Here is a 142649-nt window from a genome sequence, read left to right as displayed (position 1 = left end):
CCAAACTCTGCGGTCCTCTATATATGAAGATGTTTTTCGGCCAAGTGGTTATTACATGTGAGGAAATGCACGCGTGAAAGGGACAGATGATATTCATCCGTACTTTGCTGTACTGCCCCCTCTCCTGGCGAACCAGGGGTACGCGCTCCTCGCGCAAGAATGGAGGTTCGCAACACCTCCACACAGGACTGGACTACCGGCAGCCACGTGCAGCAGCAGCAGCGGCGGCGGTAGCAGTGGCGGCGTAGCCACTGTGGCCGCAGCATCCCAAAAAAGAACCGAGAAGATTATCATCTCTCTCAGTCGATCAATCAACACGCAGCGGGGTGGCGAGCCGGCACGGTGAACAGCGCAGGCGGTGCATCTGCCAGACATCTCAGTCGGTCGGTCAACCCCCACATGGCACCGTCCGTCCCGCAACCTCAGACCCCTACCAGCCAGCCAGCAAGCGAGCCTACGACGCTTCGCGAGAGGACCTGCAACATGTGCATGTAGCCCGTCCGTCGTTGACAATGACAATGACGGACTAAAACGATAAAGCTTTTTTATTTTACCAGGTAAGGCCCACACTGAGCTATGTAGCTCTTTTTCAGGAGCGACCTGGACATCGAAAATGACAGTGACTCATTGCCACGTGGAAATTTATAGCAGCCAAATGCGTCGTGTTGATTCTATATGTGGAGGGAAAAACCGGAGGATGTGGAGAAAATTCCACGCGACCACGGGGAGAGAGACAGAGAGACACGCAAACTCAAAATATAGAAGCAGGCATCATCAGGGTCGGGATCGAACCCACGACCCTTTGCACACCAGGCGAGGTAGTTAACATCTCCTAGCCACCGTGATGATGATGAAAGACGCAAAACTCCAAACATACAACAGACGCCAAGGGTGGAGATCTGAACCCACGACCCCCTGCGTACCAGGCGAGATAGTTAACATCTCCTAGCCACCGTGATGATGATGAGAGAGAGACACGCAAAACTCCAAACATACAACAGGCGCCAAGGGTGGAGATCCGAACCCACGACCTCCTGCACACCAGGCGAGGTGGTCAACATCCCCCAGCCACAGCGGACGACGTCCGGATAGAGGGACTCACACGAGACGGCGAGCAGCGCCTTGACGCGCACGCGCGTGTCGGCGTCGGCGTCGGCGCGGCGCAGCAGCCGCGGCAGCGCCCCGAGCTCCAGCGCCGCCTCCTGGACGCGCGGCGCGTTCTGCGCGCACGTCGCCACCAGCTCGGCGGCGCGCCACCGCAGCTCGGCGCATGTCCGCGTCCAGGTAGCGCTGCACCACCAGCGCCATGCCGCCCAGCTTGCAGAAGTCTGGCTCGGGGGAGAGGGGGGGGAGGAGCGGAGAGGAGAGGAAGGAGGGTGAAGGAGGCGGAGGGGACAGAGAGAGGTGAAAGGCGTGAGAGTAACGGGGTTACTGCGCAACGCAGGTTTCCCTCCTAGCTCTGTGCGGCGGCAGTAGCAGTTGACGCGTTCTAAAAAACACAGGGGCGCACAAAGCGCAACCACCAGAAGAGACAGCTGCCCGCTGAGTAGCGCACCAAGTACACACACACACATACAATGTTGTATTCAATCTAGAGGACACATCCACATCCGGTATTCCTCTAGGCATAGCGCGAGCCGCGGCTGCTGGTCACGTGGGCCGCCTGACCGGGCCTTCACTGGCCGACTGCTGCAACGTCCCGAGCGAGAGACCAGGGTGGGAGAGGGGCGGGGGGGGGGAGTCGGGGCCTTAGCCGTGTGCGCCCACCCACCCTGAGCGTTGTCGATGTTGTCGGTGACGTCAAGCAGAGCGTCCAGCGCGTTAATCAGCCGCGTCGTCACCTCCGGCAGATCCTCCGGGGCCTCCGCGTCGGGTTCCGGCGGCGGCAGCGGCGACGGCCCAGGGTGGGCCTCTGAATGGCCCCCCGGCCCGGCCCGCAGGATGTCGAGGGCCTGCTTCATGAGCTGAACGTCGTCCTGAGCGCTGCTCATGGACACCGACAGTGCCTCCTGCAGCCACTGCCTCCTCTGCCGGGGACGGAGAGAGAGAGAGAGATGAGTGAGGTTGGAGAATGACGGCATGAATGGGGTGTGGGGGGGGAGAATGTTGGGGAGGAGAGAGGGAGGAGAGGAGAGGGGAGGGAGGAAAGGGGAGGGATGAGAGGGGAGGAAGACAGAGGGGAGATGAGGATGGGGAGGGGGGGAAGAGGAGGCAGGGGAGAGAAGAGGGGAAGAGGAGAAAGCCGGAGAGAGCGGAGTGAAGTTGGAGAATGACGCCATGAATGGGGTGTGGGGGGGAGAATGTTGTGGAGGAGAGGAGGAGAGAGGAGGAAGATAGAGGGGAGATGAGGATGGGGAGGGGGGGAAGAGGAGGTAGGGGAGAAAAGAGTGGAAGAGAAGCAAGAGAGGAGGAGGGTGCAGGAGGACATGTACGTTTCCATGACCCGTGCGTTCCTTTCTCCGTGGTCTCAGTGTTATTATTCCGAGCAAGTACGCTCCCACCCTCGCCAAGCTTCTCTGCGCACTTATCAGTTTTGTGTTTCCATAGCCTCCGTCAGCGTCCCGCACCTCCGATTAGCACGGTTGGCTACGCGAGTAGCGGAAGAAGTTCAACGTAGATACACACGTGCCTACAAACGTCCCTGTTGTCTAAAGACAAGTCATTTCTGACGACGCGCTGGGATGATACACGTTGCATTCCAGTATTAAGTTCAGATTTACACAACGAAAAAACCCAATCACACCTGTTCTCGCAGGAGGTAATTATGAGCAGGAGGTTATCGCACGGACTGCTACCCTGTAGGTGTCACGATTATCACTCCGAAGTTGAATCCCCGACAGAGATTCTTAAACCCCTTCCCCCAGTGCCGGATTAAGATAGTGCGGGGCCTGTAGCATATGTTATAAAGGGGCCCTAAATATAAAAAAACACGTAAATATTGAAACACAATTTTTTTACTTGCTATAGTAATTGTATTTTTTCATTTGCTATACAGCCAGATAATACGACTAATCGCTCACCTTAAACACCCGGTCGTTCATAAAAGTTGAAGGCGGTATAGTGCTATAGTAATAGAGCAAGTGCAGAATCGCCGAACCGGAATTGATAGAAATATTGTTTTATTTTTATTATTTTTTTATTTCCCTTCTACGTGACTTTACCGAAATAACCAAGAAGATGAATCCCTGCAGTCACGAAAGCTTTAAATCGAAATTTTACGGAATTGATAGCTTGAAAGCATTTAGCGCGGGGCTCTTTGAAAGTGCGGGGCCCGTAGCTACGACTTGCATATGTAGTAGCTACTACATTTGTAGCTACTTTTTCTACTGGGATAATCCGGCACTGCCCCCACATCCCCCCACTTCGCTTTTATCCCCCATCAGTCGATCGTGGCACATCCCACGTGGTGGGGGCAAAGTGTGGGTACTCACACCCCTTTCAAAATCGGAATTTTTATTTATACTGGAGGAATCCGATGAGCTAGAAAGCTTTTTTCAAAGATGTCCAGTATTTCACGGGATGTCTAGACCATAACTGTACTCCAGAGGTCGTAATCGGGTACCCGATACCCGTACCCTAGGTGATACCCGGCTACCCGTACCCGGCCGGGTACGGGTACCCGTTTGCGACCCTGGTGCGGCCGGGTACGGGTAGGCCGTGAGTCACTGGTGAGTAACCGTTTGTCACTCATTTCCCAACGTCTTGTCTCTTCTCACACTTCAAGTTCCTAGAATCAACCAACCCGCGCCTGTAACATGACTTCATCCCAGAGGTCGCAATCGGGTACCCGATACCCGTACCCTACCTGACACCCGGCCGGGTACGGGTAGCCGGGTATCGGGTAGGGTACGGGTACCCGATTGCGACCCTGGTGCGGCCGGGTACGGGTACGGGTAAGGAATCAAAACCCGTTTGCGACCTCTGCTGTACTCTCTAGAACGGCTGTCTAAAGCTGCCTCTCATCTTATATAGATTAACAGTGCCTTATTATTCAAAGGCCCTTCTGTTAGCAGTGGCTTGAGCAAGCAGTTAAAGGACTGGCGCCTTTGCCATTACCTGCCCATCACACGCGTCGATAACACTGTCGCCTTTATAGAAAACAATTAAAATTTAAAAGACGACGTTTCGTGCAATGTCCCTTCTTTACCTATCACACACGGGTCAGCCAATTCAATTAGGTCTATCAGACGCCCCAAGTTCACAATAGACCTACAACAATAACCGTAACCAGATTCTCCGCGACTCCCGACGTGCACGTTGTGGTTAAGGGTGTCGTTACGAAACGTCTGGAAGGTTTGAGAAGCTGAATGCACATTCTATAAGTGACTCATAGGGGGTCGGAGAAAATCAGAAGACCCAGCGGGGAAGCTCGGTCCTGAAACGTCAAGGGAAACTTATCATTCGTTTTTTGAGCTCACAACTGATGAACACCGGAGGCTCAAAACGCCAAGAGGCCAGGAACAAACAGCACTGCTGAAGGTGTAATAGAGAGTTCACACGCGGTTATTATCGTACGAGCTCGGGTAACGGGACGAGGGGGAGAAGCTGCAGTGGGGGTGAGTGGGTGGGTGAGTCATTGGTTGGGGTGGGTGGGTGAGTTGGTGAGTGAATGAGTGTGTTGTTGTTGTTGTTGTGACTTGCAGTTTGTCGAACAGTATGGTTGTGGAGACGCAACACAATGAGTGTCTGTAAGACCGAGTCGGCGCGTGAACTTTATTGGAACCGGTACCCATGGTACACTACCAACTAGTAGTCGAGAGGGGTGAGAGCATGTGTCAATAAGTGGGTGAGTGGATGGGTGGGTGGGTGAATGAGTGAATGGATGAATGGGTGGGTTAGTGAATGAGTGAATGAGTGGGTGAGTTAATGAGTGGGTGAGTGAGTGAATGAGTGGGTGGGTGAATGAGTGGGTGGGTGAGTGAATGGGTGAGTGGGTGAGTTAATGAGTTGGTGGGTGAGTGAATGAGTGGGTGAGTGAATGAGTGGGTGAGTGAATGAGTGGTGGGTGGGTGAGTGAATGAGTGGGTGGGTGAGTGAATGAGTGGGTGAGTGAATGAGTGGGTGAGTGAATGAGTGGGTGAGTGAATGAGTGGTGGGTGGGTGAGTGAATGAGTGGGTGGGTGAGTGAATGAGTGGGTGAGTGAGTTGAGTGAATGAGTAGGTGGGTGGGTGAGTGGATACATGAGTGGGTGGGTAATGAGTGAGTGAGTAGGTCGGTGAGTGAGTGGGTGGGTGAGTGACTGAATGAATGAGTGGTTGGGTGAGTGAGTGAATGAGTGGGTGGGTGAGTGAGTGGATGAATGAGTGGGTGGGTGAGTGGCTGGATCAGTGGATGAGTGAGTGAACGAGTGGTTAAGTGGGTGGGTGAGTGCTGTGTGGGTGGTTGAACAGAGTGTGGTTGATGAGACGACACAGTCTGTATCCCAACACGTGTGGACAAATGTCAGTTCAGTCGCGTTGCATTATTAGTAAGGGCCGAGAAGGCCGGGGAACCCCACGGAATGCCAAAGAAGGCTGCAGAATTTCAAAGAAGGTCGTGGAAGCCCGTGGCATTTCAAGAAAAGTCTGCGACGTTCTGAACGACGGAGGAATGAACGGCACGGGCGGGTGACAGGAAGGCCATGAAGGCTTTGGGGGGAGGGGCATTGGGGAACGTTCGAGAAAGCCGGAGAAGGCCGGCGAATGACGGGAAATGACATCGGGGAAGGCCACGAGAGACGGGCAGAAGAGACCGGAGAATGCCAAAGAGTGCGTTAGAATACGAGGAAAATCCCGGGGAGATAAGATCATACAAGAGAAGGCCGTTATTAGGGAAGGGCCGGAGTGACCGGGGAAGGCCTAGACATTACTGTAAACATCAGGGAAGGCCAGGAGAGATCAGGGAAGGCCGGGAAAGGCCGGGGGAGGCCTGAGGAATGCCGGGGGAGGCCCGAGGGAAGGCCGGGGGAACGCCCGAGGAAGGCCGGGGAAGACCCGGCTAAGTCCGTACCTCAATGGACATCGGCAGGGGACCCTGCGGGCCCGGCGCCGCATCCTCCTCGCTCCCCGCCTCCACCGCGAGCCTCAGCAGCCCCGGGAGGTCGCTAATGCGGCTGGGTCGGCCCGGGTCACCTCCTCCCTCGGCCATCGTGGTCACGCCCGACGCCTCTGGAGCCCGTGACTGTGGTCACGATCAGCGAGCTGGCAGCACGAAGAGCGGGAGACGTGAACTACTGCAGCCCTGACAGCCACTGTACTGGGTTCAAGGAGGCCACGTGGGTTGTGGGGACAACCCCACCCCCCACCACAAACCACGTGGTCTCGACGTGAGTTCCCGCCACCCGCAATGACGTCACGCAATACGATGCACATGCTGCGATGCGATGACGTCATGGTGTGTGGGAATGATGTCATTCTGCGATAAAATGTCATGGCTGCGATGTAATGACGTCATGCCGTGATGCAGTTCTGTAATGCAATGTTAGCTGCAATGCAATGACGTCACGCTGTAATGCAATGCCAAGCAGTAATGCAGTGACGTAATAATGTGATTCAATAATTTAATTCTATAATGCAATGTCAAGCTGTAATGCAATGATGTCATGCTGTAATGATGTCATGCTGTGATGCAATGATGGCATGCTGTAATGCAGCTGTCATGCTGTAATGGAATGATGTCATGCTGTAATACAATGTCGTCATGCTGTGATGCAATAACGTCCAATGATGTAATGCGATCTCCTTTAACAAATATCATAAAATATATTGACACTGCAGGATGAATGCGATGAGCTACAAAGCTCTTGTAACTATTCCCGGCAAAGCCCACTCTCGAGCAATTAGATTATTTTACAGGAGCGACCTGTCGATCACTAACGACAGCTCAACGAAGTGGATTGTCAGCGTCGTGTGCGCGTCTCACAGGGAGACTTGTGCAACGTGTCGAGTATCAGTCCTTGATGATGTTGAGGCTGGAGGATAACGAGGAGTTCGTAGAGAGCAGGAGACCAGCGGTTCTACTTCTTCTTCACTTGGGGTGCACACTGCACCTCCGGTGTGAGTGGACTAGTGGCCACGGGAAGTAATGCCAGGGGAGTCAGCCTGCAGTGTGAGTGGACTAGTGGCCACGGGAAGTAATGCCAGGGGAGTCAGCCTGCAGTGTCAGTAGACTGGTGGCCACGGGAGGTAATGACAGGGGAGTCAGCCTGCAGTGTGAGTGGACTAGTGGCCACGGGAAGTAATGCCAGGGGAGTCAGCCTGCAGTGCGAGTGGACTAGTGGCCACGGGAAGTAATGACAGTGGAGTCAGCCTGCAGTGCGAATGGACTAGTGGCCACGGGAGGTAATGACAGGGGAGTCAGCCTGCAGTGCGAGTGGACTAGTGGCCACGGGAAGTAATGCCAGGGGAGTCAGCCTGCAGTGCGAATGGACTAGTGGCCACGGGAGGTAATGCCAGTGGAGTCAGCCTGCAGTGCGAATGGACTAGTGGCCACGGGAGGTAATGACAGGGGAGTCAGCCTGCAGTGTGAGTGGACTAGTGGCCACGGGAAGTAATGCCAGGGGAGTCAGCCTGCAGTGTCAGTAGACTGGTGGCCACGGGAGGTAATGACAGGGGAGTCAGCCTGCAGTGTGAGTGGACTAGTGGCCACGGGAAGTAATGACAGGGGAGTCAGCCTGCAGTGTGAATAGACTAGTGGCCCCGGGAGGTAATGACAGGGGAAGTCAGCCTGCAATGTGAGTGGACTAGTGGCCACGGGAGGTAATGACAGTGGAGTCAGCCTGCAGTGCGAGTGGACTAGTGGACACGGGAGGTAATGACAGGGGAGTCAGCCTGCAGTGTGAGTGGACTAGTGGCCACGGGAAGTAATGACAGTGGAGTCAGCCTGCAGTGCGAGTGGACTAGTGGCCCCGGGAGGTAATGACAGGGGAGTCAGCCTGCATTGTGAGTGGACTAGTGGCCACGGGAGGTAATGACAGGGGGAGTCAGCCTGCAGTGTGAGTGGACTAGTGGCCACGGGAAGTAATGCCAGGGGAGTCAGCCTGCAGTGTGAGTGGACTAGTGGCCACGGGAGGTAATGCCAGGGGAGTCAGCCTGCATTGTGAGTGGACTGATGGCCACGGGAGGTAATGCCAGGGGAGTAAGCCTGCAGTGTGAGTGGACTAGTGGCCACGGGAAGTAATGACAGGGGAGTCAGCCTGCAGTGTGAGTGGACTAGTGGCCACGGGAGGTAATGCCAGGGGAGTCAGCCTGCAGTGTGAGTGGACTGGTGGCCACGGGAGGTAATGACAGGGGAGTCAGCCTGCAGTGTGAGTGGACTAGTGGCCACGGGAGGTAATGCCAGGGGAGTCAGCGTGCAGTGCGAATAGACTAGTGGCCACGGGAAGTAATGCCAGGGGAGTCAGCCTGCAGTGTGAGTGGACTAGTGGCCACGGGAGGTAATGCCAGGGAAGTCAGCCTGCAGTGTGAGTAGACTGGTGGCCACGGGAGGTAATGCCAGGGAAGTCAGCCTGCAGTGAGTAGACTAGTGGCCACGGGAGGTAATGCCAGGGGAGTCAGCCTGCAGTGCGAATAGACTAGTGGCCCCGGGAGGTAATGACAGGGGAGTCAGCCTGCATTGTGAGTGGACTAGTGGCCACGGGAGGTAATGACAGGGGGAGTCAGCCTGCAGTGTGAGTGGACTAGTGGCCACGGGAAGTAATGCCAGGGGAGTCAGCCTGCAGTGTGAGTGGACTAGTGGCCACGGGAGGTAATGCCAGGGGAGTCAGCCTGCATTGTGAGTGGACTGGTGGCCACGGGAGGTAATGCCAGGGGAGTAAGCCTGCAGTGTGAGTGGACTAGTGGCCACGGGAAGTAATGACAGGGGAGTCAGCCTGCAGTGTGAGTGGACTAGTGGCCACGGGAGGTAATGCCAGGGGAGTCAGCCTGCAGTGTGAGTGGACTGGTGGCCACGGGAGGTAATGACAGGGGAGTCAGCCTGCAGTGTGAGTGGACTAGTGGCCACGGGAGGTAATGCCAGGGGAGTCAGCGTGCAGTGCGAATAGACTAGTGGCCACGGGAAGTAATGCCAGGGGAGTCAGCCTGCAGTGTGAGTGGACTAGTGGCCACGGGAGGTAATGCCAGGGAAGTCAGCCTGCAGTGTGAGTAGACTGGTGGCCACGGGAGGTAATGCCAGGGAAGTCAGCCTGCAGTGAGTAGACTAGTGGCCACGGGAGGTAATGCCAGGGGAGTCAGCCTGCAGTGCGAATAGACTAGTGGCCACGGGAAGTAATGCCAGGGGAGTCAGCCTGCAGTGTGAGTAGACTAGTGGCCACGGGAGGTAATGCCAGGGAAGTCAGCCTGCAGTGTGAGTGGACTGGTGGCCATGGGAGGTAATGCCAGAGGAGTCAGCCTGCAGTGTGAGTGGACTAGTGGCCACAGGAAGTAATGCCAGGGGAGTCAGCCTGCAGTGCAAATGGACTAGTGGCCACGGGAGGTAATGCCAGGAGTCAGCCTGCAGTGCGAATGGACTAGTGGTCACGGGAGGTAATGCCAGAGGAGTCAGCCTGCAGTGCGAGTGGACTAGTGGCCACGGGAAGTAATGCCAGGGGAGTCAGCCTGCAGTGTGAGTGGACTAGTGGCCACGGGAGGTAATGACAGGGGAGTCAGCCTGCAGTGCGAATGGACTAGTGGCCACGGGAGGTAATGACAGGGGAGCCAGCCTGCAGTGTGAATGGACTAGTGGCCACGGGAAGTAATGCCAGGGGAGTCAGCCTGCAGTGCGAGTGGACTGGTGGCCACGGGAGGTAATGACAGGGGAGTCAGCCTGCAGTGTGAGTGGACTGGTGGCCACGGGAGGTAATGCCAGGGGAGTCAGCCTGCAGTGCGAATGGACTAGTGGCCATGGGAGGTAATGCCAGGGGAGTCAGCCTGCAGTGCGAATGGACTAGTGGCCATGGGAGGTAATGCTAGGGGAGTCAGCCTGCAGTGCGAAGGGACTAGTGGCCATGGGAGGTAATGCCAGGGGAGTCGGCCTGCAGTGCGAATGGACTGGTGGCTATGGGAATGATCGAGAATAGGAGCGTGGCCAGGTGACGGAAGAGGACGGTGGAGTCTGCTGGTAGAGCGAGCGGTCTCGAACAAGCAAGAAGGCTTGGGAATGGGGGTATGGCCTCAGACTGCATATAAAAGGGAGATGCGTGGGAGACTCGAGGCTGTTGCAGTGGGGTCTTCGCCGGTTCGGGGGTGAGCACGTGACTCCTTAAATAAAGAACCCATCTCAAGAGAAGTGCGTTGAAGTCGTCTTTACACAAACAAGACACAACTGTAATAAGATGATTTATTGTAAATACGTCCACAAGAAAAACAACAGACCAAAACAACATCGACTTTGATCGGCAGCTCGCGAAAGGGACAGGGTCTCTTTGAGTCCACATTCAAAAACGTCTAAATCTGAACGCCGTACAACTTGCACTTAAGGCCACGTGGCTTTGACGTCTGCAGACCGGGCGTCAAACAACCCTTTCAAGAATTTTCTTGCCTCCGCTTCGTCAAGGCACATTGCAGGAGAACGGCGTAAACTTCAAAGTCACTTGCAGATCAGTTGCAAAACGTCACGGGCTTCGATTCATACCGTGCCCATTTCAAACGCATTCAAAATCATCATCACCATCATCAGCATTTGAAGTCCCGAACGGTACTTTTTTTGCAGCACTAGTTAGCTAAAGGCACAGCGCTAGCTAGGTACAGCCCCTCACTAGTTAAAGGAGAGCCCATCGAGAGCTTATCTTGGCCTACGCTTCAACGTTGGCCAGATTGCCTTGGAAGAAGATGTGGGGATTACCCACACTTTAACCCACCGCATGCGACTTGCCGATCGACCAATTGCAGAACCGGGCGAACCAGGAATGTAGAATTCCCACCGCTGGCTCTGCAGGGCTGTAAACGCTACACGTGCACCAATGCCTTCACGCTCATTTGAGTAGGAAATTCATTTTACTCGTTAAACTAAACTATTTTTATTTCACCAGGTAAGGCCCACTGAGCGACGCAGCTCTTTTTCAGAAGCAACCTTGCCACATGTGATAGTTCAACAACACGTGAAAATTCTAAATACGAAAGCAAAAACCAGAGGAACTGGAGAAAAGTCCACGCGACCATGGGAAGGGAGACACAGCAAACTCCAAATATGCAGCAGGTGTCAGGGTCGGGATCGAACCCACCCCACCTCCTCCATACCAGGCGAGGCAGTTAACATCTCATAGTCACCGCGGTGCCAATGACGCAGCGTGTGACGAGCACCACAGCGACCGAAGCCGTGCGGCACCGTTTCGTCACCTCCCTCGGCAGCGGCCGCCGTTGGCAATCCGGCAACGAGACCCAACTTCCCGCGGAGCGCGGTGAGGGGGCGAAAATAAACTGCGCAGTGCACAACCTCAACACAACACCGTTCGTTAAATAACAGCTCAAGGCCACAAGGGCCAAGTAATAAATAACAAAGCGAGGCTACGGCAGAAAACGCGAGCAAACAAACGACACCAATGCAACGCAAGACTCCTTTCAGACGATTGTCATTGCAATCACCAGCACCCGTTTGGCAAAACGTCGCGCGCGTCGCTCTTAAAGACACAATAAAAAACTAAGCTCAAGGCTACAAAACGATTGATGGCGTGAAGATGATCGTGACGTCAAATCTCCCCGCAGCTTTGTCACTGTGCTTCACAATGTCCATCGCATTTGCGTTTTGCCGGACCTCCAGTGAGGATGGTCACTTAACTAAATCACTGCAACTTTACAATTCCGTAATCTTCACGACAAAGTAAATTTGAGCGACGAGACTTACCTACCGAGGAAAGTCTCTGCAATAGGGGTGGGCGATGTCTCTACGCGGTTCCTCCCCCCCCACCACCCGAGTAATTTGCGGTGCCAATTTTCCAAACGCGTGCCGCGTCGCCGGACGCACAGATGGCCATCTCTTTTTGCGAACAATGCCACGGGACCTTTTAAACGCTCACCGCGAGTCGGACGGCGCGTATGTTGACGGCCGTTGCAGCAGCGGGTACCTCGCCAGGAGTTTTAACCAGGGCGGCCGCCGGCGTCGAAACCCGCCCAGCGGCATATACGGTCAGCGCCGCGTCGACGATAATCGCGATACGAATTTAGTTTGGAAAATGCGAGACAGGACATTATTATAAATCGCACTGTTCAACACCGCGGGCAAACCCTACACTGACGTCAGCTGTTGGTTAGCCTCTCACCTAAACCACCCCCTGTGGAATTCACATTTTTCGGGAGAGAGTTCCACAAATTACATTACAAAAAAAACACAAAATCAAAATGCAAACTTCGCTTCAAAAGGTTTGGTGGCGTTATTAAAACGCACCGGGCCTTCTCACGAGTTTGGCAATAACAACCAGGGGTACGCATAGATTCTGCGACCCTTTCCAACGCAAGTCCAACGGTAATAATAACGACAGCGCTCGTGGCAGGCTCATGGAAAGCGGTAGGCCGCGATGTATGTACATTAAATTTCTTTCCCACCGTACGTAGCCAACCACGCAAATTTCAGTTTGCGGGAGATGACCCACCGGGACTTGAATAGCGGCCTTGCCTTGATCAACATGGCCGGTTTTATCTCGGGACAAGTTCCCCCCGGAACAGCAATGCAAACGTTACAACAAAATATTTTTCATTGATATAAATCAACGTTACGGGAATTATCATAACCCTACCCCCCCCCCCCAACCTCAGCTGCTACAGACAGAGGCATTAACACTTTCAACCCTGGGTTAAAAAAGCATAAAACACGCCACACCACCAGCCCTTGCCGAATGAAGGCACCTCGGGAATTGATTCTCACATATATACGAAGGCACAACTCTTTCCAGAATCTAAAACCAAACTTCTCTCTCACTGTGCAATTGTGTGCTCAGTGTTTCAGGAGGTCAAAAGGAGACCTATTTACACACCTCCGTCAGGTGAGCAGACTCACATTACGTCGGGAAAACGGGCTCTCACGGTGACAACAGTACCAAAGTAAAACAAAACTCGAGGCCAGACTTTCAGGCTAAGCCAGATTAAATAAATTAAAACATCAACTAAAAACATCTCCCGAACGGAACATTACACACGCACGCCGATTGATCTGCGCGCGATCGGAGACTGCGCGCGTGCGCACTAACGATTCTAAAAGCTGTCGTGCGGTCTACTTATCTGTTGTGTGGAATTCGACGACATCTGCTAGGTACTCTCAATTGTTGAAAAAGAACACATTATGTACATATTTATCAAGACATATTACACGTAAAAAAACGCCTCCGAACCCACGATCTCCACGGTGCCAGAATCCGTGTCTCCGTCACTTCCCGTCTGCTGGAACACGTGGACGAGTGTCAGGGAGTCAGGCTGCTCGAACGGCGTAATCTGCCCGCGACTCCCTTACGGTCGCTGGGGCAACGTTCCTTGGACATCAGCAACTGCAGCTCTCTGAGAGAGAAAGAAATAAAGAGAGAGAAGTGGTGGGAGAGACGGTTAGTCAATGGAGACATCATTCACAGACCGATGTTGGGGGCTCGCTCAGCGGCCGGCAGAGCAAGCGCCTTGTAATCGCAAGGATTTAAAATTCAAATCCTGGTTGGGGTTTGACTGGGCCCATCATCATCATCATCATCAATCTGCATCAAAATCAACAGCGGTTGGCCTATGGCGAGACTCGCCCCCCCACCGCCCCCATCCTGCCGTCAAATGAACGTTTCCACCACTGGGGAGGAGCTCTGCGTCAACGCCCATCTGAGCGGCAAATCGCTTTTGACTCTGACGGATGGCGAAGAGAGATAGAGAGAGCACAGGTGCGCGCTGGGCAGTGCGCCAAGTACCGCGTCGCGAACCCGGCGACCCGAGTTCCATTCCCGCTCACGGCTACCATCGGTGGCAGCAGCAACAAAAATAAAAAACCTGCAAGCCGGCACTGGGGTCGGATCGGCCCTAAATGAGCGCCCGCCGGCGCGACGTGCAAACAAACACGTGAGCGGCGGGGAGACAAAGGCTGCCGACAATGTCCACGCCTTCCCCTCGTGCGCCGTGGCGTCCTTCGCGGTCGTAGGGTGCTCGCTAACAGCACTTGCTCCGCAGAGGCTACAACGAGGAGGGCTGGGGAATCTTTGCCTGTGCTTGGATGCAGGCGCCGAACCGCCGGGGAGTTCACGGACGAGCCAGGGGACTGCAGCGAGCAGGGCCCGGTGGCCAAAATAACAAGAGACTATTTTTTCTTCAAATCTAATATATAATGATAATAGGGTTTTTCCCCTTTCTGGCAATAAACAGGTGTGTTAAGATGTTAAAACACCAAACTGAAACCTTTGCAAGGAATCATGTCTGCATTAACCACATATACTTGTGGTGAACATGCAAACAAACAAAAAACATGCTCTGACAGTATGTGCCGTGTCTCTGAAACGGATTGGTCCACACCATATACATTTCAAGAGCCGCGATGCACGTCAATACGAGACGAGCAGTCCTTGACAAACAAGAGCCGCATGGCGGCACCGGAGCCGCAGGTTGCCGACCTCTGCACTAGAGAGAGAGAGAGAGAACGAGAAAGGGAGAGCGGGAGAAGAGAGAGCGCGAGAAAATAGTGGAGAGAGTACGCCGGCCAGGGGAAGAAGCGTGGGCGTACAAATCCTTCGTCTCCCTCACCTGCGCAGGTGCGCGTTCTTGAGGCGCTCGCACGACAGTGCGCGGCGCAGCGACCGCACGCTGCAAACCGCGGCGCCGCACAGCGCCGGGTGGCAGCACAGCTCCCCCGTGGAGGGCCGCTCCCCCGCCGTGGGTCTCACCATGGCCTGCGTGGGTGGGGGGGTACACGGGGGGGGGGGGGGGGGCACAGTGGGCGAGACGGTACACGGCTTTAAAATTGACACCCGGTGCGAGCGTGCGTGGCGCTCGGTCAACCGGACACAACTGATCAAAATCCACACCGCGCTCGCCCCAACGTTCCGCTGAAGGCCACGCGGAGGGATCTTTGTCTCCGCGCCCGCGCGTCAGAGGTCGCAAACGGGTTTTGATTCCTTATCCGTACCCGGCCGCACGAGGGTCGCAAACGGGTACCCGTACCCGGCCGGGTAGGGGTAGCCGGGTATCGAGTAGGGTACGGGTATCGGGTACCCGGTTGCGACCTCTGCCGCGCGTTGCTTCTCTCTCGCTCGCCCTCTCACCGTGAGGAGGGTGCGCAGCTCCAGCGACAGGGACGCCACGGCCGCCCCCTCCGGCAGCCACCCCTGCCGGATCCGGTTCCAGGCGACGTCGTTCCGGGGCAGGGGACCTCCGCCGGCGGCCACCACCGCGCTGAGCGCCAGCGCGAACACGTCCGCCTGCGGCGACGCAGAGTAGTCCTGCTCGGGGTAAGGAGGGAGGGGTGGCGGCTCGTGAGAGGATGGCTAAGATGTATGCACGTACGTCAATTTTTTTTCGCACCGTACGCAGCCAACCGTGCTCATCGGAGTTGCGGATATACGGCAGGTGACAAGTCCGTCGAATCGAATCGTCCGTGCGCTCACCGGCTGCAGCACCTCCAGCGCCAGGAACCGCGAGTCGCCCTCCTCCACGTGGCGGCTGTTCACCCGCGTCACGTGACCCAGGTCACCTGATAGGGGGGTGGTGGGGGGGGGTGGTGGCGGAGGAAGGAGGGAGACACGGCGATGATGGACGTTCGGTGATGACAACAGCGGCGGCGACGACGTGGTCCCTCCCGGTGGTGACGTCACTCAGGCTGGGTGTCGCGTGTCGCGACGCACCCTCCCCCCCCCCCCCCCCCCCCCGTGACCAGAGTTTGATTTCCGCTCGCGACCAAAGTCGGGTGAGGAATATAGAAACTGCTTACGGACCTCCCCCTAGGTCGACTCAGCCTCAAATGAGTACCTGGTGGGGAGTGTAAACATCGCCACTGGGGAGACAAAGGCGGCCGGGAATGGCTGCGGGCCACCCACCCCCTCAGTGTGTAGTTCCGGCCTTCGTAGGTGCTCGCTAACATCACTTGCCCCGACGGTCTCCATTCAGGCGACACGGGGGGTCTTTGTCTTTGTCTGTGTGTCCACGTGTGCGTGTCCCCACCGATCTTGTAGACGTCTCGAGACTCTCCCACGCTCCCCGCGTCGCTCTGCGGCTCCCCCTCCTCCAGCTCGGACGACAGCGTCCTCTGGGCGATGAAGATGTTACCTGGCGCCGCACGGAGTGGGGGGTGTACAGAGAAACGCTCCGGTCAAACTCATCTCGAGCTAAGCTCCCCCATTGTTGAGTAATCATGAGCATCACGCTGCAGATGCGGCATTCTACCATCCCACGGTGCGACTGTGACTCTGTGTGGGTGGTTGGCTGGGTGGCTGACTGATTGGGTGGTTGGTGGATGGATGGATGGGTGGATCAGTCGGTGGTGGGTGGATGGCTGGCTGGGTGAGTGGGCAGATAGGTGGCTGGCTGGTTGACTGGGTGGGTGGCTGACTGGCTGGGCAAGTGCCTGACTGGCTGGGTGGGTAAGTGGCTAGCTGACGAGGTGGCAGGGCGTGGAGGCGCCACTCAGGGGGTGGGCGGCTGGGCTCACTGGGCTTGATGTCCATGTGCACGAGGCCCAGACTGTGGATGTAGCGCAGACCCCGCGCCACGTGCAGCAGCATCCGCCGCACTCGCCACTCGGGGAACGCGTGGCCCGGGGAGCGCAGCAGGGCGTCCGTCACGCTCCCACCTACATGCGGAACGCGCACACGTGTAAGTAAAGACAAAGATCCCCCCCCCACCCCGTATAGCCTCAACATACTGTTGGGGCAAGTGCTGTCAGTGAGTAGCAGCACCTATGACGGACGGCACGGCACTCCCGGCCGCCTTTGCCTCCCCAGTGGCGATGTTTACACGACGCGCCAGGTACTCATTTGAGGCCGAGTCGACTTAGGGGAGGCCCAGGACCGGTTCAGATAATCTTCACTGGCGTTGGTGCAGAAAAACATCGCTGCGGTGCTCATTCTGGATGTGGAGTGTACGTACGTGTGCGTGCTTACATGTGGTGCGAGCGCGTGTGTAAGCGTGGTATGTGAGGTATGTGTGATACGCGCGTGCGTGCAAACCGCTGCAGTACTCGTTCTGGATGTACGCGTGGTGTGTGTGTGTGCATGCGTATGCTTGTAGAACGTCTATGGCACCAACATAGCCAACCGTGCTAATCGGAGGTGCCACACCTGTGGTACGTGCGGTACGTGCGGTACGTGCGGTGCGTGTGGTACGTGAGGTACGTGAGGTACGTGTGATACGTGCGGTGTGTGTGGTATGCGTGGTACGTGTGGTACGTGCAGTGCGTGTGGTACGCGTGGTACGTGCGGTGTGTGTGGTATGCGTGGTACGTGTGGTACGTGCAGTGCGTGTGGTACGCGTGGTACGTGCGGTGTGTGTGGTATGCGTGGTACGTGTGGTACGTGTGGTACGTGCGGTGCGTGTAGTACGTGTGGTACGAGCGGGAAGCGTGGTGTGTGTGCGTACCGCTGCAGTACTCGTTCTGGATGTACATGTGGTCTTCCTCGGCCCAGGCCGAGTAGTACTGGACCACGTGGGGGTGCTGCCCCAGCACCGCGTGGGCGCACACCTCACGTAGCGCACTCTGCCTGCACCACCACCACAACCACCGTTCCAGTCAGGACCACTCCAACATCATCACTGCCACCAGAATCACCACCATGATCAACACCTTCACCGAGTGAGCGAACGGCAGATGAGAGAACGGGTGAGCGAGCATGTGGGCATCTGAGCGACTGGGTGGACGGGGGAGCGAGCGAATGAGCGTGTGGACGAGCATGTGGGCAAGCAAATGAGCGCGTGGGCGATCGAGCGAATGAGCGAGCTAGCAAATGAGCGTGTGGGCGAGCGAGTGAGCGCGTGGGCGATCGAGCGAATGGGCGAGCGAGCGAATGAGCGTGTGGGCGAGCGTGTGGGCGAGCGAGTGAGCGATCGAGCGAATGGGCGAGCTAGCGAATGAGCGTGTGGGCGAGCATGTGGGCGAGCGAGTGAGCGTGTGGGCGATCGAGCGAATGGGCGAGCATGTGGGCGAGCGAGTGAGCGCGTGGGCGATCGAGCGAATGGGCGAGCTAGCGAATGAGCGTATGGGCCAGCGTGTGGGCGAGCGAGCGTGTGGGCGAGCGAGCGTGTGGGCGAGCGTGTGGGCGAGCGTGTGGGCGAGCGTGTGGGCGAGCGAGTGAGCGCGTGGGCGATCGAGCGAAGGGCCTCTTACTCGTCGGCAGAGCGTGCGACGGGCCGACGCGATCGCTTGACCGCGTAGACGCAGCCGTCGAGGCGCTTGACGCAGCGCGACACGGAGCCAAAGTGGCCGTGTCCCAGCGCGCCCAGCTCGTGGAACTCGGTGGAGAAGCGCGACATCATCTCCGCCTCCCGCATGCTCATCATGCGCTGCACACGCGCGGCAGCGGGGGAAGGACAACGAACAAAAGACAAAAAGCAGTTGTACAGAAATTGGTTTTTCAATCTAGATGATTTAAAATGCAGTGGATTCCTAATACGAGAAGGGGGGGCGGGTTACAGACGGCCGCAGAAGCGCATCTGAAAGCACGCGATGCAGTATGGGCGGGCCAAACAAAACAACACGATACGAGTGCAAAGTATAGAGAAGTCAAGCAAATCACGAAAAGTAATTCAGTAAAATAGAAAATGGAACAAAACCTAAATAGGCGGCGAAGTGCGGTGGTGGAGACGCACGAGCGGAATTTAAAACGCGTGCGTCAGAAAACCAACGCAGGCTTAGAAACGTCACGTTGTTCTTCATCCAGCAGTAGAAAGACCACGATGATGATGATGATAAAGGCATCAAGAGAGATACATGCTCAGTTACAAGGCAAAACCAGGTCAAAATCGGTTTACGAATCAACTTCCTGTTCCGCCGCAGAAAATAATGCAATCTCGTTAAACAGCAGGCTTTCTCTACCAATATTCATAATACAGGTTTGTTAGGTTAGATCGAGTGAATATATAAATGTGTCGTTAAAGCCTCCACCACCCGACACAGATTGACTTCTCCACAAATCTGGCTGTCCGCCTGATGATGCCTGGTTATAATGACTGGCGAAACGTCGTACTCCGATTATAGATGTTGTGGCTTGGCCCTCCAACACACCGGTGTGCTGTACTAGTATACTACACTATACACTACACTATTATTCACTACACTATACACTAGTGCTGTACTCGTAACGAATTGGCACGTTCTGCTTACGTGACAAACCTTCCTAATTGGCTGTGTCGGGTGGTGGTGGCTTTCACGACACATTTACATATTTACGTGATCCAACCCAAAAAAACACCTGTATTATGAATGCAATCTAGGTTCGGGTTGTCGGCCCGCAAGAGTTCCATTCATCGGTTACCTTGGGTGGATTCGGGCACTCGTCTTGTGACGTTCTGTCCATCCGGTCGTCATCGCTCCTGCGGACGGTACAGTGGGAGAGGGACCGTGACGCGGGGCGCAAACGAGGTGGGGAGAAGAGGGGGTGCAGGCGGTACGGGGGGCGCGCACGGTACGCCGCGGGCGCAACAGTCTCAACGGGGAGCGCCAGCTGCAGGAGTTCCGCGGTTCGAACCCCCGGCAGGCCGCCCCGGTAAACGCCGGCGGGGCGCGTTACACCGCAAAAAGGAGACACGACGCCGAGAGCTCAACTGCGATGGGATTTGGGAGAAAAAAAAAAAATCGAACGGCGTTTTAAGCTCGAATTTTTTGGTTTCCTATTTCTCATCCGTGTGGGAAGGCTCCGACGCTTCACTTCTTACACACGCGGAGCCTGCACGGAAACACGGCCCAACCTTGACCCCCTTGACCCCCCCCCCTCGTTGGGGGGCGAGGAATTGAACCGGTGACCCGCAAACCAAGTCCGGTTCAAAGGCCGTCAGCGAGGACCAGAGTTGTTAGTCCACGTTAGCGGGATCAATAAACGGTCGCGGGCAAACAAAGCGAAATGTGCTGCCCTTGCATGCCCGGGAGCTCATTTGAAGGCCCGTGCCCTGCCCTGCAGCAAGGGGTCGGAGGCCACATGTTAGCGATTAGCCAGGACGTGCGACATGCGGTGCAGGGGTGCGACATGTGACAGCTGCCAGCGCCTGGCAGTAGCCACCCACCCCCCTGCCAACACACAAACACCCACCCACCGACCCACCCACTCAAACCCACCGCGTACACCAGTCACGTCCTTCACATACAGACCCGCGGTCAATTATAAGTACGGTTGTAGCAAATGTTTTGCTCAAATTACAAGCAACATTGTCATTGCAATTCGCTGTAGAATCATACGCGAAATTACGATTATAATTGGCCAAGGTCTCCTACTCAGTCAACTCACCTACACACCCACCCGCAAGGCCATATATTTCCTATACCCACCCACTCACCAATTCACAACCACAATCGATCCCACCCACTAATCAATCTACATCCATTCTAATACACCCACACACTCACCCAACCACTTACCACAACCCACTCGCCTACCAAAACCCATCGACACCCACCCCACATACTCATCAAACTACAACTATCCCACCCACAAACCCACTCGCCCACTCGCCAAACCACCCATCACCCACTCACCAACCCAAACCCATCCCAACGGACCCCACACTCACCAACCCACCCACCCACTCACCAAACCCATCTTTACCGACCACACACAGTCACCAACCCAACCACCCACCCACCCACTCACAAAACCCATCCCCACCGACCCCACACACTCACCAACCCACATACCACCCATTCACCCACCCGCCGCCCGCAATGGCACGAGTGTGAGGAAGAGGGCGGCCAGGTGTTGGAATCTGCACGAAGCAGCTGCATGGCCTCATCAATTAAAGCTGACTCGACAACAAAACTAAATTAGCCGAATCGACTTTCTGCAGTCGGGTGCGACTCACAAAGGGTGGGAGGGGGGAGGGCTCTGTGTACGGGGGGCTCTGTGGTGTCTGTATCTCAAGGTATTGCGCTGGTGTCCACGCAGCACTGTGGAGGGCAGCAGCAGCGAGGATTGGTGGATCACCGCACAGATGGGCTGTGTAACTCCCTTCCCAGGAGAAGGCGGTTACAGTAAAGTGGACAAACAACCCCACACACAGACAGGCGATATGGACAGATAGACCGATGGACAGACAAACCCACAAACAGACAAGACGAACCCGCAAAGACAAAGATCCCCCGTGTAGCCCTCACAGACCGTTGGGGCAAGAGCTGTTAGCGAGCACCTCTCAAGGCCGGCACGGCACACGAGGGAGTGGGTGGCCGGCACCACGCCCGGCTTCCTTTGTCTCCCGATTGGCGATATTTTACACAACCGTGCCAGGTACTCATTTTAGTCGACCTAGGGGAGGCCCAGGACCAGTTCAGATAATCGTCACTGGTGTTGGCCAGGAGTGGGAATCAAACCCGGATTGCACACGTGAAGTGTACAATGCCCGCTAGCAGACCCAGCTGCCATGGCTTGACTGAGTGAGATGACCGGCTGATGCACCACCTGTGCCCCCCACTGTGCCACCTCGCTGCGTTTTAGCCGCACGGCGCTGCGCTCGCTGCTGTGAGCGTCGCTCCTCCGCCCTCCGTTGTTGCTGGAGGGCGACTGCCTCCAACTTCCCAGCAGCGTCCTTCACGAGCCTCCTCCTCCACAGAGGCCGATCTTGACACCACTACTACCGGTCATTGGTATCAGCAGTGTCAACCCACAAAACACAGACAGACAATCGAACAGACAGAGGAGCTGGGGCCTGGGGGGGTGGATGTGAAGAGCTGTGCGTTGCGAGCCACTCACTCCCTCTTGCGGCTCCTGTGCAGGCAGGACCGCAGCACGTCCACCGAGTCCGGCGTGAAAGGGTTAAAGTTGATGCGGGGGCCCGCCTTGGGGGTGGACCGCGCGGGGCCGGCGCCCAAGCGGAACCCGGCGCCCGCACGCGCCAGCTGCCTCAGGCTCTGCGACATGGACACAGAGACACAGAGACACAGCGACTGTTGGGGCAGGAGCCATTGGCGAGTAGCACCTGTGAAAGTCGGCACGGCGCACGTGGGGGTGGTGTAGACATACAACCAAAACTATGGACCTCATAGTAAACCCATAGAGATACATAGAGATGCATAGAGGCCGATAGGAATACATAGAGACCCATAGACGTACACTCACAGCCACTGCATAGTAATAGCGATTACCTCGCCTGGAATACAGGAGGTCGTGTATTTGATCCATACCCTGACGCCTATATATTTGAAGTTTGCATGTTCTCCCTGTGGTCGCGTGGATTTTTCTCCAGGTCTTCTGGTTTTCCCCTCCACGTTTCGAATCAACACGCGCTTATAGAATATGGCTGCTATAAATGTCCACGCGATAAGCCACTTCGCTGAACTACTGTATCATTTGTGGCCAGGTCGCTTCTGAAAAAGAGCGATATAGCTCAGTGGGCCTTGCCTGGTAAAAAAAGAAAAAGTCTAATACGTAGTTAAGTTTCTATTCTTAATTAATCCCACCCCGAGAGAGCGACAGACGCGAGCTCGCAGGCGTGAACAGCGTCCTGGGGAGGGCGGCACGGGAGACGGTGGCAAGACCCGGTCCCCGGATTCCTGCCTACCGCCTCTCAGCCAGGCCCTACCGGCGTCTGCCACCCAGGTGGGACCACAGACCACCACCAACGTCCACGTAGTACCACACCAGCCAGCGCCGCCAGTGCACGTGCGCACGTGGAATCAACCACGCGGTCACCATTCTGACACCACTGCTCGCAAAAGATATTTGGAGGACGCCACGTATCGATCTGGCCTCATTTGACCGCCTGCTATGAAGAAGGGCCTTTGCCCTGAAACGCCACAGCATACTCGCATTATCTTCTTTTCAAGGCAGCGCTATTGATTAACGTGTCGGGTTTTCTTTTTAACCAAAGTTGTGTCGTCACGATCCTCCACCGCACCACGCAAGCAAAAAAAACTAACTCAAATCGGCACTTTGTACAAGCGTTTAAAACAACGCTCCAGTTAAGCATTCATCGTTCCAGCTCCCCGGGAAGTTCACGAACAATTCTCACAAAATGTAGTGATCGGATACAACGACGTCTCGTGTGTGTGGCTACGTCGAGCATCGTCAGGACGAGACCCAGGAGGCCGAAGTAACAATTCCATTATGGTCCAAACCTGGTCACAAGTTTTTCAATCACTCCCTCCCCCCCCCCCAGATTTCAGCTCTTGGCTCAAAACCCGACGGTGGCTGCGTGCGCATCGCCAGCGAAATGTCGTTTAGAAAAGGTTTCAAAGAATTCCGCTCGCTTCCCAACGCTACCGGTTTTCGCTCAATAAACCGAAATCAATGGGGCTCGTTTTGTCCACCACGTGACGACTTGAATCGCCGCGTGGTGGAGGGCACGTCACGCCGCAAGTGAAATTTTACACACAAGCTCTAACCCTGGACAAATCGACGACGAATTGGCCCCGCAGTATGGCTTGTGTGAATGCAAGTGTTACGAGCCCAAAATCGTGGGCAATCGTCGGTGACTGCATAGAAACACTTTTTTAATTTCTAAATGCATGGGCGAATGCGCCGATACTAAAATATGTTCGTACAAATTACTCGACTGAGATTACAAAGACCCCCCGTATAGCCGGAACTGACGTATGGGGGGCAAGTGGTGTTAGCGAGCGGCTAACTGGGATTTACACACGCACACAACAGCAGCAGCAATGAGGTCACACTTGCACATGAGACTCATCCCGGTTATAAATAACAAAATGACAAAACTTTCCGTAGGAGAGTCTGCGGGTGGGGCTGTAAGTTTTACGGTAGAAGGGTGAGTCAACGGTTCAATGCGTAACTGTGTCGCAGGTGTACAGACAGGTGAGTGTATGGCTGGTTAAAGTCTGCCAGCAGACGTCAATGGGTTAGTGTTGTGAGCGAGTGGGTGAGTCAGCCGGTGAGTGTATGGGTGGGTCGGTGCATTGGTGGTTGAATGGACACGCACGGCCCGTGTTACCAATCCACTGCTGGATGCGTGCCTTCCCATGCTGTGCGGCTTATTTGGCCAATACTTCACCACGCTGGTGAAAACGCAAAGCGCACAAGTCATACACTGTTGCACGTTATGGCCAGCAGAGGGTGGCGCGGATGCATGGCAGAGTCTTGTGCAGGTGAGTTTGTGTATGGGTGAGCGTATGGGGTGTCTTCATCAGTGGGTGAGTGCACAGGTTAATTAGTGTGATAGGTGGCTAAGTCGGGCAATGAGTGTACAGGTGGGCTGGTGTATGGGTGTGTGATGGGTGGCTGAGTCAGGCAATGAGTGTACAGGTGTGTTGGTGTCTGAGTGTAGGGGTGTCTGAGTGTAGGGGTGGGTGGCTGAGTCAGGCAATGGGTGTACAGGTGTGTTGGTGTCTGAGGGTAGGGGTAGGTGGCTAAATCAGTCAATGAGTGTACAGGTGTGTTGGTGTCTAAGTGTAGGGGTGGGTGGCTGAGTCAGGCAATGAGTGTACAGGTGAGTTGGTGTCTGAGTGTGTTGGTGTCTGAGTGTAGGGGTAGGTGGGTGGCTGAGTCAGGCAATGAGTGTACAGGTGAGTTGGTGTCTGAGTGTAGGGGTAGGTGGGTGGCTGAGTCAGGCAATGAGTGTACAGGTGAGTTGGTGTCTGAGTGTAGGTGTCTGAGTGTAGGGGTCGGTGGGTGCATCGGAGGCTGCCGAGTGGGTGGGGGTGTCAGCGTGCCGCCTCTACCCGCGTCGGCTGCAGTCAACGGCGGGAGACGGGAGCTCTCCATTCAAACAGCAAACGGACACACACACATCCCTGTAACACACACACACATCCCTGTAACACACACACATCCCTGTAACACACACACACACCAGTCTGTACATACACACACACCAGTCTGTGCATACACACACATCCCTGTAACAAACACACACACATCCCTGTAACACACACACACATCCCTGTAACACACACACACACCAGTCTGTACATACACACACACCAGTCTGTGCATACACACACATCCCTGTAACACACACACACATCCCTGTAACACACACACCAGTCTGTACATACACACACACCAGTATATACATACACACACTAGTATGTACATACACACAGATCCCTGTAACACACGAGTCTGTAAACAAACATCAACGTGTGCACACCAGTCTGTACACATACACCAGTCTGTACATACACACACACACCAGTTTGTACACACACACAACCTGTAACACACCAGTCTGTACACATACACCAGTCTATACATACATACACACACCAGTATGTACGAACACACAAAGACAAAGGTCCCCCGTAAAGCCTAAACAGACTGTTGGGGCAAGTGCTGTTAGCGAGCACCCATAACACACACCAGTCTGTGCACACGTAAGCAAGCCGTAAGCATACGACTTTCTCTATGCACATACACAAATACAAGCATTTCTTACAGATCCCATCAGCAACGCAACCCTTGTGGGAATGCATAATTTCGTCAGCATGGCATTCAATACAAGCGAAAACTGTGGGCCAGTTTCAACATGCAGCGTCTCATCAGCAGGCAGGCTCGCATGAACCAACAATGCTGGTGGACTGCCCAGATGTTTAAATTCCAACACCGGTTTTGACATGCAGTGTCTCATCAGCAGAGTCATGCTCGCTTGAAGCAATGAACTGCCCAGATGTTTAAATTCCAACACCGGTTTTGACATGCAGTGTCTCATCAGCAGAGTCCTGCTCGCTTGAAGCAATTAACTGCCCAGATGTTTAAATGCAAACACCGGTTTTGACATGCAGTGTCTCATCAGCAGTCAGCCTCGCTTGAACCAACAATGCTGATGAACTGCCAAGATGTTTAAATGCAAATACCGGTTTTGACATGCAGTGTCTCATCAGCAGTCAGCCTCGCTTGAACCAACAATGCTGATGAACTGCCAAGATGTTTAAATGCAAACACCGGTTTTGACATGCAGTGTCTCATCAGCAGTCAGCCTCGCTTGAACCAACAATGCTGATGAACTGCCAAGATGTTTAAATGCCAACACCGGTTTTGACATGCAGTGTCTCATCAGCAGTCAGCCTCGCTTGAACCAACAATGCTGCTGAACTGCCCAGATGTTTAAATGCCAACACCGGTTTTGACATACAGTGTCCCATCAGCAGTCATCCTCGCTTGAAGCAATGAACTGCCCAGATGTTTAAATGACATTACCGGCGTCGCTTACCTTGGGAGAATGCGGCGAGTCCATGAGTCGCAGTTTGTGCATCGTCTTGTGCGGAGGCGACTCGGGGCGCAATGACCTCCCGACCTCGTCGGGACTGCCCCCCACACCCTGGAACCCCCATCGGGGTCGGGGCCGACGCGGGGTCCGATTCTCCTTGTCGTCTTCATCAGCAGTGCCGCCACCGCCATCATCATCATCATCAATAGCAGTATCAGCAGAGGTGGCACCACCACCACCGTCGTCGTCACTGCCACCTTCGCCAGCGCCACAATTGTCAAGTCGACGAGCTGCGGCAAAGTCATCGCCCCTGTAATCTGTGCCACCACCACCACCACCGCCACCACCACCACCACCACAGTCGTCATCGTCGGTGCCACCGTGGGAGAATGGTGGGGGAGAGCCTCCGCTCAGCAGCGAATCTTCGGGTGAAGAGGGCACAGCCGGCATAGGGTCGAAAGCACGCCACTGGTGGTGTTGGTGGTGGACGACGACGCGGCTTGCCGAGCGTGGTGCTGCTGCTGCTGATGGTGGTGGTGGTGAAGGAGGAGACGATGGTGGTGGTGTTGGTGGTGGAGGTGGCGGTGGGATAGCGGCAGGAGGGGAGCAGAAACTGTCCTCGTTGAAGGCGGAATCGTCGGTGGAGGAGCCGCTGTCCTCATCCTGACTCCAGTCCAACCTCCGAGCCACCACAACCGTGTTGCTGCTGCTGCTGATGCCGCTGCTACTGCCACCAGATCTCATCTTGCTGCTGCTGCTGATGTTGATTCTGTCGGATCTGGGGATGTTGCTGCTGCTGCTGATGTTGATTCTGTCGGATCTGGTGATGATGCTGCTGGTGGTGGTGGTGGTGGGGCTGATTCTGTCGGATCTGGGGGTGGTGGTGGGGCTGCTGCTGTTGTCGATTCTGTCGGATCTGGTGATGTTGCTGCTGCTGGGACTGCTGCTGTTGCTGATTCTTTCGGATCTGGTGATGTTGTTGCTGCTGCTGGGGCTGCTGCTGTTGCTGATTCTGTCGGATCTGGTGATGCTGCTAGAAATCTTGCCGGTCACTTTGCTGCTGGGAGCTCCCTTGGTGTTGCAAGTCGACTTGGTGCTGGGGTTAGACCTGCTCCTGCTGCTGTTGATGCGACTGTTGCTGCTGCTGTGGTAGCTGTTGTTGTTGTTGCTACTGTTGCTGTTGTTGACGATGTGCCGCAAAATTTGACGCCTGGCCCCGTAACTCATGATTTCCTTCTTGTTACGTATCAACTCTACTTAAACTTAACCAGAAAATACTGCTGCCGATGCTGCTACTACTAAAATTGATGTTGAACTTCTTTCGCACCGTACGTAGGTTGTCAATCGTGCCAAACCGGCTGGCTCGTGTAAAAAAAAAAAATCAGACGAGATACCCCCCGTGACCACCTTAAAAACACTACCTACCACCCTATTATTTTCCTAAAACTTTAAAAAAAAGTTTCACAAATCTTCCCGGACCAATTCAACCCTCCCCCCAAAGATGTAATATTAATTTTGTTAGTCAGCCTGCCCCGGCAAGATATCATTTACTTTGCCACTTTTCTCTCCGCCAGTTGGGGTTGTTGGCAGTTGACAAACCGTGAGGAATTGCAGAACTCACCACCCCAACCGGGTTCCACTTCTACGACAAGCAAAGTAGTTCAAAAGTTGCACGCAACTTATTAGTCGACACGGTAATGGTTACAAAGTTACGTACTGTACGTACCTACTTTCTTTCGACTGCATGCACACAATCTAAGAACGCACTCGAGCACACAGATTACGCTACGTGCATTTGCACAATGCCAAGTGGCGTGCACTCACTAGCTGCAACGCGCACACACACACCTCTTGCAAGATATTGTACATGCACAATTATGTTGCACATGCAGTATACGCACACAAATGTTATCCGACTCACCCGGACTCGTTACAGCACACGTTTGCAAACCGCTAACTGTTGTAACCAGCTCCCTCCACCCACCCCAACGCTGCCAACCACTCCTGCTACCAGAGAGAATGAGAATGTACCGGATAACACCCAGAACGCGAAACTAAAACTCTGAAAGTTATCGCGACGTTGAGCGGTAAACACGTGTGGCGCCACCGCCTTATATAGGCCGCATTCAAGCGCGCGCGTCCGTTAAAAGGCGTGGCTCGCTAGTTTCGACTGGCCAATGAGCGCGTTCGCTTGCAAATTAAGCTCCGCCCACGTCTACTTAAACCCCGCCCACCTCGCGTCATCCCACTCAAGCCCCGCCCACCTCGCGTCATCCCACTCAAGCCCCGCCCCATCCCACTCAAGCCCCGCCCCATCCCACTCAAGCCCCGCCCCATCCCACTCAAGCCCCGCCCCCATCCCACTCAAGCCCCGCCCCATCCCACTCAAGCCCCGCCCCCATCCCACTCAAGCCCCGCCCCTAGTTGTTTAAGCCCCGCCCACAAGTTGTTTACTTTTTTTTATCTGTCTACTGAATCCGCGAGTTCCTAAACTTTGAACACAAAACAACATTAAAACGATTTAAAGCTTTCGTGACTCCAGGGATTCATCTTCTTGGTTCTTTCGGTAAAGTCACGTAGAATGGAAATAATAAAATAATAAAACATAATACAATAATTCTCACGACGTTTCGGCCACAACGCAAGCAGCCGTCCTCAGTTGGAGAGCAGGTCTGTCGAGTAGACATTCAGACTCTGTCTACTCGACAGACCTGTTCTTCACCTGAGGACGGCTGCTTGCATTATGGCCGAAACGTCGTGAGAATTATTGTATTATGTTTTATTTTTATTATTTTATTACCTCCCTTCTACGTGACTTTACCGAAAGAACCAAGAAGATAAATCCCTGCAGTCACGAAAGCTTTAAATTGATACTCTATGTATATTAAGCAGTGGATTGACCACGTCTGATGACAAGTTATTTCAAGAATTTAAATGAACGGGGTTCAAACGTGTACAATGCAATGTGCAATTTAGCATCTGTGAAGACAGGGTTGATGGATCACGCAAAGATCATCGTCTGGTTATCGGGCTCCCCGCCTGCAGGGCTATGACGCAATCCAGGGAGTGGGTGGCTGCGTGAATTGCCCCAGCAATTTCCCCTCCTATCCGTCTGGGAGTTTCCCCAGGGTATTCTAGGGAATTGTCCCACCACATTCCTTTTGGCAATGGTCAGTCAAAGTGTAGCTTCATCTTCTTGGTTCTTTCGGTAAAGTCACGTAGAAGGGAAGTAATAAAATAATAAAAATAAAACATAATAAAATTATTCTCACGACGTTTCGGCCACAACGCAAGCAGCCGTCCTCAGGTGAAAACCAGGTCTGTCGAGGCGACAGCGTCTGAATGAAACACCACCCTTACAACCCAGCTTATATATATGCTCCAAGCACGTGTGCTGTTTCAAAGAACCAAGAAGATGAATCCCTGCAGTCACGAAAGCTTTAAATCGAAATGTAGCCTCATTATTATAATAATATACAGCCCTCCCAGTTTATTTTCATACTTGAACAAAACACAGACACAGCTTACGTCCACCTGTAACTAAATGTTTACGGCGCATCTTACTCTCGTATAATAGTTGAATTTTTTTTTTATAATTTGTATGTGTTTCAATCGGGAATAAAAAATTCGTATTTATACTCGAGGAATCCGATGAGTTTTAATGCTCTTTTTCATAGATCTCCACTACTTTTATTTCATTTTGTTAGTTGTGCACTATTCAGTAAAGGACCCTGCTGTACCCATTCGTTCTCTGCAATATCGGTGCTTTAATCGCTTGCTGCTGCTGTAATAACGCACCACACGAATCTTCCGTGTAAAGTAGCCGTGTGAGTGGCGCTCACCGGGATAAAACAAAATCGACTCTCAAACTCTAAACGCCGAAACAACGTGGTAGCCTTCCTCTGGCCCCGCTAACCTCCCCAATTAACATCGATGGATCCCTTTTGGAATACAGCCTTCGTCTGACACTACGAGAGTGGATTGGAGCTGACCTCTCATTAACTGCTCGCCACTAGCGGCAAATGCTCAGATATTCCGCATTGCCTTTGTTGTTGATGTTCACCGTTTTGACCTCGTTCTGTGACCTAACACCGGTGACGAGACACGTACGTGGGGGAGCATTGTTTCTCTGGTGTGGGTCAATCAGTTTCAAACACAACACACATCCAAGCACGCCTGTTCGCATGTTTTACCACATGCGTGTGCGGCTAATGTTTTACCTACGTGACTTTACCGAAAAAACCTAAGAATAAGAAGCCTCGGTATTTATTTGGCGTTTTGAATGTCTGAACACGGATGTGCGACGATTTACTGCATTTACATTTAATATAATATCCATTCCCAAATTCGTTGAATTTAAAAAAATGCCGCAAGTTATTGTTTTGTTCACAGGGTAAAAAAGAAATGTGGGAGACGCTTTTAAAAGATCATAATATTACTGCGTTTCCACGGCAACCAGGTGGCTTTTACCTGGTGGGTGACGTCATGTCTACAAGGGTCTAATCTCGGAATTCAAGGGTCACAGACCTCCCTCTCCATGCATTCTAACAAAAAAAAATCACTCTTTTATTTTACATTTAACAAAGTCGGTGGCCAGCACCACGCCCGACCGCCTTTGTCTCCTCACTGGCAATGTTTACACACCCCCACCAGGTACTCATTTGAGGCCGAGCAGACTTAAGGTGCCTTGAGACGTTAGTGGAAGGCGCCTTACAAATAAATGTAAATTATTATGATTATTAGGGGAGACCCATGAACCGTTCAGAATCGACCTCGGGTCGCCGGGTTCCTGGCGCAGTGTACTCACCGCTGCGCCACCACTCTCCACTATTCATCTATCGAGCCCCAGCTTACACTGACACGCACACAACATTTAGAACGTCGATCTCGTTACAAAGGTTGTATTATTTGATTACTTTTTTTTTACGCAGGAAATGCATTACCGAGTCTCGCGACTCGTTTTTAAATCCTTTATATTAAGTTCACTTGCTTGCTTGCTTGCGCGCTTACGACCATGCAAATCTTTCGGTCGTTTTTTAACCCACTTCCCGTGATCCAATCGAGCTGACATTTTGCACACAGACTCGCTGTGCGTGACAATTTATTTTCGTGGAAAAAAATTCCAAAATTTTACACTTTTTAGGAAAAAATAAATTATATTTAATTACCAATTGCTTAATGCTGGCAGACAATCATCTGACCCATAGGTGGCAGCCATCTCAAGCCAGAGGACTCTAGGCGCCACGCATATAAAGGATTTATAGTGAAAAACTTTGTTTTTACGGGTTAATTTTTTTTGTACCCAGGGAAGGCTTTACCGAGCCTCGTGACTAATTTTTACACGTGGGTCCCGGCCACGTTTTCAGAGTAACGATGTCCATCGTTGCTTGCGCATTCTTCGAATTTGCAGTGTTAATCCCAGTTTTGAGCTGAGTGCCAATGTCCAAGTCCTGCTGCTGGTCACGACGAGACGAGATAGATGCCTTCGGGAGAGAGAGAGGGACGGTGGGGGGGGGTCCGTAGTAGTGACGATAATCCTCCTCTTCCTTTGAAAGAGCGCAGACGATAAGGCATCCACCGCAATTGCGTCACTCTACACAACAAAGGGACTTGAGACTTTGAACTAATTAGTCGCTCATTCTCTTCGTGCCCTTGGATTCTCCTTGGCCAGGGCTCTTCATCATCCCCTTGATGATCTGATGTAATGCGACGAATGCATTAGGGGAACAGTTTTTTTTAATTATAAATATATAACGCTGAAGCAAGTTGGATATAACGCGTCTGAGTGTGTGTCGGAATAAGCGGTCGTACGGCATGCCTCGGCGTAGCATCTCTCTGGGTCTCTGTGAGTCTGTGGGTCTCTGTGAGTCTGTGGGTCTCTGTGTGAGTCTGTAGGTCTCTGTGTGAGTCTGTGGGTCACTGAGTGAGTCTATGGGTCTCTGTGTGAGTCTATGGGTCTCTGTGTGAGTCTATGGGTCTCTGTGCGAGTCTATGAGTCTCTATGTGAGTATGTGTGTCTCTGTGTGAGTCTGTGGGTCTCTGTGTGAGTGTACGGGTCTCTGTGAGTCTGTGGGTCTCTGTGTGAGTCTGTGGGTCTCTGTGTGCGTCTACGGGTCTCTGTGCGAGTCTATGAGTCTCTATGTGAGTCTGTGTGTCTCTGTGCGAGTGTATGGGTCTCTGTGTGAGTCTATGGGTCTCTATGCGAGTCTATGGGTCTTTGTGTGAGTCTATGGGTCTCTGTGTGAGTCTGTGGGTCACTGTGTGAGTCTATGGGTCTCTTTGTGTCTATGGGTCTCTGTGGGAGTCTATGGGTCTCTGTGCGAGTCTATGAGTCTCTATGTGAGTATGTGTGTCTCTGTGTGAGTCTGTGGGTCTCTGTGTGAGTGTACGGGTCACTGTGTGAGTCTATGGGTCTCTGTGTGTCTATGGGTCTCTGTGGGAGTCTATGGGTCTCTGTGCGAGTCTATGAGTCTCTATGTGAGTATGTGTGTCTCTGTGTGAGTCTGTGGGTCTCTGTGTGAGTGTACGGGTCTCTGTGTGAGTCTATGGTCTCTGTGCGAGTCCATGGGTCTCTGTGCGAGTCTATGTATGTCGTACTTATTTCGCAACGTACGTAGCCAATGGTGCTATTTGGAGGTGCGGTGGACACCGATGATGTAACGGTCTCGTCCATTCACGTCCGAGTCATTTGCATGCAGCTGCGTGAGTGTGTATTGGTGCGTGAGTGTTTATTGCTGCGTGGGTGTTTATTGATGCGTGGGTGTTTATTGTCAACTTTTTTTTTGCTCTCCTACTTGTGTTCACGCAAATTCAGTGGCACGTACATAAATGTTGAGTCCATCGGCTTCAATATTAACCTTGCCACGGGAAATATTTTCCAGCAGCATTTGTTCAACTTAACATCAGTGCCGGATTATCCTAGTAGCACAAGTAACTACATGTGTAGTAGCTAGCTTGGCTGTCACCTTTGAGTTTCAATGGCCACGTGCGATGATGACCTCATTTGTGTGCGTAGTGCGCGTGTGGCGGTGATGTGATGGTGACATCAGTTGTGTGTGGTGGCTCTTATTTATCCAGTTGCCCTCGCCTTCCTAACCCCTGCTGATAAGAACAATAAATAGGTGACGTTTCAGGCAATGGACCTTCTTCACAAGACGTAAATATAGATGCCAGAGAGGGAGGGTGGATGATGATGATACCAGTTATGAGACTGAAGTTTACACCATGGGAGGCCCTGATGAGAGAGTCGAATGTTTTCTGATGACAAGTATTTTTTAAATCGGCTTATGTGCCCTGTACAGATCCAACGTTGCATGTTTACTTGGTGATGTTACCTACAGGGGTTAGTAACAAAGCCTTTAGTAAGTACACTCCTGATAAGAAAACGCTGCCTGGTGGATTGATTTGTTACGGATGAGTAAGCACAGAATACAAATACAGGGCTGTGTAAATACACTACAAGTGCTTAGGGGCAATCTTTTTCGTACGAACGCAAAAAATATCTAAAAACTTGAGCCCTACCCCCCCAAATCCTATAGAACGGTCGATATTTAATCCACACAGAAACGATCAAGGATTAATAATATTAACGTGTTTTAGCAAACAGATAGTCCACCGCCGGACTATCTAACTAATTTGAAGTCCAATGTAGACAAATTATTATCGAGGCATCACCCCCCATACGCAAGCTACGTATTTGGGTTAACCCCCCTTCACTAAACGGATTGCCCCTTACAGACACTGTGGTTTAAACTCCTGTTGATACACAGACACGGCAATGCCTCTCTCGCCGTGAGTCGGCACTGTGGATTAACCAAATGACGTTAAACTCCCTTCCCGTGTAAGTCGAGCAGGGAGGGAGACGTGAACCCTGGGCTCGCCAGAATGTGGCCTTAGAGCAAAAAAAAAATTAACCCGTAAAAACAAAGTTTTTCACTATAAATCCTTTATATGCGTGGCGGCTAGAGTCCTCTCGTCCTCTGGCTTGAGATGGCTGCCACCTATGGGTCAGATGATTGTCTGCCAGCATTAAGCAATTGGTAATTACATATTTTAAAAAATTCCTTAAACAGTGTACAATTTTGGGAAAAAAAATTCACGAAAATTGTCACGCACAACGAGTCTGTGTGGAAAATGTCAGCTCGATTGGATCACGGGAAGTGGGTTAAAAAACGACCGAAAGATTTGCATGGTCGTAAGCAAGCAAGCGAACTTAATATAAAGGATTTAAAAAAGATGTTTACTCCATCTGTTCCATCAGTACGTTGGTGAAGTGTTACCCAGCGCGCATATGTGTTTTATAAAGTTTATTTTATCTTAGGGGCCGTCCATAAATGACGTCACGCACCTTAGGGGGGATCAGACATTTGTGACGATGTGTGACGAGGGGGGGGGGGGTGAGAAATGTGACGTCACATCAAAATGCGCAACTTTAAATAAATATAGACAACACGTTCTACTTAATTAAAGACTTTTTAATAAATGTTTTCTCCTACAACATCAGAGTGCAGCGCCACATTAAATACGCACTAAAATGACAATAGTTTAAAGCGACCCCCCCCCCCCAAATTCAAATATGTTCAAAATGTCCCTCCCAATATATTGCTATAAAAATATTTTTACAAATAATTACGATGTTATGTAAATAAAAACTATTTGCTAAACCTTGGACACAATATCTGGACTCGTCTTCATATAACAATGCATAGATTTCTGTTCATATGATTGTGGTTATGGTTATGGTTGTACTTTATGAATACCTAATCTCAGCCATTACATACAATGAAACAAGGAAAGGTTAAAAAGTTAAAACAGAGCAATGTAATACAATACACTATTAGACATTATTGTAAAAAATGAATCAAAAGTCCATCCCACGTGTTTGTTAATTTTTTTATATTTTAGGCAGGAAATTAGTTTTCAAATTTATATATTTTTTTCTGGGGAGGACCCCAGACCCGCTAGAAGATTTGATCCCCCCCAATGTAGACTCCATGGCAGAAGTCGCAACCGGGTACCCGATACCCGTACCCTACCCGATACACGGCTACCCGTACCCGGGTACCCGTTTGCGACCCTGGTGCGGCCGGGTACGGGTAGGCCGTGAGTCACTGGTGAGTCACCGTTTGTCACTCATTTCCCAACGTCTTGTCTCTTCTCACAATTCAAGATCCCAGAATCAACCCACCCGCGCCTGCAACATGGCTTCATCCCAGAGGTCGCAATCAGGTACCCGATACCCGTACCCTACCCGTACCCGGCCGGGTAGGGTACGGCCGGGTACGGGTATCCGTTTGCGACCCTGGTGCGGTCGGGTACGGGTACAGGTAAGGAATCAAAACCCGTTTGCGACCTCTGCTCCATGGCTCCGGCCTTGATACATGCAGCAGGCGTCAGGGTCGAGATGGAACCTACGCCCTCTTGTATGCCATGCGAAGGAGATACCATCTCATAGCCACCGCTGCGCCCCCCATGGTACAGTACACAATCGGTGCCACCCACAAAACACAAAGACCCCCCTCGTCTAGCCTTCAAAAGATTGCCGGGGGCAAGTGCTGTTAGCTACCATCTATTGAGTCCGGCACGGCACACCGATGGGCGTAGTTGCTCAACACCACGTGGCCACGTGCCCCGGGGTTGGTACGCCACTGTACCTGCGCACGTGGTAGCCACGTGCCCGGGGTTGGTACGCCACTGTACCTGCGCACGTGGTGGCCACATGCGGGTACAGTGGAGCACGTGGTCACATGCGCGGGTACAGTGGCGCACGTGTGATCAGGGTACGTACAGTCACGCGCGCCCGCTCTGTAAACACGCCGCAGTTTGCGAGCGCCTATTGACGCCGCCGCTGCTACATGGCCCCGGGTTTCACGTGTGCCCACCACCGTTGTTGTGTCGAGGGCTGCGTTTCCGCGACTGCCGGCTTTGAATGGGTGTCTACTGCGCGAGTAATGTTTGGGCGGAGCGGATAGCTTCGTGCCACGCGAGTTTTTTTTTAAGTGGCGATCAACACTAAACACTCGTCTGCTGATGGACGCTGTTCACGTTAGCTCCTGGCGCACAATTGACAATAATGCAGCACGCCCGTCGACAGTACTGTGGCCTTAAGAGAGAAATAATATATAATAGACGTTTCGGGCAATGACCCTTCGCCTATAGGCACACAGAGAGATGCGAGATGGATACTTAACTTTACACCAATGGGACCCTGAATTGTATATATTTTTTATCTTTCCTGCTAATCAGTTTTTTTTTTAAATAGGCAAAGCATAAAGTATATTCTTGGTTATTTCGGTAAAGTCACGTAGAAGGGAAATAATTTAATAAAATAATATAAATATAAAACAATAAAAATTGAAAGCATAAAGTAGTTACACTCTTAGGTGTTGAGTAACAGACTCTTCGATAATGTTGGGGTCTTTGGTAATTGTGCTTGTGCAACATTGCCAGCAGTGTCGGATAATTTGTGTATTGCAGGTACCAAACATCATTTGATTTGACCACCGGATATGTTCCCGGCTATTAGACGCTCCAGAAAGTAAGACGGACCCTAAACACCCGTGCCGCGTGTCAGTAGCATCAAGGCCGTCATTATAATATCTATTGGGGGGATCCCCCCCCAATAGATATTATCCCCCAATATTCAAATATGCTCAAAATGTCCCCCCCCCCAATATATTGCTATAAAATAGATTTTCTGTTTATATGATTGTGGTTATGCTTGTACTTTATTAATCCCTAATCTCTGCCATTACATACAATGAAACAAGGAAAGGTAAACAAATAAAAACAGCAATGTAATACAATACACTATTAGACATTGTAAAAAATAAATAAACGTGATAATTTTTATGTTGAATTTTTATGATTTCCCTTCTACGTGACTTTACCGAAAGAGCCAAGAATATGAACCCCACCTAGTTATTAACTTATTTTCAGAAGCGACCTGGCCTTCACATACGATAGCTCAAACAAAAGTGGCCCCATCATTTGTAGCACCACCATCTAAATAATCTCAATGCCATGTTTCTAAATGTGGAGGGAAATACCGTGGGACCCGTGCAAAAAAAATCCACGCGACCACGGGGAGAGAGAGACACGCAAACTCAAAATACACAGCAGCAGGCGTCAGGGTCGGGATCGAACCCACGACCTCCTGTATACCAGGCGAGGTAGTCAACATCTAGCCACCGTGATGATGATGAGAGAGAGAGGGAGAAACACGCAAATTCCAAATATACAGCAGTAGGCGTCAGGGTCGGGATCGAATCCACGACCTCCTGTAGACCAGGCGAGGTAGTTAAAATCTCCTAGCCACCGTGATGCTGATGAGAGAGAGAGAGAAACACGCAAACTCCAAATATACAGCAGCAGGCGTCAGGGTCGTGATCGAACCCACGAATCTCCTGCACGGCAGGCGAGGTAGTCAACATCTCACACCACCGTGGCACCCCTTTAATAAATAAAAAGTACATACGTTCAAATTGCATCATATATATTTAATAATTACATTTCATACAAGATGCAGCAATAACATTTGCTTTCAAGTGCACAGGTAAGGGGCGTATTATAGTCCTGAGAATCATGGGTGGAAATAACTCGATTTTTCCAGCGGCAGGCACCGGGTTTTTTGCCTTTAATACAATTAAACCTGATTTCGGGGAATTAGAACCTGGTTTAATGAATACGAAACTCTGATCCAAGGCTTAGGCTGCTTCCTCGTCGGTGCTGCTATCGTACTCGGGGCCGTCGTAGAATACGGGCTGGTTGGTCTTGATGAACACAAGCTTCTCCACAATCGTGGGCACCGCCAGTGAGTTCCTTAGCTTGGAATGAATGAAGCCCATCGTTGAGAAGTTGGCGAAGTGCGGTTCTGCAATTAGAACCAATTAAACCGGATTTCTTCCAATCTCAGATGATCGGGTTTAATATAAAAAGACAATTAAACCCGATTGTAAAATACCCGACTGTGCCACCCTTAAATTTCGATTAAAGCTTTCGTGACTGCAGGGATTCATCTTCTTGGTTCTTTCGGTAAAGTCATGTAGAAGGGAAGTAATAAAATAATAAAAATCAAACAATAATATTTGATTATGTTTGATTTTTTATTATTTTATTACTTCCCTTCTACGTGACTTTACCGAAAGAACCAAGAAGATGTGCCACCCTTGCTGAGAATACGGTTTGGCACAAACGCTCCCTCTCTAGAGGTCTCTTCCCAGTGGCCCTTCACAAGCGTTGCCCCAACGTTGTGGCAACGTTGGCCCAACGCTTGTGAAGGCACCAACGTCGAACGAACGTTGAAACGTTGTCCAACGTCAATGAACCGTTGGGCCAGAGTTTGGAACGTTGACTGAATTGTCCCACTTTACCCGGTTCAGATGGGGTCTTCATCGTCATTTGCAGATTTCAATACAGTAATCACCAAACGCCCGATTTGCTCATCCAGTGCTTAATTATTCGCCTGTCTCCGTCACTGATTGGTGTCTGGAGCGTGGGCAATCACCCATTTGTTTGCACGCGACCTCGATAATCTTGCCTGAATGTTGTCCTTTCTGATCATGGTTTTAATTAACTCTGCCCTATCACCCGATCCATTCACTATCAAAACTCTTTTCCACCCTAGTTTTTCCGACCATTGTATGCGCCGTGAACAAGGGCAATTGCCCTGAACCTCTCCCATCTTATATATTTAACTTTTAAGGCCACATTGTTTTTTGTTTATTAAACCATTTGTTGTGTTTTTGTTTTGTTAATGTGTGTGCGCTTGCACACCACGGCCAACGCCGCAGCAGTGGAAGCATCAATAGTAAATTTGTTTAACATTGACGACAATATAAGTATGTACGGTTTTAAAATGTACGCTTTCGCGACCAATATTCATCATATAGGTTTTTTTGTAGTTAGATCGCGTAAATATAAATATGTCTTTAAACCCGACACCACCCAGTACAGCCAACTAGTAAGGTTTGTCACGTGAACAGAACGTGCCAATTCGTTACGAATACAGCACACCGGTGTGTTTGAGAGCAAATCCACAACATTTACTATCCGCATGTACAATAACATTTACAATAATTAAGTACGTTGAACTTCCTTCGCACCGTACGTAGCCAATCGTCCCATTTACTGGGAATTAAATAAAAAAAATTCGAACAATAAAGTATCCTAAATTCTAGTAGCCGTTTGTCAATCCACTGCTGGATGGATGCCTCCCCCAAGCCATGCCAGTCATGGTGGGTGTGTGACCGTACTTCACCACGCTGGTCAAAACAGGCCAGTGAAGGGGTGCAGTCAACCTGGACCGGTTTAAATGTTTGGGCATGCGTTGGCTGGGCATGCTGGCTTCGTGACCTATACAGCATATACAAAGACAAAGATTCCTCGGATAGCCTTAACAGACTTGGGACAAATGTTTACACAACGCACCAGATACTCGCACAACCGTGTTGTTCACACGTGTGTTTTCTGCGCGCAGGCATTTCTACCTGGGCCATGCTGCCATCCCTGGGGCCCCGTTTGCTGGCGACACGTGGACTGAGTGGCCTGCGGCTGGGACCCCGTTGGTCACCGGTGGCCCAGGGCCTCCGCAGGCCCAGCGGGACGCGCGGCGGCACGGGGAGGCCGCAGGGAGAGGCGGCCGTGCGGGACTTCATCGAGGCCAACATGGAGGCGAGCCGCGAGCACCTGACCCCCGAGCTGACGCTGCGGCTGCTCACGCCGCGCTGCCCGCTCTGGACCGCGCGGCCCGAGACGTGGCCCTTTCCCGCCGATCCCTACTGGGCCATCTACTGGCCCGGCGGCCAGGTGCTGGCCAGGTGCGCTACTAAACTTAACCATTTTTTTTATTTTACCAGGTAAGGCCCACTGAGCTATGTTTCTCTTTTTCAGAAGCGACCTGGTTGTCATAAATGAAAGCTCAATGAAGTGGCTTGTCACGTGGACATATAGCAGCCAAGTAATCTAAACGCACGTGGAGGGAAACACTGGAGTAAAATGCACGCGACCGCGTGGTGAACATGCAAACTCGAAATATACAGGTGTCAGGGTAGGGATAAAACCCACTACCTCCTGCATACCAGGCGAGGAAGTTAACATCTCGCCACTACGGTGCCCACAGCGGTGACGACTCATTATTGCCGGCTTGTATCAAAGAAATACAAGTGTAAACGTGAAACGATATTTCGCGTAGGGTTTTCCACGGTTGTGCTGCGTGGCGTACAGGTGTGGGTTTTCAGGTTGTGCCACCCCGCGTGTTGTTTCCGCGTGATGTCCGACGTTTCGTTGCACGTGCCTCGGAGCTTTTCTTCAGCCTCTGAAATTGGCAATTCCGGTTGCTGAACAAAAGCTCCCAGCACTGAAATTTTAACTTCCCTTCCTGGATTCAATTTTAAATAATAAGGAATAATAAATAAACAATAATCGCCCAGCACGTGGCATCGAAACGTCGGACATCGCACCAAACGATACGCTATACAACGCCGCAAAAGCCTTCGCGGCGGCCGTTGGCTTTTACCGTTCATAAATATGTAATAAAGCTCGTTGAGACGACTTCTGGAATCCGTCTTTTATTCAACTTATGTTACAGTTACTTCACGCTGCTGATAGGCAACATGAGAGGGACAGATAGAGAGACAGACGCACTGCCACGTGACAACTCGGAGCCCCGCTCCCGCGTGGCCCCCTTCCTCTGTTCGTTCCCGTTCTGACCATGTGTCGTTCGTCTCCACCCCTATTTAATACCCGGGTCACGTGGTACGTTTCCGCCAATCCTCGTTAGCCTGCATCGAATCTTCCAGGCTCCCTCGTCAGCTCCCGGGACCATGCCCCTGACTCATCCCCCCAATTGGCAGTGGCCAAAGCCAGCAGAACCAATCCTTATAGCTGTCACCTTTCCATCACGTCAGGGCCATGCCCCCAGGCTTCCCCCCCATTGGCTGTAAACCAGGACCGGCAGAGCCAATCACCATGACGAGTTGTGATACGTCAGTGAGCCGGATATATCCTCATATTACAATTATTTCACGTTTACGCTTCGGCTTGAAATGACTCGGTGGAGAAAGAGCTCTGGTCGCCGGGTTGTCGTTATCATCGTCGTCATTGTGTCGGTCTCCAGGTTCCTCCTGGACCAGCCGGACGTGGTGGCTGGCCGGGCCGTGCTGGACCTGGGCAGCGGCTGTGGGGCTGCAGCGATCGCGGCCGCCAAGGCGGGGGCCTCGATCGTGGTGGCAAATGACATCGACCCCGGTTCGTTGGCTCCGCTACACAAGCCGCTGTCTGCCCCTGGCACATTTAGAAACACCCATTTAGATTCGTTTGGATGCTTTTGCTGCTTTAAATTTCCGCATGATAAGCCACTTTTGTTGAGCGACAATTTGTGGCCAGGTCGCTTCTGAAAAAAGAAGTTAAGAGCTCAATGGGCTTTACCTGGTAAAAAAGAAATTGTGCAATTTTATTTGTATATTTTTGTGTGTGATTTGTTTACTTTTCCTATATTTTTGCACTCCTATCACGTGTTTTTTTTTACTTGTTGCTGTAACGTTCTGACCCTGTGGCCTTACTGGACATCTGTGAAAAAGAGCTTTATAGCTCATCGGATTCCCCCAGTATAAATACGTATACTGATTGTGATTCGCAACTCCTTCACACAGAAGTGAGGGAAACCCTCTCCTCTTACTGGGATCGAACCGGCGACCTCCGGATGTCAAGCCCAGTGTGCTGACCACTAACACCACCATTGTGGCAGCATCCCCCATGTGTGCAGTTATACTGGTAGGAACCTCCTGGTTACACCAGCCCACAGGGGATTATTGTGTGCGTCTGTTCGTCGTGCATCCAAAAATGGGAGGGGTGGGGTTGGGTGGAGAGGGGAGGGTGGGGAGGGGCTGGGTGGGGAGGGTGGGGAGGGCCTGGGTGGGGAGGGGAGGGTGGGGAGGGGCTGTGTGGGGAGGGACTGAGTGGGGAGGGGTGGGGCTGGGTGGGGAGGGGTTAGTCACCCCGTGGTGCCCTTATAAAACTCAACGTTTAACCTACTCACACCGGCTTGTGCCCGCCCTCACAGTCGGCCATATTTGCGGAATACACCACGCCGCCGTTGACCCTGGCCATTGACCGAGCAACCCAACGTTCCTACCAGCTCCCTCCGCAGGAGGAATGTGTTTATTACGACTACTACTACTATCAGTACTCTTGTTGCCGGCCTGTACGCACTCTTCTGCCATACGATGAGTTTCTCACAATCTCCAGTTAGAATGGAGACCCGGCTCCTTTCTCAACCTGTCACGGCTCGCGCTCTGCTGCCAGAGGTCGTGGGAAGTCCGCGGCGTAATTCACGTCGATTTCCTTGCACGTGGCGAAGTAATGCACCGTGTGATGTGCAAACGGCTTAGTCCGTGAGCCCAGACCAGTTATCTCCCTGTCCAGTACCACCTGATGTCGCATGGAGCTAATTTCTGTCTGTGGCCATTAGCAGTGCATTGTGTGAGAACAATGTTAAATGAGTGGGGTTATCAAGCAAATCACTCTTAATTCTAGATTTGAAGCGTTCGTGACTGCAAGGATTCATACTCTTAGGTTTTTTTCGGTAAAGTCACGTAGGTAAAAATAAATAATAATAAAAAATAATAGAAATAATAATAGAAATAAAATAATAATAAAATAAAAATTAAAAAATTTCTACTTTTATTATTATTTATTTTTACCTACGTGACTTTACCGAAAAAACCTAAGAGTACACTCTTCTTCGCCGTTATAAAAAAATCGGAACGCGTGACGTTTTGCTTCCTTAGGTGGTAACGGTATCTGCTCTCTCGTCCATGGACGGAACAGAGTGCCGAGTTTGCTGTCAATGTTTGCCACGTGATTGTACGATGTCGTTCGCTCTCTAGTGGACAATGTGGCAACTGCAGCTCTTGCGGAGATGAGAATGGGAAGTGCTTAACCACTCACCGCCAGTCCGGATTCACCGCCTTGTGATTTACATCGGTTCGGACCACTTAAGCAGAATGTGTGTACGTGCGTATGTAGGGGGCACAGGTGGTTTCAGTTCCATTTATTAGGATTTACCCTGTGAGCCATTCGGCTCTTGATTTGGGTTCAACCGCAACAAACAATAAAATTACAAGATACACCTAACATTCATTGTCCACAAATCTAAACATCACAAAAAAGTGCAAAAAATTCCATTTCGATGCATCGGCCAGCCATCTCAGTCAACCCATGGCACCTAGGTCCGTCCCGTGACCTCCTGCCAGCGGGTGCTCGACACTTCGCGTTGCTTTAACGTGCACATAGCCTGGCACAAGCGCCGTGGTGAGGTCACCACCACTTAGTGGAGAATGGCGGTTGTTGTTGTGCGTATGTGCACGTTTGTGTACACGCGTGCATAGCGGATAGCGCGCTGCACTACAAACCGGGCGACCCGAGTTCGATTCCCGCTCACGGCCAACTCCAGTGACGATTACCTGAACCGGTCCTGGGCATCTCAATCGACTCGGTCTCAAATGAGTACCTGGTGTGATGTGTAAACATCGCCACTGGGGAGACAAAGGCGTCCGGGCGTGGTGTTGGCCACCCACCTCCTCATGTGCTATGCCCGGCCTTTATAGGTGCTTATTCTGAGGTTTTTTTTAGGTAAAGTCACGTAGATAAAAATTAAAATTAATAAAAGTAAAATTTTAATAATTTAAATTTTTATCTACGTGACTTTACCGAAAAAAACTAAGAATATGAATCCTTGCAGTCACGAAAGCTTCAAATCTAGAATTTATAGGTGCTACTCGCTAACAGCACTTGCCCCAACAGCCTGTTGAGACGATACGAGGGATCTTTGTGTCCGCGCGCGACCCACAGTGGCAGCCGTGGCCATCTCCCTGAACGCGGAGCTGAACGGCGTGCACGCAGACTCCCTGCGCGTCGACGTGCGCGACCTCCTCCTCCCGCACCGCGCTCCGTCTCCCCCGTGGGACGTCCTCCTCCTGGGCGACATGTTCTACGACGGCACCACCGTCCACTCGCTCCTGCGCTGGCTCGAGACCTCGCTGGCGCAGCGGCGGCGGCGGCGGGGGCAGGAGACGGATCCCCCGGCTCCGACGGTGCTTGTGGGAGACCCCGGGCGGCCGGTGTTTTTGGAGCGATACGAGGCGTGGCTCGGAGCGCGGGCGGCGGCGACGGCTCCGGTTCTCCGCGAGCTGGCGCGCTACGAGCTTCCCGAGAGCGCCCGCAGAGACAACAGCGGGCTCAGCGACGGCGCCGTGTGGACGCTGCACCTCTGACAGTTGACCCCGTGGCCAGTCTTTTTTGAGTCTGCTTTTTTCCACGAGGCTCAACGGGGACACGTGCTGAGCTGGCCAGCTCCTTAGCGCAAAATCGCCCTCGCGTGATCAAGATCAAGTTTATTTATTAGGTATAGCCCTGTGAGCCATTCGGCTCTTGAATCGGGTGCAACCGCAACAAACAAAAAACAAAAACACGAACAAAAAACATCTTAAAGTGAATATGTGACTGAGTGCAAACAGAAATCCAAGAAAAGACGGAAAAACATTGCAGAAAAAAATCACCGTACACCAACGCTGTGTGCAAAAATCCCAGTGGGATGCAAGTCAAACAACCAACAACAACCACAAGACAACTTAGATTAAGGCCATCAGTCTAACTCTGTACTACGACAAACAAACATGGCTAAACCAATATAACTAATATCAAAGGCTGCCGAGAAGAACGCGACTCTGTAGGGCCGATATGCAAGCGAATGACACGTTATTCCCTCCATGTCACTGAACACTGTGAAGGAGAAGTGATTAATTTTAACGAAGCATTCACTGCGCGGTGTGAAATCATAGTGGCTGCCCACCGTGCTATTGATAAGAAATGCGATGTATCTTCTTGGTTCTTTCAGTAAAGTCACGTAGAAGGGAAGTAATAAAATAATAAAAATAAAACGGGCATAAGTAGTACTAATCACATACCTGCATTTCCCATATCCCTTCCCTTTGATGCTGCTAATCCTGCGTAATGCACGGGCATGAGTAGTACTAATCACATACTTGCATTTCCCATAAATATGCTAAATGCCTCTTGATATGCATATTCTTTTGTCAATGCGCCCTTTTCCCCCCTTCTAACCCAGCTTATATATATGCTCCAAGCACGTGTGCTGTTTCATTCAGACGCTGTCGCCTCGACAGACCTGGTTTTCACCTCGACAGACCTGGTTTTCACCTGAGGACGGCTGCTTGCGTTGTGGCCGAAACGTCGTGAGAATTGTTTTATTATGTTTTATTTGTATTATTTTATTACTTCCCTTCTACGTGACTTTACCGAAAGAACCAAGAAGATGAATCTCTGCAGTCATGAAAGCTTTAAATCGAAATGCGATGTATGTTTCGTCAAGAGCACCCCTCTAGCTCTTGAGACAACTCAGTGGCAGTGTTTATGCTGCCTGTGCTGTAAGGAAGGAAAATAATGGATTTGTCGGACACGCAATGAAAATATTCGATTCACGCTAAAAGGTCAGAAGGGCAAAGTCCGTGTTTTTTTCCGATGTTTTTATTGATAAACTATTTACAGGAAAGAGTGACGTGAACAATTCCAAAAGTGATGTTTCTTATCGCACAAAATAACGAAAAGTCAATAACAAAATCACAAGAAATGCTGTTGCAGAGTCCGCTTTCAACACAAACTTGCATTACTCTGCATGATATATTTGTAAAAGAGAATGGTTAAACAACATTTAAGGCTCTTGTTCCAGGTTCCAGAATGTGAACTTTAAACAATGTATATTCACCTATCAATGGCGTCTGAAGAAGGATATGGTGTCCATGTATATGCTTTGTCATTAAACGATTTTAAAATATTTTCGCCCGAAGCGAGTTGTAATTACTGGCGAAACGTCGTACTCAGATTGTAAATGTGGATTTGCTCTCCAACACACAACCGGTGTGCTGTACTAGTGACGAATTGGCTACATTCTGTTTACGTGACAAATCTTTACTAATCAGCTGTGTCGGGTGGTGGCGGGATTAACGACACATTTATATATTTACACGATCTAACCCAACAAAACCTATATCATGGATATTGCCTCCTACGTAAGAGTCGCGTGGGGCGGTTTTGACCATACTTCATCATCAGTGTGGGTTGGCAAAGTTGTGGGGGGGGGGAAGAGCATAGACATGAACGTCGGCATAGAAGTATGGTACAACCATGTATATTGCTGCACGACACTGCTGCCGAGAATCGACCCCTACAGCCTATAACACCTGGTGTGCACGGTGGTTGCACCATCCAAGAATTGTCCCGGCTCTTAGCTGGTGCATTCTAAATGTGGTTTTGATCATAGAGGCCGTCCATAAATGACGTCACGCGATTTTGGACGATTTTTGACCCCCCCCCCCCTCGTCACACAAAAAGTCAGACCCCCCCACTCAAATATGACGTCACAAAGCTCTGCCCCCCCCCAAAAAAATATAAAACATGCTTCAAATCTCTTTAAACTAGAGAAAACATTTATTAAAAAGTCTATTTAATTAAGTAGAACGTGTTGTCTATATTTATTTAAAGTTGCGCATTTTGATGTGACGTCACATTTCTCAAACACCCCCCCCCCCCTCGTCACACATCGTCACAAATGTCTGACCCCCCCCCCCCAGGTGCGTGACGTCATTTATGGACGGTCCCATAGGCGTATTTTTGTTTAAGGCAAATTAAAATTACGCGACATTACAAATCGATAATTTATTGGTATTCCTCCACTTAAACTATGAGTACGACAACTATTGTAATTAAATACATTTATGATTCATCGTAGATTTTAGGGTTAGGCAACTTAATCTTTGGGCCCCAAGTCGCATTGCGGCTTTCACAAGCGTTTGCGATGCCCGGGTAGGTGAATAAAAATTATTCACTACATTTCGCGTGAGACTACGATCAGCACCGGACCTTAAATGTAAGTTAAATATAAAAATAAGTGAAATAAAATTGTTAAAAAAATATTGTTTTGGAGGATGCGGGCATCGATCCCGCTACCTCTCGCATGCTAAGCGAGCGCTCTACCATCTGAGCTAATCCCCCACTCCGACTGCCACCTCACCTAGTATTCCTTATATAGCCATTGCATGACGTGGCGATGTTATTAAAAGTAAAAATAAATCTACAGTAGTGTCTACTTTTATAAATTGTCAATTAACGTGTGAATTCGGTTAATTGCACTGTTTAAAAAAAAAACGTCGCTGAGGTAAAGGAAATAAATTACATAAAATAAGTCCAGATACTTGGTGACGATGTTACTTATTTAACACGTTTCGCTAAGCGGCGACTTTAAATTGTTTAATAAATATACAGTGCAAGTACGTATGCAGTGTTAAAAATGTAAAAGTTCAACGCTGCACAACCCCGTCGATTCTAGAGTACTGATTAAAAGATCCCCGAATCGATTCCCAATAATTTTCCCTATATAACGTCAGTTTTATCCCCCCCTGTCCGTTTCGTTTATTCTATCCAGTTCGTTCAACCATATTAGACTTAAAAAGGTCTACATAATTGTAGTTCAGGAGGTGGGTGAAGGGGGAAAATATACATTTTATAGTTTCGCGCGCGAGGAATCGATAAAGGAATCGGATGTAGACGATCTCTCGCCATGGATAATCGATCGGGGGGTCTGGGTTCAAAGATCTGCGCATGCGCGGTGAGGGTCTCTTCGGACCGGGCCCCGCTAAGGCTGCGAGGTGAGGGGATGGCGGCGGTCGTACAATCTCGCGAAAATCCGCGCCATCCGCGCCCCCATCGCTTCAATCATCGCAACGTTTAATGTCGCGGACTCTTGTTGACCGGCGGGAACCTAAATGTCGCGTCGATGGCAACGTTTTGGGCTTGTTAATCGACATCGATGTGACCGGTATCCCTTGGCTACCGGAGTAGGCCCGCGGGCCTGGTTGTCGCCTATGGCGCTTAAATGAAGACCGGCGCGATTTTAACTCCCGTGGAACTTAATTCGCTCTCGGTGTTTTATTGTTCGTGTTTAAACAATTCCGTTGCGTATTGTTTTAAGGGCACCGTCTACACATGTTTGTTCGTAGTCGGCTCGGCACAATGCCTCGCGGGCTACTTAAGGGTAGAAAGAGGGATTCATCCAGCAGTGGATATAACATCTTATCAGTGGATAGACAATACTATCCAGTAGTGGATAGGCCAAACTATGCAGAAGTGAATCGGCAATACCATCCAGCGGTGGATAAGCGATAGTTCATAGCGATGAGTTTGGCGGAAACTAAGCATTAGTTTCATGGGTGGCCTCTATCCTGGCATAAGAATGTGGACTTCACAGCGATGTTTACAGAGGCTTTAAAGCTATCAATCTCGGACGTGATGAGAACGTAAGTGTTTTGGCCTACTCTTCCACCCGTTTATACTGCCGAGTGGGACATAGGCGAGATGAATGTTAAGAGACGTGCACAGTTGCTTCAACTGCCGCGCCGAGCGATCGAAAGTTGAAGTCGAGATTTGCAAGCCAAGTGCGTGACCCACATTGGTGGGTCCATATCTCAAGTCACATGCGGGGTTGATGGCTACAGTGTGTCTTCGATTTATATCATCACCAAGAGGTGGTTTATATGGAGAGGTGTGCGTGCGATGGAAACACTGGATGGGGTACATCTTATTGGTTCTTTCGGTAAAGTCACGTAGAATGGAAATAATAAAATAAAACGATAAAATAATTCTCACGACGTTTCGGCCACAACGCAAACAGCCGTCCTCAGGTGAAGACCAGGTCTGTCGGGGAGATAGCGTCTCACAGCGTCTCCCCGACAGACCTGGTCTTCACCTGAGGGGACGGCTGCTTGCGTTGTGGCCGAAACGTCGTGAGAATCATTGTATTATGTTTTATTTTATTATTTCCATTCTACGTGACTTTACCGAAAGAACCAAGAAGATGAATCCCTGCAGTCACGAAAGCTTTAAATCGAAATTTAAACTGGCTGGGGTAGTTAGTTGCAGATGCTCTGGCTCCCGCTCGCCCTCACGATGATGACCAGCACTGGGCTATGAGGTTCCCTCTGATTCGAAACGTGCCCCGCTCAGGCCTGACATCCTGGCGGTACTGAGTGAGTAGCGGCGAGCGTGGTTGCCAGTCTTTTTTAAAATCCTTTATATTAAGTTCACTTGCTTGCGTGCTTGCTTGCTTGCGACCGTGCAAATCTTTCGGTCGTTTTTTAACCCACTTCCCGTGATCCAATCGAGCTGACATTTTGCACACAGACTCGTTGTGCGAGACAAGTAATGTTCGTGAAAATTTTTTTTCCAAAATTTTACACTGTTTAGGGAAAACAAATTAAATATTTAATTACCAATTGTTTAATACTGCAGACAATCATCTGACCCATAGGTGGCAGCCATCTCAAGCCAGAGGACGAGAGGACTCTAGCCGCCACGCATATAAAGGATTTATAGTGAAAAACTTTGTTTTTACGGGTTATACTTATTTTTAGTCGCTGATAAATATTTATTAAACGGAGACTTGCGACACTTTGTCAATCCACTGCTGGATGAAAGGCTTACCCTCTCGTGTGCCGTGTTAGGTCGTAGGAGGGTTGATTATCCATACTTCGATCACTGATGTTTGCTAAGCTAGGTTTATGACCGGGTTTCGAACGAAACAATTTCTTCACTGCGCTAACTACAGCGCCACTGCTCCACCTATGGAAACGTAATCTTAATATTTACTGGAATGTCAGTCTGTGCTGTAAAAGCTGTTCCTGTGCATTTAGATGCTGCATTAATTAATTAAAAAAAGTAATACTATAAAGCTGCCGAAATTATGCACTGCCAGAAGGCCACACGGCTGATGGATTTTGTCTACGAAATTTATTTTTATGTAACGCCACGCCACGAACATTGGACACTAAACTAATACTACACAACGCACTGATAGCAATGTTGATACCTCCTTTGTAAGCGTATGATTGGGCAGTGGTCAGTTATGCGATGAGCAGGTTAGATTCAACCACATTTGCAAAAGGTCGACTCATTTCCCACTTGGAGATGTTGTTCAAACACACTTTAAGCGCGGCCCATCGTCGGTACCGGGGGCGGTGACGCTGATTGTGTCGTCTGCCACCCCATCCACGTGGTTCCCCAGAATGTTGATGCCCAAGAAGGACCGTGTGGCCATCTACGAGCTCCTCTTCAAGGAGGGAGTGATGGTGGCCAAGAAGGACGTGCATCTCGCCAAGCACCCCGAGCTGGCCTGAGAAAAACGTGCCCAACCTGCACGTCATGAAGGCCATGCAGGTGAGGCAAAGGCTGCCCCCCCCCACCCCCAGCGGCTATCCGCCCGTCGCGTTTCCCGCCCAGAACAATTAACCGCCCAAGTGCATTATTTGTGCGTGGCGTCATTTTCATGACGTACAGACGTTTTACAAAATGTGACCTTTCACTTGTGTTCTGCATATCAGGTTGGGCACGTTTTTCCTTGGTCATGTTGCTCGTTGGTTGGCACGGGTGCTGTTAGCGAGCAACTGTGAAGGACCACACAGCACTTTGAGGTGGAGATTATGTGGCTGCCACCAATAACAACAGTTGCCATCCACTGCTAAGTGGTGATGATACCCACCACCACAGACCAGGCCCAGACCAGCCTCAGACCAGCCTCATACCAGCCTCATGCACACACGAAACCACCTTCTGGGATAGCCAGCCCTTGCCTTCACCGTGATGTCTCAGCACTGGGCTATGAATGCCATGTGATTACAATGTGCGCCCACCGTCACTTGACATGCGGTGGCACTGAGTGAAGGCACGGCTACAATACCGCCCCCACACCGCTCACCTCGCACTCATCACAATGTGCAGCATCCCATGTCGTTCATCATCAGCCATGGTCATTCCCCTGTTGGTTGAAGGCTTCCCCCAAGCTGCCACCGTCCCGTGATACAGCAATCCGTCTAGTACTCCATCTTTGAGTGAGACGGTACCGTCGGATGCGTTCCAGCCCATGGCTCCCACACTGTTAGTTTTTACGAATTCTAGAAGCAAAAACAAACGACTGTTCACTCCCATCTCCCCGTGTCTTCACATCTTCTTACCTTGCATAAAACCTCCCTTTTGTCTCCTGGCACCATCTCTTGTCTCATCTTCTTGTTTATGAACGTTAACCTCCTGTTCTCTCTCTTGCCCTCCTTCGGTCTCCCCTTGCCTCAACGTGCACCACCGTTCACTTCTGACCTCCGCTCGTCCCTCCACCTTTCTCTGTTTTTCACCTCCTCGCCTTCACCCCCCAGTCCCTGAAGTCGCGCGGCTTCGTGAAGGAGCAGTTTGCGTGGCGCCACTTCTACTGGTACCTGACCAACGAGGGCATCCAGTACCTGCGCGACTTCCTGCACCTGCCGCCCGAGATCGTCCCGGCCACGCTGCGCCGCCAGATCCGGCCGGAGACGGCGCGACCACGGCCCAAGGGTGAGTGGAGGAGGAGCGCCGCGTGTGTCCACCGCACTTCGCTATAGTTCAGCACGGTTCACAGTTCAGCACGCGTCGCTTGGCGGCGTGAGCTTAACCACACCGCACGAGCGGCGACCAAACGTCTCGTCTTAACCACAGCACTCGGCCCGTCGCACGTACTAAACCGCGTCTTAATCACACCGCACGACACGTACTTAACCGCACTGCATGTACTTAACCACATGGTACCGCGTATAATTTACACACCGCTTAATTATACCTGGTCCCATGGCGAGTACCAAACCACAGGTCGCCTTGGTTTTGTGATGTGGGATTGTCGTGTGGTTGTGGTATCCTATGTGGGGTGAACTGGTGTGGTATGCTGATGTCATGTTAATGTTTAGTTGTATCACCAGACATAACGTGCGGTTGTCGGCAAGGGATAGGATTGTGTACTATGGCGGTGGGGTGTGGTTTTATGGAAGTTGTGTGGTTGTCACGCGTGGCTTGTGATTGTGTAGGCCTGGGAGATGACCGTCCCGCCCGTCTGGGCCGTGGGGAGGGCGACCGCGATACCTACAGACGCGCTGGGCCCCGTGAGTACAACAGACGCACGGCTCTGCACACTCCACTGTGTAACAGTTAACACTCGCTTACCTTTCACTCAACCACACTTGCCACTCGATCTCTAAACACGCTCAATATCACCCTCAACTCACCACACTCAACACTTCTCGTTGGCTGCCCACCATCACTACCTTCTCAACACGTGTAATTCGCTCACGGCGTCACTGAGGCTATTGCAGTGCGTAAAGCTTTCTGACAGAGGAAACGGGGCAGGAAAGCTCAGACCAGCATCTCAAACTCGCCCACCCGCTGTCACCCTCTGGGGCAGCCAGCCAGCCATTGCCTTCACCGTGATGTCTCAGCACTGGGCTATGAATGCCATGTGATTACAATGTGCGCCCACCGTCACTTGACATGCGGTGGCACTGAGTGAAGGCAACACGGCCAAGATACTGCCACCACTATCGTGCTCCGTCACCCACGGCACTCAACGCCGCCTCATCAGTGTGCAGGATCCTATTTATCTCTGATAATTAAGGAACGTGTGCATGTGGGAGTGGGGTGGAACGCCGGCGAAGTGGTTAAATACATTCCGCTCTGAACCCCGGGCATCCTCGGTTGTATTTCTGGCCACGGCTATGACACTGGATCAAACTCCCTCTCCACATGCGACTCTCCCAGTCCCCTCGCTTTCCTCTTTTTGCACTGCCCTCAGGTCGTCCTATCTCTCTTCTCAACCCCCTTTTTAAATCCTTTATATTAAGTTCACTTGCTTGCTTGCTTGCGCGCTTACGACCGTGCAAATCTGTTGGTCGTTTTTTAACCCACTTCCCGTGATCCAATCGAGCTGACATTTTGCACACAGACTCGTTGTGCGTGACAATTTATTTTCGTGAAAATTTTTTTCCTAAATTTTACACTTTTTAGGAAAAAATAAATTATATTTAATTACCAATTGCTTAATGGTGGCAGGCAATCATCTGACCCATAGGTGGCAGCCATCTCAAGCCAGAGGACGAGAGGACTCTAGCCGCCACGCATATAAAGGCTTTATAGTGAAAAACTTTGTTTTTACGGGTTTATTTTTTCCCTTCCTCTTCCGCTACCCCTACCAGCACCAGCTAACACCCTTAATGCCTCCACCCTGCTCCCTCCACCCGTCACTACCGGATCCCCAGCCCTTGCCTTTTTTTACTGTAGTCAGAGCAAGCATTGTTAAGTGCCTTGGTGTAAGGCGCTTTATACATCCAAAATAGAATAGAATATGTATGTTGGACTTGAGAATAGGTTTTCCCCCTTTGTTCTGGCAAAAAAACAGCTGTGTTAAGATGTTAAAACACCAAACTGAAACCTTTTACAAGCAATCATGTCTGCATTCACCACAATACTTGTGGTCAGAATGCAAACAAAAACATACTCTGATAATATATGCATCGTCTTTGAAACTGATTGGTCCACACCAGAGACAGCTTTCTTTGGAGCCTAGTCTCAAAAGGTGTTAGACCAGAGGACGCCCGTACATAGCCAACCATGTTGAATGGGCCTGAAATAATTGTCTGCTGGGTAAACAAAGGTGACGTGGACAATGTCCCACTGTGCTAACTAAAACAAACAGGGGCTTCCCTTGTAAACACGGGGCTAATTTTTACCAATGGGGGGGGGGTGGGGGTGTTTGCTATATCTCCACAAGCAAGTGGCACTCAACAGATAGATAATAACCCTCTGGCACATCAAATCAAACGGAGCAAACCAGGACAGGCAACCTGATTGCCCAACACTGCTGCCAGTGGCCCATCTGTTTTGTTAGCGCTTTGGAGCGATATCCAAATTTGTGATGTTGGCGAGTGACTGGGTGGGGTCGGTGGCGTTTGCTTAGCGGCTGCGTAGTGTGGCGATAGCTGGGTTAGAACTCTGTATTTGTTCAATCGCACATGTTAACCGTGTATCCACCTGCATCCCCCCCCTCCTCTCTCGTGTGTACACAGCTGGTGCTGACAAGAAGGCTGAAGCTGGGGCTGGCGCCAATTCGGACTTCCAGTTCGTGAGTACCGCTTCTGTTCTCTTGATAATATACGCCTGGCCTCCACAGAGCGATCATGACAGATTAGAGCTGATTTAGGGTTTTCTTACAAAAAGGGGCTCTTGCGTATAATCATCGGGCAGTTTAACATTGGTTCAAACAAACCTGGCTGCTGACAATACATTGAATTTTTAAAATCGGCCCCAGACTTTTATTGTATTGAACCAATGCTTGCTGATGAGATGCACTTCCAGAAAGCTGTTTGACTGAAGCATTGTGGAGACAGTGGGACGAATGCATTATTTTGTGATTATTTCGTAAATAGTTACACTCCAAATCGGATAAGAAAATCGTACCTCCGAGGGGGGCAAAGCCTGTTGTCATGTACACCACTGGACGAGTGGTGACAAGCGACAGGGCTCTGGCGTTTATTGGTAGCAGCAGCCGCTGCCGTGCCATGCATGGCACGGCTTGTAAGGGTCTCCAGTAATCGGTGACAAAACGAATACTCAATCGCAATTTTTAGTCTATTTCATTCACCGAGTTGCAGACAAAATTTACTTCCAGGACCGGTTTGCGTATCACTCGCCACTGATGTTAGCCATGGCTGGGAATCAAACTTGGGTCACTGGATTCATAGTCCAATGCTCGTGAGCTGTTGGATGTTTATACGCATTGAGCCTTTGTGTATGAAAAGTCTGCCCATTACGCCACCATCATTCCATCCCCATTTTATCTTGATTAGAGCTTTCAACTGGTACTGGAGTAGCGTGGGTCGCACATGCTGGTTGTGTGTTAAGAGATGTTTGGATTGCATCTTCTGTTGAACTGCTCGGACATCCCCACACAAGACCCCCTCGCCTTGGATAAGTCTTGAGCTTGCCTACATTAAGGACCCTAAAAACAAATATAAGCAGACCTCCGATTTGTCTCCTAATCCTCTTGGTTCTTTCGGTAAAGTCACGTAGAATGGAAATAATAAAAATAAAATATTAAATAGTTCTCCACCTGAGGACGGCTGCTTGCGTTGTGGCCGAAACGTCAGAATTATTTTATTATGTTTTATATTTATTATTTTATTATTTCCATTCTACGTGACTTTACTGAAAGAACCAAGAAGATGAATCCCTGCAGTCACGAAAGCTTTAAATCGAAATTTGTCTCCCAATGTTGCGTAAAAAAATCTATTTTAGTCCCATTGGCCTTATTGGTTTTTCCAAAACCAATGAGATTCTAATTCTAGATTTGAAGTTTTCGTGACTGCAAGGATCCATACTCTTTGGATCGTTCGGTAATGATATTCTAGCAGCATCTGTTTAATAAAAAAAAGCACACTATGGACTGGTTTTGACCACACCTGGGTCTTGTCAGCAGGTTGTGTTTTGTTACAGAGACTAACGCGCGGTGTGTCTTGTCTGTTTTGCTTTGCAGAGAGGAGGCTTCGGCAGGGGGAGAGGAGGACCAGGTGGACCAGGTGGACCAGGAGGACCGCCACAGTGATTGGTCCGGCGCACGCTCTTCACAGCACGTCGCGTTAATAAATGATTCCCTTGTGAAGCCCTGCGTCTCTCTTTCCTATTTTAAACGCCAATCGCTTCTTGGCTTGAAGCTTCCGTGACTGCAAGACTTCATGTTCTTTGGGTCTTTCGGTAAAGTCACGTGGGCAGAAAATAATAGCAATAAAATAATTAAAAGTGAAAATAATTTTGTATATTTTTCATTCACTTTAGTTTATTTTATTATTTTTTCTGTCTGTCACTTTACCGAAAGACCCAAAGAATATGCTAATCGCTCGTTTTAATATATTTTAACATTAACTTTCACACACTGGGTGTGTAATTTGACCGCATAGCTTTTTATTTTTACCCAGGTTTTTCACGTGACCTTGCGTCCCCTACCACCATAATGTGGAATTTCCACCGCAAGCTCTGAGATGGCGCACGCCACAAACGTTGGCCCGACACCGCAAATCTCTAAATTGGCAGTCCTCCGGCGGTTTATTCTGAGCAAACCTCCAACTGAAGTTGGACCTCCAAGGCACACACAGCCGGACACTCACACCGCCCCCTCCTTTGAGAGTTGGTCGCAGAATGCGTGGCCACTTAGTGGTGACCGTTTGCTTGTGGCAAGCTGCTGCCACCACAACATTGCCGTGGCAGCACACAATGATCAGCCAACCTCCTCTGGACTTTGTGGTGCTCGTGCAGCCTGGAATCGTATACTCTTTAGTTTTTTCGGTAAAGTCACGTGGGTTATAAAAGATAAATTAAATCACGATTTTCGGAGGCAACACAAGCTTCCGTCTTCAGGTGGAACCGTCACGGCAAAATTACCGTATCACTTGTGTTGCCTCCGAAACGTGATTTAATTTATTTGCTTTCGTTTTTAACCTACGTGACTTTACCGAAAAAACCAAAGAGTATGGATCCTTGCAGTCGGGAAAACTTAAAATCTAGAATGGAATCGTATACTTTGGGTTGCCACCTTTTATATGGCAGACCACAAGCCCTGATTTCTCAATCCAGCAGCCAAGGTTCTTTGTCAGAACAGCAGTAACGACACCATGCCCACCAGATCTCCAGACAACATTCCTGGTCAAACCCACAGATCTTGCTGAGAAGGCCAAGCCTGTCTTGTCTAAAGATTCCATCTATGTATGTTGGACTTCTTTCGCAGTGTACCTAGCCAACCACGCTCATCAGGGGGTCCGAAGTAAGGACAAAAAAATCAGTTAATACACTGGTGAGTCTTATTGCATTTTAGACTGATAACATCCTGAGAACAGCAAAAATGAAAACGTTGCACGCGATTGGTAAAAACGTTAAATAATTTACGTAGCGAACCTTGAGCTTATGCGAAGGATTGACTACAAGGGCTGTCCACCAAATCTTCAAAATGACCAGGTTTGTCACCTTCCTGCACGGTCACGTGCTTGCCGGGTAACGCTCGGTCATAAACCCTGGCGAATGGGTGATTTAAATTATTGATTACCCATTATGGGATACATGACTTGAGTGTAACGTGGGAAAAACTACAGGGCGAGATCATTTCTTCCCCCACTTGTGCCGCTGGATGAGAGATTTGCGGCTGCATTGTCACATCAGCCACCATTGGCAGAACGTGGCATTGGCCATTTTAAAATGATGCCCCGAGTACTGGACCACATACAAAGTAGGCGACACATTTTAGCGCTCGATACGCATGGAGGTGAAGGAATAAAGTTCCTGCAGAAGCTGCCAACACGTGCAGCGAAACGTCGGGCATCGTGCCAAACAGGCGTGGCACGATCCACAAAATGGCGGAGAACTACACGGCAACAACCGCAACCACCGGATTATCCCAGCCGCACAATCAGCTACAAATGTAGCTAAGGGCCCCTGCACTAAATGCTTTCAAGCTATCAATTCCAGCTCGGTGATTCTGCACTTCCTCTATTACTATAGTACTATACCGCCTTCAACTTTGATGAACGACTGGGCGTTTAAGCTTAGCGATTTGTTGTATTATTTGGCTGTATAGCAAATTAAAAATACAATTTAATGTGCAAGTAAACAATGTGTTTTTTATTTAGGGCCCCTTTATAACATATGCTAAGTGCTATGACAATTGTCAATCTATTTGACGCGATGGCTTGTCCCGGGCTCTCGCCAATGTGCGAGGCTTGGTGCTCCACAGTGACACCCAATGGATAAATGGGAGTTGAGTGAGAATACGGTTTAAATTTTTGATAACGATCAGGCGGGTACCGATTAGGTCTTTTTTAATTCGCGGAGCTGTCCCACCAGCTCCGTTCCCACCAGCTCTGTTCCCGAACTTGGAGCCGCCACTGCATCCACGTTTGCGTGAGGGTGTCCTCACTTCCACGTGGTCGGCAGGGGCCTCCCCGAGTCTCGCAGTCGTGCGGGGGCCTTGGCCAAGACGTGCGATCCCGTGCGGCCCCTGGGGTCGCGTTCCAACGTCGTCGCCGCCTCGCTCTGCGCGGCCAACTCCTCGTCGTAGCTGCCGGGAGGACGAGGAGGAGGAGATGTGAGTGCAGGTGAAGTTAGCAAAGGCTTCCGATCGTGGAGGCTAATTATCGCTAACGACAAACGGTTCCTGTGGACGTCGGTCATCGTATCCTCTCATCCACAATGTTCAACCACCACACGGCAGGTCACAACAATACAAAGACCTCCCCCGTGTCGCCTTATAACAGACTCATCTTCTTGGTTCTTTCAGTAAAGTCACGTAGAAGGAAAAGAATAAAAATAAAACATAATATTTAATTTTATTATGTTTTATTTTATTATTTTCCTTCTACGTGACTTTACCGAAAGAACCAAGAAGATGAATCCCTGCAGTCACGAAAGCTTTAAATCGAAATTTATAACAGACTGTTGGGGCAAGTTCTGTTCGCGACCATGGCACACGACGGGGTGGGTGGCCAGCACCACGCCCGGCCGCCTTTGTCTCCCTAGTGGTGATGTTTAAACACCGCACCAGGTACTCATCTAAGGCTGAGTCGACCTAGGGGAGGCCCAGAACTGGTTAAAATAATCGTCACTGGGATTGGCTGTGAGCAGAAATCCAACTTGGGTCGCCGGGTTCGAAGCACAGTGCGCTAACCGCGACACTCCTGATTACCCACAACATACCCAGTCAATCACCCACCCACCCTCTGACACACTCATCCACTCACTCAGCCACTCACCTACCCAATCTGACCCACTGTAAGTCACGACACTTCTCTTTCTGCTTCTTTCCTCGCCATGGTCATGTTTCTCTCAAGTTCGTATAAAATTGCTTAAAATTCAATAAATGTCAGCTTTTTTGTTTTACCATCGACAGTGCTGTTTGTTGCTGGTCGCTTGCCGTTCTCGGCTTGTGCACAGCAAGCGTGAGTCTTAAAACAACGGCACGATTCGTGAACGCACGCACGCACACCATGACGCTTCACAAAGCCATTAGCACATCACTTCAGCAACTAAAAAATAATCATAATGGTGATAACGATTTGTTTGGATAAAGCGCCCTACATACCAAGAGCGCTTGACACCACGCGACATCTCTCAACGCATTCGAAAGGGCACCCACGGTGGCAGCTGTCCCTGTGCGGCACAATGTGACCAAGCACCTAGCCTGCGAGCGGATATCAATCTTCCCGGAGGGGGCGATGATTTCTGCGTGGTCTATCCCAGGGCACTCCCAGTGGCAGCCGTCCCTGTGCGGCACAATGTGATCCAGAACCTGGCCCGCGAGCGGGCATCGGCCTTCCAGTAGGGGGGGCGATGATCGCTATGCGTAATCCCACATTTCAATCGATCGAGTTTCATAAACGCGCGCCACCGCGAGCCGTTTCCCCGAACTCACAGGAGGTCGTAGTTTCCGAGGGCCTCTCGAGCCGGCACCTTGTTCCAGCGCGGGTCGGGCATGTCTGCGCCCGGCATGACGATGTTGAGCGTGTCGTTGATGAGGTTGTACTTCATGATGCGGTCGTTGGCCGTGGTGGAGGAGAGCGAGGGAGATGCGTTCACCTGGGGCGTAGGACCGCGAGGCGAGCGACGTGGGGTTTTCACCGACAAATACAAAAACACGATTGGGGTGCAAAGTATAGGAAAGGTAAGCGAATCGCTAAAAAAACAACTATTTTATTTGACCAGGTAAGGCACACTGAGTTATTAATTTATTTTTCTGAAGTTACCTGGCCACGAATGATAGTTCAACGAAGTGGCTTATCGCGTGGAAATGTAATGTATGTTGATCTTCTTTCACAGCGTACATAGCCAACTGTGCTAATCGGAGATGCGGGAAATACTCTAAATAATCTAAACGCGTGTTTCTCATTGCCTTCCTGCATCTTTATCACACTCCTGACTCGGTGACCCACTGCTTTTAGATTAATATAAAGACCTCCATTCTACGCAGCTAAACAACACATTGTTTCAATAGCCCAAACTTGTGCACTCTTATCATTTATCGGGACAAATCTCACACGTTAAACCATACAACCGACAGTATTAGTAACTTCGCTTGTTTTACCCAGCAAGGCCTCACCGAATCTCATGGCTCTCTTTCACGAGGGTCCTGCCAAGTATTTTCGCAGTAGAGGTGGCGATGCTGTTGCTGCTGCTGTGTGTAGTACCAATTGAGTAATGTTCAGCTAATCTTTTAGCGTTGGGACATTTTTTTTCGGCCAAAACCGGTTACGTTGTATGATTTGGTGTTTTCGTGGCTACGCGGGAAAACCCATGCACATCACGAGGAGAAATGCACAAACTTCATGCAGCAGGGCGCCCTTTTTTGGCTCGTAGGCGCGAGCTGAACTGTACCTCGATGAGCCAGGGCTTGAGTTTGTCATCGATGATGATGTCGTAGCCGTAGCACTCGAAGCAGTGCTTGTCATTTGCCATAACTCCCTGCAGACGGTGAGAATTGAGACCGTTTTACAAGCTCAACTGAACTGAACTTTGAACTTCTTTCGCGCCGTACGTAGGCAACCGTGCCCATCGGAGGTGCAAAGTAATCTCGCGTGAGTGTTCTTCAAATGGTGGCCCACAGAGCAGAGGTTTGCATGTAGACGATAGGAGTGAAAAGTATAGGAAAGGAAATCACTAAAAATAAATATGTAAAATTGATTATGCATATCAGTTCAAATTGCATAAGTACACAAATTCCCAAGCATGGGCACGGGTGCAAAACATAACAGCAAAACAATAGTTGAAGGATATATGGCATGGCAGAGAGACAGAGATGTGTGTATGTATGTAGAACTTCTTTCGCACTGTACGTTGCGAAGCGTGCTAATCAGAGGTGTGGGGGAAGGACAACAAACCAAACACAAGAAACAGTTCTCAAGCAATGAGTTTTAAATCAAGATGATTTAAAAGTGCATAGCTTCAGTTCCTAATATCGGAAGTGAGAGCGTTCCAGACGGCCGCAGAAGCGCATGTTAAAGCGCGTGATGCGTCGACCGTTTTTGTTCGATGGCCAGTCAAAAGCCGCTGCCGGAGTTTGCGTGATGGTTTATGTTCCTTGACGGGAGATCACCGAGGTATTTGTGGTTCATTTGCGGCAAGCACTTTGTCCCCCATAATCGGTGTAAGTCGTTAACCGAGATGGAGAGATGGAAACAGAGAGAGAAAAATAGAAATAGGTGGAGAGAGAGGTGGATAGGAGTTCGTGTGATGGGAGGACGATGGCATGTGTGAGAGAGAGAGAGACGGAGGGGATGGAGGGCCAGCAATCGGTGCAGGCAGTCGGTCACTCACCGCGACGGCGCGGAGCGAGTGCAGCACGATCCAGTGCATGTCGTCAAAGAGCTTGTTGGTGACCTCGCGACCCCGCGTGCTCTCCAGGAACAAGCGCAGGTTGCTCACGGTCCACTTGCCCCCGTGGATCACGTTGTAGTCGTCCTGTGATTTGAGGGAGAAAGCGTCGGCCTTGTAAGTACGTATGTACGTTGAACTTCTATCGCACCAGTACGTAGCCAACCGTGCTAATCGGAGGTGCAGGGGGAAGGACAAGCAGAGGTCTGTATTTCACTTCTCAACCTCGCTGGACCTTACGCCTGTAACGTGCGGCATGACATCAGCAGATTCAGTCAATAGCCAGCGGCTGGGTTGATGAAATCATGGATAGAATCTATAAAGTGATGCAGTGGGCAGGAAAAAAAAAAGAATATGATGATAGAGAGTTGAAGAGACAGGTGGAAATGACGGAGACTAAAGATGGAGAGATGGATCGTGAGATGGAGAAGAGAGCCCCAGACGGATGGAGACAGATGGAGAGAGAGGTGGGTAGAAAGATGGTGGAGAGATTAAAGTGGCCACCTCCTCCGACCAGCACAGTTGGCTACATACGGTGTGAAAGAAGTTCAACATACACACACACACACGTAATAAACCACAATCCCCCACCACCACCAGGACCACGACGGCAAGCACGGTGAGATTTGTACGGCGGCGGCGGCGGCAGTCGGTGGCGGTGGCATGACTCGGTGGAGCGGCTCACCCACCCCGTGCTTCTGGATGGACACGTTGGTGAGGTGGACGAACATGTTGTCCAGCTCGTTGGTGCTGGGGGAGTACTTGACCGTGCAGAATCGGCAGAAGCCGAGCCGGTACCTGTGTAATAAAGCTCGTTGAGACGACTTCTGGAATCCGTTCTTTATTCAACTTATGTTACAGTTACTTCACGCTGCTGATAGGCAGCGTGAGAGGGACAGATAGAGAGACGCACTGCCACGTGGCAACTCGGAGCCCCCCTCCCGCGTGGCCCCCTTCCTCTGTTCGTTCCCGTTCTGACCACGTGTCGTTCGTCTCCACCCCTATTTAATACCCGGGTCACGTGGTACGTTTCCGCCAATCCTCGTTAGCCTGCATCGAATCTTCCAGACTCCCTCGTCAGCTCCCGGGACCACGCCCCTGACCCATCTCCCCATTGGCTGTGGCCAAAGCCAGCAGAACCAATCCTCATAGCTGTCACCTTTCCATCACGTCAGGGCCATGCCCCCCAGGCTTCCCCCCATTGGCTGTAAACCAGGACCGGCAGAGCCAATCACCATGACAAGTTGTGATACGTCAGTGAGCCGGATATATCCTCATATTACACCTGCACAGCGGAATGGGCGCACGGAGCCATCAAAGACGAAGGTCTGCCTATGTCGCCTTTGTATGCATCGGAATCAGAATGTTGTATTCATACTGCAGGCAGGAATCCGATGAGCTATGAAGCTCTTTTTCACAGATGTCCAGTAGGGGCACGAGTTCAAAACGCTACAACAACAAGCAATACGAAAACACGAAATGAGTGCAAAGTATAGGAAAGGTAAGCAAATCACTTCGAAAAATCCATGAGACTAAACAATTTTATTTGACCAGGTAATGCCTACGGAGCTGTTAGCTTCTTTTTCAGAAGCGACCTGGCCACAAATGACCGCTCAACGTAGCGGCTTACCACGTGGAAATTTATAGCATGCGAATAATCTAAACGCATGTACGTTGAACGCCTTTCGCGCCGTACGTAGCCAAGCGTGCCAATCGGAGGCGTGGGGGCAGGACAACAATCTAAACACACAAGAGCAGTTCTAAAGAAATGAGCTTTCGACTTAGATTTGAAAGTGCATAGCTCCAGTGGCTTCCTAATATCAGAAGGAAGAGCGCTCCAGACGGCCACACAAGCCCATCTGAAAGCGAGCGATGCGGTGAACGTCTTTGGAGCTATGCACTTTTAAATAACCTCGATTGAAAACTCCTTTTTTGCGTTTAGTTGTTGTCCTTCCAACGCACCTCCGATTAGCACGGTTGACTACGTACGGTGCGAGAAAGATTCAACAACATACAAGCATACACCCCGTGCGAATTGCGCCATAGAAAACCGAGTTCATTATTATTATCATCGCATATAATTATTATTATGATTAAGAGCCGTCGTGTTGGACGTACATGTAGCACTTGAGCGGGCGGTAGGAGGTGACGAGCACATAGAGCCTCAGGTCAAACTTCTTCTCCCCGATGAGGAGTGGGTTGTCGATGTACAGGGAGATGACGTACGCCTCCTTCGCCGACGGAGCCACGAACCTGGCGAACGCGCACACAGAGCACGGCGCGTGCAGCGAAACGTTGGACATCGGGGCGAAAACAACACTGGGGTGGCCGCAACCTGGTTTAACCACAGCGGGGCGCCACGCAGCACGACCGCGGAAAAAAAAACCTTACGCGCGATTATCGTTTACAATTTTATTTCTTTGATCTGAGCCGGCAACATTGAGTCGGCAGCTGGATGCACGGCAATCACCACTGTGGTGGCGAGATGTTAACTACCTTCGCTTGGCACACGGGAGGGCGTGGGTTCGATCCAGACCCTGACGACGCCTGCTGCTGTGTATTTGGAGTTTGCGTCTCTCTCTCATCATCATCACCACGGTGGCTAGGAGATGTTAACTACCTCGCCTGGTCTACAGGAGGTCGTGGGTTCGATCCCGACCCTGATGTCTGCTGCTGTATATTTAGAGTTTGCATGTCTCTCTCTCTCTCATCATCATCACGGTGGCTAGGAGATGTTAACTACCTCGCCTGGTATACAGGAGGTCGTGGGTTCGATCCCAACCCTGACGCCTGCTGCTGTATATTTGGAGTCTGCGTCTCTCATCATCATCACGGTGGCTAGGAGATGTTAACTCCCTCGCCTGATGTACGGGAGGGCATGGGTTCGATCCCGACCCTGACGATGCCTGCTGCTGTATATTTGGAGTTTGTGTCTCTCTCTCATCATCATCACCACAGTGGCTAGGGGATGTTAACTACCTCGCCTCGTAAACAGGAGGTCGTGGGTTCGATCCCGACTCTTGACGCCTGCTGTATATTTGGAGTTTGCGTCTCTCTCTCATCATCACCATGGTGGCTAGGAGATGTTAACTCCCTCGCCTGGTACGCAGGAGGTCGTGGGTTCGATCCCGACCCTGACGCCTGCTGCTGTATATTTGGAGTTTACGTCTCTCTCATCATCATCACCACGGTGGCTAGGAGATGTTAACTACCTCGCCTGGTAAACAGGAGGTCGTGGGTTCAATCCCGACCCTGACGCCTGCTGCTGTATATTTGGAGTTTGGCTGTCTCTCGCTCTCCCCGTGGTCGTGGTTTTTCCCTCTGCATTTAGAAACAACGTGCGTTTATAGTATTTGGCTACTGCTAGGAATTTCCACGTGATAAGCCGTGTCATTGAACTATCACTTGTGGCAAGGTTGCTTCTGAAAAAGAGCTACGTAGCTCAGTGGGCCTTACCTGGTAAAATAAAAATAGTTTAGTTTAACGAGTAAAAGTCATTTCCTACTCAAATGAGCATGAAGGCATTTGTGGCCGTGTAGCGTTTACAGCCCTGCAGAGCCAGCGATGGGAATTCTACATTCCTAGGGTTGGGGCAAGTCTCTCTATAGCACAACTGCTGTTGAATTCCCAACAAAGTGGTAGTAATTGTATCGACCCGTAGGGATGATGGGCTGAGTTAACCCCCACCCAACCAGGATTTTAACTCGCGACCTGACGACTGCGAGCCGCTCGCTCTAGCGCCGAGCCACCTGGCCGGTTAGTATCCCAGAAGCATCCCAACAGCGTGTGTCCCTGACTGTGTGTGCCTACTGAACGTAGTGAGGACAGTGTCTCTACTCAGGCAGGGGTGGGGGGAACCTTTTCTCTGCCAAGGGCCATTTGGGCATTTATAACATAATTCGCGGGCCATACAAAATGATCAACTTTAAGATTAGCCTGTTATATTTGGTCAAACATTTAATTAACTCACCCCTAATGTGATGGCTGGAACTGTTAAATGATTTCGCGGGCCTTATACGGCCCGCGGACCGGACATTCCCAGCCCCTGCTCTACTCAGACACCCAGAGGGGAGAGAGTCTCTACAGAGACACCCAGAGGGGAAAGAATCTCTACTGAGACACTCAGAGGGGAGAGAGTCTCCACTGAGACACCCAGAGGGGAAAGAATCTCTACTGAGACACTCAGAGGGGAGAGAGTCTCTACAGAGACACCCAGAGGGGAAAGAATCTCTACTGAGACACTCAGAGGGGAGAGAGTCTCCACTGAGACACCCAGAGGGGAAAGAATCTCTACTGAGACACTCAGAGGGGAGAGAGTCTCTACAGAGACACCCAGAGGGGAAAGAATCTCTACTGAGTACGTGACAGAGTTCGGCGCTCACGAGTTGGTCTTGCAGTCGCGTGACCACTTCTTGATCTGCGACAGCTTGTTGATGAGGAAGATGCCCTTGCCCTGCGCCTTGCCGCACGGCTTCATGATCCACGTGCTGGACGGGTTCTTGCGGAACTCCTCCACAAACAGGTTGTAGTCGGCCGGCAGCAGGAACGTCACCGGAACAAAATCTGCAAAGCACTCGGCAACGTTACATTCCACAACGACGCTATGGGGATGAGTTTAGGGGGGTTGGGGGGGTGGATGAGAGGGGGCGGTGGTGTTGGGGCGGCGGGGGGGTACGGTAACTCTTGTATGTACGTACATATGTTGACGTTTTTTCGCACGGTACGTAGGTGCGTGGGAAGGACACCAAACTAAACACAACAACATGCAGTTCTGAAGAAATTAGTTTCCAATCTAGATTGGAAAGTGCATAAGTTCCCAGTGGCTTCCTGATATCCGAAGAGCGTTCCAGACGGCCGCGGAAGCGGCATCTGAAAGCGCGCGATGCGGTAACCGTCTTTGTTCAATGGCTGAGCCAAAAGTCGCTGCTACAAGGCTAACCGGAGTTTACGTGGCAAGCGCTTTGTGTGTGTAATGAATGCAACCTTATAAAGTGGAAGAGATTTGAGATTTTAAGTGCTATAAAGAAGTGCCACTGAACGAAAGGTGAGCTGTTAAATATGATTTAGTTTAAGGTCACAGTGTCGATGATGAATGTGTTGAGTTTTACTTTGTTATATGTCCTTGTGCACGATTGCCACTGCAGCAGCATCACCAAATAATTCGCGGTTTAAAGGTGTGTGTCCGCTGAACACAACTTTATACGATAAAGCGCATCAAAGTATAAAGTGGGAAGAATTTATCTCATAACGAAATAGAAAAAAATCATGCACGCGCATGGATTAGGCAAAGCTTTCTAATGTGGGTTCATCTTCAGAAGAATTAAATTGGCGGTGTGGAATCCCACGGGTCGCTGCTGGTCAGGGCATGCGCCGTTTGGCACATTTGCAAACGGTCCTTTTGGCTCTGATTTGCGTCTCCAAATTGTGATAAATTTGTCCGGTTTCCTGCTGATTCAAGTCCCTGAGAGGCAACACACGACTCTACGCCACGGGTTAATTCGTACTGCTACACTACCGCTCCCCACATACAGAGAAAAAGACAAAGATCCCCCGTATAGTCTGCACCGACTGTTGGGGTAAGTGCTGTTAGCGAGCACCTATGAAGGCCAGCACGGCACACGAGGGGGTGGGTGGCCAGCACCACGCCCGGCCGCCTTTGTCTCCCCAGTGGCGATGTTTACACACCGCGCCAGGTACTCATTTGAGGCCGAGTCGACCTAGGGGAGGCCCAGGACCGGTTCAAATAATCGTCACTGGTGTTGTGCCGTGAGCGGGTACCGAACCCGGGTCGCCAGATTGATAGCGCAGCGTAGCGCTAACCACTACACCACCGCTCCCCACACACACGCACGTGTACACACACACACGTGTACACACACACACGTGTACACACACACACGTGTACACACACACACGTGTACACACACACACGTGTACACACACCGCCCGTACCGAGGTGCAGGTATCGGCCCGTGTCGTCGCGCTCGGCGACAACGCTGCCGTCGCGCTCCAGGTCCCGGCGGTAGCGCTTGATGTTCTTCACCATGAGGTCCTTGCGCGTGAGCTCGTAGTGGTTGGGGTAGTGGTTGACCAGCTGGTCGTCGGCCAGGCGGAATCCCGTCTCCAGGCTGAAGATTCCGCGCGTGCTTTGCACGCTCGCCCTGCGTAACGAAGAGAGAGCGAGGTGTGCATAATGGAGCAAGACGCAATCATCACCATCGTGATCTTACATAATGGAGATGTTGTGGATTTACTCTCCAACACATCTGTGGATTCCTCCTGCAGTATAAATAAATTAACAGGGGGCGGTGAAAGGGGTTCAGAGTGGGGGTCGCCACACTGAGGCAACGTGGTTTATGGGAGGCTTGAGATGATTTACTGTGTGCTGAACTTCTTTCGCACCGTACGTAGCCAACCGTGCTAATCGGAGGTGCGGGGGGGGGCAGGACAACAAACTATGGATCTCTATGTGAGTCGATGGGTCTCTGTGAGTCTATGGGTCTCTGTGTGGGTCTATGGGTCTCTGTGTGAGTCTATGGGTCTCTGTGAGTCTATGGGTCTCTGTGTGAGTCTATGGGTCTCTGTGAGTCTATGGGTCTCTGTGTGGGTCTATGGGTCTCTGTGTGAGTCTATGGGTCTCTGTGAGTCTATGGGTCTCTGTGTGAGTCTATGGGTCTCTGTGTGAGTCTATGGGTCTCTGTGTGGGTATATGGGTCTCTGTGTGAGTCTATGGGTCTCTGTGTGGGTTTGTGTGTCTCTGTGTGAGTATATGGGTCTCTGTGTGAGTCTATGGGTCTCTGTGTGAGTCTATGGGTCTCTGGGGGTCTATGGGTCTCTGTGTGAGTCTATGGGCCTCTGTGTGAGTCTATGGGTCTCTGTGAGTCTATGGAACTCTATGTGGGTCTATGGGTCTCCGTGTGAGTCTACGGGTCTCTTTGTGAGTCTATGGGTCTCTGTGTGGGTCTATGGGTCTCTGTGTGAGTCTATGGGTCTTTGTGTGAGTCTATGGGTCTCTGTGTGAGTCTATGGGTCTCTGGGGGTCTATGGGTCTCTGTGTGAGTCTATGGGTCTCTGTGTGAGTCTATGGGTCTCTGTGTGGGTCTATGGGTCTCTGTGTGAGTCTATGGGTCTTTGTGTGAGTCTATGGGTCTCTGTGTGAGTCTATGGGTCTCTGGGGGTCTATGGGTCTCTGTGTGAGTCTATGGGTCTCTGTGTGAGTCTATGGGTCTCTGTGTGAGTCTGTGGGTCTCTGTGTGAGTCTATGGGTCTCTGTGTGAGTCTATGGGTCTCTGTGTGGGTCTATGGGTCTCTGTGTGAGTCTATGGGTCTCTGTGTGAGTCTATGGGTCTCTGTGTGAGTCTATGGGTCTCTGGGGGTCTATGGGTCTCTGTGTGAGTCTATGGGTCTCTGTGTGAGTCTATGGGTCTCTGTGTGAGTCTGTGGGTCTCTGTGTGAGTCTATGGGCCTCTGTGAGTCTATGGGTCTCTGTGTGAGTCTGTGGGTCTCTGTGTGAGTCTATGGATCGCTATGTGGGTCTATGGGTCTCTGTGTGAGTCTATGGGTTTCTGTGTGAGTCTATGGGTCTCTGTGTGAGTCTATGGGTCTCTGTGAGTCTATGGGTCTCTGTGTGAGTCTATGGGTCTCTGTGAGTCTATGGGTCTCTGTGTGAGTCTATGGGTCTCCGTGTGAGTCTATGGGTCTCTGTGTGAGTCTATGGGTCTCTGTGTGGGTCTATGGATCTCTATGTGGGTCTATGGGTCTACGTGTGAGTCTATGGGTCTCTGTGTGGGTCTATGGATCTCTATGTGGGTCTATGGGTCTCCGTGTGAGTCTATGGGTCTCTGTGTGGGTCTATGGGTCTCTGTGGGTCTATCGCATACTCATACTCATGGATAACCAATACGGTTACACATCATCTGCACCGATATTAATGAAATTTAGTATTATAATAAAATTATATCATGGAATATATAATAAAATTAATCAAAATGCTACAATTTAATGTTAACCAAAAATCTTAACTCTTAAGATTGAATGTCACAGTACAGTACTCTTTGGTTCTTTCGGTAAAGTCACGAATAAAGATAAAATAATAAATTAAATAGTATTTAATTTATTATTTTATCTTTATACGTGACTTTACCGAAATAACCAAAGAGTAATTCCTGCAGTCACGAAAGCTCCAAATTAAGTTTAAACACTGTACAGTATTAATCATAACGCTGGTAATTAATATTATATCGTCGCCTGTAAGGCAGTAACCAAATATTCTAGTATACTGATGGGCATGTTGTTATTTGATATAATAAAAATGTAGAATTATCGACGTAATAAAAACAATTAGTAATAATAAAGAAAGCTATTTAAATCGTATAACTGTAGATATTAAGGCAATGCAGTTATTGATAGTACTGCATTGATGCGGCAATTTAATATCATACTATAGATAGTAATGCAGTCACTGAATATCATACTATCGATAGTAACGCAGTCATTGAATATCATACTATAGATAGTAATGCAGTCATTGAATATCATACTATAGATAGTAATGCAGTCACTGAATATCATACTATAGATAGTAATGCAGTCACTGAATATCATGCTATAGATAGTAATGCAGTCACTGAATATCATACTATAGATAGTAATGCAGTCACTGAATATCATACTATCGATAGTAACGCAGTCATTGAATATCATACTATAGATAGTAATGCAGTCACTGAATATCATGCTATAGATAGTAATGCAGTCATTGAATATCATACTATAGATAGTAATGCAGTCGTTGAATATCAATTAGTTATAATAGGAACTGGTGATGCAGTAATTTCACATTTAATTGATAGCGATGCTGTAAGTAAAAATTGTAGTACTGCTGGTAGTTCCATTAACTGTACAGGAAAGCAGCGCTGATGTTTAAATATCCATATTATAGATAAGAGTTGCCATTTGTTATCGTACTATAGATAGTGATGGAGTGATTAGATATCGCAGCGCGGATAAGTATAGGCGGGTCCGCACCAGTAAACGTTCCACGCCTCGTCAGGAGCCACCTGGACCCAGCCGCGCTTCTCGAAGTTGTTCACCAACACCGACTTCTCCACATCCGTGGCCCACTTCACTCTCCCCGCCATTGCGACGTTTCGTTATCGCCCCCAACAACAGCGGCAGCAACGTGAAGCTGCCATTGCCACCATCATAGCAACGCGCAACGCGCCCGCTGATTGGCCGATGACGCGTCACGTGGGGACGTTGAACCAATCGGTGCGCGAGTGAGCGGGGCTCTTACAGCAACGGATACCGGTTTAGGAAGATTCTGCCGGAATCGGTGGTGGCGTTTTATTGTTCTGAGAATATAATCTGCAGAAGATTCTACCGGTTTAAGAAGATTCTGCCGGTTTAAGAAGATTCTGCCGGAATCGGTGGTGGCGTTTTATTGTTCTGAGAATATGATCTGCAGAAGATTCTACCGGTTAAGGAAGATTCTGCCGGAATCGGTGGTGGCGTTTTATTGTTCTGAGAATATATCCTGCAGAAGATTCTACCGGTTTAGGAAGATTCTGCCGGAATCGGTGGTGGCGTTTTATTGTTCTGAGAATATAATCTGCAGAAGATTCTACCGGTTTAAGAAGATTCTGCCGGTTTAAGAAGATTCTGCCGGAATCGGTGGTGGCGTTTTATTGTTCTGAGAATATGATCTGCAGAAGATTCTACCGGTTAAGGAAGATTCTGCCGGAATCGGTGGTGGCGTTTTATTGTTCTGAGAATATATCCTGCAGAAGATTCTACCGGTTTAGGAAGATTCTGCCGGAATCGGTGGTGGCGTTTTATTGTTCTGAGAATATAATCTGCAGGGGATTCTACCGGTTTAGGAAGATTCTACCGGATTCGGTGGTGGCGTTTTATTCTGAGAATATAATCTGCAGGAGATTCTACCGGTTTAGGAAGAATCTACCTGAATTCGGTGATGGGGTTTTATTGTTCTGAGAATGAAAAATAAGTAACCACCTCAGGGGGCTTTGCCTGGTGGGATGGAAATGGTTTAGTTTTATGTGAATGTGTTTGGGCGATCTCTTTCTTGTACTTTGCACTCCGATCGTGTTTTTTTGTATTATTTGTAATGACACATTAATATATTTACGCGATCTCGATGTTGTTTTCATGACTGCAGGAATCCATACTATTTGGTTAAAATAGTGATTTATTTTATACCTACGTGACTTTACCGTGTTGGGAAACTTCTACCGTATTTGGAAGATTCTACCGTGTTGGGAAGATTCTACCGTATTGGGAAGATTCTACGGTGGTGAGAAGATTCTACCGTGTTGGGAAGATTCTACCGTGTTGGGAAGATTCTACCGTGTTGGGAAGATTCTACCGTATTCAGAAGATTCTACGGTGGTGAGAAGATTCTACCGTGTTGGGAAGATTCTACCGTGTTGGGAAGATTCTACCGTGTTGGGAAGATTCTACCGTATTGAGAAGATTCTACCGTGTTGGGAAGATTCTACCGTATTGGGTAGATTCTACCGTATTCGGAAGATTCTACCGTTTTGGGAAGATTCTACCGTGTTGGGAAGATTCTACCGTATTGGGTAGATTCTACCGTATTCGGAAGATTCTACCGTGTTGGGAAGATTCTACCAGCTTGGGAAGATTCTACCAGCTTGGGAAGATTCTACCGGGTTTGGAAGATTCTACCGTGTTGGGAAGATTCTACCGTATTAGGAAGATTCTACCGGGTTGGGAAGATTCTACCGTATTAGGAAGATTCTACCGGGTTGAGAAGATTCTACCGTGTTGGGAAGATTCTACCGTATTAGGAAGATTCTACCGGGTTGAGAAGATTCTACCGTGTTGGGAAGATTCTACCGTATTAGGAAGATTCTACCGGGTTGGGAAGATTCTACCGTATTAAGAAGATTCTACCGTATTGGGAAGATTCTACCGTATTGAGAAGATTCTACCGTGTTGGGAAGTATCTACCGTATTGGGTAGAATCTACCGTATTCGGAAGATTCTACCGTTTTGGGAAGATCCTACCGTGTTGGGAAGATTCTACCGTATTGGGTAGATTCTACCGTATTCGGAAGATTCTACCGTGTTGGGAAGATTCTACCGTGTTGGGAAGATTCTACCAGCTTGGGAAGATTCTACCGGGTTTGGAAGATTCTACCGTGTTGGGAAGATTCTACCAGCTTGGGAAGATTCTACCGTGTTGGGAAGATTCTACCAGCTTGAGAAGATTCTACCGGGTTTGGAAGATTCTACCGTGTTGGGAAGATTCTACCAGCTTGGGAAGATTCTACCGTGTTGGGAAGATTCTACCGTGTTGGGAAGATTCTACCGTATTGGGAAGATTCTACCGTATTGGGAAGATTCTACCGTGTTGGGAAGATTCTACCGTGTTGGGAAGATTCTACCGTATTGGGAAGATTCTACCGTATTGGGAAGATTCTACCGTGTTGGGAAGATTCTACCGTGTTAGGAAGATTCTACCGTATTGGGAAGATTCTACCGTGTTGGGAAGATTCTACCGTATTGGGAAGATTCTACCGTATTGGGAAGATTCTACCGTGTTGGGAAGATTCTACCGTATTGGGAAGATTCTACCGTGTTGGGAAGATTCTACCGTGTTAGGAAGATTCTACCGTATTGGGAAGCTTCTACCGTATTGGGAAGATTCTACCGTATTGGGAAGATTCTACCGCGACTCGGGCGCTGTTCTGCGTGGTGCTTCGTGCGAGGAGTCTAATCTTGATTTGAAGCTTTCGTGACTGCAGGGATTCATATTCTTTGTTTTTTTCGGTAAAGTCACGTAGGTAGAAACTACCTCTCTCTGTCCCTGTGCAACGTGGGTTTCCCTCCGGGTTCTGCGACATTTTTCCCATGGCTAAAACAAAACACGCTGTTTGTGTGCTGGGAGAGGCATCTTGCGGTACTCATTTTAAACTCTATGCCCCGCCCTTTCAAGTGGTAAGAGTGTAATTCATGAGCGGTTCGTGGTTGCAGAGATATAGCGATTTCAAATCGGGTCCATCTATTTGAAACACCCTGTATAATTTGAGTTTGCGGTGTCTCTCTCTTGATACCAAGATCCAGGATGGTCATGTCTATGCGCCGCTTCTCGATGGCAGCCCCAACAGTCTGGAATGATATCCCTCTGCACATTCGCAGCATCACCTCAATCGCCTCCTTCAAGAGAGACTTAAAAACTCACCTCTACAACTACGCTTTCGAGCGACTCTGAGCTTGGCTCCGCGCCTCTGAGTTGCGGCCACTACGTCCGCAAATTTGCGCGCGTTACAAATTGTACTATTATTTATTATGGTCGCGTGGATTTTTCTCCGGGTCCTCGAGTTTTCCCCTGCACATCTAGAGTAGTACGGTATTTGGCTGCAATACAAAATACACGGCAGGCCACTTTGTTTGAGCTTATCCATTCGTGATAGCCAGGTCGCTTCTTGACATCCGTTTAAAAAAAAAAAATTCGACTTTAGAAGCATTCTCCCCTCCAATCCCCCTCACCTCCCCACCACCGACATGAACCTGGGGTGGGTTTGTCGTGGCGGGGGGCCCTCCAGCCCCCCACTTCTCCCCACTCACCACCACCACCACCACGCTTCTCACCTTCACGCTCCACGCACAGCCGAGTGCCCTCTCTTGTGAGTGCCCGTGGCCATGACCAGCGACACGGTCAAGGCGCAGCCCTGCAATAGCTCACCCCGCGTCACTGCGGGCGGAACGACCTCCTCTAGAGAGGCCCCCCCCTCCCTCCCCCACCTCTGGACGAGTGGTAATTGGCCTGCTTTTCCACGAAGACCAAGTAATAATTCCATTTATAACTCGCCAGATTTTGCAAACATGACAAGAACTCAGAGGATCGGAGACACGCTCTGGGCTGCTCGAAAGCCCTGAGACCAGAGAGAGAGCGAGGCCTTTAGATGTGTATTAAGAGAGGCCTTTAGATGTTTAATAAAAGTCCGAGTGAATTCGATGTTGTGGATGTGAGTAGAGAGTTCCACTCAGAGGGGGCGACAGCAGAGAACCGACGTGAGGCTGTAAGTTGAGTGTAGTGTATAGTGTAGTGTATAGTAGTGTATAGTGTAGTGTATAGTGTAGTGTATAGTACAGTAGTGTATAGTGGTGTATAGTGTAATGTATAGTGTAGTGCATAGTAGTGTCGTGTATAGTGCGTCGTGTATAGTGGTGTATAGTGTAGTGTATAGTAGTGTATAGTAGTGTATAGTGGTGTATAGTGTAGTGTTTAGTAGTGTATAGTAGTGTATAGTGGTGTTTAGTGCGCAGTATATAGTAGTGTATAGTGGTGTATATTGGATTCGTAAATATTACAGCTTCCGTCCTAGGACGGGCAAACAAGCTAGTGAATAGTTATTGGTCGTGAAAGCCTACAAGTTAAACCGTTTCTTTAGAGGTTGCGTTTCTCTCTCATCATCATCGTCGCGGTGGCTAGGAGATGTTAACTACCTCGCCTGGCATACAGGAGGTCGTGGGTTCGATCCTGACCCTGAAGACGCAAGAAGCAGGTGGATTGCTTCACTATTCTGGCAGATCGCCTGATGATGCTGGTTGTGGTAATTACGAGCGAAACGTCATGGTACTCAAATTGTAAACGTGGATTTACTCTCCAACACACTGGTGGGCTGAAGTAGTACACTACACACTATATACTACACACTACACTATACACTACACACTACACTATACACTACACCATACACTACACTATACACTACACTATACTCTACACTATACTAGTAAACGAATTGGCGCGTTTACGTGACAAACCTTACTGGCTGTGTCGGGTGGTGGAGGGTTAAGACACATTTATTTATACTTACGCGATCGAACCCCAAAACCCTTTATTGTGAATAATATTGGTCGCGAAAACGTACGTGCTCAACTGTGTGCGTCTATCGCAATTTCCACTACACGTAGTGCACCCGACCCATTGCATGTGTTTTTCTTTCGACGACAATTTAAATCAACAAAGATCCCCCCACACACGCCCACCACTCCCCACGAGTGCCGGATCTGGGATGCAAGGAGAGAGCGAGAGAGGGATCTGGGGGGGGGAGAGTTGATTGATTGATTGGCCCTCTGCTCATCGGGTGGTTGATTCAACGCCAGGCAAGCCTCTCTCGCGACTCCACGACGTGGAACACGGCCACCTGCTCACGCGGACCCCGTGCGGCCACCCACTGCCGTCCGTTGATCTGCCGCTGGCCGCGATGAGGAGGTCGCGATGAGGAGGCCACGCGGGGCCGCCTCTGGCCACCGCTGTCGCGAGCGAGACGAGGCGGAGGGACGCAGCGCCGAGTGAGCGAGAGGTAATCGCGGGGCGAGAGAGACACGGCGGGCGGCGGGGTGGACACGGAGACAGGGATGGTCGAGAGACACACGGGGGTAGACATCGAGGTGCAAAGATACAGAGACAGAGAGAGACACAGAGGCAGATGGAAGAGACGCAGATACAGAGATCGACGGAGAGAGTAGACAGAGGCACGGAGGTAGAGATAGAGAGATATTACAGAGAGAGACATACACAAATAGACAGACAGAGTGACAGTTACAGAGAGAGACAGGGAGGAGACAGGGAGACACACAGACACAGGGAGGGAGACACAGAGGTACCATGGGAGGGACACACACAAATGAGGTTAACCCATATCCACCGCTGCTGCTAATTGTTGTAAAGTAATAAACTATTGAGCCATCAGCTCCTTGTAAAAACCAAATCTTTATATAAACGAAACAGCATTGTCCACAGATTCTCCGGTTCTTGTTGAGGATGAGACGGATTCAGTGGTTGACAGTGAATGACCAAGTTGACCGAATGAGTTAAAAATAAAATTAAGTTAACCGTGAGGCCAAAATTTGGGCAGTCAGATGATCAAATAACAACCGCCAAGAGTGGAATTGAATAGTGTCCCATTGGAACTAGCATGGGTTATAATAATTCACGTACATACACACGTGTGTGTGTGTGATTCTGGGTTACCGTGTGCCGTGCTGGTCTTCATAGGTGCCACTCGCTAACAGGACTCGCCCCCAAACAGTCTGCCCAGGTTTGAAGTGTTCGTGACTGCAGGGATCCATACTATTTGGTTCTTTCGGTAAAGTCACGTAGGTATAAAATAAAATAAATCACGACGTTTCGATTGCAACACAAGCAATCATCATCAGGTGGGAAAACCACAGCGATACTTTTTTTGCTGAAGTGTTCAGGCTATAAAGGGGGAATCTTTGTCTCTGGTTACCAAGGTCCATGGCAGAACAGCCCTCAAATCAACTGCCGGATGAAGGCCGCCTTTGCGTGGGCTTGGTTGACCATTCTTCACCACGCCGGCCAGTACAGGTTAAGTGGGGACCTAGTGAGCACACGCCAATGTTGGCGTGTCGTTGAAACCGTTGGCCCAACGTCTGACCAACGTTGGCATGTGGTTTGGACCACCGTTATCCCAACGTGCAACGTGCCACGTTTACTGGGTGGGGTGCCGCACCACGTCGGGTCTACACTTGCTGCTCCTGATGTTAGCCGTGGCGGTGGGAGGGGGGTGGGGATCGAACTCAGGTCGCCAAGTTCATGCCCCCCCGCCCTCCCCAGCGCGTGACCGATGGCGATGATGATGATAATGATGATGACATCTCTTGACAAGGGCCGGGTCCCCACCGAGGCTGCGCTGGTCAGGATGCACTGGGCTGTGCGCTTGGTTCTGTCCGTGTGGTGCTCCTCACTCTGCCGCCCGGCGCACGCACAAGGTGAGACCGGGTTGCAATCTCCACCGTGTGGCTCACGATAATCTATTATTGTTGTTGTTGTTGGTGCTCTTAAGAGCGATATTGATCGTGGTTGTGAAGCCGCCCCGACCACGACCGTTCCCACCCACCACTACCACTGCTGTGTCCGCACACTCTCCCCTCCTTCCCACCACTCCTACAAACCCTCCCACCACCACAACCACACAAACCAGCCCAACCGCGCCATCTGTCTGGAGTAGAGGTCGCAAACAGGTTTTGATTCCTTACCCGTACCCGGCCGGACCAGGGTCGCAAACGGGTACCCGTACCCGTACCCGGCCGTACCCGTACCCTACCCGTACCCGGCTGGGTACGGGTAGGGTACGGGTATCGGGTACCTGATTGCGACCTCTGGGATGAAGCCATGTTGCAGGCGCGGGTGGGTTGATTCTAGGAACTTGAATCATGAGAAGAGACAAGACGTTGGGAAATGAGTGACAAACAGTTACTCACCAGTGACTCACGGTCTACCCGTACCCGGCCACACCAGGGTCGCAAACGGGTACCCGTACCCGGCCGGGTACGGGTAGCTGGGTATCGGGTAGGGTACGGGTATCGTGTACCCGGTTGCGACCTCTGGTCTGGAGGAAGGGATGGGTGGGGCATAAACAGAAAGGGGCAAGACCAAAAAGAAGAAAGTCGCAGAGCCCAAATAGGAAGAGGCGGGGCCTGATCAGTAAAGGGTGGGGCCTGATCATTAAGGGGTGGGGCCTAAGCAGGAAGGAGTGGGGTCTAAAGAGGAAGGGCCCGGGTTTACAGAGGTTGAACTTCTCTGTTGATTTCAGGTAATGGAAGCGTAAAATAAAATGCGAGCAGCAGGCATCACACGGGTAGTGCCACAGATAGTCACAGGCCAACTATTATAAATAATTGTACCTTTTTTTTAGAATACTGTTCGCGTAAATTGCTTCTCAAAACACTTTTTGATCGGGCATAGTTTTCCCATGGAGGGTGCGGGAAACTGCAGACGATTGGAGTTAAGGCAGCCAGAATCGCCGCTAATTGTGGTCCGATAATTGGGACATTTCTTCACGTGGGAGGAAAACCGGAGTACCTGGACAAAACCCACGCATATGAGAGCAGGTAGCACTCAGTCTCCTTACAGATGGAAATGACTCCTCTACTTGCTCTACTGCCCTATCACCACATCCATTATATTTCCAGCTGTGGTCAGCTGCTACTCGCTAACAGCACTTGCCCCAACAGTCTGTAAAGGCTACACGGGGGACCTTTGTCTTTCTGCGCAGTGCGCGTGCTGTGCGTGCCGGAGCGCACCTTCGTGTCGGTGCAAGAGAACAGCGCCGGGGGCCTCCTCGTCGTGACGTTCACCGTGCCGCCGCTGGGCCCCACCTCGTCCTCCTCCTCGCCCCCCCTGACCCCGCGTGACCTCACGTGGGCCCTCGCGGGGCCCAACTCCACGTGGTTCTACGTGGACGACGCCGGCGGTCTGCGGCTCGACCCGGGGCGATCACTCGACGCGGAGGTGCGATGGCAAATCGAGTCACGGGCGCGCACCCGCTCGCTCACCCGCTCGCTCGCCCGCTCACTCGCCCGCACACCCACTCGCTCGCCCGCTCACCCACCTGCTCGCTCACCCACTCGCTTGCACGCCTGCTCGCTAGCCCACTCACCTACTCGCTCGCTTGCCCACTTGCTCCCAAGCTCACTCACTCACTCACCCGCTCGCTCGCTCGCCCACTCACCCACTCACTCACTCGCTCGCCCACTCACCCACCCATTCGCTCACCCATTTGCTCACTCACCCACTCACTGGCTCGCCCATTCACCCACTCACTCACTCACTCACCCACTTGCTTACTTACCAACACCCCAGCACTCATCCACTCACAGGCTTACACTTGATCCCGCGTATCGCTTAAATCATACACAGCTCACAACAGCATTCACCTACTTATGCTGACACCAGTGTGATGACCGAAAGATTACCCCAAGCCAATATGCAGCCTAATGGCTATTTGAAAATAATCAAAGGTCTCCGATTGGTAGAAAGAGGCCTCCACGGTGGTAAACTTTTAAAGGGATTGGAGGAATAAGAAATGAGTGACAAACGGTTACTCACCAGTGACTCACGGCCTACCCGTACCCGGCCTCACCAGGGTCGCAAATGGGTATCCGTACCCGGCCGGGTACGGGTAGCCGGGTATCGGGTAGGGTACGGGTATCAGGTACCCGGTTGCGACCTCTGCCACGCGCTCTGCGTGTCGCCCACACACTCGGGGTGGGGGGAGAGGCGTTTGGGCACCAGCGAGGGCGTTAACCGCGTTGTGGAGATGAGTGCTGCTGCCCCCTGTGGTGAACCCGCGCACAGAACATGACGACCCCGGTGCTGAGGGTGGACGTGACCTGCAGCCACGGAGTGGAACACACAGAGGTACCGGGGCAGCACGCGTCACCGGCAGACAGCGTCATTGCGGTTATTACGTCTATAAGGTCCGGCCAGTTCACCGGCGTTGCTTCAAGCGAGCCTGACCCCGCTAATGAGACGCCGCCTTTTGCGTTTAGTGTTTTGTTATTGTCCTTCTCCGCACCTCCAATTAACACGGTTGGCTACGTACCAGTGTCGAAATCAGTATTTGCCTACAAACACCTGTCATTTCACCCGCCATTGGTTCGAGCGAATCTGCCCGCTGATGGGACGATCAGCGCCGAAATCAGCTACGGAATTTTTGCTGCAATAATGGCACTCCCGGAAGGTTGCGGGAAGTTGGGGATCCAGCACCCTGGGGTCGCGTGAAGGTCGAGTGTGAACGGAAGGCTCTCTCGCTGCGGTGCGTGCGTGCGATCCACAGCACTCGATCCTCGTGCAAGTGACCAACTTGAACGACAACCAGCCCCGGTTTGAACGAGACGTCTACCTGGTCGACATTAACGAGGTACAGACAACCGATCTCCCGCGCATACTGTTTGGGGGCAAGTGCAGCAAGTGTAGACCCGACGCGGTACGGCACCCCACCCAGTAAACGTGGCACGTTGGGATAACGGCGGTCCAAACCACATGCCAACGTTGGTCAGACGTTGGAACAACTGTTTCAACGACACGCCAACATTGGCATGTGCTCACTAGGTCCCCACTTAACCTGTACTGGCCGGCGTGGTGAAGAATGGTCAACCAGCCCCACGCAAAGGCGACCTTCATCCGGCAGTTGATTTGAGGGCTGTTCTGCCATGGACCTTGATAACCAGAGACAAAGATTCCCCTTTATAGCCTGGACAGACTGTTTGGGAGCGAGCGCTGTTAGCGAGTGGCACCTATGAAGGCCGCAACGGCACACGAGGGGGTGGGTGGCCAGCACCGCGCCCCGGGCCGCCTTTGTCTCCCCGGGTAACTCATTTGAGGCTGAGTCGACCTAGGGGAGGCCCACGACCGGTTTGGGCAATCGTCGCCGGTGTTTTGGTGGCCGCGAGCGGGCATCGAACCCGGGTCTCTGGCCGGGTTCGCAGCGATTGCGATTTTATTTGCGATTACATTTTTTAAAGTCAAGCTTCAGTTCAATATTCACTGTGTAATAGATTTAAAACATGTGATGTGGAGCATTGCCGCATGATACCATCACAATATGAACTGCTCTATATATTATAATGCAAGGATGAGAACTTAAAAGATATGAATTGCTTCCAACGTGTATTTAATAAAATGTTTTAATTTAAATGGAACAATCAAACATATAACAATTGTTAAGATAAATAAATAAAGTTATTATAATAAAAAAAAAAATTCCAATAAGAAAGTAATAGGACTTTTCAAATCGCAGCCTTTGCGCATTGTTTAAAATTTCGATTTGAAATCGATTAATCGTTCAGCCCGAGTGCAGAGTGCCACCTTGACGTTGCAATTCAGCAGCGGCGGCGATATTATGGTTCACGATCTCGATGCCAATGGCAGAGTCGGAATCTTGATTTTCAAATTTCAGTTTCATTTATGAGGTATAACCCTGTGAGTCATGCGGCTCTTGACTTGGGTGCAACCGCAACAAAACAAAAACATGAACAAAAAACATCTTTACTTGCACGTGTGTCGTGCAAGTAAAGATGTTTCTGGTTCACCCGGACCCAGCCACAACGAGAGAGAGAGAGGGGGCTTCAGCAGAGAGAGACTTCGTGTCGTGTCGCTGTTCCTCCTCCGTTGAAGGAGCGTAGACCACAGTGGGTTTCCATGCTGTGTTGATGTACCATGCTGTGTTGATGTTCCATGCTGTGTTGATGCTCCATGCTGTGTTGATGTTCCATGCTGTGTTGATGTTCCATGCTGTGTTGATGTTCCATGCTGTGTTGATGTTCCATGCTGTGATGCTGTACTACGCTGTGTTGATGTACCATGCTGTGTTGATGTACCACGCTGTGTTGATGTTCCATGCTGTGTTGATGTTCCATGCTGTGTTGATGTTCCATGCTGTGTTGCTGTACTACGCTGTGTTGATGTACCATGCTGTGTTGATGTTCCATGCTGTGTTGATGTACCACGCTGTGTTGATGTACCATGCTGTGTTGCTGTACCACGCTGTGTTGATGTTCCATGCTGTGTTGATGTTCCATGCTGTGTTGATGTACCATGCTGTGATGCTGTACCATGCTGTGTTGATGTACCATGCTGTGATGCTGTACCACGCTGTGTTGATGTTCCATGCTGTGTTGATGTTCCATGCTGTGTTGATGTACCATGCTGTGATGATGTACCATGCTGTGTTGATGTACCATGCTGTGATGCTGTACCATGCTGTGTTGATGTACCATGCTGTGATGATGTACCATGCTGTGTTGCTGTACCATGCTGTGATGCTGTACCACGCTGTGTTGCTTACCATGCTGTGTTGATGTACCATGCTGTGTTGATGTACCATGCTGTGTTGCTGTACCATGCTGTGTTGATGTACCATGCTGTGTTGATGTACCACGCTGTGTTGCTGTACCACGCTGTGTTGATGTACCATGCTGTGTTGATGTACCATGCTGTGTTGCTGTACCATGCTGTGTTGATGTACCATGCTGTGTTGATGTACCATGCTGTGTTGATGTACCACGCTGTGTTGCTGTACCACGCTGTGTTGATGTACCATGCTGTGTTGATGTACCACGCTGTTGCTGTACCACGCTGTGTTGATGTACCACGCTGTTGCTGTACCATGCTGTGTTGATGTACCATGCTGTGTTGTTGTTCCATGCTGTATTGCTGTACCACGCTGTTGCTGTACCACGCTGTGTTGATGTACCATGCTGTGTTGATGTACAATGCTGTGTTGATGTACCACGCTGTGTTGCTGTACCACGCTGTGTTGATGTACCATGCTGTGTTGCTGTACCATGCTGTGTTGATGTTCCATGCTGTGTTGATGTTCCATGCTGTGTTGTTGTACCACGCTGTGATGCTGTACCATGCTGTGATGCTGTACCATGCTGTGATGCTGTACCATGCTGTGATGCTGTACCACGCTGTGTTGCTGTACCACGCTGTGTTGATGTACCACGCTGTGATGCTGTACCATGCTGTGATGCTGTACCATGCTGTGATGCTGTACCACGCTGTGTTGCTGTACCACGCTGTGTTGATGTTCCATGCTGTGTTGCTGTACCATGCTGTGTTGCTGTACCACGCTGTGTTGATGTACCACGCTGTGATGCTGTACCATGCTGTGATGCTGTACCATGCTGTGATGCTGTACCACGCTGTGTTGCTGTACCACGCTGTGTTGATGTACCACGCTGTGATGCTGTACCATGCTGTGATGCTGTACCATGCTGTGATGCTGTACCACGCTGTGTTGCTGTACCACGCTGTGTTGATGTACCATGCTGTGATGCTGTACCACGCTGTGTTGATGTACCATGCTGTGATGCTGTACCATGCTGTGATGCTGTACCATGCTGTGATGCTGTACCACGCTGTGTTGATGTACCATGCTGTGATGCTGTACCATGCTGTGATGCTGTACCATGCTGTGATGCTGTACCACGCTGTGTTGATGTACCATGCTGTGTTGCTGTACCACGCTGTGTTGATGTACCACGCTGTGTTGTTGTTCCACGCTGTGTTGCTGTACCACGCTGTGTTGCTGTACCACGCTGTGATGCTGTGTGGTGGCACCACACTGCTGCGCTGCCGCTCGCTGTCTGCAGCTGTCTCCCGTCGACTCGACCTTCGTGAGCGTCAAGGCCACGGACCTCGATGGTGACGCCATCCGATACGTCCTGGACCCCAACTCCGTGCGTGGCGTGGTCCCAACCACACACCACCTGCACCACCACCTGCACCACCACCACCACCACCTGCACCACCACCACCACCACCACCTGCACCACCACCTGCACCACCACCTGCACCACCTGCACCACCACCTGCACCATCACCACCTGCACCACCTGCACCACCACCTGCAGCACCACCACCTTCACCACCACCACATGCAACCCCACCACCACCACCTGCACCACCACCACCTGCACCACCACCACCTGCACCACCACCTGCACCACCACCTGCACCACCACCGCCTGCACCACCACCACCTGCACCACCACCACCTGCACCAGCACCACCACCACCGCAACAGCCGCTTAGTGGCCGTGACGTCACCACGCCGCTTGTGCCAGGCTAGGTGCCCCTGTGTCTGCGTGCGTAGTGTAGCGGTCAGCGCTACGCTGCGCTACGAACCCGGCAGTGACCCCGAGTTCGATTCGCGCTCATGGCCAACACCGGTGACGATTATCTGAAACGGTCCTGGGCCTCCCCTAGGTCTACTCAGCCTCAAATTAGTACCCGGTGCGATGTGTAAACATCGCAACTGGTGAGACAAAGGCGGCCGGGCGTGGTGCTGGCCACCCACCCCCTCGTGTGCCGTGCCGGCCTTCATAGGTGCTGTTCGCTAACAGCACTTGCCCCTCCAGTCTGTTAAGCCTATACGGGGCATCCTTGTCTGTGTGTGTACGAGGTGGGTGCCCCTGTGTGTGTGTGCGCACGTGCGTGCAGAACGGAGTGGAATTCTTCACCATCACTCTGCCGGGCAGTGGCCGGATCAGCCTGTACCGGCCACTCGATTTCGAGGAGCTCACGGACCTGAGGCTCATCGTCTACGCCGAGGTGCAGCCCCCGATGGCTGCGGCTCTCGCTCCCCGGTCGCACTGGGAGTGCGCAGGCGGTGCAACTGCACCGGGGCCCACGGATTTCAGGAGGGACTATAAGAGAGTGGGGGTTGGCGGGGAGGGGGGGATGAGACAAGGGACGGGGTCCAAGTTTTGTTCCGTGCCCCAGGGCGCATACCAACCGCGCTGCTATTCCCCTAGGGCTCATTGTTAGAGCCAGACTAAGGCTCCCCTAGGATTGACTGTGAAATCCAGAGGTTCACAGAGCCAGACTAAGGCTCCCCTAGGGTTGATTGTGAATTCCAGAGGCTCACAGAGCCAGACTAAGGCCCCCCTCTCCTAGAGTGGAGCTGAATGGACTGTAGCCCGCATGCCCAGCCACCACATGCCTAAATAGCTTTTGTTCGGACTGATGAAGGGGGCTAGAGAGGAGATGGAGTGATGTGGTACAAGAGTATGTGGAGCTCAGTGGACTTGCCTATGACTGGTAGCAGTGCTAAGATCAGCCTCCATAGAGGAGGCTCGTGAAGGACGCTACTGGGCAGTTGGAGACAGTCGCCTTTTAACAACAGCAGAGGGCAGAGGAGCGACGCTCACAACAATGAGCGGAGCGCCGGGCGGCTAAAACGCAGCAAGTTGGCACAGTGGGGAACACATCTGCCAGTCATCTCAGTCGGTAAACCCGCAGCACACACTTCACGTCATAGCCCGAAGGTGCACCTAGCCTGGCACAAATGCCGTGATGACGAACGGCGGTCGTTGTTGTTGTTGTCCGTGTGTGGATGCGGTGGTGCCGCCCGTCACCAGGAGTTCTCCACCACGGAGCGTTACCGCGCCACCGCCACGGTGTGGGTGACGGTGCGCGACGGGGACGACATGTACCCGCACTTCCTGCCGTGCCGGCTATCCGGGCCGGACGGTGCCAGCCAGCACGGTCCGGGAGACGCGGTCAACATCACCGACACCGCCGTCACGGCGCTGTCCACGCCGCTCTGCCTGCCGCCCACTTACAACGCGACCGTCCGCCAGGGCGAGATCCAGGTGGGCGCGGCGTGGCCTGGCGCACTCCCGCCGCTTGTTTTCCACTGGCACACGCGAGCCGAGCCGGCGCGGGGCCAGCGCGGTACGGCTGTTTGTATTTTTCCTCCGGGGGCCAACCGGGGCCGGAGGTGGCGGGGATGATGCCGCAATGGGCGTCGTCTGTCGACGTCGCCCATTGCGGCACGGCTCGGCTCGGCTTGCGCAGTGGAAAAATTAAACCTGAGCCGCGATGGCCTGGCTCGAATCTCAACGAGGCCGTCGTGACGGCTGTTGTTGTTGTTGTTGCCGCCGTTGCTCCGCCAGACATCGCCGTTCGTGTTCAGCCCCGGTCCGATCCTGGCAGAGGACGGAGACAAGGGTCTGAACACACGCATCACCTACACCATCGCCCAGGGTGAGCGCACACACCCACCCACTCACCACACACCCCGCGACAAGAACTCACCCACTCACCACACTCTCCGTGACAAGAATTCACCCACTCACCACACTCTCCGTGAGAACTCACCCACTCACCGCACTCTCCGTGAGAAGAACTCACCCACTCACCGCACACCCAGCGACAAGAACTCTCCCACTCACCGCACTCTCTGTGAGCACTCACCCACTCACCGCACACTCAGCGGGTACTCACCCGCTCACGGGAAGGGAGAGCGATGCACCAACCCTCGCTGCTGCCTCCACAGTGCTCGATCACAGGCCACGGCCACGTGGCAGTGTGTCCACCAGCAGCACCGCTACCTCGCTACTGACGCTCACTCGTCTGTTTCCCTCTTTTACACAAACACGCTGCCACGGCTGATGCTGCTGCTGCTCTTTGTGTCGCGGTCAGAGGAGCCTGCGGGTCACGTGAGGATCGACGCAGCCACTGGGAACGTGACTCTGGTCCGAGCGGTGCGCGATCGATTCCAGGTTCCCCAGATCAACTTCCAGATCATGGTGAGATCCATCAGAGACCGCTCTGTCTGTGTGTCACTGCCTAGAGACCCCATCAGAGACCGCTCTGTCTGTGTGTCACTGCCTAGAGACCCCATCAGAGACCGCTCTGTCTGTGTGTCACTGCCTAGAGACCCCATCAGAGACCGCTCTGTCTGTGTATCACTGCCTAGAGACCCCATCAGAGACCGCTCTGTCTGTGTGTCACTGCCTAGAGACCCCATCAGAGACCGCTCTGTCTGTGTATCACTGCCTAGAGACCCCATCAGAGACCGCTCTGTCTGTGTGTCACTGCCTAGAGACCCCATCAGAGACCGCTCTGTCTGTGTGTCACTGCCTAGAGACCCCATCAGAGACCGCTCTGTCTGTGTGTCACTGCCTAGAGACCCCATCAGAGACCGCTCTGTCTGTGTGTCACTGCCTAGAGACCCCATCAGAGACCGCTCTGTCTGTGTGTCACTGCCTAGAGACCCCATCAGAGACCGCTCTGTCTGTGTGTCACTGCCTAGAGACCCCATCAGAGACCGCTCTGTCTGTGTGTCACTGCCTAGAGACCCCATCAGAGACAGCTCTGTCTGTGTGTCACTGCCTAGAGACCCCATCAGAGACCGCTCTGTCTGTGTGTCACTGCCTAGAGACCCCATCAGAGACCGCTCTGTCTGTGTGTCACTGCCTAGAGACCCCATCAGAGACCGCTCTGTCTGTGTGTCACTGCCTAGAGACCCCATCAGAGACAGCTCTGTCTGTGTGTCACTGCCTAGAGACCCCATCAGAGACCGCTCTGTCTGTGTGTCACTGCCTAGAGACCCCATCAGAGACAGCTCTGTCTGTGTGTCACTGCCTAGAGACCCCATCAGAGACAGCTCTGTCTGTGTGTCACTGCCTAGAGACCCCATCAGAGACAGCTCTGTCTGTGTGTCACTGCCTAGAGACCCCATCAGAGACCGCTCTGTCTGTGTGTCACTGCCTAGAGACCCCATCAGAGACAGCTCTGTCTGTGTGTCACTGCCTAGAGACCCCATCAGAGACAGCTCTGTCTGTGTGTCACTGCCTAGAGACCCCATCAGAGACAGCTCTGTCTGTGTGTCACTGCCTAGAGACCCCATCAGAGACAGCTCTGTCTGTGTGTCACTGCCTAGAGACCCATCAGAGACAGCTCTGTCTGTGTGTCACTGCCTAGAGACCCCATCAGAGACAGCTCTGTCTGTGTGTCACTGCCTAGAGACCCCATCAGAGACCGCTCTGTCTGTGTGTCATTGTCTAGAGACCCATCAGAGACAGCTCTGTCTGTGTGTCACTGCCTAGAGACCCCATCAGAGACCGCTCTGTCTGTGTGTCACTGCCTAGAGACCCCATCAGAGACCGCTCTGTCTGTGTGTCACTGTCTAGAGACCCCATCAGAGACCGCTCTGTCTGTGTGTCACTGCCTAGAGACCCCATCAGAGACAGCTCTGTCTGTGTGTCACTGCCTAGAGACCCCATCAGAGACCGCTCTGTCTGTGTGTCACTGCCTAGAGACCCCATCAGAGACAGCTCTGTCTGTGTGTCACTGCCTAGAGACCCCATCAGAGACCGCTCTGTCTGTGTGTCACTGCCTAGAGACCCCATCAGAGACCGCTCTGTCTGTGTGTCACTGCCTAGAGACCCCATCAGAGACCACTCTGTCTGTGTGTCACTGCCTAGAGACCCCATCAGAGACCGCTCTGTCTGTGTGTCACTGCCTAGAGACCCCATCAGAGACAGCTCTGTCTGTGTGTCACTGTCTAGAGGCCTCAACTTCTTTCGCAACGTACGTAGCCGACCGTACTAAGCGGAGGTGTACGTGTGTGTATGTTGATCTTTTATCGCAACGTGCGTAGCCAACCGTGCTATCCAGAGGTGTGCAGCCAAATCAGCTGCCTGTGATTAGACCGGGTTCTCTAGGACGCCCACGAAGACACTGACATCGAGAATCTTATTAAACAATCCATTAGGCTAAAAATGCCCCCCTTAGCTGCCAGGCTTAGGGTGGTGAGATGCTGCCCGCCTGCTGTGTGGCGCGGAGGTGACTCGAAGGGATCTCGGAGGTAGCTCCGCTATGTCCACTTCCCGTTCGACCAACAGGGGAGGGCTGCGTTGCCGCATTGCCGCGTGAGCGTTCCCAATGGGGTTGTTTAGTCCCTCGGCGCGACACCGGTAGGACTCGATTGCGCATAACCGGGGAAAGGCGGCGGAGTGGATCGTCGTCATCGTCGTCGCGGTTGTGTCCCGTCGCGCGGCTCGGCCTGCGATGCCTTTGCCGGGTTCCACGGGAACTGCATGTACGGTGCGAAAGAAGTTCAACGTACATGCGTGCTTCCTCCACGCCTCCGATTAGCACGGTTGGCTGCTACGTACGGTGCAAAGGACGCACAGCATATGTGCTACATACGTAATGCTGCATTGGAAGGAAGCTGTTGGCACGTGGCGAAACGTCGGACACCGCGCACATCGGAGAGAGAGCGCCCGCGGCCGTGGCAGCAGCGCAACGGCATAAACCCACGCCGGGGAGGTGGGGAAAATAAGTACCGCTCTGTGCCGGCCCACCACAGTCTACACAACAACAACAGCAGCAGCAGCAACAACAACAACATCGTGCATTTATACTGTGCCCGTAACGCAACCAAATTGCACACAGCTGACGTCCCCCCTGTGATCCGCACCTCAAACAAATCCCCCACGATGCTGGCGTACGACAACGAGAGGAGTTGGTGCCAACGCTGCCGCGCGAGGTCGCACGTTTGGCGCGGTGGTCGTTTCTGCTGACCGTGCGTCAGAGGTCGCAACCGGGTACCCGATACCCGTTTGCGACCTCTGCTGTGCGTGACGAACGACCGAACGAATCAAGCCCCCTTCCCCGTCGTCCGCTGTCCCCCCCTCCCCCCGCCCAGGCAGCGCAGGTTGACGACCCGCGCAAGTTCGCGGTGGCGGTCGCGGTGGTGCGCGTGGTGTCGCTGAACCGCTGGGCGCCGGCGTTCCCCGGCGGCTACGAGGGGTTCGTGCGCGAGAGCTCGGGCGACGCCGTGCCGGTGTTCACCACGCGCGAGTCGGCGCTGCGTGTGCACGCGCTGGACCGCGACTTCCCCAACGTGCGAGCCGACACCGCCACCACCGCCGCCGCAACGGCCACTAACGACACTGACACCACCACCGCCGCCGTCACCACCACCCCCGCCACAACAACCACTAACGACACTGACACGACTTCCGTCACCCCACCACCGTCACCGCCGAGACCACCGCCACCACTATTACCACCACTGCCAACTACCGCCACCATCGCCACACCAATAGCAGTTCCACAACCACTGCCGTCCCCGCCACCGCCACTGTCACCACCACTGCCATCGCGACCACTACCGCCACCACCACTACCGCCACTACCACTGTCACCACCACCACCACTGCCATCTACCGCCACCATCGCCACACCAACAGCAGTTCCACAACCACTGCCGTCCCCACCACCGCCACCATCACCACCACTGCCATCGCGACCATTACCGCCACCACCACTACCGCCACCACCACCACCACCGTCGCACTTGTGCCAGGCACCTGAAGCATGGAAAGCTGCTCGCAGGAGGTCACGGAACCGACCCGGGCGTGACGGTTAAACTGACCGAGGTGACCGGCACCACCACATCTCTCGCCCTGTCTGCTCCCCCCAATCACCATCCCCCCCCCCAGGGTCTGAATCCCCGGGTGGAGTACTCGCTGATCGTCCCGGCCGGAGCGCGCGCCGAATGGTTCTACGTGACCCACGAGGGCTTCGTGCTCGCACGCGGAGACGCACTCACCCTGGGCCAGAGCTTCGCGCTGGAGGTGAGTGACGTGGAGCTCTACGCTGGGCGACAGAGCTCGACTCTTAGTGATAGAGCTCTACGCTGGGCGATGGAGCTCTACGCTGGGCGACGGAGCTCTACGATGGGCGACAGAACTCGACTCTTAGTGATAGAGCTCTACGCTGGGCGATGGAGCTCTACGCTGGGCGACGGAGCTCTACGCTGGGCGACAGAGCTCGACTCTTAGTGATAGAGCTCTACACTGGGCGACGGAGTTCTACGCTGGGCGACGGAGCTCTACGCTGGGCGACGGAGCTCTACGCTGGGCAATAGAACTCTGCTCTGTGTTAATTCAGAAACAGAGAATATCTATCGCCCGTCGCTGTGTTCACATTCAGAGGCAGGGATGCACTAGTTTTATTGTCTGCGCGTGTTTTCATTGTCGTTTTGCTTTCGTAAAAAAACGCGTCGATCTGCAAACTCCTGCAGGTGGTCGCCACCGACCAGGAGAGCTTCGACGTCGCGAGAACCTCGCTGAACATCGAAGTGATCGCGCAAGACGGTGAGTCGTGGCCCAGCCCCACCCCCGGAAGGCTACGGGGCCCCCAGCTCCTAGCGGCGACAGCGATCGTCGGGTAGGGGGGGGGCAGGCCCCCCCCCCCGCTTTTTAGTTACGTGCTGAGACGAGTCGCGCTTGTCGCGTGTCGAGCGCTCTCTCTGCGAGAGGCGCCACGGCTCGATTTGGAAAGACGAAATCGCCGTCTCGTTATTCGTCATCCCAGCCGGCTGGCCTCCAGTAAGGTGCAACATCTTCTTTTTTTGGGGGGGGGGGGGGGAATCACGTTTGACGTGATCGTAAAATATAAAAAAAAAGTTTAAAGAAAAAATAGAAATCTGATAAACTTTCGGTGGCTGATTTCACCGTACTTCACCATTCCAGTCCGTTTGTTTCTTCTGGTTTTTCCCTCCACATCTACAATCAACGCCACGCGTTGTAATTATTTGGCTGCTATACTTTTCCACGTGATGATGATATGATAAGCCACTTCGTTGATAGGCAGGACGCTACGTAGCTCAGTGAGGCCTTACCTGGTAAAAATAAATCAGAAAGTTAAATAGTAAATAGATACACTGGAATTGTGGCGAGGCAGCGAGAAGGAGGAGGGGGGGAGGCAAAGCTCACTAAAAAAACATTCCCAAAAAAATCAACATCAACTCAAATGACCCAATGGACGCGGTGAAATCTTCCGCGTTTTTTTGTTCTTTCGCCGACGGGCGGTAAAACCCGGGGCCCGTGGCGTGCGCCGCTTGAGCGAGCGAACGAGCGAGGTCTCTAGGAGCCGCTGCCCCGTCGGAGAGAGATTCTCGCACTCTTCACGCTCCACTTGGGGCGCTTGCCGAGGGCTCTCGCCGCTGCTCTCCTCGCCCCCCCGCCCTGGAGTGCCCTCGGCTCGGTCCCCCGAGGGCACTCCGTCACTCGCCGCTGCCGCTCCACCCACCGCCTCCCCCCCCCACGTCGAGCGCTCAAGCAGCCTCTCCTTCTTCTTGGTTCTTTCGGTAAAGTCACGTAGAATAGAAATAATAAAGTAATAAAAATAAAACATAATAAAATACAATTCTCACGACGTTTCGGCCACAACGCAAGCAGCCGTCCTCAGGTGAAGAACAGGTCTGTTCTTCACCTGAGGACAGCTGCTTGCGTTGTACTGCTTGCGTTGTGCAGCCGTCCTCAGGTGAAGAACAGGTCTGTTCTTCACCTGAGGACGGCTGCTTGCGTTGTGGCCTAAACGTCGTGAGAATTATTTTATTATGTTTTATTTTTATTATTTTATTATTTCCATTCTACGTGACTTTACCGAAAGAACCAAGAAGATCAGCCCCTCCTTGTGGAATGGAGAGAGATTCACCGAGCACGCGAACGCAAAGCTCGCGCTCTCTGAACGAGGTTGTTGGCGAGCGTGACAGGCTGCCCTTGTTTCGTCGGCACGTCGAAACGCCACCCGGGGCGTGCTCCGATTTTGACACCAAATGATGCACTCACCGGTGTGGTGAAGTATGGCCACACGAGCGAACAAGAGCATGGGGGAGGCCTTGTTCATCCAGCGGCTTTGTCAGTCGCGTTGCCTGATTACACGGAAAGAGTGATGATGATGGTGATGATGAAGGTGGTGATGATGACAAGTCAAAGATGATGATAATGACCATTACGACTATTACAATGGGGGTGATGACATCGACGACAAAGATTACGGATGCGTTCTTAGCGACGACGACGATGAGACCGCGATGACGTTCCCGACGATGCCAATGGGCTTCCCCAACCCCCCCACCCGGCGTTTGTCGCTACCTCAGTGAACTTCTACCGAGCGCGCGAGATGGGGATCCTGTCGGTGGTGCTGGCCAGCTGCCTGGCCGTGGCCTGTGCTGCCACGGGCCTCATGTACTACCGCATGCGCCTGCTGGGACACAAGGCCGACGACCCTCTGGCCCTCAAGGAGAGCCCCTACGTGGTAAGAGCGGCCCACACACTCGGTCCCGAGATCGGAGAGCGCGGCGAGAGGTGGCCGCCCCCTCCTGCTATATCACGGTGGCTAGGAGATGTTAACTACCTCGCCTGGTATACAGGAGATCGTGGGTTCGATCCCGACCCTGACGCCTGCTGCTGTATATTTGGAATTTGCGTCTCTCATCATCATCACGGTGGCTAGGAGATGTTAACTACCTCGCCTGGTATGTAGGAGATCGTGGGTTCGATGCTGACCCTGACGCCTGCTGCTGTATATTTGGAATTTGCGTCTCTCATCATCATCACGGTGGCGAGGTGATGTTAACTACCTCGCCTGCTATGCAGGAGATCGTGGGTTCGATCCCGACCCTGACGCCTGCTGCTGTATATTTGGAATTTGCGTCTCATCATCATCACGGTGGCTAGGAGATGTTAACTACCTCGCCTGGTATGTAGGAGATCGTGGGTTCGATGCTGACCCTGACGCCTGCTGCTGTATATTTGGAATTTGCGTCTCTCATCATCATCACGGTGGCGAGGTGATGTTAACTACCTCGCCTGCTATGCAGGAGATCGTGGGTTCGATCCCGACCCTGACGCCTGCTGCTGTATATTTGGAATTTGCGTCTCTCATCATCATCACGGTGGCTAGGAGATGTTAACTACCTCGCCTGGTATGTAGGAGATCGTGGGTTCGATGCTGACCCTGACGCCTGCTGCTGTATATTTGGAATTTGCGTCTCTCATCATCATCACGGTGGCTAGGAGATGTTAACTACCTCGCCTGGTATGCAGGAGATCGTGGGTTCGATTCCAAAACTGACGCCTGCTGCTGCATATTCGAAGTTTGCTTGTCTCTCTCCCCGTGGTCGCATGGATTTTTCTCCGGATCCTCCGGTTTTTCCCTCCACAATTATAATTGTGCGTATTTTGGCTGCTATGAATTTCCACGTGATGAGCCACTTCGTCGAGCTATCATTCATGGTGGCCAGGTCGCTTTTGAAAAAAAAGCTACATAGCTCAGTGGGCCCTTCATGGTGATGGAAAAATTTATAGTTTAGTTTTTACACCGCTCACTTCTGCCCCTGCTGGGCACACAGGGCCCCTACAAACGAAATCCGTGGACAAAAAAACTCACTGAGCCCCGGAGTGGAACATTACGGTTAAAGAACAAAATTGAGGAAATGGAGTGTCACTACAACCTGCACATGAAATTAAATATTTATTTGAAGTCTCTCGGCCTGAGTAACTTAAACCTGTGAGGCTAAATGGCCGGCATGTTGTGGGAGCATTTCTCTATCCACTGCTGGATGAAGGCCTCACCATGCCGAGTCAGTCATGTGGTGACGTAGCATTGCGCTGCGAATCCCGATGGCCTGAGTTCGATTCCCAGCCGCGACTAACACCAGTGGCGAGTGAGATCCGAATCGGTACTTGCCTCCCCTACCTCCTCCGACCCGCAATAACCATCGTGGTGAAGTATGGTCAAACGACCTGTCCAGAGTATGGGGGAGGCCTTGTTCATCCAGCAGTGCAATGACAAAGGGCTCGAAGCTGAACCAAGTTCAAATCACTTTCACGAGACTCCCAGTCGGCTGCATTAAAAAGTTTGGTGGAGATTTCGCAGATTTTTCTCTCTCTCCGTCGTTGAGCGCAACGAATGGGGCCGCGCACTTGGAAAGTCTGCAAATCCCGCAATGTGGTGTCACCGGTGGTGGCTGCAGGCCCGACCGGGGGCTCTACGTGGACGTTATTCGTTTATCAACAAAACTCAGTAACATAATTGCGTCACCGTTGTGCGAAATAATTATTTCATAATTAAGGTAACGGACTGATCACAATTGCAGTTGTTTTAAAAAAATAACAAGGACGAATGAGTTTCGATTTAAAGCTTTCGTGACTGCAGGGATTCATCTTCTTGGTTCTTTCGGTTACGTCACGTAGAATGGAAATAATAAAATATAAAATGTATTTCTTTTATTTTATTATTTCCATTCTACGTGACTTTACCGAAAGAACCAAGAAGAAGGACGTATGAGCTTTAGATTGTTTTTATAACAACTTGAGATCGAGCTGATATTTGATGCAACCACCCACCCCCAATGTTATTTCGTTTTACGAATCCTACGCCCCTTGAGCCTCTAAGAGCCCTCGGCTTTAGTTGCTTGGTGATCACTCCCGGCCGCTGCCCGCGTGTCGCTGGGGTTGAGCGCGCGTCGCTGTCGATGTGGTTGCGGGTGCGTGTCACTGTGGATGTGCCCCCCATGTGGTTATGCTTCATTCTAACACGCGTCGTCCTTTTGTTGTTGTTATCTTCTTTTTTTGTCCCCCGCATTTAAAATCGACTCTGAGACAGAGCCTCACAGACTACAGGATGGTAAGTGCTAGGGCCGGAAACACTACAGGGAACAAACAAAACTGATTGACAAATCAACGCTGAATAATGCCTATCAGCAGGGTTGCGGCCCCTCACACAAACGCTGCTGGGTTTTTTTGCTGGCGTACCACAGCTTTGCACAAACCGCGAGGGGCGCGTTAAGTGCGTGGTGGCGCAGAGGTTAAACTCAATCTCTTTAGGTCCCTGGATTCTGCCCTGGTTATAATGAGTCCTTGCTGGAGCCAGTGCGATGGAAGTTATTAAAGTAAATGGCTTGACAGACGGACGGACGGACACAGGCGGTTCCCTATGAATGATTCGTTTTAAGCCTGCAGACGACGATGAATACCTTGCACAGATTGGGACGGAATGATTGCGGTACTGCGTTTGTGGCAGCGGTGGCATTATTTAACGCGTCTAGAACGTGGTTCACAGGCACAAATTATAAAAATAAAAAAGGCATTTCGTCTATCATACTGCCCGAAAGAGGAAAACATATCCAATAGGTGACGTTTCAGGCAACGGGCCTTCTTTGAAACAAAGAGGTAGGGTCAGAGATGTTTTGAGTGTACAATAGAAACTTCACTCTGCATACATACACCGTGGGGCAGTGACGGAAATTGAACTCTGGTATTGTACGTGTGTACAGGGACTCCCCTACTTACGAACATTTGACTTATGAACTTTCAGAGACACGAACAAACCTGGTCTGTATGTCCAGTTGCCCGTTCGGACTGAGAGTCGTAAGTTCTACCCCCGTGCAATAGATGGCGGTGGTGGCATCTACATCTGCAGAACGTGAAGAACCAGTGGCATCTACATTTGCAGAACGTGAAGAACCAGTGGCATCTACATCTGCAGAACATGAAGAACCAGTGGCATCTACATCTGTAGAACATGAAGAACCAGTGGCATCTACATCTGTAGAACGTAAAGAACCAGTGGCATCTACATCTACAGAACGAGAAGAACCAGTGGCATCTACATCTGCAGAACGTGAAGAACCAGTTGCATCTAGATCTACAGAACATGAAGAACCAGCGGCATCTACATATACAGCAGATTATACTACTTTTAAAGCCATTCCCTGTTGGCAAGTAGAGGAGTCCCTCTATGTTGAACTTCTTTCGCACCGTACGTAGCCAAAGTTCAACATACATACACCATTGTCAGTGTTCAATTTCTGTCAACACTCCACGTTGTATATGCACACAGTGAACTTTCGAACTATGATACACTCAACAAACATTTCTGACCCTATCTATTACAAATCTTGTAGATTAAGTCTTAACGAGCATACAAACAAGAACCTATTTAGGAGGGCGATGTTCACAATATTAATCAATCTCCCTGGCATCTCTCTGCTACTGAAGAAGCCCCATTGCCCGAAACGTCGTCCACCGTATAACCTTTCCCTCTGCGGGGGCAGTGCTGGACGGCGTCATTATCGAGCGCGTTGCGAATCGTTGGGGCGCGTCGGTAGCGTCGAGCCAAGGATTAAAATCGAGTAACCACTCCGAATGGGGGCGAAGTCGGCAGCGGTGGCTGCGTAGCAGTTGAGAATCCAGCCCCAGCCCCAGACCACCCCCGCCGCCCCCGACTGCCACGGGAACGTGGAATTTCCACCGCTGCCGCGGCAACCGCCAGCGGAGAGGGAGGACGGCGCGACCCTGCCGCGGTGTTGTTTTGTGCCGAGCGGCAGGTGGCCATGGGGGTGTTTCGCCCGAAGTTCCGGACCAGCCACTCCGTGGAGGGGAACGGCGGCACGGCCGACGGAGGCTGCCACTTCTCTCCGCAGGACCAGGTGGCGAACCCGTATGCCACAGGTGAGTACACACACCTGTACATTAGGGGGTGAGTACACACACCTGTACTCTGAGGGGTTAGGGCACGCACCTGGACTACCTCCCCAGACCTCCCATGTGCAATGCCAGCCCTGTCTGTATAGTAATGAGATGCTTAAACATCCAAATTATATTCAATTGACTGTACGTCTCGTCTGCCCGTGTCTGCCCGTGTGTGTGTATCTTTGCCTCTCTGTCTGCCTATCTCTTTGCCTGCCTGTATATCTGCCTGTGTTTCTCTCTGCATGCCGACCTGTCCCTCTACCTGAATGTCTGCCTCTCTGCCTGTCTCTCCGCCCATTTGCCTGCCCCCCTCTCTCTCTCTCTGCCTGTCTGCCCACATTCCCCCCCTCTGTCTGCGTGTGTCTGCCTACCTGCCTGCCTACCTGCCTGCCTGTCCCATATCCTTGCTGCGCAGAAGCAGTCACGGCCGGGACGCCCCGAGACGCCCGCACGGAGGCCCCGGACGTGGTCCCTCCGCCGGCCACGGAGGGTGCCGCCATCTGCGCGGCCTCGGAGGGAGGCGACAGGGGGCCGGCGGGCCGCGGGGTGCGCTTCCACCAGGACGAGGTGGCCCCTGGCGGTGTCGCGGCAGCGGCGGCGACGCCGGGCCCTGGAAGGGAACGCAAGAGGCGCGGAGAGGCGGCCTCGGCGTTCTTCAGCGTCAGCGAGGGCACGCACTGAGCATCGCGGTGCTGGGCCCACAACCGCAAGGGAGCGGGGAGACGATGGGGAGGTGGAGGGAAATCGCATCGAGTGAACAGCCGCCAGGTCGTCGTTGGCGTCGTCTTCTTGTTCATCGTCTTCACGATCATCGTTAACGTGATGACCATCCTGAGCTCAGTCATCGTCGCGATCGTCATTGTTGTCGCCATCATCATGGTTACAACATCATCATCTTTAATTGCTCCATCTGCTTCTTGGCGTCTCTCTCTGCACGAGGGCAGGTCCCTGACTCTGTCCCCCACCATTCCGTGCCACCCCACCTCCTCACCCCACCTCCTCACCCCACCTCCTCACCCCGCCGTCCCCACGCCGCCCTGTGCCCTCCTCACTCGAGCCCTCCACCCCGGGGGCCGAGCGATGGAGATGACCTCCCATCCCCCTCTGCCTGCCCTCAGCAGGGTTTTGTTTTTAGGGTGCCACACTCGTGATCGGTGCATTTTTTAAAGAATAATAACGCATTATTTTTGAGGATCGGTGTGAATTAAATGCAGATCACGGTGCAAAGACAAAGATCCCCTGTGTAGCCTTTAACAGACTGTTAGGGCAAGTGCTGTTAACGAATAGCACCTATGAAGGATGGCACGGCACACGAGGGGGTGGGTGGCCAGCACCACGCCCGACCGCCTTTGTCTCCCCAGTGGCGATGTTTACACAACGCCCCAGGTACTCATTTGAGCCCGAGTCGGCCTAGGGGAGTCCCAGGACCGGTTCAGATAATATAATCCGTCACCGGTGTTGGCCGCGAGCGGGAATCGAACCCGGGTCGCCGGGTTCGTAGAGCAGCGTAGCGCTAACCGCTGCACCACCGCTCCCCACGATGCAAATCACAGCCACGTTGTGACCATTACGCGAACCGGAGGAATGAGGTCGAACGTGACGCAGTGGTTCCTAGCCCGCTTGGTGTGGGCACTGCTGGTGCAATAAATGAATTGAGGCCCCCCTGTCCCAATTCCCGATGCCCGTCTCTTCGTGGCCCGGAGCCTGCATGACACCTTCAAGCCTAAATTTCGATTTAAAGCTTTCGTGACTGCAGGGATTCATCTTCTTGGTTCTTTTGGTAAAGTCACGTAGAAGGGAAGTAATACAATAATAAAAATAAAACATAATAAAATAATTCTTACTTCCCTTCTACGTGACTTTCGGCCACAACGCAAGCAGCCGTCTGCTTGCGTTGTGGCCGAAACGTCGTGAGAATAATTTTATTATGTTTTATTTTTATTCTTTTATTACTTCCCTTCTACGTGACCTTCAAGCCCCGCTGCAGTTGCACCGCCTGCACACCCGATAGCTAAGCCACTGATGCGTCCCGAGATCACGATCACGGTAATGGATCGGGTGGGGCGAGGGGGGGGGTTTGTGAGCCGTTGTGCGCCCTGATGACTCGTCGGTAGTTCTAGACGCATGGACGCGTTCCTGAATCAAATCACAAAGTGCCGAATGAAAAGGCAGAAACATCGCGAAACATCCGGGCAGCTGTATAAGCGGTGGTAGTTTTGAAATTACTGACGAGAAATATTCGGCAACGGAAGTGTTTGTTTGAAAGAATTTAAATCACCAATGACTAAGTGGACGAAAATCTTCAAGGGTGACGATGACTAGAACTCATCAATACCATCATCATCACCAATGCCATCATCGCCACCACCACCATTACCACCACCACGATCACCATCACTACCACAATCATCACCGTCATCAACATCGCCACCATTCACCATGATAATGATCACCACCATCATCTACCCACCAAACACCAAAGCACGACCGATTGTGACGAAACAAAATTAACTCGTCCAAATGAAGACGCAGACTAAGATCACGTTATCAGAGACTCGAAGTGCATTAAGGATGACCAAAAATAGTAGTAAACTACAAATGTGAATAAAACATTCACTGAGTTCACTGATTGGCTGACATGATAAATATTTGTAGGAGGTCAATGCAACGCCCCTCACACCGACACCGAATAACCAAGAGCGTCCGACTAAACGCGTGACCGGTTTCGTCGACGAGACCGAGAGAACGACTCCACGAAACCCGCAGACGACTCACGACTCCACCAAACCTCTGTCGGATGTCGTAGACCAGACCGGGAGATTCTAGATTTGAAGTTTTAGTGACTGCAAGGATTCATACTCTTTGTTTTTTTTCGGTAAAGTCACGTAGGTAAGAAATGAAAATAAATTCAACCACGACGTTTCGGGCGCAACACAAGCGTCCTTCTTCAGGTAGGGACAACTTAGCCAAAGTTAAAATAAATTTAATTTTCAAAAATAAAATAAAAATTCGCTAAGTTGTCCCCACCTGAAGAAGGACGCTTGTGTTGCGCCCGAAACGTCGTGATTTAATTTATTTTCATTTTTTACCTACGTGACTTTACCGAAAAAACCAAAGAGTACAGATCGGGAGACTATAATCCAGGGTGTGACTTTGTTAAAATTTCTAGTTGGGGGGGGGGGTGGGGGACGTGGTGGAGGGGTGAAGTTATTTGAACAATTCCAAATATGAGAGTTTGTCTTCCGTGGGAAGAAACCGGAGCACCTCCGAAAGAAACCCCCAGTGCGCATAGGGCGGCGGACGCTCAAACCTCCGCCGCACAGATGGATACACCAATCCATTGCTACACCTACCATCTCCTGGCCACCTCACAGGCAAACCACAGCCTCGCAATGAAGAACCACTGGATTAAATTGTTCACTAGTGCTCAACGCTCGCATTGTGAATGCAAAATCGTTTTGATGGAGAGGTCCTGGGGATATAAAAAAAAGCTATTCTAGGAAATGAACCCCTCCAAGCCCTCTGCCCACCACCTGCCATAAATCTCACTCTGACTCAAGTCACCTACAGCTAAATCGACAGTGTCCTTATACAGCTGCCTTGCGTATGGAACTATTAAAATGTGCGTTAAACATGCGTCCGTGAATTGATTAGTGATTACAATAGAATGAATCGATGATTTTCTTTAAAAAATATGTCTATTGATTTGAGTTTTACTTTGCTGTTAATCGTTGTTTTGAAATGTGGTGGACTCTTGTGCGTAGAAGTCTACCGCGAAAGTAAAGTTCACCAACACGTGTGGCTCTGCATGGCGGTGGCGTGGATGTATAGACCAAAGGAATTATAATAATCCGTGCGTTTGGTATTTCCCCCATTATCGTTGCAAATAATATTACTGTATTAGTAAGGCGCTGTTGCAGAGACCGGTATAGTCTTCCACCAAAAGGGGTGCCGATGTTGATACCATGTGCTTTTTCGATTTAAAGCTTTCGTGACTGCAGGGATTCATTTTATTGGTTCTTTCGGTAAAGTCACGTGACTTTACCGAAAGAACCAAGAAGATGAAACCATGTGCTTTTATTCCCACTTCATTAATTCGGGCGGTGACGTCTCCAAACGTTGGCTAACGTGGACACCGTGACACCGGCGCACGTGGCCTACCACTCTGCATAACGTCACGGGATCTTTAATGTATAGCGTGGTACAGGCATCATGTAATTATGGCTGACACACACACAAGGTTTTAACCAGGGCGAGGCGATGTGTGCACGTTATGTGGCCAGGGGCTGTGTGGGGAGCAGTAACGCAGGGCCGTCCATAGAGGGGGTGCGAGGTCCATGGAAAACCACAATGTGTAATACGTCTGACAATGACGTTGAAGCACGGGACCCCCAAAGCGCGGGGCCCTAGGCGGTCGCCCCTATTCGTCATACCGTAGGGGCGGCTCTGGTGGTAATGTAGCAGTGAGCACGCTGTGCTATGAACCCAGCGACCCGAGTTTGATTTCCACTCATGGCCAACGCCAGTGACAATTATCTCGAACCGCTTCTGGGCTTCCCCTATGTCCACTCGGCCTCAAATGAGTACCTGGTACGGTGTGTCAACATCACCACTGGGGAGACCAAGGCAGTCGGGCGTGGTGCTGGCCACCCACGCCCTCGTGTACCGTGACGGCTTTCATAGGTGCTGCCTCGCTCACAGCACTTGCTCCCCAAACAAATGTTAAGGCTTTTAGGGGGTTCTTTAGCTTTGTCGGCCGTGTGAAATTAATTTGGGGGCCGGGTACAACTCACCATGTCGTAGATTCTCCACCTCGGAGTGTAATGGATGAGATAAAACACCAAGTACATCTCGAGACTGTTGGACACACTCGTAATCGGACCTTGAAATCGCCAAGGCACACGCGAGGTGGCGCTGGATTGAAAACGTTTGCGTAGCAAGCAATGGCACCCATTCGACTACTAATATGTGTATTTTATTCCTAAAGCAAATGGAAACCCTTCATACGTTATCAAACCAAGCTGCACAAGTAAAAAATACAGCAAACATAACTGAACGCGCTAAGCAACAACAAAAAGCATATTCGTCACAAATTAAAACGTAAGTGATTAAATACTTGACTAAGTCAAAAAGTCCACGTGTGTGGACACTTAAACAAGGAAAGTGGAATGCTCAACTCTGTTGATGGCCTTTAGTCAAAAATTTAAATTCCACATTCTCATGCTAGGGAGCAGTCACTGCATAGGACATCCATTGATACTTTTGATTGGCCGCAGAGGGATGATAATGAATTCCGAATCGAGATGTGAGCGCAAACATTTGTGATTGCGAGGAAGATGTTCTAACCACTGTGCAACACGGCAGAATTGATGTCATGTCTGAGTTTGCTTGTGGGCTTCAATTACCGTGCCCAACAAACACCTGATCTTTCGATTTAAAGCTTTTGCGACTGCAGGGATTCATCTTCCCGGTTCTTTCGGTAAAGTCACGTCGAAGGGAAGTAATAAAACAATAAAAATTAAACACAATAAAATAACGTCATGAGAATTATTTTATTGTTTTATTTTTATTGTTTTATTACTTCCCTTCTACGTGACTTTACCGAAAGAACCAGGAAGATAAACACCTGATCAGCAAGCCCACCATCACACTGCCCAACTTCCATCACACACAGCTCATCAGCGAGCCCACCATCTCTCTGGCCAGATTCCACCACAGACATGTAATCAGCGAGCCCACTGTCACTGTCCAGCTTCCACCACAAACAGCTCATCAGCGAGCCCACCACTACACTGTCCGGCTTCCATTTTCCACGGAAACAATGCACAGCGTTTAACATGATCGGCGCAAACCATGGAAGAGGCGATGAGCACGTGAGATGCACAGGTGGGAAATAAAAGACACCGCTGTGTGCGACTGTAGCTATAAACACAAAACTAAACTATAAACTTTTTTATTTTACCAGGTAAGGCCCCACTGAGCTGTGTAGCTCTTTTACGGAAGCGACCTGGCTATCACAAACGATAGCTCAACGAAGTGGGTTCATCATCATCACGTGGAAATTGATAGCAGTCAAATACTCGAAACGCGTCTTGTCGATTCTAAATGTGGAGGGAAAAACCGGGGGACTCGGGAGTCAAATCCACGGGAAGAGAGACACGCAAACTCCAAATATACAGCAGCAGGCATCAGGGTCGGGATTGAACCCACGACCTCCTGTATACCCAGCGAGGTAGTTAACATCTCGCCACTGTGGCGCCCCAAAAACTATGCACCGCATAACTCCGCTCCGTCCCAAATGTAAATCAAAGGTGATGCATAAAAAAATTCACCAACTCTCTGACAAAGAAACTGAATGGCTAAATCACTTCGGACTGAATCTGACATTGGCCGTACGAAAATAGAAGATACTTTGCTCAATATTCAAACTCATTGTTAGGGCTTATTGAGACTGGCTGTACAGTTGAATGAAAAAAAAAACACATCGAACCTCAATTGCAATGAACACATTTTGATTAAATACGTCAAAATGCTCGCGGAAAAATGATCCCAAGTGTTCACTTCGCCAGCAATTGTGGACGTGAACCCGCTACGCTCGGGGAATTTCCCAAACGTGTCCACGTCTCTCGCTACATCGCACCTTTGCATATGCACATCACCACACCGCCTTAGTTGGAAGTCATTCGGAATTCACAGTTTCATTATAAACACACACGCATATATATATCCTTTTTGATTTTATCACCTGTACAAACTGCGCTGCTATGGGTATAAATTTACGAGCTAAAGAAATGCCATCATCGATAACTCCTGCAATGATTCCCGAGTCGCGTAAAGAAGAACGGTTGAGCGGAAGTCCAAATCCTGACGGGCAACTTGAGCCAAACCCGATACAGTGCTCCGTCACGCTCTGAAATAAAGTTCACCTTTAAAGTTGAGTTTGTTTAACCAGGTGAGATCTCAAGAGACCAGGAAGTCTCATGCACAAGTCACCTGGGTTACTAAATTCGCTTGGTGTGTATGTACGTTGAACTTCTTTCCCACCCTACGTAGCCAACCGTGTTAACCGGAGTCATCCGCCAAATTTATAGAAAGTTTTTTCCCACCAAAATTGTGCCCGGCTGAATTTCAGTGAAGAATATGACACGTGACGGGTTATCCGAGATATCCAACTACACAAGAGTGACATTGTGGATTCATCGCGGGTGTTTGTGACACTAACAGCGGCGGCCTAAGCACCAAACAACATGAAAGAAACTGAACACATTCGTCAAGAAGGGCCATTGCCCCGAAATGCCACCTGTTCTATATATTTTTTCCTTTTCAGGCCACAGTGGTGTACGTAACGTATGTTGAACTTATATTGGTAGGAACCTCCTGGTTACACCAGCCCACAGGGGATTATTGTGTCCGTCCGTCGTGCACCCAAAAATGGGAGGGGTGGGGCTGGGTGGGAGAGGGGCTGGTCACCCCGTGGTGCCCTTATAAAACTCAACGTTTAACCTACTCACACCGGCTTGTGCCCGCCTTCACAGTCGGGCATATTTGCGCAATACACCACGCCGCCGTTGACCCTGCAGGCCATTGACCGAGCAACCCAACGTTCCTACCAGCTCCCTCCGCAGGAATGTGTTTTCGCGCCGTACGTAGCCAACCGTGCTCATCGGAGGTGTTATCGACGAATGTGTTAAGTTTTGTTTTACACGTAGGTTGCTTTCCAGACCAATATCCATAATAAAGGTTTTTTTGGGTTAGATTGCGTAAATATAAATATGTCCTTAACCCACCACCGCCCGACACAGCCGATTAGAAAGGTCTGTCAAGTAAGCAAAACGTGTGAATTAGTTGCTAGTTCAGCACACCGGTGTGTTGCAGAGTAAACCCACAACATTTACAATTTGAGTACGACGTTTTGCTGGTGTTTACAAGAACCAGCTTCATCAGGCGATTTGCAAGAATTGTGTAATCAAGGTTGCTGCTCCGAGCCAAACCAAGCAAATAAGTGGCACTGGCTCAGCCTCTCTGCCACAGCCATTACGAACCATTCTAAGGCTCATTGCTCTGATATTGTGAAGCTACTGAGGACCACTTGCTCCAAGCGCTGGCATTGTCTGTGGCATTGCCATTATGAGTGTCACACACAGCCACCTGATTGTAAATTGTCTCAACTCACTACACATGATGGCCGTGTTTAATCACAGGTGCCTGGAGCCTGGATTCAAACCCAGGATCCAATGAAATGCAATCTTTGACAGAGCCATTATAAGCCACCCAAGAGACAACCACCACAGGGCGCGAACCCACAATCGCAGTTGTGCTCGCTTCGTAAGTCTGACATGACCATTATGCGTGTCCTGAGGCAGACACACAACCCCTAGAGCTTGAATCCAGCATCTCAGCGAGTGCTGGCAGTATTTGGCAGATCTGTTGATCGCATTATTCGTGGGAAAACCCCAAAACCGACCATGATTTGAACCCAGGCTCTCAACGACTCCACGGCTCCCGACTCGGCCACTGTCAACTCCCCGAGCGATGCAGCCACCGCCTATAATTCTACTGCCAATCTGGCCCGGGCACTCACATGGTGCGCAGGTTCCGGCCTACCACATTGACCTCGACGAGCCTGAAGGCCCTCACGGTGCGCGCCAGCATGTCCACAGCCTCGCCGGCCAGGGCCAGAAGGGGCCGCGCGGCCTCCGCCAAAGCCAGCAGGAGGCTGCGAGTGAAGGCGGCCGTGGGCCTCAGCAGGCCGTTGAAGGACACGGTGAGCGCGGGGCGGAGGAGGTAGTCGCTGGCGGCGCCGGCCAGCCCCACGAGCAGCGTACGCGCCAGCCGGCCCGCGAACTCGGCCAGCTCCACCACGAAGACGGCCACCGTGGCCACGAGCAGCCACAGAGCGCCGAAGAGCTCGCGGTAAAAGCGGCGCACCGTCACCTCCCAGCTGAGGAACGCACGCACACACACACGCGCGCGCACACAAGTACGCATGCATCAACGCATGCGCACGCTTGCACATACGCATTCGCACACGCATGCAGGCAGACATACACACGGGTGCAGGCACAAACGCACAAACACATGCAGGCACAGACGTATGTACATAAGCATACACGCGACTGCATTGGTACTTTTCGATTTAAAGCTTTTGTGACTGCAGGGATTCATCTTATTGGTTCTTTCGGTAAAGTCACTTTAGAAGGGAAATAATAAAATAATAAAAATAAAACATGATAAAATAATTATCACGACGTTTCGGCCACAACGCAAGCAGCCATCTGTTCTTCACCTGAGGACGGCTGCTTGCGTTGTGGCCGAAACGTCGTGAGAATTATTTTATTATGTTTTATTTTTATTATTTTATTATTTCCCTTCTACGTGACTTTACCGAAAGAACCAATAAGATGCATTGGTACTGTGTAGATTGTATTGTACTGCGTCGACTGCATTACACTTTGTTGATTGTATTGTACTGCGTAGATAATAGTCCACTGTGTGGACTATATGGTATTGTGTCGATTGTAATGTACTGTGTAGATTGTGTTTTATCCTTTGTTGATAGCACTGTGGGATCAATGTGGGGACCTCTCAACCGACCGGTCGGCGAGCTGCATCATGTAGGCGTCCTCCTCCACCACCACGGGGGGCCTGGATGACCTGAGGGGTCCTTGCTGGTAGCTGTACATGTACCTGGAGTGCCAAAACACACAAAAAGACAAAGATCCCCCATATAGCCTGAACAGACTGTTGGGGCAAGTGCTGTTCACGAGCACCTATGAAGGCCGGCACGGCATACGAGGGGGTGGGTGGCCAGCACCACGCCCAACTGCCTTTGTATCCCTAGTGGAGATGATTACGCGCCGCACTAGGTACTCATTTGAGTCTGAGTCAACCTAGGAAAGGCCGAGGACCGGTTCAGATAATCGTCACTGGTGTTGGTGGCTGTGAGCGGGAATCGAACTCGGGTGGCTGGGTTCATAGTTCAGGGCGCTAACCACTACACTACTGCTCCCCACGCAAAAATACATACACACAAATAAAGAATAATCTGCGCTTCTCACATGTCCTGCTATAGAGTTGTTCATTGCATGGCAGTAACACTTCTTTTCTTTGGGAACATGCAATCATCGGTCATCAGGCTGAGATTGTCAAATTGCTAAACTTGAAACTCTAGCATCAGCAAAGGCAGCTGAAACCTGCATTTGAACTCAGGATGTCAGTGGTGCCAGCTCCGTGATCTGACACAGTATGACAGTATTTTTCTACTGTGCAACTGAGCCGTGCCTGGGCCAGGCCAAGCCAGCTCGGCGTGGCTCAGAAGGTGCCAGGGTGTTTTTCCACTGCAAAAGCAAAGACAATCCGTGCTGCCGACGTCACATGCAAAAACGAGTCGAGACGCACGTATATGGTGCGGTGGCAGTGTCCTGACTGACGTCACTTGCAATAGACGAGTCACGAACCCCACCCCTGGCCCTGCTTGGCCCTGAGCCAGACACAGATGTCTTGTGAGACCAGTGTATCTCAGTTTGGTTCATGGTTGGCACGGGAAATAGCCGGTGGAAAAACCACAAGCATCGTGAGGGCGCCCAGTGTTGACTCGGCTAAGATGTGCCAATGAGAAAGGGGTATTTGAGACCCCGGAGTTACCCGGTGACCTCCCCTCTTGTCTCCTCTGTGCCTCCGAGGACACTGCAAGGCTCGCTCACCTCAAATCCCGATAGCAAACGACGCTCGTCAGCACGGGCGAGACGACTTCCGGCTCCTCCGTGTCTCGCTTCTCCGCACTGGGCTCCATCGCAAAGCTCACGTCTACACCGACAGCCTGGCACACGCATGCACCTCCGATTAGCACGGTTGGCTACGTACGGTGCGGAAGAAGTTCAACATATGTGCACACGACACGACAGGTGCTTCACGGTGGACGGTAAAGATCCCCTCACGTCATTCGCAAGAGCAGGCCATTGTGCGCCGGCTTCGGGGTTAACCTTTTCCCAATTCGGAAATTACACCGCAAATTACTCAATTGGGATTAAACATGCAGCAGCAGCGGCGGCGGCCTCCCCCTCCTGGCACCCTAATGCCCCATTTGCATGTCACGTGCTGAGTTACCTTGTACCGCTCAGGGACGGCTGCTACTGGGGGTGCCCGAGGCTAGATCACACAGTTGCAATCATCGCCCCTTACTGGCAGAATTATGCCCCAGGTCACTCTAGCGAATGAGACTATCCCGTTCTCTTGAGTTATCTGCTGGTTCAACAAAAGAAACTTGAAACTTGACGGGTGCTACAGCCGAGTGCTTGTTAAAGCTGCCACGCCACAATAAGACCGGTTGGTGTAACCAACACCGTCATTATATGACGTTTAGTTCTAAGTGGCTGGATGGCTTAGGCTGCAGGTGTTATGTCTGAGCCTTTTCCGACATAACGTCTACAAAATCCTAGGCTCTTGCAAAAAAAAAAAACAGCTATTATTTATCACACAAACTCAAAGGTGTGCAATAAAATTTTCTCTTTGCATTAATAAACGCGTAAAAATTAAAATGTCAAACGTAACTCGGATTTGCCCAGTACGCAGCATATCTGGAGCTCTAAGAGACTCAAAAGAGAGATAAAGATCAAATATCCCCCGTATAGCCTTTAACAGACTGTTGGAGCAAGTGCTGTTAGCGAGCACCTATGAAGGCTGGTACAGCACATGAGGGGGTGGATGGCCAACACCACACCCGGCCGCCTTTATCTCCCTAGTGGCGATGTTTACACACTATACTGTGTACTAATTTGAGGCCAAATTGATCTAGGGGAGGCCCAGGACCGGTTCAGATAATCGTCACTGGTGTTGGCCATGAGCAGGAATACAAATTTGGGTTAGCACGGTTGTCTACGTACGGTGCGAAAGAAGTTCAACATACATACGGGTCGCCGGGTTCGTAGTGCAGCGCGCTCACCGTTATATTACCGCTCAAAAAACAGAGAAAGGAGAGGCACACGCACCTCATGTCCCCCTTTACCCTCACTCTTTGGCGACTGCACAAGTCGCTGGGAAGACCCAGAGAAGCCGTGCTCCACGCCAAACAGCCTGCCCAGGCCACCGCGATTGTCCACTTTGGCTGTGCGCGACAGAGGCAGAGCATCCTCCGTTTAGCATTCAGCCGCATGTGGGCACTGCTGTTGGACAAACAGATGGTGAGTCGGGCATTGGAATTTGGTGTGGCCGGAGCGAAACGCACCCTGCCAACTTTTCTTTCACCCGTGTGACGGTGACCATGGCCGCACCGTTTTTTTGGGATCAGCAAACCTAAGGGACACCTAGGCCATGTTCCGTCATTCAACTGTCATGGGTGGCTAGGAATCAAAGTTAAGTTAAAACTTGCCCAGGTGTCCAGCTCATTATTATGTCACGAGTTTAAATTCCTGGTCGACAGGTCAAATGGACCAAATAAGTCCATCATCTCTTTTTCTTCGGGTCCTCCGGTTTTTCCCTCCACATTTAGAATCAACACGCGTTCATCGATTGTTTCGCTGCTATAAATGTCCACGTGATAAGCCACTTCGTTGAGCTATCATTTGTGATAGCCAGGCCGCTTCTGAAAAACAGCTAATAGCTCAGTGGGCTTTACCTGGTAAAATAAAATATTTTGTTGTTGTTGTTTTTAGAGTAGTGGGTGTTTGGGTGTCGGGTCGGAGAAAGACGGAAGGGGGTCACCGGTGAGCGAGGGGGCTGGATCCGGAGGGGATGGAGAGGGCTCGTACACGCTGGCCTTGTGAGCACCGCGCGCGCCCTTCAGCGCTGGAGTTTGCACCGGCGGATTGGAATCTGCGAGCGCAGGCATCGGGAGCGAGGTGAACCAACGAGTTTGGGAGTTCAAGAAAAGAGCGCATGGCAGCAGGTGTATTGCTTCACTAATCTGGAAAATCGCCCGATGATGCTGGTTGATGTAATTACCAGGAAAACGTCGCGGTATTCAAATTGTAAATGTTGTGGTTTTACTCTCCAACACACCGGTGGGCTGAAGTAGTACACTAAACTACACACTACACTATACACTACACTATACACTACACCATACACTACACTATACACTACACTATACACTACACTATACACTACACCATACACTACAGTATACACTACACTATACACTACATTATACACTACTATACACTACACTATACACTATATACTACACTATACACTACACTACACACTACACTACACTACACACTACACTACACACTACACTACAATACACACTACACTATATACTACACTATACTAGTAACTAATTGGCGTTTTGCTTACGTAAAAAATCCCTTACTAATTGGCTGTGTCGGGTGGTGGAGGGTTACGACACATTTATACTTACACGATCTAACCCTAAAACCCTTTATTATGAATAATATTGATCGCGAAAGCCTACGTGTTAAACAGTGCTATATAATATAATATTGTATTAAATAATTTAATATCACTGACCATTGACTTCAATAGGTGAGAACCCATCACAAGGGAAATCTAGGAACAAGGTTAGGCGACTAAGCATTTCTAAAAGTGAGTAGGCAGCAAGTGGGCAGGAAGGCAGATAAACGTATGGATGCCAAGAATGCAGGTGGGTAGGTATGTGGACCATGGGTATGACTTGAAAAATGATAACATTTATCATAGCCTCCTAACCAAACGAGAGCTAGAATATAAGCTAGAATATGAATATGAGAGCTAGAGAATTGTATATTTTAAGAGACCTCATTGGTAGGTAAGTTGACACGCCAGTGAGCGGACAGCCAGGCAGGTGTCCACTCACAGTGCATACATTATCAGAGTTATGTTTTTTGTTTGCATTATGACTGCAGGTATTGTGGTCTATGCAAACATGACTCCTCGTAAAAAAGGTGTCAGTTTTCTTGCCAGATAGAAGGGTAAAAAAACAATTATCATACTTTTTACTGGCAAATGAGGTACCAATGGTGAGGTGTCCACTACTCAACCCGATTGACAGCGACACGAGACACAAATCTTCTCGCCAAGACAAGCCCCTTGGGGGAAATGTGATGAAGACGTATGTGTATATTTTGCCACTGGTAAAGGAGGTCTCATAGTGTAAATGCTTACCCCGAGCTCTCAATACTCTGATAGTGCGCTGTCTTTGAGTTGTACGCCTTTTGGCGTCATCTGGTCCAACACCAATGGAGACTAGGCTCTAAGAAAAGCTGTCTCGGATGTGGACCAATCAACTTCAAGGACAGTGCATATCATTATCATCATCAGAGTTGTTTATTTTTGTTTGCATTTTGACTGCTTGTGTTGTAGTTATTGCAAACATGATGCCTTGTATAAAGGTGTCAGTTCTTGTACCAGTTTAAAGGGTAAAAACCTATTACTATGTATGTGGAGGATTCACCGCCGGGCTACCTTGTACGGACTCGTAGAAGCTGCTGAAGGGAGGCGCGGAGCCAGAGCCACCCCAGTCTCTGCCTGCGCCGTCGTTGTCCCTTCCTCCATCGAGGCGGCTCACCATCTCAGGCTCGTCGAGACTAAAAACCAAAAAACCCATCGCGTACGCATGCACGCACGCATCCACGCGTGCGCTTTGCCAGCCGTGGTCGCCCTGTGCCTCGGGAGGGCTGTTCAGAGCCGTGTTGTACGTATGTCGTCATCAACATTATCGCCAGCCATGATCATTCCCCTGCTGTTTGTATGTATGTTGGAGTTATTTCGCAGCGTACGTAGCCAACCATGCTAATCGGAGATGTGGGGGAAGAATAACAAACTAACAAAAATCATCCGAGCCAAGCATCGAGCCCTACGTGTCTCTCATAGATGGGATGCCAATGTCAAAACATTGAGCAATTATAAGTATTTCGGTTCAAGCCCTGAGACTGGGCGTATCTCGGACAGATGTCTATTGTGGAGCATTAAGCCAGTGTCTATGAGACTGGGTTTGAGCCCTGGGGCTGGGTGTTTCTAAAATAACTTACGCCTATGTTAGAACCTCCGATCGATGAGCACGGTGGGCTAAATACGGTGCAAAGAAAGTTCAACATACGTACATACATAGAACAATAAGCCAATGTCTATGAGAGTGCATTTGAAATCTGGGGCTGGATGTATTTTAAATAAATTATGCCGATACTCGGGTACAAACCTATGGATCTGAATATCACCGCAGCTACCTACAGAAATAATGACGGAGTCAACTATAACTATAATTACAGAAGCTGAAATTAAAATTCCACTGTGATTGAAATTTATTACGGATGTCCCTATGACAACTGGCCCCCTGGGCTGCTCCTTTTCTTTCATATGGATTGATAACAGCAAATTAAAGATGTAATTATTTCATATTTTTGATCCACTCAATCATTTGTTAAGAAGCAGAGTGGATCTCGTCCATTTTTCCTTTAAAGCAGCAGCGGAGTGTTGATGAAGTGGGTCGATAGTTTGGGATTCATGGCCGCACTTGCAGGCTGCCGGATCTTTGACGTGCTATTTGTGCATCAGGTGGCTGCGTCGGCTATGCCCGGTCCTGATTCGGTTCATAGTCAACCATTGGCGGCATTGTAGGAGGTTTAAACCGGGAAGTTCACTGGTAGGGTCCTGTGCTAGATGTTTATTTTTGATGTCGGCCACAGTACAGACTTGCTTCCATCTGATCTGCTGCATGGTGATGGACACGTGTGAAATAACAAAGAGTACCCGCACCTCTCGGAGGCCTTGGCCGGCTTGCGCTGGTTTTCCGCTGCCGGTCTCTCGGCCTTGCCCAGGCTGCGTGCGGTTGAGTGGCGCGAGGCCGCACGGCTCGGAGGCTCAGTGGGGGGCTCGGAGCCCTGAGGGGGGGCTTGCCGCTGTGCGGGAGAAACGGCAGGATGGGGGGGCGACGACGCTGCCGGCTCCTCCTCGCTCTCCCACGTGCTGCTGCCTCCCTCGCTCGCCTGAGCACGTGGGGAGCAGGAGGTTGTGTGTCAAGACAGGAGTGCGGATACACGGCTCGACAGTGAGTGTACAGCCTTCCTTTGTCAATCCACTGCTGGAGGTGTATGGTCGAATAACCTCTCCGCAGCTATGCTCATCATATAATTTGCAATCAAAGGCAGGAAAAGAAATACCTGAATCAAGGAGAAAATACAAACCAGAGACAGCGTAATGTTAAGAAATAAAAGTGGGCTTGAACAAAACAGATCACTAGAAGAGATTATAATACTGATTGACAAGACTGGTGATGTAAAGATAGCCAAAGTTAAACGAAAACACAATCCAAAGCATGCCCACTAGAGACATGGAGGGGAATTGAGGTATGGTGATGGCGTGGGGAGGCCTTTGTTTAGTATTAGAAAGGATAGATCATTACTGTTGATGAAGGGGAAGACAGGACGGAATGCAGCTCGTGGGCAGGTGCAAGGTAGATTGTTCTATCGCATAATCATGACAGATGGGGATGGCCTGGTGAAGCATTCATCCAGCAGTGGATTGATCACAGCTAACTATGATGGTGAATGATCCTTATGAATGAGACTTAAACATTCCAGTGTCTTAAGACGTTTTGTTCAGGGTAGGTCCTGTTTGCTTGAAACCTTAACACAAACAGATCCCACTACCTTTTCAAGTTCTTCATAATAAAGGTTTTTGGGTTGGATCGCGTAAGTATAAATATGTCGTAACCCTCCACCAGCCGACACCTCCAGTGAGGTTTGTCATGTAAACAACGCGCCAATTAGTTACTACTTCAGCCCACCGGTGTGTCAGAGAGGAAATCCACAACACATACAATTTGAGTACGACGCTTTGCTGGTAATTACATCCAGCATCATCGGGCGATTTGCCAGAATGGTGAAGCAATCCACCTGCTTACGGTCTTAAATAGAGCAAGATGACGTCATCACTGGACTCATCAGGTGCAGAGATCAGAGATTCCTCTATAAGGAATAGAGTTGGAAGATGTATATCTATAAAAGAGAAATTTGCTAATGTGTGTCTGTTCGAAATGTTTAGCATACTTCCCGACATGCAACAAACTGGCATGTGGGTAGCTTCTATACTGTACACAATGCAAAAAGTATAAAAAATATACTTTTATATTTTTTTTTTTGGGGGGGGGGCGCAATAATGGATATATTTTGCACGGCAAGTGAGCGGTGACGTCACATCTGTGATGTCACCCGCATGCGGAAGCGTCACGCAGTGTGTGCCTGCTGACGTCACGCATCCCCGTGTATTAATCCAAGACAAGAATCCAAGTCCCGGGCGAAGCCAGGTAGTAAAGCTCGTCTATCTTCTATCTATATCAGGGGTCGGCAACATGCGGCTCCGGAGCCGCATGCGGCTCTTTACGGGCTGCTTCTTGACGATATGTACGTATGTACAGTATGTACTCAGATGCATTGCGGCTCTTGAAATACTGAATTTTGTACCGAATTGGAAAGAAATGGCTCTTCTTGTTATTTTGGTTGCCGACCCCTGATCTATATAAACGCCTAACGTTATCTGTGATGAACGCTGCACTTCCCGTCGTTTTAATGCAGGGGGCGCGTAGGTTTGAACGACGGAGGCGCACGGACAGACATTCGATTACGTTGGAATCGATCTGCAGAACGAGGCAATTCGGTGTTGATTCCCATAATCGATTACCAGGATCGACTTGGCCCCCACCGACACGACTTTTCCATTTGTTTTGCAATGACGACAATTTCCCATTCTCCCCGCATACGCTATCACTTTCAACATGTCGCAGGGACAGACGTTCGATTACGTTGGTTAGCGCACTACTTTATCTATCTTTATATGATTAATAATATACTAATATAAGATTAAACTTCTAAACATTGCGGGGATGCTCTTGTGCGGATGCGTATTATTACGCTTCCAGGCCGCACTAAGCCTGTAGCTGTCAGAGCGGTTAAAATTAATTGTATTTATCTCAATTTCAATAGATTCTCCAATTAGTCTCGGCCAGTCATTCGTTTTACACAACACTTCAACGTTATCAAAATCAATTGAGTGTCCTTGTTGGCAACCATGTTCTGTAACTGCCGACTAGTTGTGTTTAAGTGTATTTTATATTTCTTTGGTGTTCTGTTCAAGCACTTCCCCTGTTCTGATTGTGACTGCCTCTTGCTACCTCAGCATCCACAAATCCTCTCCCTCACCACCCATGATCACCTTCGCTCCTCACATGTCATCGCCACTTTGAACAGCCCCATGAGAGGTGGTTTTTACATGGATGCTTTAGTCTCTGGCCAATTCATCTCATCAGATCTCAGAAGTCAAGACAATTTGAGCCTGGATAGTGCTTTGGTGGGTGGCCAGCATGTTGTCATAAGTAGCTGTGAGGCTGTGTTAAGTGATGAACTATTCGGCGCTGCACAAGGCCGTAATTATAATATATATTGGGGGGGACACACCCCCCCCAAAATATGCTCAAAATGTCCCCCCCCCCCAATATATTGCTATAAAATTTGTATTGCGATGCTATGTTAATAAAAACAACAATTTGCTAAACCTTGGCCACAATATCTGGACTTGTCTTCATATAAAGCAATGCATAGATTTCTGTTCATATGATTGTGGTTATGGTTGTACTTTATTAAACCCTAATCTCTGCCATTACATACAATGAAACAAGAAATAGTAAAAAAAAGTAAAAACAGAGCAATGTAATACAATACACTATTAGACATTGCAAAAAAAATCCATCCCTTGTGTTAGTGAGTTTTATATTTTAGGCAGGAAATTAGTTTTCAAATGTAGATATTTTTCTGGGTTGGGACCCCCAGACACCCTGGAAGATTTGGTCCCCCCCAATGTTGACTCCATGGCTACGGCCTTGCTGCACAAAGCAGCAAAATCCATTTTCACAGTTGTACATCTATGGTCACACGTACTTTGTAGGTGTGCTCCACGCTTCGCAAACATGCACTGACAAGCGTGGTGATGCATGGCCAAATAACCCTCGGAGCGTGGGAGAGAGGCCCTCATCCAGCAACGAACTGACAAAAGGTACCGTACATGCACATATTTACAGAGACACCGCATGAACACAAATCCTCGTGCATTGTGTAACACTGTATTCACAATCAGCAACACGGACCGTGAGGGTCTGTCGGGCTGTTTAAACAGTTTCGCACCTTGGATCTCTTCTTGTCTTTGGCGGCTTTCTTCACGGGATCCCGTTCGCTCGGAAGAGGGCTGTCCCAGGGGCTGCTGTCTTCTCCGCTGTCCTGTCGTGTCAGACCGCGTCTCCTTCATTATTTGAGCAGCGATAATTAAAGCACGGCACCCACCTCTCAGATATTTCCAAGTTCAAGTTTACGGGTTTCCTTCGCTCTACACAGGGGTTTGGTTTGTGCGATGTCGCGCTGTCTATGCGGTTAACCTAATTTGACCCAGAAAATTTGCTTTATTATGCGGTTTAATTTTACTCAAGAGGCAGCATTGTGTGTGTAGTGTGTGTACTACTCGTAGGGCAGCTGTCTTGTGCGGTGCATTGTGGGTTGGGTAACTGTGCAGCCGATGCAACGCGATTTCGCTTTGTGCGCCCTTTTTTTTGGAACGCATCTACCGCATCAAGCGAGGGACACCTGTGCTTTGTTTCGGGTCACCAAGAAGACAAATCAAAACAAATACAACGATGAGTTAATAGAAATGAGAACGAAAATAATGACAGCACACGAGGGATCGAAAATATAAATCAATTTTAAACCAAAGTTAAACAGTAGGTTGTTAAAATATTACTTTGCAATACCTGATGGAAACTGGGAAAAGCGGTTACCAGTTTGTTGCATGTCTAGTAATGTCTAGAATAATAAACGTGCAACTTTGACTTACAGTATTTAAAGGAGAAACGAAGACAAGTGCCATGGTGCAAATGGTAAGCAAACTGCTGGACATTTAACCTACAGCTTGCCAGTTCGATGTCATCTCCTGTCGTGGCAGTAGCAGAAAAATAAATGTCAACAAATGTGACTGACAGCTCAGGTACACGTTGATGATTTACATGAGACAGAAGGACCACAATTCACTTCTTCAGCAAATGCTGATTTTTTTTGCATATCCACAAAGCCTGTGTGCTTCTTTTTTTTACACATTTTTGCCTGTTGGTTGCATAACATTTTCTATGTCTATGAGTACAGCATAAATGTGATAATGGAGCTTTGTTTGGCAGATTTGTGCCAGGAAGGCACCACGTAAACTTGCAGTGACAACCAAGAAGCCTATTTAGTGCGATGGAGCAAAACTATCACTAACTTTTTTAAAATATAGTCAACATTACGAATTAGTTTTGACGCTTCGCTTTGAAACTGCAACACGCATCTTGAGGTCAGATACCAGGAAGTTAGAATAACCATGGCAGCTGATCCCAGCAAAACTGTACAATTGTGTATATTATTCGGTGCTGTTGTATGGGTAATTAAATGACACAATTATCTTGCACTTGCCAACAGGAAGCCACCATAATTTGCCTAACAGGCCACACTCAAATCACCCGAGCCAGCTCAGCAACCTTTGTTCTGCCACCCGATTGCTTCACGTTCTGCTGAAAAGGCTGATGAATGCTTGCTGTGCACTTGTTTTATAACTTCACTTACATGGAGAGACATAAAACCCCATTCAGTGCATTACGATGCACTGGTTTGTGGCATAATGAATATTATTGCCTGATAAGGGTAAATACTCTGTATGGGTGATTAATCATTCTAAGAAAAATGTTAACCGTCTAGGATACAAAGCCTGTAGTCACGTTTGTTGTATTTATTGACACTGATCCAAGGTTGAACTATTCACTTGCAGCACCAGTTACAAATTCAAAACAATCGGGGTCATTGTAGAGAATATAAATAACAAAACATAAAGGCAGACAGAATAAGTCTGCTTCATAAATCTGTCCCTCCACATAATGTACGATTTCCCCATCAATCACAAGGCCTTCTGCTACGTAATTTCAGCGACATTAGTTGGTTCATTGCACGCAAAACTCGGGATGAGTTTCGACGCACGGTGTCTCATCAGCAGTCAGGCTTGCTTGAACCAATAATGCTGGCCAACTTCCACTTAATCTTGATTTGAAGCTTTCGTGACTGCAGGAATCCATACTCTTTGGTTCTTTCGGTAAAGTCACGTAGGTAGAAATACAATTAAACAAATCACGACGTTTCGATCGCAACACAAGCGGTCATCAGGCAAAGATGATGTTTTATTTTATTTCTAACTACGTGATTTTACCGAAAGAACCAAAGAGCATATAACTTCCACTTACAATTTTTATCAATGTCCTTAAAAATAGCCATCCTTTGTAAAATGTAACGTTGCAGCTCTGTAATTACTCGGAGTAAGGGCCTCTACCACAGAGGGAGTCCTCCAAAGGGTATCTTGGCCAACTCTTTCACGATGGCCAGGCGTCTTTGGGCGTACCCACACTTTACCCCACCACACAGGACCTGCTTGCTGATCGAATGTGGTGGTGGTGTACCCAATTATACTGATGTGTGGACAGAGGCAATACGTCTGTACTCTTAGTTCTTTCGGTAAAGTCACGTAGGTAAAAAATTAAATTAAAATTAATAAAAATAAAACAATAAAAATCACAATCTTAGTTATTGTTTTATTTTTATAATTTTTATTTAATTTTTTACCTACTTGGTGACTTTACCGAAAGAATTAAGAGTATGAATCCTTGCAGTCACGAAAGCTTCAAATCTAGAAGCAATACGTCTGGCCAGCGTGCGACGATACTCTCTTCCGCCGGCAGTGGCGTAAGCGAGCAGTTTCAGAGCTGCACCTTTACAATGTCACCTGTAACATCACCACGAGTGAACCACAAACCCGTGAATCGCCATCTGCTGCGCAAGGGGCAGCTTTCACGTAGCTGAACGTCAACGACAGCGTGCATACGTATCAGTCAATTCGCTTGCTTTGTATTTATAACATTGCAACAACACAAATAAACCCCGTGTGTATGCGCCCGAGCGACAGGTGTAGTGTCGGTGTTGTGGGCAGTGCAGCTAAATCCACTGCTGCCCTGTACCCACATCCCCGCACTGACCAGCGTGGTGAAGTATGGTCAATAATTGTCGCGACTCGGGTCACGCACAGCGTGAGGGAAGGACCCCTAATCCAGCAGTGGATTTGACAAGACAAGACTCTACATGTACGGACAGTACTGTACGTGTAACAATATAACCTTACATTGTTCATTGTTAAAGGGTTACGTTACATACACAGCGTTAAAGGGGTTTAAACCACGGGCCATTGCATTTCATAGCCAACACGCGCGCGAGCACGAAATCCCCGCAATCCCATTGGTCTGCACCCGGTTTAAAGGGCTCCGGCCAGCCAATCAGCGCGCGAGTACGCGAGCGCCGCGCCGACGTGAACTGCGAAATCTAAAGTAACGGTCGGCAGAGGCTTGCGCGGTTCGATTTTAAACGAGAATATAAAATTCGCGTACCATTGGTGAGACAGCGACACTCGACGCAGCAGGCAAACGCGCACACACACAAACAAGAGGTGGGGAAATCTCTGCCGCGCTGCGTTATTAGATCGTTAAACCGCCGCCGGACTTTTTGCGAATCGATTTAAGAACTCCCAAGGCGATGGCTGGGACTCCTCCAAGCCGTTACCACGGCAACGCCGGAGACGGCCGTGCGCGGTGACGTAACGACCGAGGGGGGGGCGGGAGGAAGTGCGTGCGTGATGACGTCACGAGACGGGGATGGTGTCTGCGCGCGCTTTGCGTCGTGACGTCACTGGCGGGCGGATACGTCATCACGTTCGCGGCGAGGCCCTAGAGTGAATTGATGGTGGTGCTTGCGACAATTTAGACTGGGCACGTTCCGTTCGCCAACAACAGCACCGTGTGTCGTGGCCTTGAAGGGAAAGAAATGTACAATAGGCGACATATGGGGCAATGTCTCCCCATTCGTAGCAGATGCCTTGTGAACGTGACTGACGCGCTGCGGAGAAGGGCAGTGACCCGAAACGTCGCCTATTATTTAACTTTCCTTCTCAGGCACGAGGGGATAGAAAGCTTCGGTAGCAATGCATCAGTTGATTATCACCATCGGCCATGGTCAATCCACTGCTGGATTAAGATGTTAACTACCTCGCCTGGTATACAGGAGGTCGTGGGTTCAATCCCCACCCTGACGCCTGTTGTATACTTGGAGTCTGCGTGTCTCATCATCATCACGGTGGCTAGGAGATGTTAACTACCTCGCCTGGTATACAGGAGGTCGTGGGTTCAATCCCGACCCTGACGCCTGTTGTATACTTGGAGTCTGCGTGTCTCATCATCATCACGGTGGCTAGGAGATGTTAACTACCTCGCCTGGTACGCAGGAGGTCGTGGGTTCAATCCCGACCCTGATGACACATGCCGCTGTATATTTGGAGTTTGTGTGCGTATCTCTCCTTGTGGTCGCGTGTCCTCCGGTTATTCCCTCCACATTTAAAATCAACATCACGCGTTTAGAGTATTTGGCTATTGATATAAATTTCCACACGATGATGGTGATGATAAGCCCACTTCGTTGTTAAGCTATCATTTGTGATAGCCAGGTCGCTTTAAAAAAAATATGAACATGGCTCAGTGGGCCTTACCCCTCAAATATATTCAAGGAACAGGAGGATTTCTCCACGAATATGGCTGTCGCCTGATGAAGCTAGTTGTGATTACTGGTGAAACGTCGTACTCATTGTAAATGTTGTGGCTTTGCTCTCCAACACACTGGTGTGCTGTACTAGTAACGAATTGGCACGTTCGATTTACGTGACAAACCTTACTAGTTGGCTGTGTCGGGTGGTTTAATGACACATTTACGATCTAACCCCAAAAACCTCTTATGGATGCTATTGGTCGCGAAAGCCTACGTGTTAAACCAAAAAATATATATAGTGAAGGCAGCCCAGGCCAGTTTGGATATAGCAGTTAAAACTAGGTGCGGTTGGTCGGTTTATGACTTTATTTTTACCCATTATTTATGGAAACCCAAACATATCCTGCTTCCCATAGGTGCGAAACCCCCCAAACAAGCCTAAGGTTTTGGTGGAGGCTTTCGTTCAGCAGTGGATAGATCATGGCTAATGATGAAATACTCTTGACAAAAATGTAGGACGATTTTGTTTATGTCAACTGAATAAATGACTCGCATATTAAGAAAGAATTGGGTTTGTAAAATAAAAATAGCTTTATAGTTCCGGATTCCTCCAGTATAAATACACATTCAATTATGGGCATTGCTATTAGCTCTGGATATCAAAATGGTTTGAACTAGCTGGCAGGCCAGACCATTAAGTGAGCCTTAATTTTGTGTGACAGATACATGCATCCTCATATCAGTTTATAACAGCTGCATGCTTATCGCATTGTGACACAACAATCTGTTTTGTCTATTACATTGTAGATATATTTTTAAAAATCAGGAATTACCAAGGCAAAGTTGTGCTGCTCACAAACAAGCAGGAAAGCACGAATCCCATACATATGCCTCGCGCGAATGTCAAGCGAGCACCGCCCCAGTAAACATGGGAACACACCGTGTCAACCCATATACAGTTTACCTGTATTCGTGTAGAGGGAAATTGAGTTTCCAGGTCCATACGGCGTGCATCCGTTTCAATACGGGCAACAACAAAAATCATATGTTCTAGATTTGAAGTTGTAGTGACTGCAAGGGTCCATACTCTTTGGTTTTTCGGTAAAGTCACGTCGGTAAAACATTAAATAAAAATAAATTAAATCACGACGTTTCGGAGGCAACACAAGCTTCCGTCTTCAGGTGGAACCGTCACAGCAAAATTACTGTTTCATACGGCCAAAAAAAATGGTTTAACCCTTCATAATTTTCTGTGTTTATTGCTTTTACATTTAGAACATGAGTGTGCATCCATATATCAAGCAAACAGCAGCATGAGCATGCGAGATCATAGACAGCGTCATAAGTAGCATCATTGACACCAATTGTTAAAATTAATACAGAAAACAGTTTTTGTTTAGAATTTTTTTTTGCCTATCTGTTCGTGTTTCTCTCTCGTGATGGGACTTTGTAGGATGAACGTTGAGATTTACAAGGGCACGGGGTGACCAATAAGGTCTGAATTGGTCTGTAATAAGGTAGGGCACTGGGGTTGACAGGTATGTGGAACGTTGGGCCAACGCTGGCATGTTTTACTGGAACACTACCTCCACAATTTTTTTTCTCAGCCTCACCTGTACATGCCCATGCGGTGGTCACATGACATTCATGCAAAGTATATGGATGGGAATTTGTGCCTTCCTACTGATTGCTGAGCAGCACACCTCTCTCTGTGTGTTGCTAAATTACTTTAATGTATGTTTCCATTTTAGGGCGTATTTTCCAGTTGCTTTGTTGGGTTTCCCCGTAATTTACAGAACGTTTTGGATTGAAAGACCAACCAAACGTATTATGGTGGCACTGGCACTGGTAATGTTTGTAGAAATATATTTAGAGGTTGCTTTAGGGGTGGTTGTAGTTTTCATGAAAACGCCGACCATTTCCTTGCACAGGCGTTGGGGCAGACTAATATTTACCAGACATAGTATACTGGCTCTCTTAAAAGTGGACTTTATACGACATGTCTCAAGCCTCAATGGCCTGTTGTCCGGCTGGTAAAGCCCATTGTCATTCAATCATGCATATGACACAGAAATAAGCCAAACCTCTTTTCTTTAGAACTGCTTTCTTTATGTGTTTAGGTTGTTGTCCTCCCCCCACACCTCCGATTATCACGGTTGTATGTGTGTATGTTGAACTTCTATCGCACCGTACGTAGCCAACCGTGCTAACCCGAGGTGCGGGTTGACTACATATGGTGCGAAAGAAGTTCAACATCCAGGGAATGGCGAAACTGCCACTCAAGAGTCAGCGCCAGTAAAGCTCGACAGAGACTCGGTCCATCTTATCTTCATACGCCATACGGTATATATAAAAGGCATAGTTGTGATTATGTGTGTCTGTTCAAAATGTTTAGCGTACTTCCCGACATGCAACAAACTTGAAATTTGCCATGTGGGTACTTTCCAGACTGTACACCATACAAAAATTATAAAAATACACTTTTTTTGGGGGGGGGAGCTCAATAATGCATATATTTTTTGCACGGCAAGTGAGCTGTGAGGTCAAATCTGTCACGTGACCCGCGCATGTGGAAGCGTAACGCATTGTAGTGTAGTGGGTAGCGCGCTGCGCTACGAACCCCCCGCTCACGGCCACCACCGGTGAAGATTATTTGAACCGGTCCTGAGCCTCCCCTAGGTCGACTCAGCCTCAAACGAGTAACTGGTGTGGTGTGTCAACATCGCCATTGGGGAGACAAAGGCGGCCGGCCGTGGTGAATCCAAGTCCCGGGCGAAGCCGGGTAATACAGCTAGTTTTATATAACTTTATTATGTAGCGCCTTATCCCGAGGATCTTTGTAACAATTAGAGATCTATACATAAGATAGTAGTATGAACAGTAGTGGTGTAATTTTCGATTTAAAGCTTTCGTCACTGCAGGGATTTATCTTCTTGGTTTTTTCGGTAAAGTTACGTAGAAGGGAAATAATAAAATAATCTACGTGACTTTACCGAAAGAACCAAGAAGATGAGTAGTGGTGTAGTTATGGTTACAGCAGAAGAGGTGGGGGTAGTTATTGGGGTTGGTATAAGCCCGGTTGGTCATAGCTGTGAAGTGCGGGCAGGAGTAGTAGCAGTGGCAGGATGGGCTAGGGGAGACGAGATGGGGTTTTCCGGAGAAACGGAAGCAGGTGAGTGAAGATGATTGTTTTCACGTCAATAAATCTTAGATTGTCTTCTTTACAGAAACAGCAACAAAAACACATTTTTAAAATCCTTTATATTAAGTTCACGTGCTTGCTTGCTTAGGACCGTGCAAATCTTTCGGTCGTTTTTTAACCCACTTCCCGTGATCCAATCGAGTTGACATTTTCCACACAAACTCGTTGTGCGTGACAATTAATGTTCGTGAAAATTTTTTTCCAAAATTTTTAGGACAAAAATATTATATTTAATTACCAATTGCTTAATGCTGCCATGCAATCATCTGACCCATAGGTGGCAGCCATCTCAAGCCAGAGGACGAGAGGACTCTAGCCGCCACGCATATAAAGGATTTATAGTAAAAAACTTTGTTTTTACAGGTTATACTTGTAAACGATTAGTATCAAGCTTTATCCGACAGCCACAGAATCGGAATTGTTCCGAACACACACAAACACAGACACAAACAGACAACAACAACAACCGCCATTCGTCACTAAGTGGTGGTGACGTCACCACGATGCTTGTGCCAGGCTATGTGCACCTTGAGGCCACGTGAAGTGTCGAATGCCCGCTGGCAGGAGGTCACGGGGCAGACCCAGCAGGTGCCATGTGTCGACTGACTGAGATGACTAGCCGATGCACCACCTGTACCCCCTACTATGCCAATGCAAGAAACACACACAAGCCCTTCCTGGCGTCTTAAATCTCTGCTCAACCGCCGGGTGTGTGCGTGCGTATCCACGCGCCTAGAGATTATCGCATTGCGTCAATGCCTTTTTTGTTCAAAAAGGCTTAGCGTATCATCGACGTGTGATCTGCAGGGCTTAAACCACAGAGTACGGGATTGTGTTTCTTCCGCCAAGGGATATGACTCACATCATGCGAATGGTCAGTGTCAAGAAATGTCACACACACGTGGACATATCTATAAATATAAAAGGGAAATTTGTGAATATGTGTATCTGTTTACCATACTTCCCGACATGCAACAAACTTGAAATTTGGCATGTGTGTAGCTTCCAGACTGTACACAATGCAAAAAGTATAAAAAATATACTTTTATATTTTTTTTTGGGGGGGGGGGGGCGCAATAATCTATATATTTTACACGGCAAGTGAGCGGTGACGTCACATCTGTGACGTCACCCGCATGCGGCAGCGTCACGTAGTGTGCCTGCTGACGTCACCCATTCCCCCCCCACCATCCGCTTAGGCCTTGTATTAATCCAAGTTCAAGTTCATTTATTAGGTATAGCGCTGTGAGCCATTCGGCTCTTGAATCGGGTGCAACCGCAACAAACAAAAAACAAAAACATTAACAAAAAAACATCTTAAAGTGAATATGTGACTGAGTGCAAACAGAAAATCCAAGAAAAGACAGCAAAATATTGCAGAAAAAAACACCGTACACCAACGCTGTGTGCAAAAATCCCAACAATCATAAGACAACTTAGATTAAGGCCATCAGTCTTACTCCGTACTACAACAAACATGGCTAAACCAAAAAACTTTTCGAAATCACCAAAATAAAGCCATGAAAGCAATGAAATAGTGATCATAGGAACTGTGACAGAATTTTCACAATAAATGACAAACAACTGAGGCAAGGGTCACGGTAGACCTCGTGGGGAAGCCCCTAGAACCCTCTGGTGGGTTCTAGAAGGGAGGCGCGGCTAGGGCGGAGCCAAGCCGCGCCGAGGGGAATAAAAGCAGCGGAGAGCGGGGAGCTCCGGGCTGCCAGTTCAGGGAGTGAACTCGTCTCGTCGTCGCTGTCGTCGTCACCGCCTTAGTCGCTGCCGCCTTCGCCCGATCATTGCGCGGCCGGACAGTAGTTGGCTGTCCCAGTCGACGCCGTCGGTGCAACGCAGACAAGGTCGTGTCTGGGCCGGGTCGTGCCGGCAGCATGGTTGTGAGAGAGAGGGGGCCAGAGTTGGTGGTGTGAATGTAACAACAATAAAAGGGGAGGACGGTGCCTCCTGCAACTACCTCGTCTCCGACTGAGTGTGTGTGCGACGCACGCCACCCGCACACACGCACAAGCCTCGAGCAGAAGGAAGAAGAGACCTAAGACAATACACAAGGACTGAAACCCGCTTGGGAAACCACTCGCTAGTGACAACGCTTTTGTGATCAATGTTATTATCTATACAAAATAAAGACCTTAATCTGTATGACTCAAACACCTCTAGGGTACTTCCCGACAAGGTAGAAAGCTGAAATTTGGTACATAGGTAGCTTTTAGGAGACAAACAGGAAAAATCATACAATCTGAGATTTGTCATTTTAAGGCCCCCAAATCTCGATGTAAGTGCCCCATAAACATGTTTGTACTTGGTGTCATTTAGAAATCGTTCAAAATATATTGCGGGCTTATTCGTTTGATAGAGCGTCAAACAGCCACTTTAATTAAAGCGAGATGTATTTTTCTATCTGTCATTGTTTTTGAAATATTTCAGATTTAAGCGGTTTTGAATGAAAAAAATAATTTCATGATGTTGAAATCTGAATAATTCGAAAGCAGTAAAAGATAAGAGAGCTTCCCCTCAGAGAGTAGTACGTAAATTATTTTTTGTTCTTTCTAATAAAAAAAGAGCAGAATCTTTAAATTGAGTGGTTTCCGATGGGTACGTCTTTAAATAAAAGAAGTTTAATAAAGTCGTCAACAATTTTCGTGTGTTTTTTTGCAGAAAAATACACACTTTTGGAGTAGTTGTTAGAGTCTGATCGTAGATGCGAATTATATTGAAAAAATCACATCAGGTTAATTATTATATTCATTAAAAACGTTTGCCTGGTGAAGACGGGCTTTGTGAACCTGTTCGTTATAAGTTATTGGCTTTTATTTAGCTTAGAGCAAGCGAGGCTGTGTCTCCCTGCCTATGAGGGCCCAGGCAAAATTCATGCACTGACTGAAGCTGATTGCGGCGCATGCCACTCGCTGTTTTTCTTTCGGTTGGGGCTTTTTTTGCTCGAGTCGGAAACCTTATTTTAAAAGAAGGAAATGCCGGAAACACAAGCGTGAAAAGGCCAAAAGGCTTGGGACATGCTGACTGTGAGCTGCAATGTTGTTTGTTTGTTTGTTGAGCTATCTATATGAACGTGGAGGAACAGTAAGCGACTACTCATATGTCCGTGCGTGTCTCTCCCCGAAAAGGAACTTTGCTTAGAACCGTTTCAGAAGTGCACGCGTGTGACATTCGGAAAATCTCTCCCGGACTGAGGACAAGTAAAACACACAAGATGTGAAGCCATTGATCTTTCCGTCGCGATTGAGACAATGGCCGAGGTTATGTTTGGGGTTGAGCTGATTCGTGGACTCACAATGCAATCCGCAGCAACTGCCCCAAGCGTAATTAATTGTTGACTTATCTTTCGCTGGGCTATCCACCTCGTTAGGCCATCGAGGGTTCGACTAATCATCGACCACATCCCACTGCTCGACTGATCGCATAACACGAAAACGGTTGAGAAAACTAAACGTTTCGCCTGCGTTCGCGTGTGTGCCGCTGGACGGGGGGTGACACCCGTGGCTTGGTGACGTCATCGGCATCATCGCTCGCGTCACGCTGGGGGTGGTGGCTTGTGAGGGGTTTCCCGCCTTCGCGGAGGTGGGGTGTGTGTTGAGCGGCCGCCGTGTTTGCATACCACCTGGATTTGATAATTGTATTTTTCAACGTGATTGTCGATTTTATTTCTCAGCATTCTACGTCACGTATCGTCCCTTGTAATCCCCGTGTAACGTGCCACCATTGCCGCCCTCATGGACAGTTCGTATTTGAAACAGAGCTGAGAGGCCACAATCTATGTATGTATGTTGAACTTCTTTCGCACTGTACATAGCCAACCGTGCTAATCGGAGCGGGTGAAGAATAACAAACTAAACACAAAAAGCAGTTCGAATGCAATGAGTTTTCAATTCAGATGTAAAAGTGCATCCATCCAGTGGCTTCGTAATATCGGAAAGAAGAGCGTTCCAGACGGCCGCAGAAGCGTATTTGCCGTCTTTAAATTTCCACGTGGCGGTAAGCCACTTCGTTGGGCTATCATTTGTGAGAGCCAGGTCGTTTCTGACAGAGCTACATAGCTCAGTGGGCCCTTACCTGGTAAAATAAAAAATATAGTTTATTTTTAATAGTTTTAAAATTATAGATAGTATTGATTTGAAGCTTTCATTACTGCAGGAATCCATACTCTTTGGTTCTTTAGGTAAAGTCACGTAGGTATAAAATAAAATAAATACCTACGTGACTTTACCGAAAGAACTGTCTATGTTTATGTTTGAGTATTAATGTGGTGATGATGGCGCTTTGAGTGCCAGATTTGTGGCATGAAGGTGGCACACGTGTTGAAGAAACAATATTACAATTGACGAGACTAGAATGCTTGTGTGACTGACAAGCCTGTGCATTACCGGTTGTAACAATTGCAGCGAGCAAAAGGTCTACGGCAAGTTTACATTGAGTGAACTTTAGTTGAAGAACCCTTAATTGCGTGAGTTACTTACCTGCTTTCAACTCTGTGCAGCGCTTTGCTACCTCTGGGTGAAACGCACTTTATGAGTGGTGTGATTATTAAAGACGTCTACCAGAAGGGCAGCAAACCAACACATAAACAACAAAAATAAGGCACACAGCAACAACAAAAATGCCGAGTACAATCATACATCGTTATATTGTGAACCATCATATCGTAATAACAATCGTATTATGACAACTGTATACCGGTACATACCGTATTGTTATCTGATGGCCCAGTGGTAGAACAAGCCACTCGCAATCATAAAGGTTCCGAGTTCAAATTGTGTTTGGTGGATAACTCAGTCCATCATCCCTTCCACGGTCGATTAAGTAAGTACTATTTTGTGGGGAAGTCAACAGTGATTGTCCTATGGATAGACTCGCCCCCACCATAGGAATGTGGAATGTCCACCATTCAGTTTGCAGGGCTGTGAATGGGTGATGACCGCTGATGGCTCAATGCTAATTTTAGGAACAAATCGCTTTGTCACTTTTTATTGAACGATGTCGGCGAATGCTTGAGTTGAGGTACAGGTGACATGGGCCGTTTTAGGGCAGCTTCCTTGACATGCGTCTACTCTCAAATGCTCGCTCTACTGGCACTGATGCAATGTAAATGATTTACCATCATCCGCCAAGTAGTTTTTTTATTCTTCTTCTAATTTTGATTAAGTGTTGGTGGTGGCTCTGCAACGTGGAGAGCACTTCATTGACAAATTACTTGGTGGTGCCGTTGCTGCTGCTGCGGCTGCTGCGTTGGCACTGGTGCGCAACAACATCTCAAAACGTGCTCTGAAGAAGGGACATTGTCTGAAACGACGCCAATTACATTTTTTTTTAAACAACGTAGACCAAAGTGTTGTTTAATAATGTGTTGACCACATTGACGGGCGTGCCTTATCAGCCGCATCTCCAATGCCTGATGTGCTCATGACATCGCACGCACACATACCGCAAACGTTTAGTGAAATAATTCAGAATACCTTTCCTTCAGTTGCCCAACACTTGGCCACCAGATGTCCATCAGTCAGCAGTCCGAGGCGGCATTGTCTAGATTTGCGATTTGGCATACAAATTTGCATGGCATTGCTGCACGCGTTCTATGATCGGCGTGCACGTCGGTACACCCAGTGACCACAATTTGGCGGCTGTCGCAGGTGAGAGCATCGCAGATAATATTTCTGAAGAAACCCTTTTGTTGGGCCTGCTGCACCTTATATTTATATTAAAAAGTAAATAATAAATACTATATTGAATTGGGCGTACGGATTAAGAGCAGTGTCAGATTATCCGAGTAGCAAAAGTAGCTACACATGGCTACGGGCCCCGTACTTTCAAGGGCTTCACGCTAAATGCTTTAAAGCTATCAATTCCGGTTCAGTGATTCTGCACTTGCTCTATTACTATAGTACTATACCGCCTTTAACTTTATGAACGACTGGGTGTTTAAGGTTAGCGATTTGTCGTATGATCTGGCTGTATAGCAAATGAAAAAATACAATTACTTTACTGTGCAAGTAAATTTTTTTTTTATATTTAAGTTTTTATTATTATTATTCTGGTCCCCTTTATAACATATTCTACAGGCCCCGCACTAGCTTCATCCGGCAAAGATTAAGAGGTCAGAATCGGTCGCGTGAAACGACTGGGCGATGGATACAACTTGACTCGGTGTTTATATAACGAGCGATTGTAAGGACCCGCGGTGATGGAAAGAAGCATTTCGCAAATGTCAGCTTGTAAATGCGCTCAGCATTTACACACTCTCGAAAAGAGAGAGACTAGGAGGCTCCCATCCGTCGGTCGTTGTTGATCACCGCCGACGCCTTTGGCTTAGTAAAACCGTCTTGTGTCTGTGCAGCCCTCAATGGATAGGTCTTGCAAGAACCCCCGTTGCGGTTGTTGGAACGCTGCCACCGAACCCAAACGCGAAACCAAACCTTATAGCACTATAGGGGGGGGGGGGGGGGTCGCAGGAGCCCTCAACAAACAGAAGGCCACGTTAGTCACTGACCCAAATATGAACGGTCTATGGACCTACCTATTTGAAAATCATCCCCCCCCTCCAACAACAACTGCCATTCACCACTAAGTGGCGGTGATATCACCACGACGCTTGTGCCAGGCCATGTGCATGTTGAGGCCACGTGAAGTGTCGAACGCCCACTGGCAGGAGGTCACGGGGCAGACCCAGCAGGTGCCACGGGTCGACTGACCGAGATGACCGAGATGATTGGCTGATGCACCACCTGTGCCCCCTACTGTGCCGACTTGCTGTGCTTTAGCCACCCGGCGCTCCGCTCGTTGTTGTGAGCGTCGCTCCTCCGCCCTCCGTTGTTGCTGGAGGGCGACTGCCTCCAACTGCCCAGCAGCGTCCTTCACGAGCCTCCTCCACAGAGGCCGACCTTGACACCGCTGGTACCAGTCATCGGCAAGTCCACTCAGCTCCACGTCCGCCTGTACCACATCACTCCATCTCTTCTCCAGCCCGTGCCGCGCCCGTTCAGCCCCCTCGATCTGGCCGAATAAAAGCTGTTTAAGCATGCGGTGGCTGGGCACGCAGGCTACGTGACCGCATGCCTACATGACCCACCCCCTCCACCCACCGCCACCACAAACAACAATCGCGTTGAGTGTCGCGCGCCAAGTTTCCCGCAACACGAGTTCCCCCTCCCTGGCAGGGAAATCGAAAGTAGCGACGCTGCTTCGCGTGAGAAGAGGGTCTCGTTAAACACGCGCATGCCGCGTCTAGCATGCTCCCCGTGGGGTGGGGTGGGGAAGGTTTAAGTCGCGACAGGTCCCGTACAACGAACCAACCGATATCATCCATAATGTAGGGTTTTTAAATCCTTTATATTAAGTTCGCTTGCCTGCGTGCTTGCGTGCTTGCTTGCTTGCTTACGACCGTGCAAATCTTTCGGTCGTTTTTTAACTCACTTCCCGTGATCCAATCGAGCTGACATTTTCCACACAGACTCGTTGTGCGTGACAATTAATTTTCGTGAAAAAATGTTTCCAAAATTTTACACTGTTTAGGGAAATTTTTTAAAATATTTAATTACCAATTGCTTAATGCTGGCAGCCATCTCAAGCCAGAGGACGAGAGGACTCTAGCCGCCACGCATATAAAGGATTTAGAGTGAAAAACTTTGTTTTTACGGGTTAATTTTTTTTTGGGATTAGATCGCGTTAAATGTATGTGTCGTTAAACCCGCCACCACGCGACACAGCCAATTCGTAAGGTTTGTCACGTAAACAGAACGTGCCAATTCGTCGCTAGTACAACACGCCGGTGAGTTGGAGAGAAAATCCACAACATTTGAAATCTGAGTAAATGTGGATTTGCTCTCAAACACAATCTGATTACTCAGATTGTAAATGTTGTGGATGTTGTGGATTTGCTCTCCAACACACCGGTGTGCTGTACTAGTGACGAATTGGCACGTTCTGTTTACGTGACAACCCTTACTAGTTGGCTGTGTCGGGTGGTGGCGGGTTTAACGACACGTTTATATTCATGCGATCTAACCCAAAAAAAAACTATATTATGGTCTCCCTTATTGTCCACATGCCAAAGTAAGGGACGCTAACACCGCGCGAAGGGCATTTTATCGCTCACACCCTCCAAGCGAGTCGATGAATAGTCACGATTTTGGAGGTCGCTAAATTTAGATTCAACGGTTTCATATTTTTGGTGTTGTTTGTATTCACTGACTCGTTTCTTATTGCTTCTCATGTGATCCTAAATGAGAAAATTTCCACCAATTTCATTACAGGAAATTCCTCATTCTCACGATGGAGCCGGTTTCCTCATTCGAGACAGCCACCGGCTGGTGCCATGGTCTGCCGAGGTGTGATAGTTCATACGTACGTACGCATGTACAGTATGTTGAACTTCTTTCACACCGTACGTAGTCAACTGTGATAATCGGAGGTACGATTCCGGCGGCCGCCCTGGATAATACCGCGGTGTGTCTATGAACCGCTAGAATTCTCCGCACCGCCGCCTCCTTCACAGTGCACGTTATAGATCAGAATATTTATTTATACTCGAGGATTCCGATGAGCTGTGTCTATGTTGTGTGTCTCTGTGTTGTCTCTCTCTGCTTGTGTGTCTGTCTGTGTGCCTATGTGTGTGTCTCTGTGTGTCTCTGTGTGTGTCTCTCTCTGTGTGTCTATGTGTGTGTCTCTCGATGTGTGTCTCTCGATGTGTGTCTCTGTGTTGTCTCTCTCTGTGTGTGTTTATGTGTGTGCCTCTCGATGTGTGTCTCTGTGTTGTCTCTCTCTGTGTGTCTCTGTGTTGTCTCTCTCTGTGTGTCTCTCTGTGTGTGTCTCTCTGTGTGTGTCTCTGTGTTGTCTCTCTCTCTCTCTGCTTGTGTGTCTCTGTGTTGTCTCTCTCTGTGTGTCTCTGTGTGTCTCTCTGTGTGTGTCTCTCTGTGTGTGTCTCTCTGTGTGTGTCTCTGTGTTGTCTCTCTCTCTGCTTGTGTGTCTGTCTGTGTGTCTCCGTGTCTGTGTTTTTGTCTCTCTTTTAAATTTAGTTCTACCTGATGACGACTGCTTGTGTTGCAATCGAAACGTCGTATTCTATTATTTAATTTATTTTCTTTCTACGTGACTTTACCGAAAGAACCAAAGAGTAATTCCTGCAGTCACGAACGCTTCAAATCAAGTTAGTAAAGCTCTTTCCAGTCGAGGTCCCGCGAACATCAACTGGCAGGGCAGGTCATTGTGTGTGCCGGCGTCAGGGTCTCCACGTTTACCAAACTGGAACAGAAATGACACCGCAAATTACACCTCAGTTGGGATTAAACACAACATCAACAACAACGACCGCCATTCGCCACAAAGCGGCGGTGACGTCACCGCGGCGCTTGTGCCAGGTTATGTGCACGTTAAGGCCACACACACAGACGCACAGCATGCCGTGATCATCGCCCCCCTCCTGGCAGAGAGACGCTCCCAGGTAACTCTCGCAAATGAGACTCATCCTTGATTTGAAGCTTTCGTGACTGCAAGGATTCATACTCTTAGTTTTTCGGTAAAGTCACGTAGGTAAAAAATGAAATTAAAATTAATAAAATAATAGAAATAAAATAATTTTAGTTTTTTCGGTAAAGTCACGTAGGTGCGGCCGGGTACGGGTAGACCGTGAGTCACTGGTGAGTAACTGTCACTCATTTCCCAACGTCTTGTCTCTTCTCACAATTCAAGTTCCGAGAATCAGCCCACCCACGCCTGCAACATGGCTTCATCCCAGAGGTCGCAATCAGGTACCCGATACCCGTACCCTACCCGTACGGCCGGGTATGGGTACCCGTTTGCGACCCTGGTGCGGCCAGGTACAGGTAAGGAATCAAAACCCGTTTGCGACCTCTGCCTGTGAGCTATGTGGCTCTTGAGTCGGGTGCAACCGCCACAAACAAAATGTGATCAGATATCATCTTTAAGCGACGACGCTCAACAGAAACATCCTGGATAAACCAGCTAATCTTCCAGAAAAAAAACACTATTACAACGCTGTGTGCAAAAATCCCAGTGTGATGCAAGTCAAAAAATAACGACCATAAGACAATTTAGATTAAAGTTATCAGGCCAACTCCGCACTTCCGCAAGAAATATGGCTTAACCATATGTTTTCGAAATCACCACAATAAAACTATAAAAACAATGTAACAACAGTAATCATAGGAACTGTGATTCAAATTTAACAATAAACGATATACATAACATGTACGACCAAACTTGCAGCCATAGCTGGCAGCATGACACTCCCAGTGTATGATGTGTGAGTGTATGATGAGTGAATTAGTGTATGATGAGTGAATGGGTCAGTGGTTGTGTGAGTGAGTCAATGTATGATGCGTGAGTCAGTCAATGTAAGATGAGTAAGTGTATCATGGCCTCCTCCTCCGATCATCGCCCCCCTCCGATCATCGCCGCTCGTCTCGACCTATCCGTCATCACCCCTTCTAGCAAACGGGTTCCTTTCCCAAGCCGACCTGCTTTCCCTCGCTATCGAAATCCAGTAAAACTTATTCCCGCTCTCAAACAGCACGGCGTCCCTGCCACCGTCTCTCAATGCAAGTCCACGCGCGTGCGTGCCGATGACGATGTTCATGCCCCATGTTGCACGGCAGGAAACGGTGCACGCGACTCAACGACCCCCCGTGATTTTCATTACTAAGCCCTGGGTACAAAGACAAAGATCCATCCCCTCCCCCCCGTATAGCCTTAACATAGTGTTGGGGCAAGTGCGAGTAGCAGCACTGATGAAGGCCGGCACGGCACACGAGGGGGTGGGTGGCCAGAACCACGCCCGACCGCCTTTGTCTCCCCAAGTGGCGATGTTTACACACCACACCAGCTACTCATTTGAGGCCGAGTCGACCTAGCGAAGGCCCACGACCGGTTCAGATAAATCGTCACCGGTGTTAGGTGGCCGTGAGCGGGAATCGAACTCGGGTGGGTGGGTTCGTAGCGCATGCACACTGTTGATGTGTCGCTTGATCTGCACTTGCACACTGTTGATGTGTCGCTTGCTCTGCGCATGCACACTGTTGATGTGTCGCTTGATCTGCACTTGCACACTGTTGATGTGTCGCTTGCTCTGCGCATGCACACTGTTGATGTGTCGCTTGATCTGCACTTGCACACTGTTGATGTGTCGCTTGATCTGCACATGCACACTGTTGATGTGTCGCTTGCTCTGCACATGCACACTGTTGATGTGTCGCTTGATCTGCACATGCACACTGTTGATGTGTCGCTTGATCTGCACATGCACACTGTTGATGTGTCGCTTGATCTGCACATGCACACTGTTGATGTGTCGCTTGATCTGCACATGCACACTGTTGATGTGTCGCTTGATCTGCACATGCACACTGTTGATGTGTCGCTTGATCTGCACATGCACACTGTTGATGTGTCGCTTGATCTGCGCATGCACACTGTTGATGTGTCGCTTGCTCTGCACATGCACACTGTTGATGTGTCGCTTGATCTGCACATGCACACTCTTGATGTGTCGCTTGATCTGCGGATGCACACTGTTGATGTGTCGCTTGATCTGCACATGCACACTGTTGATGTGTCGCTTGATCTGCATATGCACACTCTTGATGTGTCGCTTGATCTGCGCATGCACACTGTTGATGTGTCGCTTGATCTGCATATGCACTGATCTGCATATGCACACTGTTGATGTGTCGCTGATCTGCACATGCACACTGTTGATGTGTCGCTGATCTGCACATGCACACTGTTGATGTGTCGCTTGCTCTGCGCATGCACACTGTTGATGTGTCGCTTGATCTGCACATGCACACTGTTGATGTGTCGCTTGATCTGCACATGCACACTGTTGATGTGTCGCTTGCTCTGCGCATGCACACTGTTGATGTGTCGCTTGATCTGCACATGCACACTGTTGATGTGTCGCTGATCTGCACATGCACACTGTTGATGTGTCGCTTGATCTGCGCATGCACACTGTTGATGTGTCGCTTGATCTGCGCATGCACACTCTTGATGTGTCGCTGATCTGCACATGCACACTCTTGATGTGTCTTCTACAATTCACTCCCCTCCGACAGGCACCTGACAATGGTCTGGTCAACTTGTTGTCGTTACGTGACTTTCGTGATATTTTTTGTATCGTGAATATCTTGAGTGCCTACTTTGCATATTTCCGAGTACGATGGACGCCCACATAGATGTTTGTCGTCGTTACTGGTTTGCTGGCATTTATTTGTATATTTGTTGCCAATCGCTACATATCATATACAAAATGTGGGCGCCACGGTGGCTAGGAGATGTTAACTAACTCGCCTGGTATATAGGAGGTCGTGGGATAGATCCCGACCCTGACGCCTGCTGTATATTTGGAGATTGCATCTCCCCCCCCCCCCCCCCACCATTGTCGCGTCGATTTTTCTCTGGGTTTTCCGCCTTTTTCCCTTCACCTTTAGAAACATGATTTTAGAGTATGTGGCTGATATACATTTCCACACGATAAGCCACTTTGTTGAGCTATCATTTGTGTCCAGGTCACTTCTGAAAAAGAGCTACTACATAGCTCAGTGGGTCTTACCTCGTAAAAGAAAAATACACTTTAGGAGTTTTTAGAGTGTGGCCCAAAAGTCAGGACACATAAGGATGTATTTTTTTATTTTAACACATCACATAGGTTTGTTTAATTTATTTTAAATGTGCAAACTGACGTCCATTAATATGAATGCAAACATGAATTATCTTTTAAACCCCTCGCCAAACTCCCTACGCATTTCACAAGTAGTACTAATCGCATATCTGCATTTCCCATAAATATGCTAAAATTCATCTTGATATGCAAATTATTTTGTCAAGGCGCTCTTCCTCCTCCCTCCCAGCTTAAATATACGCTCCAAGCCTGGGGTGTGTCATTCAGACTCTGTCGTCTCGACAGACCTGTTCTTCACCTGAGGACGGCTGCTTGCGTTGTGGCCTAAACGTCGTGAGAATTATTTTATAATGTTTTATTTTTATTATTTTATTATTTCCATTCTACGTGACTTTACCGAAAGAACCAAGAAGATGAATCCCTGCAGTCACCAAAGCTTCAAATCGAAATTTAATTTAGGACGCTTTTTGTCGTCTTAAGATGACAGCTGTAATCCTTTGAACGTTCTTCAATTATATTTCGTCTCAACTTTTGCCGGGTTCTTCGTGGAGCTTTGTAAAACGACCGATTCGATATGAAGAAGAAACATCGATGTCAATAATGATAATAACAGATGCAATAATTGCAATAATTTGATGTTGGTGTTAAATTAAATGAAATAACCCCACTTGTCCTGGACTTTTTGGGACCACCCGGTACATCGTTAGAACGGAGCGGTGTCACGGCCAGGGCAGTGGCACGTGTCCACACACGGGGGGGAGGGGGTCGCGGTTCGAGCCCCCCACTGGGGGTCGAGGTTTAAACCCCAGCGGCGGTCCGCCGTTAAAACCACTGCCAGTTTGCAATGACCACACTAAAACTCCTCAGCTTCAACTCACAGCTCGACGTTAAAGATCGGCGGCTGGCGCCATTGGCATGACGAGGTCATTGTGTGCCCTGTGCGAAGAGTCTAAAAGTTTCCACTAAATTAATAGTTGGAGATTATATACACACACACAGACACATAGCGGCACTCATTGTCCCCACTACTAGCAGACTGATGCCCCCAGGGTCACTGTTGCAAATTATACTTCTCTTATCATGATGTCTCTTAAGTGCTCACCTGCTTACACAAAATAAAAACTTGAAACAATGCACGTGCGTTATGAATGTTCTTTTAACTTCTTTCGCGCCGTACGTAGCCAACCATGCTAATCGAAGGTGCGGGGGAAGGATAACAAACTATGGGTCTCTGTGTGAGTCTATGGGTCTCTGTTTGAGTCTATGGGTCTATGTGTGAGTCTATGGGTCTCTGTGTGAGTCTATGGGTCTCTGTGTGAGTCTGTGGGTATCTGTGTGAGTCTATGAGTCTCTGTGTGAGTCTATGGGTCTCTGTGTGAGTCTATGGGTCTCTGTGTGAGTCTATGGGTCTCTGTGTGAGTCTATGGGTCTCTGTGTGAGTCTACGGGTCTCTGTGTGAGTCTACAGGTCTCTGTGTGAGTCTACAGGTCTCTGTGTGAGTCTATGTCTCTCTGTGTGAGTGTATGGGTCTCTGTGTAAAACTATGTCTCTGTGTGAGTGTATGGGTCTCTGTGTGAGTCTATGGGTCTCTGTGTGAGTCTATGTATATATGTAGAACTTCTTTCGCACCGTACGTAACCAACCGTGCTCATCAGAGGTGCGGGGGAAGGACAACAAACTGGACACAAACAGCAGTTATAAATTAATTAGTTTTCAATGTAGATGATTTAAAAGTGCATAAGCTCCAGTGGTTTCCTAATATCGGAAGGGGTGGGGGGGGGTCCAGACAGCCGCAGAAGCGCATCTGAACACGCGCGATGCGGTGACCGTCTTTGTTGGGTACACTGAAAGAGTAGCTATGCAGTCGAGTGAAATGCCTTTCAAAATTATTTCCCTTCAGTTGGCACGGCACTACCTCACGTACAAACTAAGATAGCATACCACAGGAGATGTTTAACGCAAGGCGCACACTTTGCTCTCACTATATCGTTGGGAAAGGCTAAACCGTGTGCGCTTCTAATTCGCTGTCACGAATGCCGTGGCAAATGTCAGCCGTACGCTGTTTACAAAGTCAAACGCAGCAACATTGATCGAGCAAAGAAGGCAGTTGTCACTGAAGCGTGGGCCGAGATCGCAAGTAAAGACACAGATAAGAACCTCTTGGGGGGAAGTGCTTTTGTGAAACTAAACTTGATGTAAGGTGCCTCGTCTGGTATACAGGAGGTCGTGGGTTCGATCCCGACCGCGACGCCTGCTAGCTTGACTTTGACGTGCTGCTGGTCACGACAAACGTGGACTTATGCCAACCTGCTATCCTCCGTTGAGCACGGTTGGCTACGGGCGGTGGCGGGTGGATAGGCCGCAGATATGGCAACGTGGAATTTCTACCGCTGGCTCAGGTCCACCGAATAAACCACACACACACAGACACACACCGACACACACACAGACACACACATACACAGACACACAGACACACACACAGACACACACACACACAGACACACACACAGACACACAGACACACACACACAGACACACATACACAGACACACACACACACACAGACACACACACACAGACACACAGACACACACACAGACACACAGACACACACACAGACAGACACACATGTGTGTGTGTCTGTGTGTGTGTGTGGGGAGCGATAGTGTAGCGGTTAGCACGCTGCGCTCTGAACCCGGCGACCCGGGTTCGATTCCCGCTCACGGCCAACACCAGTGACGAGTATCTGAACCGGTCCCGGGCATCCCCTCGGTCAACTCAGCCTCAACTGAGTACCTGGTGCGAAGTGTAGTAAACATCGTCACTAGGAGACAAAGGCGGCCGGGCGTGGTGTTGGCCACCCACCCCCTCGTGTACCGTTCCGACCTTCATAGGTGCCCGCTAACAGCACTTGCCCCAACAGCCTGTTAAGGCTACACGGGGGACCTTTGCCTTCGTGGTTTCGCCGCTCGCGTGAATCTTCGCGACTCTTTCTGTTCTATTTGAACCTCATGGCGGGACCCCGGGGTCCCGAATAAATGTAACTCAAAATAGTAATTAATAAATTAGTGGCGGCTCCGTCCCACCGCGCATATAAACGCCGCGACCCACATGGCACGGGTCATTCTGTTGTTGTCGTGTCGTCCAAGCGCAGCAGCGAGGACGAATGCGCAAAAAGAAACAACATTTTACTCTATGGGGACCTCATTTGCCAGTAAAAATATGATAATTGGTTTTTTACCCTTCTATCTGGCAACAAAACTGACACCTTTTTGCAAGGAGTCATGTTTGCATAGACCGCAATACCTGCAGTCATAATACAAACAAAAGAACATAACTCTGATAATGTGCACTGTCCTTGAAGTTGATTGGTCCACACCCGAGACAGCTTTCCTTCGAGCCTAGTCTCATATGGGTTGGACCAGATGACGCCAAAAGGCGCCTTTTGGCGCCTTTTGATCCATATGAGACTAGGCTCGAAGGAAAGCTGTCTCGGGTGTGGACCAATCAACTTCAAGGACAGTGCACATTATCAGAGTTATGTTCTTTTGTTTGTATTATGACTGCAGGTATTGCGGTCTATGCAAACATGACTCCTTGCAAAAAGGTGTCAGTTTTGTTGCCAGATAGAAGGGTAAAAAACCAATTATCAAACAACATTTTGATGAGCGCATCGTGTAGAGTTCGTCGAGAAGAACGGATTGCCGTGTCGTTCGCCTTCAACACATAAATTGCCGTCGCAACGCAGTTTATGCGAGAGTTCAAGTTCAAGTCAATTTATTAGGTATAGCCCTGTGAGCCATTCGGCTATTGAATCGGGGGCTTATGGTACCCCGGAGTCCCGCCACAACGTTCAGTTGTTTACTCATTCATTTGTTTGCCCTTGCCGCTGGTGGACAATGCATCGGATGGTGTTGACGAGCGGATTGCCACACCCCGCCATCCCCTCCTCCCCTGTTTGTGTGTTGCGCGCACTGCTATTCAGTGGCCTGAAATCAAATGTATCGCTCCGGATGACCACTGCAAAGTATGATCTTGAGTTTTGATTATAATGTGCTGATCTTTAAAGGTGCATTGAACATTTTTTATACTCCTGCTGTTATGGAGTGACTCATGCTGCCAGCTATGGCTGCAAAGTTTGGTCGTACATGTTATGTGTATATCATTTATCGTTAAATTTGAATCACAGTTCCTATGATCACTGTTACATTGTTTGTATAGCTTTATTTTGGTGATTTAGAAAACGTTTTGGTTTAGCCATATTTGTTTGTTGTAGTACAGAGTTAGCCTGATAACTTTAATCTAAATTGTCTTATGGTTGTTCTTGTTTGACTTGCATCCCACTGGGATTTTTGCACACAGCGTTGATATACGGTGCTTTTTCTGGAAGACTTTGCTGTTTCCCCCCGTATTTTTCTGTTGCGCGTCGTCACTTTAAGATGTTTCTTGTTCACGTTTTTGTTTGTTGCGGTTGCACCCGATTCAAGAGCCGAATGGCTCACAGGGCTATACCTAATAAATGAACTGAACTTGGGGCACCCCCCCCCCCCCCCTAGACTCCGTGCACTACTCACAAGAGACATCGATGCTGGGCTGCCCCCCCCCCCCCACGGCCTTTTGTCCGTCGACGATGAGCGAATGGGGGGAGGATTTCGAAATCGCTTGGACTAAACTTGAACACACCAAAGCGACAAAAAATCGACCCTGAAAGGCACCGATGGAAGGAATTGAGGAAGAAAACTAATTCTATTAAGTACACAAACACACCACACACACACGCGCTCTCTCTCTGTTATCACCATTACATTGCATTGTCCGGCGCAAACACGTGTTGCATTGTCAGGCGTAGCTACGTATGAGTGGCAAGCCCGACCCTGCTTGCTTTGGCACAGTCGGTTGGAATTATCAAAATGGCTTTGTCCAGTGCGGGATGAAGCTAGTGCGGGGCCTATAGCAGAAATTGTTATAAAAGGGCCCTAAATAAAAAAACACACAAATATTAAAAAAGATGTTTTACTTGCACAGTAAAGTAATTGTATTTTTTCATTCGCTATACCGCCAGATAATACGATAAATCGCTAACCTTAAACACCCGGTCGTTCATAAAAGTGTAAGGTGGTATAGTACTATAGTAATAGAGCAAGTGCAGAATCACCGAACCGGAATTGATAGCTTGAAAGCATTTAGCGCGGGACCCTTGGAAGTGCGGGACCCGTAGCTACTGCATTATGTAGCTACTACATAGCTACTACATAGCTACGACATGTGTAGCTACTTTTGCTACGAGGATAATTGGGCACTGGCTTTGTCCCACTTCTGTAAAGAGCCGCCCCACTCGATGCCTTTGGGCGCGCGGCTGCTCTCGAATCGACGAACGCAAAGTCTGCAACGGGGGGGGGGGGGGGCGGTGGTTCGACTCACCGCATCAGCGTCATCCCAATTAACAATCCGCGCCTTGTCAATATTGAGCCCATTGTCGAATCGCAAGCTACGCGAACACCGCGTGACGGGTTGGACGCACGCGCCGCACTGCATGAGGATGAACGACCTCGCTGATAGTGACCCCCGTGGGGCACATCATGGGGGTACGCGTATTCCTGGGGGTACGCGCGACATCTGTGGGGGGGTGGGCAGAGGGGGGAGGGGCACGTCGGGTACGGTCGAGCAAAGGTTGCTGAGATTCAGCGCTGCCCTGGGTGTGTGTCTGCGATGTCGAGATCGGCCTCTGTGGAGGAGGCTCGTGATGGACGCTGCTACTGGGCAGTTGGAGGCAGTCGCCCTCCAACAACAACGGAGGGCGGAGGAGCGACGCTCACAACAACGAGCGGAGCGCCGGGTGGCTAAATCACAGCAAGTTGGCACATTAGGGAGGCACAGGTGGTGCATCAGCCAGTTGTCTCGGTCATCTCAGTCAGTCGACCCGTGACACATGGGTCTGCCCCGTGACCCCTGCCAACGGGCGTTCGACACTTCACGTGGTCTCAACGTGCACCTAGTCTGGCACAAGCGTCGTGGTGACGTCACCGCCACTTAGTCGCGAATGGCGGTTGTTGTTGTGTGTGCGTGTGTGTGTGCTCGCTAACAGCACTTGCCCATACATTCTGTTAAGGCTACACGGGGGATCTTCGTCTGTGTGTGTGTGCGCGCACTCGAGCGCATTGCACTACGAACCCAGCGACTCGAGTTCGATTCCCGCTCACGGTCACCAACACCGGTTCAGGGACCTCCCCTACGTCGACTCAGA

The 142649-nt window shown here is 50.0% G+C and overlaps 7 protein-coding genes and 3 non-coding genes across 14 annotated transcripts in view; 5 read left to right on the top strand and 5 right to left on the bottom strand.

Annotated features, from left to right (window-relative positions):
• The window catches only part of HSPBP1 (HSPA (Hsp70) binding protein 1), a 10765-nt gene extending 4466 nt beyond the window's left edge, over nucleotides 1-6299 (bottom strand). The window contains 4 exon segments of the mRNA XM_061579045.1: nucleotides 1103-1277; nucleotides 1279-1328; nucleotides 1772-2027; nucleotides 5990-6299. Of these exon segments, the coding sequence (XP_061435029.1) occupies nucleotides 1103-1277; nucleotides 1279-1328; nucleotides 1772-2027; nucleotides 5990-6127 (619 nt within the window). The 5' untranslated portion in view covers nucleotides 6128-6299.
• A 3981-nt stretch (nucleotides 6300-10280) lies between these two features.
• LOC133360335 (wee1-like protein kinase 1-A) lies at nucleotides 10281-28276 on the bottom strand. The gene is made up of 11 exons (XM_061579002.1): nucleotides 26206-28276; nucleotides 21792-21949; nucleotides 19371-19428; nucleotides 18224-18399; nucleotides 17479-17600; nucleotides 16553-16693; nucleotides 16066-16170; nucleotides 15513-15598; nucleotides 15171-15347; nucleotides 14653-14798; nucleotides 10281-13440 (listed from the first exon to the last, which is right to left on the bottom strand). The coding sequence occupies exons 1-11, from the start codon at nucleotides 27427-27429 to the stop codon at nucleotides 13347-13349; spliced, it is 2487 nt and encodes an 828-aa protein (XP_061434986.1). The 5' UTR covers nucleotides 27430-28276; the 3' UTR covers nucleotides 10281-13346.
• Nucleotides 28277-35872: 7596 nt separating this feature from the next.
• Nucleotides 35873-46074, top strand: ETFBKMT (electron transfer flavoprotein subunit beta lysine methyltransferase). 2 transcript variants are annotated; one of them, XM_061579030.1, is made up of 5 exons: nucleotides 35963-35981; nucleotides 36679-36739; nucleotides 39680-40019; nucleotides 41318-41448; nucleotides 44053-46074. In XM_061579030.1, exons 3-5 carry the CDS (start codon nucleotides 39697-39699, stop codon nucleotides 44472-44474), a joined length of 876 nt encoding a protein of 291 aa, XP_061435014.1. In that variant the 5' UTR covers nucleotides 35963-35981; nucleotides 36679-36739; nucleotides 39680-39696; the 3' UTR covers nucleotides 44475-46074. The 2 variants fall into 2 exon arrangements, with proteins under 2 accessions (XP_061435013.1, XP_061435014.1); XM_061579029.1 differs by lacking the exon at nucleotides 36679-36739 and having other exon boundaries at nucleotides 35873-35981.
• A 1124-nt stretch (nucleotides 46075-47198) lies between these two features.
• On the bottom strand, nucleotides 47199-47271 carry TRNAA-AGC (transfer RNA alanine (anticodon AGC)). Its single transcript has one exon. It is a non-coding gene; the product is annotated as a tRNA-Ala (tRNA).
• Nucleotides 47272-50335: 3064 nt separating this feature from the next.
• Nucleotides 50336-55777, top strand: RPS10 (ribosomal protein S10). Its single transcript, XM_061579039.1, is given in 6 exon segments — nucleotides 50336-50444; nucleotides 50446-50487; nucleotides 51477-51651; nucleotides 52155-52229; nucleotides 54186-54241; nucleotides 55652-55777. Coding segments are annotated over 6 exon segments (525 nt in total). The 5' UTR covers nucleotide 50336; the 3' UTR covers nucleotides 55721-55777.
• Nucleotides 50900-50993, top strand: LOC133360443 (small nucleolar RNA SNORD88). The gene has a single exon (XR_009757257.1). It is a non-coding gene; the product is annotated as a small nucleolar RNA SNORD88 (small nucleolar RNA).
• LOC133360442 (small nucleolar RNA SNORD88) lies at nucleotides 52543-52636 on the top strand. Its single transcript, XR_009757256.1, has one exon. It is a non-coding gene; the product is annotated as a small nucleolar RNA SNORD88 (small nucleolar RNA).
• A 1174-nt stretch (nucleotides 55778-56951) lies between the features above and the next one.
• On the bottom strand, nucleotides 56952-70794 carry TTLL1 (TTL family tubulin polyglutamylase complex subunit L1). The gene is made up of 9 exons (XM_061579016.1): nucleotides 70552-70794; nucleotides 67477-67685; nucleotides 65907-66087; nucleotides 63643-63777; nucleotides 62214-62322; nucleotides 61468-61611; nucleotides 60529-60615; nucleotides 59570-59733; nucleotides 56952-58219 (listed from the first exon to the last, which is right to left on the bottom strand). Exons 1-9 carry the CDS (start codon nucleotides 70662-70664, stop codon nucleotides 58075-58077), a joined length of 1287 nt encoding a protein of 428 aa, XP_061435000.1. The 5' UTR covers nucleotides 70665-70794; the 3' UTR covers nucleotides 56952-58074.
• Nucleotides 70795-75401: 4607 nt separating this feature from the next.
• LOC133360337 (cadherin-related family member 5-like) lies at nucleotides 75402-98629 on the top strand. Of its 4 annotated transcripts, none has more exons than XM_061579005.1 (17): nucleotides 75402-75881; nucleotides 77211-77313; nucleotides 78600-78835; nucleotides 79682-79744; nucleotides 80163-80246; nucleotides 83485-83571; nucleotides 84335-84445; nucleotides 85255-85488; nucleotides 85792-85882; nucleotides 86321-86427; nucleotides 89334-89531; nucleotides 90133-90267; nucleotides 90717-90789; nucleotides 92580-92737; nucleotides 95090-95110; nucleotides 96813-96936; nucleotides 97376-98629. In XM_061579005.1, the coding sequence occupies exons 2-17, from the start codon at nucleotides 77244-77246 to the stop codon at nucleotides 97636-97638; spliced, it is 2055 nt and encodes a 684-aa protein (XP_061434989.1). In that variant the 5' UTR covers nucleotides 75402-75881; nucleotides 77211-77243; the 3' UTR covers nucleotides 97639-98629. The 4 variants fall into 4 exon arrangements, with proteins under 4 accessions (XP_061434989.1, XP_061434988.1, XP_061434991.1 ...); XM_061579004.1 differs by having other exon boundaries at nucleotides 75403-75881; nucleotides 97373-98629; XM_061579007.1 differs by lacking the exon at nucleotides 95090-95110 and having other exon boundaries at nucleotides 75403-75881.
• Nucleotides 98630-101916: 3287 nt separating this feature from the next.
• On the bottom strand, nucleotides 101917-119554 carry LOC133360345 (uncharacterized). Its single transcript, XM_061579018.1, has 9 exons — nucleotides 119390-119554; nucleotides 116070-116162; nucleotides 112651-112880; nucleotides 111361-111482; nucleotides 109657-109767; nucleotides 108945-109060; nucleotides 107661-107776; nucleotides 106552-106644; nucleotides 101917-105898 (listed from the first exon to the last, which is right to left on the bottom strand). The coding sequence occupies exons 1-9, from the start codon at nucleotides 119390-119392 to the stop codon at nucleotides 105535-105537; spliced, it is 1248 nt and encodes a 415-aa protein (XP_061435002.1). The 5' UTR covers nucleotides 119393-119554; the 3' UTR covers nucleotides 101917-105534.
• Between the last annotated feature and the right edge of the window lie 23095 nt (nucleotides 119555-142649).

This window comes from Lethenteron reissneri, chromosome 68, assembly GCF_015708825.2.
Source record: "Lethenteron reissneri isolate LAM-NWPU_2019-01 chromosome 68, ASM1570882v1, whole genome shotgun sequence".
NCBI classification, from domain to species: domain Eukaryota; kingdom Metazoa; phylum Chordata; class Hyperoartia; order Petromyzontiformes; family Petromyzontidae; genus Lethenteron; species Lethenteron reissneri.
Note: the sequence above shows the minus strand (reverse complement) of the source record. Positions and strands in the feature narration are given on the sequence as shown.

Coding starts and splice junctions, on each gene's coding strand:
- LOC133360335 (XM_061579002.1), bottom strand. CDS start 27,429: ATGAGTTACGGGGCCAGGCGTCAAATTTTGCGGCACATCGTCAACAAC. Junction 17,601..18,223: donor GTCGCACGCTCTGCCGACGA/GTAAGAGGCCCT, acceptor GTGGTGGTGCAG/GCAGAGTGCGCTACGTGAGG. Junction 16,694..17,478: donor CCAGAACGAGTACTGCAGCG/GTACGCACACAC, acceptor TTCCGCATGTAG/GTGGGAGCGTGACGGACGCC.
- TTLL1 (XM_061579016.1), bottom strand. CDS start 70,664: ATGGCGGGGAGAGTGAAGTGGGCCACGGATGTGGAGAAGTCGGTGTTG. Junction 63,778..65,906: donor CGCGACTGCAAGACCAACTC/GTGAGCGCCGAA, acceptor CGCGTTCGCCAG/GTTCGTGGCTCCGTCGGCGA. Junction 61,612..62,213: donor TGTCCATCCAGAAGCACGGG/GTGGGTGAGCCG, acceptor CTCAAATCACAG/GACGACTACAACGTGATCCA.
- ETFBKMT (XM_061579029.1), top strand. CDS start 35,921: ATGCGGGTACAGTGGAGCACGTGGTCACATGCGCGGGTACAGTGGCGC. Junction 35,982..39,679: donor GTGGCGCACGTGTGATCAGG/GTACGTACAGTC, acceptor TTCTGCGCGCAG/GCATTTCTACCTGGGCCATG. Junction 41,449..44,052: donor GGCAAATGACATCGACCCCG/GTTCGTTGGCTC, acceptor CGCGACCCACAG/TGGCAGCCGTGGCCATCTCC.
- LOC133360345 (XM_061579018.1), bottom strand. Junction 109,061..109,656: donor TCCAGCCCCCTCGCTCACCG/GTGACCCCCTTC, acceptor TGTCGCGCACAG/CCAAAGTGGACAATCGCGGT. Junction 107,777..108,944: donor AGGGTAAAGGGGGACATGAG/GTGCGTGTGCCT, acceptor TGCGTGTGCCAG/GCTGTCGGTGTAGACGTGAG.
- LOC133360337 (XM_061579004.1), top strand. CDS start 77,244: ATGCACTGGGCTGTGCGCTTGGTTCTGTCCGTGTGGTGCTCCTCACTC. Junction 77,314..78,599: donor CCGCCCGGCGCACGCACAAG/GTGAGACCGGGT, acceptor CTTTCTGCGCAG/TGCGCGTGCTGTGCGTGCCG. Junction 95,111..96,812: donor GCCTCACAGACTACAGGATG/GTAAGTGCTAGG, acceptor GCCGAGCGGCAG/GTGGCCATGGGGGTGTTTCG.